Raw genomic sequence first — 108,924 nt, 5'->3', positions numbered from 1 at the left:
ACCTTTTTCAATCACCTCTCTCGCGCTCAAAATTGATCTCCAGGTAAAGCTTATATTCGGACCAATTTTAGCACAAAAAAAATCAGAATTTGGGAAATATTTCCCTTTTAGCACACGAGCCATGAGTGAGTCTTTGTTAGTCACAATTCGCCACGCTTGTTTAGCTAGCATCGCCTTGTTGAAAGCCTTCATATTTCGAAATCCCAACCCTCCCTGAGATTTTGCTCTATACAATTTATCCCACGCAACCCAACTCATCTTCCTCTCCTCCCCCTTCTGACCCCAAAAGAAACTCCTACACATTTTTTCCACCACGTTAAGAATGCTAGTGGGAATAGAAAAGCATTGCATTGCATATGTTGGGATCGCTTGCGCCACAGATTTGATGAGAATCTCCCTCCCCGCTTGAGATAAATAATTTTCTTTCCACCCATTTAGCTTCTTCCAAACCCGATCCTGAATACTCTGAAAAATTTGTTTTTTAGAACTTCTAATGTAAGTCGGAAGGCCTAAATATTTATAGTTTCCATCAACAACCTTAAAAGATAACTTCATCTGAAGCATATTTTTCTTTTCGCGATCAATGTTTCGGCTAAAAGACACCTCCGATTTTTCCATATTCAGTTTCTGGCCTGACGCCGCCTCATAAGTAGAGAGAATATCAAGAACTTTCTCAGTTTCATCCTCATTGGCCCTTACAAACAACAGGCTATCATCTGCAAAAAATGAGATGTGATATGGGTTCCACATGTCTACCAATTTTAACTCCATGGATGAGTTTATTCCTTTCGGCTTCCCGAAGAAGGGCAGATAACCCCTCAGCACACATAATGAACAAAAAGGGAGATAGAGGGTCCCCTTGACGAAGCCCCCTACTCGGCTTAAACTTTCGAGAAGGTTGGCCATTCACTAATACATCAAAAGAGGCCGATGACAGACACTTCATAATGTTCATTGCAAAAGGCACAGGAAAACCAAATTTCAGCATCATTTTTTCCAAGAAACCCCACTCAAATTTGTCATACGCCTTGCTCACATCCAGCTTCAACCCGAGGAAACCTTTCTTACCCTTCTTTTTTTTTCCGCAAGTAGTGAAAACATTCATACGCCACTAAAATGTTGTCAGTGATTAATCTTCTCGGAACAAAACCACTCTGAGACTCACTAATAATAGAAGGTAGGACTTTTTTTAGTCTGTTTGCAAGCACCTTTGACACAATTTTATAAAGTACATTACACAAACTAATAGGCCTATAATCAACAGGAGACACACATTCTTTCTTTTTTGGGATTAAAACAATATGTGTCTGATTAATAGCACCTAAATCACTACCATTATTCAATATGCTCAACGAGTTTGCAATCACATCATTACCAACAACATTCCAGTATTTTTGGAAAAAAATAGCAGACATACCATCTGGTCCCGGGGCCTTTGTAGGGTGCATTTGGAACAGAGCTTCCCGAACTTCTTCACCAACGAAAGGGCATTTAAATCTGCAAATTGGGAAGTTGAGATTGCCGAATCCACCTTATCTGTCACGACATCCGAATCACATTGGCCATCCGACGTAAAAAGATCATCAAAATGTCGAACCAAGACTTCTGAAATTTGCTCTTCCTCACTAAAAGGGTTTCCAGCCACATCATTTATTTTACGAATATGGTTCCTTGATTTCCTTTGACTTGCTTTTGTGTGAAAAAATGCCGTATTTTTGTCACCATTTTTAAGCCAGTCTTGTCTGCTCCGTTGTCTCCAATACAACTCCTCTCTTCTCTCAAGCTCATCCATTCTTCCATCCAAAGCTCGCATTATTGGATTTTTATATGCTCCGATCCTAGACATACCGTGTACCTTAAATTATTGGATTTTTATACAGTTATAGTTTTCGGAGGATTGTGATTTATATTTGGTTTCGAGTTTAAGTCAGACTACCTTAATTCAAAAGTAAAGCAGAGTAAACTAGCTCGACCTATCAATCAATAAGGACAATAACCTGGCAAGTAAAGACCTACACCTTCCCTATACATTATATTTGATAGAGGATCGAATGATTGATAAAATGCAATGAACTGGTTTTTCATAAGGGGTGGAGGGAGTAATAAAATATAATTGATCAAACAAAGTAAACCAATGAACTAACCAACAATGGATTTTTAATCAAGACCTAAAAATATGATTAATTATCAAATGTTCAAGAGCAACAATTTAATTAATTACTCAAACTTAATAAAATAAGTAAATTTCAGAAAGATTGATTGACATGGAATTATTATTGTAATTCTGATGCATGCATGAAGTATTCTCATCCTCAAATTAAATTTATTTCCATTATTTATATGGCTATAAATTTTCATCAAATGATAAAAACTTTTTAACGATTAATAATTTGCATGTCCGATAATTTGATATACTGTATATGATTTTCAGACGGGCTATAATTAATTAAGTAAGCTCATCTCGATTTTTAAAAAAGTTTTTTAAAGGAACTTATATATGATTTCTAAACACATATAATTTGTTACTCGTTTTTAACTCTAGGCGTATGTATGCTCCCCATTAATCTCCTGATTATGAATTGCTTGCCTTAACTACCGCGAAAAGCTTGGAGATTTTCCAAACAAATAGAAGCCTATATTCAAAGAGTTTCCTAGTCCAACAATCTTCCATTTCTCAATCTCTCTTCATAATTATTATGGCCCTATAAAAGCCAAATAAAAGTTTAGGTTTAAATCCCATAAAAAAAAAGTCTTTAAACTCGGCATAATATAATTTCCTACACCAAAATGTATCAAATTATGCATAAACATGCTATTTTCTTCCTCCTCCTAGTTGTATCTCTCCATGTAATTGGTACATGCGAGGCAAAAACAACGGTTAATATTTATAATCAGTTGAAGGGGAAGTCGAATCTTCAAGTTCATTGCAAATCGGGGGACGATGATCTAGGGACACATAACATCCCATATAAAGGGGTATATGATTTTAGCTTCAAACCAAACTTACTTGGTTCAACTTTATACTTTTGTAGCTTTAGATGGGGAAAATCGTTTAAGAGATTTGATGTTTATAAATACTCAAGAGATGTTGATAATGTTGATAGTTGTGGAAGTATTTGTTCGTGGAATATTTATGAGACAGGGCCTTGTAGGGGTAAGGGAGGTGGATGTTTTGATTGGAAAAAATAGATGATTATGTTATATTCACATTAAGACGGCGGGTTATGTTTTAACATTGAAATTTTGATTATAATTTTATATTAATTATAGTGTGTAATAATAATCCTACAATTATAACTGTAATTGTGTAATGGTTTTATTTTATATCAAACTTATTGAAGCAGCTTCAATTCTTTTTGTATAAAGTATATATAAAAAGCAGCTTCAATTCTAATTAGCCTTGTTTTTCAAAAAGTTGAATAGTTTGCACATATATGATATTTACAGTAAATTTGTTATAAAACCTTTTTGGAAAAAAAAATTGCTCCAATTTCAAGACAGATCTTATTTGTGATGTTTTATTTTACATTACAAAATTACAATGCATGTGTTATCTAGTGAGGGGAAAAAAAATAAGTGAGTAGAAAAATAATTTATAATAAGGGTTGATAAAGGTTACCTAAGTTCAAATTACAAGTACAATTAATTTTGATAAGAAGTAATAATTTCAAATTAGAGAAACTCTTCTGTCAAAATAATAATAATAATAATAATAATAATAATAATAATAATAATAAAGAAACTCATGTAAAAACACCCTTAGGGTGTTACAAAATTACCTTGAGAATTTAAGGCTAACAGAATAACTAAGATGTACATTAAAGTCACAAAGATAATAACCAATATTGCAAGAGACATGTGATATCTTAAATATAATTTTTTCAGGAAAAAAAAAACAACTTTTTTTTTTTTTACAGAAACTGCAGCATAGCCCATTTAATTAAGTCAACAAAAGATTAACATCATTACAAAGAGCACCCTGTATTTCAGCAGAGGATTCTTCCAGCCACGCATGAAAACTACTAAAATTAAAACTTAACTTAGCTAATTTATGGGCAACTTCATTACCCAATCTTCTAACATAAGAAAAAGAAACAGAGCGACAACCACGGGCTAGCAACAAAATGTCCTTCACCTCCTTCCCAAACGCACATGGCAATGTGATTCCTTTCTTCATATGGTGAAAAAGCTTTAGATTATCCGTCTCAAGGATGAGCTTATCAAACCCCGCTTCCATGGCAATCCTTAAGCTTGCTCTCATTGCCATTGCCTCACCAATATCAACATCCATCTTGCCTGCTTCTGTCGAGCAATATGTCACAACAGCGTCCCCCATCTCATCTCTTAACACACCACCCATACCAAGCAGATGATCACGAAAGGCAGCGTCTGAATTTAGCTTATAGAACCCTGCAGCAGGGGCTTGCCATTTCTCTGATGACAGCAGACCATCTCTAACAACCTTCTCCCTATAATTAGCCACCTCATACTCCCCAATCAAACTCATTGCCTTGTCTAAAATATCAGATTCCCTCCTCTCTTTTTTTTTTCAAAAATCCACATATTGCGCCTAAGCCATATACCCCACGCAAGACTCCAAAAAACATCCCAGCATTTGCTATCTGTGATTTTCTCTTGCATCAATACACACCAGCCACGAAAGTTATCAACTTCTAGAACACTTGTGTCAATTCGGAAAGCAGAATGTCTCCATAAGGAGCATATGGATGGGCATAAGAGAACCATGTGTGCAGTAGTTTCTTCCCCTTCCCCGCACATAGGACATCGAGGATCAACTTGCATACCCCTAGATGATAAACGGCTCATCACAGGCAAACCCTCCCATACGCATCTCCACGCAAAAAGTTTAACTTTCGGTGGAATTTAGCCTGCCAAACCTTCTTCCAGTTGAAAGGAGCCAAAGTAGCAGACGAAGAAGCTTTTCCCCTCTCCTCCTCTTCCACCAGCAGATGGTAAGCGCTCCTAACCGTATAAGAGCCATCTTTAGACTGGTGCCAAGACCAACCATCTTCGTCGTCAAACATCGGAATGGGAATGCTACTTATCTCATCGATTTCCCTTTGAGTGAACAAACCCGAAAGAGTCTCCAACTTCCATCTCCTATTTTCCCATAATTCATTCACCATTCTCGGAACACTGTCATCCTCCCCTCTAGTTGATATAACTCTAAAGTTTGGGAGATTAGGGATCTATGGGTCCTCCCAGATGCGGATACTACTCCCTTTACCAACAATCTTAAGAGCACCTTTTTCAATCACCTCTCTCGCGCTCAAAATTGATCTCCAGGTAAAGCTTATATTCGGACCAATTTTAGCACAAAAAAAATCAGAATTTGGGAAATATTTCCCTTTTAGCACACGAGCCATGAGTGAGTCTTTGTTAGTCACAATTCGCCACGCTTGTTTAGCTAGCATCGCCTTGTTGAAAGCCTTCATATTTCGAAATCCCAACCCTCCCTGAGATTTTGCTCTATACAATTTATCCCACGCAACCCAACTCATCTTCCTCTCCTCCCCCTTCTGACCCCAAAAGAAACTCCTACACATTTTTTCCACCACGTTAAGAATGCTAGTGGGAATAGAAAAGCATTGCATTGCATATGTTGGGATCGCTTGCGCCACAGATTTGATGAGAATCTCCCTCCCCGCTTGAGATAAATAATTTTCTTTCCACCCATTTAGCTTCTTCCAAACCCGATCCTGAATACTCTGAAAAATTTGTTTTTTAGAACTTCTAATGTAAGTCGGAAGGCCTAAATATTTATAGTTTCCATCAACAACCTTAAAAGATAACTTCATCTGAAGCATATTTTTCTTTTCGCGATCAATGTTTCGGCTAAAAGACACCTCCGATTTTTCCATATTCAGTTTCTGGCCTGACGCCGCCTCATAAGTAGAGAGAATATCAAGAACTTTCTCAGTTTCATCCTCATTGGCCCTTACAAACAACAGGCTATCATCTGCAAAAAATGAGATGTGATATGGGTTCCACATGTCTACCAATTTTAACTCCATGGATGAGTTTATTCCTTTCGGCTTCCCGAAGAAGGGCAGATAACCCCTCAGCACACATAATGAACAAAAAGGGAGATAGAGGGTCCCCTTGACGAAGCCCCCTACTCGGCTTAAACTTTCGAGAAGGTTGGCCATTCACTAATACATCAAAAGAGGCCGATGACAGACACTTCATAATGTTCATTGCAAAAGGCACAGGAAAACCAAATTTCAGCATCATTTTTTCCAAGAAACCCCACTCAAATTTGTCATACGCCTTGCTCACATCCAGCTTCAACCCGAGGAAACCTTTCTTACCCTTCTTTTTTTTTCCGCAAGTAGTGAAAACATTCATACGCCACTAAAATGTTGTCAGTGATTAATCTTCTCGGAACAAAACCACTCTGAGACTCACTAATAATAGAAGGTAGGACTTTTTTTAGTCTGTTTGCAAGCACCTTTGACACAATTTTATAAAGTACATTACACAAACTAATAGGCCTATAATCAACAGGAGACACACATTCTTTCTTTTTTGGGATTAAAACAATATGTGTCTGATTAATAGCACCTAAATCACTACCATTATTCAATATGCTCAACGAGTTTGCAATCACATCATTACCAACAACATTCCAGTATTTTTGGAAAAAAATAGCAGACATACCATCTGGTCCCGGGGCCTTTGTAGGGTGCATTTGGAACAGAGCTTCCCGAACTTCTTCACCAACGAAAGGGCATTTAAATCTGCAAATTGGGAAGTTGAGATTGCCGAATCCACCTTATCTGTCACGACATCCGAATCACATTGGCCATCCGACGTAAAAAGATCATCAAAATGTCGAACCAAGACTTCTGAAATTTGCTCTTCCTCACTAAAAGGGTTTCCAGCCACATCATTTATTTTACGAATATGGTTCCTTGATTTCCTTTGACTTGCTTTTGTGTGAAAAAATGCCGTATTTTTGTCACCATTTTTAAGCCAGTCTTGTCTGCTCCGTTGTCTCCAATACAACTCCTCTCTTCTCTCAAGCTCATCCATTCTTCCATCCAAAGCTCGCATTATTGGATTTTTATATGCTCCGATCCTAGACATACCGTGTACCTTAAATTATTGGATTTTTATACAGTTATAGTTTTCGGAGGATTGTGATTTATATTTGGTTTCGAGTTTAAGTCAGACTACCTTAATTCAAAAGTAAAGCAGAGTAAACTAGCTCGACCTATCAATCAATAAGGACAATAACCTGGCAAGTAAAGACCTACACCTTCCCTATACATTATATTTGATAGAGGATCGAATGATTGATAAAATGCAATGAACTGGTTTTTCATAAGGGGTGGAGGGAGTAATAAAATATAATTGATCAAACAAAGTAAACCAATGAACTAACCAACAATGGATTTTTAATCAAGACCTAAAAATATGATTAATTATCAAATGTTCAAGAGCAACAATTTAATTAATTACTCAAACTTAATAAAATAAGTAAATTTCAGAAAGATTGATTGACATGGAATTATTATTGTAATTCTGATGCATGCATGAAGTATTCTCATCCTCAAATTAAATTTATTTCCATTATTTATATGGCTATAAATTTTCATCAAATGATAAAAACTTTTTAACGATTAATAATTTGCATGTCCGATAATTTGATATACTGTATATGATTTTCAGACGGGCTATAATTAATTAAGTAAGCTCATCTCGATTTTTAAAAAAGTTTTTTAAAGGAACTTATATATGATTTCTAAACACATATAATTTGTTACTCGTTTTTAACTCTAGGCGTATGTATGCTCCCCATTAATCTCCTGATTATGAATTGCTTGCCTTAACTACCGCGAAAAGCTTGGAGATTTTCCAAACAAATAGAAGCCTATATTCAAAGAGTTTCCTAGTCCAACAATCTTCCATTTCTCAATCTCTCTTCATAATTATTATGGCCCTATAAAAGCCAAATAAAAGTTTAGGTTTAAATCCCATAAAAAAAAAGTCTTTAAACTCGGCATAATATAATTTCCTACACCAAAATGTATCAAATTATGCATAAACATGCTATTTTCTTCCTCCTCCTAGTTGTATCTCTCCATGTAATTGGTACATGCGAGGCAAAAACAACGGTTAATATTTATAATCAGTTGAAGGGGAAGTCGAATCTTCAAGTTCATTGCAAATCGGGGGACGATGATCTAGGGACACATAACATCCCATATAAAGGGGTATATGATTTTAGCTTCAAACCAAACTTACTTGGTTCAACTTTATACTTTTGTAGCTTTAGATGGGGAAAATCGTTTAAGAGATTTGATGTTTATAAATACTCAAGAGATGTTGATAATGTTGATAGTTGTGGAAGTATTTGTTCGTGGAATATTTATGAGACAGGGCCTTGTAGGGGTAAGGGAGGTGGATGTTTTGATTGGAAAAAATAGATGATTATGTTATATTCACATTAAGACGGCGGGTTATGTTTTAACATTGAAATTTTGATTATAATTTTATATTAATTATAGTGTGTAATAATAATCCTACAATTATAACTGTAATTGTGTAATGGTTTTATTTTATATCAAACTTATTGAAGCAGCTTCAATTCTTTTTGTATAAAGTATATATAAAAAGCAGCTTCAATTCTAATTAGCCTTGTTTTTCAAAAAGTTGAATAGTTTGCACATATATGATATTTACAGTAAATTTGTTATAAAACCTTTTTGGAAAAAAAAATTGCTCCAATTTCAAGACAGATCTTATTTGTGATGTTTTATTTTACATTACAAAATTACAATGCATGTGTTATCTAGTGAGGGGAAAAAAAATAAGTGAGTAGAAAAATAATTTATAATAAGGGTTGATAAAGGTTACCTAAGTTCAAATTACAAGTACAATTAATTTTGATAAGAAGTAATAATTTCAAATTAGAGAAACTCTTCTGTCAAAATAATAATAATAATAATAATAATAATAATAATAATAATAATAAAGAAACTCATGTAAAAACACCCTTAGGGTGTTACAAAATTACCTTGAGAATTTAAGGCTAACAGAATAACTAAGATGTACATTAAAGTCACAAAGATAATAACCAATATTGCAAGAGACATGTGATATCTTAAATATAATTTTTTCAGGAAAAAAAAAACAACTTTTTTTTTTTTTACAGAAACTGCAGCATAGCCCATTTAATTAAGTCAACAAAAGATTAACATCATTACAAAGAGCACCCTGTATTTCAGCAGAGGATTCTTCCAGCCACGCATGAAAACTACTAAAATTAAAACTTAACTTAGCTAATTTATGGGCAACTTCATTACCCAATCTTCTAACATAAGAAAAAGAAACAGAGCGACAACCACGGGCTAGCAACAAAATGTCCTTCACCTCCTTCCCAAACGCACATGGCAATGTGATTCCTTTCTTCATATGGTGAAAAAGCTTTAGATTATCCGTCTCAAGGATGAGCTTATCAAACCCCGCTTCCATGGCAATCCTTAAGCTTGCTCTCATTGCCATTGCCTCACCAATATCAACATCCATCTTGCCTGCTTCTGTCGAGCAATATGTCACAACAGCGTCCCCCATCTCATCTCTTAACACACCACCCATACCAAGCAGATGATCACGAAAGGCAGCGTCTGAATTTAGCTTATAGAACCCTGCAGCAGGGGCTTGCCATTTCTCTGATGACAGCAGACCATCTCTAACAACCTTCTCCCTATAATTAGCCACCTCATACTCCCCAATCAAACTCATTGCCTTGTCTAAAATATCAGATTCCCTCCTCTCTTTTTTTTTTCAAAAATCCACATATTGCGCCTAAGCCATATACCCCACGCAAGACTCCAAAAAACATCCCAGCATTTGCTATCTGTGATTTTCTCTTGCATCAATACACACCAGCCACGAAAGTTATCAACTTCTAGAACACTTGTGTCAATTCGGAAAGCAGAATGTCTCCATAAGGAGCATATGGATGGGCATAAGAGAACCATGTGTGCAGTAGTTTCTTCCCCTTCCCCGCACATAGGACATCGAGGATCAACTTGCATACCCCTAGATGATAAACGGCTCATCACAGGCAAACCCTCCCATACGCATCTCCACGCAAAAAGTTTAACTTTCGGTGGAATTTAGCCTGCCAAACCTTCTTCCAGTTGAAAGGAGCCAAAGTAGCAGACGAAGAAGCTTTTCCCCTCTCCTCCTCTTCCACCAGCAGATGGTAAGCGCTCCTAACCGTATAAGAGCCATCTTTAGACTGGTGCCAAGACCAACCATCTTCGTCGTCAAACATCGGAATGGGAATGCTACTTATCTCATCGATTTCCCTTTGAGTGAACAAACCCGAAAGAGTCTCCAACTTCCATCTCCTATTTTCCCATAATTCATTCACCATTCTCGGAACACTGTCATCCTCCCCTCTAGTTGATATAACTCTAAAGTTTGGGAGATTAGGGATCTATGGGTCCTCCCAGATGCGGATACTACTCCCTTTACCAACAATCTTAAGAGCACCTTTTTCAATCACCTCTCTCGCGCTCAAAATTGATCTCCAGGTAAAGCTTATATTCGGACCAATTTTAGCACAAAAAAAATCAGAATTTGGGAAATATTTCCCTTTTAGCACACGAGCCATGAGTGAGTCTTTGTTAGTCACAATTCGCCACGCTTGTTTAGCTAGCATCGCCTTGTTGAAAGCCTTCATATTTCGAAATCCCAACCCTCCCTGAGATTTTGCTCTATACAATTTATCCCACGCAACCCAACTCATCTTCCTCTCCTCCCCCTTCTGACCCCAAAAGAAACTCCTACACATTTTTTCCACCACGTTAAGAATGCTAGTGGGAATAGAAAAGCATTGCATTGCATATGTTGGGATCGCTTGCGCCACAGATTTGATGAGAATCTCCCTCCCCGCTTGAGATAAATAATTTTCTTTCCACCCATTTAGCTTCTTCCAAACCCGATCCTGAATACTCTGAAAAATTTGTTTTTTAGAACTTCTAATGTAAGTCGGAAGGCCTAAATATTTATAGTTTCCATCAACAACCTTAAAAGATAACTTCATCTGAAGCATATTTTTCTTTTCGCGATCAATGTTTCGGCTAAAAGACACCTCCGATTTTTCCATATTCAGTTTCTGGCCTGACGCCGCCTCATAAGTAGAGAGAATATCAAGAACTTTCTCAGTTTCATCCTCATTGGCCCTTACAAACAACAGGCTATCATCTGCAAAAAATGAGATGTGATATGGGTTCCACATGTCTACCAATTTTAACTCCATGGATGAGTTTATTCCTTTCGGCTTCCCGAAGAAGGGCAGATAACCCCTCAGCACACATAATGAACAAAAAGGGAGATAGAGGGTCCCCTTGACGAAGCCCCCTACTCGGCTTAAACTTTCGAGAAGGTTGGCCATTCACTAATACATCAAAAGAGGCCGATGACAGACACTTCATAATGTTCATTGCAAAAGGCACAGGAAAACCAAATTTCAGCATCATTTTTTCCAAGAAACCCCACTCAAATTTGTCATACGCCTTGCTCACATCCAGCTTCAACCCGAGGAAACCTTTCTTACCCTTCTTTTTTTTTCCGCAAGTAGTGAAAACATTCATACGCCACTAAAATGTTGTCAGTGATTAATCTTCTCGGAACAAAACCACTCTGAGACTCACTAATAATAGAAGGTAGGACTTTTTTTAGTCTGTTTGCAAGCACCTTTGACACAATTTTATAAAGTACATTACACAAACTAATAGGCCTATAATCAACAGGAGACACACATTCTTTCTTTTTTGGGATTAAAACAATATGTGTCTGATTAATAGCACCTAAATCACTACCATTATTCAATATGCTCAACGAGTTTGCAATCACATCATTACCAACAACATTCCAGTATTTTTGGAAAAAAATAGCAGACATACCATCTGGTCCCGGGGCCTTTGTAGGGTGCATTTGGAACAGAGCTTCCCGAACTTCTTCACCAACGAAAGGGCATTTAAATCTGCAAATTGGGAAGTTGAGATTGCCGAATCCACCTTATCTGTCACGACATCCGAATCACATTGGCCATCCGACGTAAAAAGATCATCAAAATGTCGAACCAAGACTTCTGAAATTTGCTCTTCCTCACTAAAAGGGTTTCCAGCCACATCATTTATTTTACGAATATGGTTCCTTGATTTCCTTTGACTTGCTTTTGTGTGAAAAAATGCCGTATTTTTGTCACCATTTTTAAGCCAGTCTTGTCTGCTCCGTTGTCTCCAATACAACTCCTCTCTTCTCTCAAGCTCATCCATTCTTCCATCCAAAGCTCGCATTATTGGATTTTTATATGCTCCGATCCTAGACATACCGTGTACCTTAAATTATTGGATTTTTATACAGTTATAGTTTTCGGAGGATTGTGATTTATATTTGGTTTCGAGTTTAAGTCAGACTACCTTAATTCAAAAGTAAAGCAGAGTAAACTAGCTCGACCTATCAATCAATAAGGACAATAACCTGGCAAGTAAAGACCTACACCTTCCCTATACATTATATTTGATAGAGGATCGAATGATTGATAAAATGCAATGAACTGGTTTTTCATAAGGGGTGGAGGGAGTAATAAAATATAATTGATCAAACAAAGTAAACCAATGAACTAACCAACAATGGATTTTTAATCAAGACCTAAAAATATGATTAATTATCAAATGTTCAAGAGCAACAATTTAATTAATTACTCAAACTTAATAAAATAAGTAAATTTCAGAAAGATTGATTGACATGGAATTATTATTGTAATTCTGATGCATGCATGAAGTATTCTCATCCTCAAATTAAATTTATTTCCATTATTTATATGGCTATAAATTTTCATCAAATGATAAAAACTTTTTAACGATTAATAATTTGCATGTCCGATAATTTGATATACTGTATATGATTTTCAGACGGGCTATAATTAATTAAGTAAGCTCATCTCGATTTTTAAAAAAGTTTTTTAAAGGAACTTATATATGATTTCTAAACACATATAATTTGTTACTCGTTTTTAACTCTAGGCGTATGTATGCTCCCCATTAATCTCCTGATTATGAATTGCTTGCCTTAACTACCGCGAAAAGCTTGGAGATTTTCCAAACAAATAGAAGCCTATATTCAAAGAGTTTCCTAGTCCAACAATCTTCCATTTCTCAATCTCTCTTCATAATTATTATGGCCCTATAAAAGCCAAATAAAAGTTTAGGTTTAAATCCCATAAAAAAAAAGTCTTTAAACTCGGCATAATATAATTTCCTACACCAAAATGTATCAAATTATGCATAAACATGCTATTTTCTTCCTCCTCCTAGTTGTATCTCTCCATGTAATTGGTACATGCGAGGCAAAAACAACGGTTAATATTTATAATCAGTTGAAGGGGAAGTCGAATCTTCAAGTTCATTGCAAATCGGGGGACGATGATCTAGGGACACATAACATCCCATATAAAGGGGTATATGATTTTAGCTTCAAACCAAACTTACTTGGTTCAACTTTATACTTTTGTAGCTTTAGATGGGGAAAATCGTTTAAGAGATTTGATGTTTATAAATACTCAAGAGATGTTGATAATGTTGATAGTTGTGGAAGTATTTGTTCGTGGAATATTTATGAGACAGGGCCTTGTAGGGGTAAGGGAGGTGGATGTTTTGATTGGAAAAAATAGATGATTATGTTATATTCACATTAAGACGGCGGGTTATGTTTTAACATTGAAATTTTGATTATAATTTTATATTAATTATAGTGTGTAATAATAATCCTACAATTATAACTGTAATTGTGTAATGGTTTTATTTTATATCAAACTTATTGAAGCAGCTTCAATTCTTTTTGTATAAAGTATATATAAAAAGCAGCTTCAATTCTAATTAGCCTTGTTTTTCAAAAAGTTGAATAGTTTGCACATATATGATATTTACAGTAAATTTGTTATAAAACCTTTTTGGAAAAAAAAATTGCTCCAATTTCAAGACAGATCTTATTTGTGATGTTTTATTTTACATTACAAAATTACAATGCATGTGTTATCTAGTGAGGGGAAAAAAAATAAGTGAGTAGAAAAATAATTTATAATAAGGGTTGATAAAGGTTACCTAAGTTCAAATTACAAGTACAATTAATTTTGATAAGAAGTAATAATTTCAAATTAGAGAAACTCTTCCGTCAAAAAAAAAATAAAATAATAATAATAGAGAAACTCATGTAAAAACACCCTTAGGGTGTTACAATTACCTTGAGAATTTAAGGCTAATAGAATAACTAAGATGTACATTAAAGTCACAAAGATAATAACCAAGATTGCAAGAGACATGTGATATCTCAAATATAATTTTTTTCAGGAAAAAAAACAACTTAAAAGGATTAGTTTCCTTAATAAGTGATTCATGAAATTCATCCTCCATCCCTTCCTCAACCACCCCAATAAAAGGCTCAATAGTTAGACCTTAAAATTCATAAGAATTTATATAAAAATAAGGTAATTACTAATATAGTTTTTTTTTTTTTTTTTTTTTTACTCTAGAAGTCCAAAATGGATCAAATTGTGTATAAACATGTTATAATTCTCCTCCTATTTGTATCAACACATGTAATATGTAGGTGCGAGGCACTCAAGATGTGGAACTCATCTATGCATGTAGGAATCATTAATGAGTTAGATGGAAATATGAATTTCCAAGTTCATTGCAAATCAAAGGAGGTTGATTTAGGGGTACATGATATAGCGTACCTTGAGAAATATGAATTCAGTTTCAAAGTAAATCTTGTAGGTACAACATTATTTTTCTGTGGATTTAAATGGGGAAATACTTTTCATAAGTTTGATATTTATGAATTTGAAAGGGATAGTATGGGTCCGATGAAGCCTTGTCAAATATATTGTAATTGGAAAATCCAAGATAGTGGGCCTTGCAGGGTTCCTGGTGAAAATGTTTGCTTTCCTTGGAAACAGTAATCTATAGTACTATATTTATTGATGCTTTTTTTTTTTTTTTTTTTTTCTTCTAATAATAATGATAGATTTATCTTGTCAATTGTGTAAACGGTTTTTTTTGTTTGTTTATTGTTGATAATATTAAAACTATTTTGAGCATATACAAGGAATTAGATAGGATGGAAATTAATATTCAATACATTAATGGATATTTTGGATTTAAACTCCAGAAAAAAAAAAAAAAAAAAAAAAAAAAAAAAAAAAAAAAAAAAAAAAAAAAAAAAAAACAGAAAACGGTTTTTAACACCAAAAAAAAAAAAAAAAAAAAAAATTATATTAACACCAAAAATACAGTTTGGTCTGGTTTGATTACGGTTTAGACCAAACTGTGTATAACCCTATCAGCAACCCCAGAGCCACCACTGTCTTCTCCGCCTTTGCCATGTGTAGCCGCCACCAACCGAGCCACCGACCGCACATCTACTCCCCCGGCATAAACCCGACCCACCTGAACCCTCCCCTCCCTTTCTCGTAGTTCTAAACCTCCTGAAAACCACCAATATATAGCTGTCCTTCCCCAAAAACGGCCACGAATTCGGCCATTAATGGTCGAAATCGGTTAGTTAAGGCCACTTATCCCCAAAACCGGCCGATTTAAGTCATTAATGGTTGAATATGTAGCCTTTTTTGGGGACGGAGGGTTGCGGTGTTATAGGGCGGCGTTTGGCGGTGATGGGGCTGTTTAGGGCTGGGGGAAAGGGAGGGGGAGGGTTCAAGTGGGTCGGGTAAAGGGAAGGGGAGGAGATGCGCCGACAGCTACGTTACGTGAGGGTGGAGAAGAAGGTGGCAGTTGTGGGGGTTGGTGTTGGGGTGGCTAGGCAGTTTTAGGAATTTTTGTTTTTAAATTTTCTTTTTATTTTTTAGAACCAATGAAATGGTGACACGTGCCACTGTGAACCACATTTAATGGATTTTTTAGACGAAGACCGTTAAGTGGTGGTAAAATCCAAATTTTCAAAATATTTTTAGTGTTAATGTAATTTTTTTTTATCCAAAATTTTCTACTTTTAAAACGAAAAACCCCAAAAATTTTGGAGAAATGTGGCATGGTTAACCCTTAAGGGCAAGGTTTGTCTTCCTCCTCCATTGAGGTTGTTCATGTGTTAGTACAATTTGATTGAAGAAACAGAATCATACAAAGCAATATATTATATCATATGAAAGTAGTCTACAACTAAAATGAACTGATAAAAATTAAATACCATTAGGAACTGGAAAAAGCAAACAAAAGGTTGCATCGCTTGTGGATTTCCTAGGTTGATCCATATTTCAAGCAGAACTTCTTTCGATTGTAGTATAGCATCTCATTTAAGCTGCAATCTATGTTCTTCTGAGACAGTACCCTTTGCCTCAACTCCAAGCTCTTCTTCAAACCATGTCGAAAGAAATCAGGATACTCCACAACATCTTGAAGGCTTTTCCCCATCACTTGCACCAGAAACTTAAGTTTTGGCTCTAAGGAGTTCTTGATGCTTTTGATCAGTATAGGAGGGTAACCAGATACCAAAGCTGCGATCTGATTGTCACCGAATCCAGAGCTCCTTAAGTAATCGAAATTTGGCTTGAGAACTTTCTCAACATCTCGACATAGAACCTCAGGGTAGTTTACAGCAACTTTCTGAAGATCTGTTTTTGTCAGACCAACGTTCTTTAGGAATTCTGCTGTAGGCTGCAGCCTCTTCTGAACATTGTAACCCATGAGATATGGGTTCTTCACCAAAATTTTACCAATCATCCCTTCCTCATTAAGCCCGAGCTTGGTAAGGAAATCCACAAACTGAGTAAGCTTTGGCTCGATGCTGTAGCTTACGATTCTAGGATTGACCAATACCATTTTACCAAGTTGCTTTTCAGGAATCCCAAGGGCCTCAAAGAAACCTAATAAAGGACACAGCTTTCCTTCTGCACTGTGAGAAAAAATATAGGGGAATTTGATAATAGCTGTTACAACCTCTTCAGGTTTTGTAGCAAGTGTATTAAGGCACTGAACCATGGGCTCGAGTGTCTCATCCACACCGAATGACAGGATTTTCGGGCATTTGAGAACTACTGATGGTAGTTTTCTATCTGGGATACCAATGCTTCTCAAATAATCCCAACTTTGGGAAGCTCTTTCCCTTTGCAAGCCTTCAAGCCGCTTGCACCGTTTGAACATGTCTTGAATGCTTTTGTCATCAAATCCTTTATCCTTGAAGAACCACAATACACCACTGCTGCTGTTTTGGCTGCTACTAACCTCCATAATTTTCTACAAATCAGAAATTGAGCTATTTATTTACCAATGTGCAATGACAGCAATGTCAAGGCCGCGTACCTGGACACGAAACAGCTATCTACCCCTCAACAACTACGAGTTCTTACGACGATTCATGTTAACCAACCCCAAATCATTTTTGGGACTAAGCCTTTGCTATAATGCTATTTAGGACCCAACAGTTACAAATTCTCCTAATTGACCAAAAACAAAACAAATTCTTCTACAAACTCAGTAAGACCAAGTTAATCTCCAAATTGACCAATAGACCTAATTCTCTTTAAGTCACAAGTATCAATTTAAAAAAAAAAAAAAAAAAAAAAAAAAAGAACTCGCTAAGTTGCATAAACAACAGAATTCGATTTTAACGTCTGAATTCGGAAAAATTAGCAGTTTAATTATAGAAAATCAGCAAATCAATTACACTCTACCTCCAGTAAGAAATTTCTAATTAATAAATTATAAGTGCAATCAAACAAATTTACATTTCCTATTACCCAATTTCATCATTATACTAAAATTGGGAAATTCTTCGTAATGCTGAAACTACATTAAACAAAAGCTAACAATTGAGAACAAATTAACATTTTTTGCAATTATAGACCTCATTTTACAGAAAAAAGAGCACAATATTAAATTCTTAAGCTTTGAAAATTGAAAAGGGTAATTACCTAAATGTTTTGAAGAGGGGTTCCTCGATTATGAAGAAGCAAGCATGGCAGAAAAGAGTGAAAAACAGAGGACTCTGCTTCAAACTTCACCTCTATAGTCTCTCTCCTACTCTCAGTCCTCTATAGACATTCAGAAATTGGGGCATAATCTTATCTATCTCTTTTCATTGAGGACATTATGGTAATTGACACAAGTATGTATTAAGATGACTATTATAACCTTGTAAGATCAAAAATCCATTTTCTAAAAATAAAATAAAATTAATAAGTACAATATAGGGACGGAGGGAGTAAGTCTTATTTTGTCAGCTTAATAAACAAAATTGGTTTATCAAGTAATAAAATCGTAAATAAATCAACAATTTTATCTAATTAGCATGTTATTTTTGTAAATAAAATAACAACTATTGGCCCATTGTTAACAAAAAATTGTTGAATTATTTACATTTTTACCGCTTAATAAACAAATTTTTATTTAGCGAAAATTCAAGTTTCTCTTTGAGTACTATTTTTGTCTCTGTTATGGAGTACTCGTACTATTTTTGTCCCTCCTAATTATATTCATCTCTCTTATGGAGTACTATTTTTGTCTGAAGTCACTTGTATTTTTATGACTACATATGTTTGTAATGCACATAAAGAATGGTTAGCATAACATATGTAAATAACGTAAAAAGACAAAATAATATGAATAACATGAAATGGTAATTTAAAAAGTATATTATATCTTTTTGCTAAAATCTACGTGTGGTTACCAAATTCTAAGCCTGTAAATCTTCCTTAACATTTTTCTTTTTAGAGAGGGACACGAGTGATAAAAGACGAGATTTGATTCAAAACTTGAATATAGAGTTATACCCAAACAATTGGCCAAATTTGCTTAAAATTGTTTTGAGTTATAAGATAGATTATGGTCATTGACTCAAACGGGCATGAAATGACTAATATACCCTCAAAAACTCAAAATCCCTAAAGTTCTGAAGTCTAAACCCTCCAAAACCCTCGTCTCTCACACTCTCTCAGAGTCACAGCTCCCCAGTTCTCTTTGTATCCATCATTCGATTTTTCCCAAAGAATTTCTGCAAGTTTTCGAATTAGAGATAAAGATGAGATCTTTAAGAGGTAAAGCTTCGAACCTTGCTGTTATTTCTAAGTATTTCAATTCAAATGGGTCAGCTTTTCCCTTATTATTTAGATTGCAATTGTTTAGTTCTACAATGGATGGTCATAATTTTAATAAGCAGTTCAGAAATTATAGTTATAATAGTCGTAGAAATGATAATTATGTTGATCATGATGATGATAAGAAGTTTTCTGGGAAGAATAGAGGAGATTTTAATGCACCCCAGAAAAATTTTAGGTCTTCAGGAGGTGATAGACAACAAATGCCTCAATTTAATGGAAAAACTGATTACCCAGATCGTAATTATAGGCGTCAAGGAAGAAATGATGGGTTTAAAAATCCCTTTAATTTTGATGAAGGAAGTGGGGCTGGAGGAGTTGATTTGGGTGGGGATCAAGAGGGTAGGAAGAACTATCAGCCATCGGTTAGCGAGCTCTTGGATAGGCAGGGACCGGCGAAAGGCGAGGAAAGGGTTAGGAAAGAAAGGAGAGAGAGTGAATTTCTTGACAAGTTTAAGCTTGGTGATGCAAGTAAGGTGGAAGAGAAATCTGATGAGGTAGAGGTAGAGGAAGAGGCGAAGGCGAAGGAGGATTCCGTGGTGCAGCCTCAGGAAGAGAGTATGGCGGCGCCTAAGAAAGCTGATGAGATTTTTAAGAAAATGAAACAAAGTGGACTGATTCCTAATGCTGTGGCAATGCTTGATGGGCTTTGTAAGGATGGTTTGGTCCATGAAGCTATGAAGCTTTTTGGGATGATGCGCGAGAAGGGTTCAATGCCGGAGGTTGTTGTGTATACGGCTGTGGTTGAAGGGTTTTGCCAGGCGCAGAACTTTGATGATGCTAAGAGGATTTTCAGGAAAATGCAGAACAATGGGATTGTACCGAATGCATTTAGTTATACTGTTTTGATCAGAGGTCTTTGCAAGGGGAAGAGATTGGATGATGCTGTTGAAATTTGTGTGGAAATGCTGGAAAATGGTCATTCTCCAAATGTAACTACATTCACTGAGCTGGTTCTTGAGTTTTGTAAGGAGAAGGGAGTTGAAGAAGCACAAAATATTATCCTTACATTGAAACAAAAGGGGTTCCTTTTGGATGAGAAGGCAGTTAGAACCTATCTGGACAAGAATGGTCCAACATCCCCTCTGGTATGGGAAGCAATCTTCGGGGCTAAGAAGACCGTGCACAGGCCAATCTAAGCTTCCCTTGCCGTAAGATCATCTGTAAGCATGCCTGTGAAGTTTTTATTTGTTTCTCTGACCAAGTATTTCAATATTGTCACTCTTTCAGTAGTTGTCTAATCAAGAATCAGTTATCCTATGAAATATTTTGTGCTATTTTTTGTTTTTTGTAAACTAACTTTATTTTATCAATAAGAAGATCTTTTTATATAGTCATTCGCTAACTACCTCTCTCTCTCCACTCCCTCCCCCCTTCAAAACCAAAAAAAAAAGAAAAAAAAAAAAAAAGAAAAGAAAGAAAAAAAATATGTGAATGATCCAATAACTATGATAAACAGTTATACCAAGCTTCTTTACATGAAGTATTTTTTTTTTTTGGTTTTGTGAACAATGAGCTTACAAAATTGATTGTACGTAAACCATTGAAAATTAACTGTCAAAAATCTTAAAGTACCTCTAAAACCAAATTTACTGCAAAAGTAACTACGGGATCAGGGTTCCAGGACATTGTATTTGGTTATACGCTTAATTATGAGACTTGTATTATGACGGGGTTCCTTGTCTAGCACACTCCCTGAAGTGTAAGACTGGTTTGGTGGCAATGTTATTATGTATTTGACCTTGATCTTCCTTGGACCTGTTATTGTGATTTCTTCTCTTTTTTATGGGGTAAAATTTTCCGGTTTCTGTTTGGAGCTACGTTATTTCAGGACAAAAAATGCGAGTTGGATTGTTTATAACAGCAATCATATAATAATGATTGGCCTTTGAGGCATATTAAAGAAAGAACTCAATTGGTTTAGTATGATTCTGGCCATTGTGTACCTTCAGGCTGTTGAAAAAAAGTGTTATCAAGTTCACTTAATTGTCTGTTTATTTGGTTAATGTACTCTGATGGAGAAAATTGCTACAGAAAATCTCATCATTGACAGAAAACATCATGCCTTGTGAGTGCTTGGTCCATATCATTGCAAATGGGTGCTCTTCAAGCTATGTTCCTGGAAAAGATATACCAATAAGAAAACTTATAGTCTCTCATTCTCTGATTTCATCGTACGATTTGCTGCATATTAAATGCCTGTAATCTTTGGTTTCCCCATTATTGTGAGTTTTAAACTACAGAGCTGAAAATGTTGCCATGAATGTGTTTAACACTGCTGATAATATTCTTGCTTGAGAAATACTGACTTGTGTGCAATGAATGACTTGGTGTCAGCGTGATGTTGCTCTATTAGTCTATTTCTTTTGGTGTGAGTTGGCAAGAAATTTGGTGCTATTAGAAGTCCAGGAACTTACTGAGTTAATCTGGATTCTTAACTTGATGGTTAATGTGTAGCTCTAGATTCATAGATATATATTGTGACAATTTGTCTAAATCTTCAAATTATCAGACCTATGAAATATGAACCGTAAAAACCTTATTGTTTCTTTAACTGGTCTCTTGTAGACCCTTAATATAATAACTGGTCGTCATAAGGAGGAAACATTGTGAGGAGCACTAAGTTTACTTGAAACAAAGAGCCAATCTCGTGTGATGCTTGGCTTTGACTTAACATTCTTATTTAAATTGTTTACTTCTTCCAAAGTTCAATACGTAGTATTATTTATGTAGAATGATGCACTTGAAATATGACTGATAAGCATTTAGATTGTAGTAATGAACATCAAGGCTGAGTCTTCAATATTATTTTAATGAAGTCAGAGTTTATTTTCCTTCTAGTTTATCTGAGTCATAGTTTCTGCCTCATTGGTTATCATAGTTCTAACATATAGATTTGATTGCTTGAATGAATGTGTCTTTTCTTTGTTACTTAATCCTTTACCTATCACTTAGCTACTTTCTTCTATTGATGCCCAGACGCATCGGCCAGGATACCACTATTTGTAGCTCAAGACTAGCCTAATTTTTCTGCATTTATAAAATTTGACTGCATTTGTCTGAAAAATCTTCTTTTCCAATATTTCCAAAGAGAAAATGCATGCTACATTGCACAGTAGCATGTAAAGTTGACTCACGAACAGACCTTTTCCCCTTCCAGTGAACATAATTTAGTTGGACTATGTCTGAATTTTTTTGGTTGCTTACTGCAGGTTCAAGATTTACCTTTCAACTAATTTCAACTCACTTGGTTATGCGATAACTCAGGTAATTGTCTCTTCCCTATTGTTTTTCTAGCTTACATGTACCCACATATTTTGCAACTAATGAATGAAATACGAGTCTACTCTGGATTTAGAAAGGCAGGAGAAAGAAACGGGTTTTCCGTTATGAATACTTTGTTAATTTTTGAAATGTGCAGTGCACGTGGTCCGTCATTACTGGAGAGATGCATCATTTATTTAAGGGATGTTTGAAACGAGAAGGCATCCTATTAATTTAGGCTCTCACACCCATCTGTCTAGGAATTTTTTAAGACTGCAGAAGATCTTTGTGATTTGGTCGGTCTTTATTTTAAGGCATCCTTATAGTTTAAGTTAGCCTCAAGTTGAAGGAAAATGGTATTATTTTTCCAAGGGGTCATGGCTGGGCGGTTTTATGCTCAGGTCTCTCAATTTAATGAATGAACATTAGTATTATTCCTAAGGTGTTACCACCCATTAATATTAGTTTATCCCTAATGATTCTCCATGATATTAGTATACTTTAATCAGCTGTTAGCGCAGAGATAATGACTTTTGTATTGAAGTAGGCACGTCCATAATTAGCGTGCAAAAGTACCATAATTTATGTTAACAACTAACTAGTAGATTCCCTATCACAATGGCAGCAGAAATTCTTTAACCCGCTGACTGTATGGATGACGCATTGACGCAGTTCATCCATTTAATCACCTGACCCTCAGAACTCCCCCCTGCCAAGGAAGGAGTAATTAGGAAGGTGAAGAGAGAATAGAAGTCATGAGTCATGACCACGTTTACTAGTCACCCTTGTTTTTTAATTCTGCCGTTTTAGCTGCCCTGCTTACTTGGTTATAATTTTGAATTTTCTTTTATTACTGGGGTGTTCAACTCTGAAAGTCTGAATATCTAAATACTGTAACATACATTCTTGCTATGATCTTAAGGGTAACTGGGTAACCCTGCACCAAGATACATGTAAACATCGTATGCATAGGTATTTACGTGCCATTGCTCTTATAGGTCACCGAGGTGCTACATGCCTCTTTGATATGAACATCATGCATGTATAGTGTCTATATGAGAGTTTTGTGGCGTTCAATGTCACATAAACCGGGAATGAGGGAAGGGGGGCTGCTTTGTATAGTAACGTTGTTGTAATCTTGGTTATTTTCCTTTCCAAGAGTGAATTTGAAGCATATCAAATTGACTTCATGTTATACAAGTCATTACAGCTAAAAAAAATGATGGTTTATCACTATATCAAAGTAGGTGAATGAGGGCTATGTATATATTATTATCTAGAAACTTAGGTGCACCATGCATATTTCTTGTCATTTGAGTTTTGACCTATTATTTTTTTTATAAAATAATATTTGAAGTTACCTGTTTGTTGCCTACATTTATATGTCAACTTCTTGTAATATTTTTTAAGCTAAGAAAAGGGACCAGAAAAGGAAAGAAGAGAGACTATTTCTTACTTCTTGGTATATGCACATATATATTATGATAGTATATTATTACATGCTAGCTTGTTGTGGCTGCATTTATAATTAACTACATTTCACACTACTTGTCCATTTAAGAAGTCAACACCCCCCCCCCCCCCCCCCCCCCCCCCCACAACTCCTAAATAAAAAATGAAAGATTTATCAAATTGGCTTCTTTACCCTGACTTCATGACTTTCCAAAATTTCCTAGGATTTATCATTTTAGGGTAAAGAATGGTCCCAACTTTATTGAAACGGAGGATAAGTTATAATCCCGTCATGTCATTCATAGTCCCGACTAATAATACTACCTATGCTTCGCATTATATTACTCGCAATAAACGAATATTTTATGTCTCACAAATAATACTCCTTTGTTGCGAGTACTGCGAAGTGATCAAGTGGAGGTAGTAAATCGGCACACATGATACTTCATCTCCCAAAAGCATTGATAGTTTAAGGTGTCATAGTGGTGACTTATTATTATGCTATCACAGAGTCCATACCCCTACATCAATCCCTCATAACAAAAAATTGCAGAAAGCTTAATTATTTTTGCCCTAATTATTAAAAAAAAATAAATAAATAAAGGGGGATTTGAAGCTTAGACTTTAGTCATGGACTTTGTTATTTTAAAATTTTTAAAGTTGTCTTTTGAAGAATCTTGCCACCAGGTCTTTGATGGCCTCCAATTGGTAGGATAAGTTTGAGGTTGTCAAGAATCTAGGTCTAAGTACAAATTAAACTATGGAGTCATAATTTTGTGTTTTAACATCCCTGACCTTCACATTATTTGTATAATGTGGATGTCGACAAAATATAATGGTTATCGATAGTATATCATGCTCATTTTCACATAAGTCACTCGAAAATTCAATAGCCGAGTTTTGAACATGTTTTTGTAATACCAAATTGACAAGATTTCACTTCAATTCGATACAAAAGTTGCATTTCAATGTTATCCTAGACCTAAGTAATTAATTATTTTGCCATTATATTAAAGTAAATAAGGGCATGTTCAAATTTACTTAGCTGAACTGAACTGATTGAAGCTGAATTGAACTGAACTGAAATGAATATTTTATGAGAGAAGGAAATTAGGAGCTGAACTGAACTGAACTGATTGGAACTGAACTGAACTAACTGAAATTAAGCTGAACTGAACAGACCCTAAATGATTGCTTATCATCAAAATATCCAGCAACCAGTTGATAATGAGTTGCTCTGATCTTGTTTATTGTAGTAGTTAATATTTGTAATGATAGGCTCAATATTATGAGCATTATCTCCATCAGAAGCCATGTTCACAACTTGTATAGCAAAATTAGAGATTATTAGAACATTGCCAATCATATTGATCTCTTTTAATTTCATTAATAAACTAATCCTACTTGCAAGAGTTTCTGGTCAGTTTTTAATATATACCATGTTCTTTGCTGATGAGTTGATGACATATTATGGAATATGGTTGTTCCACTACATCTACTTGACTACTTGGTCACCGTAGCCTAAACGGACTTGACCAGGAACTTTCTTTTTTTTTTTTTTTTCGCCTTAAATAAAAAAGTTTCAGGTCTAATAATTTTCAATTCATACCAAGACAAGGTAGTACGTAGTAATTAAATTAATTGGCTTTTGCAAAATCTATCCTAACCACATTTCTAGCTTAAATTAAATTAAGAACATGCTACATGCATTGATGCATACAATTCAATGTACTTGTAGCAAATTAGTAATGAATCATATCAACCCACAATAGACTATCTTTAGGTTAGTTATGTTTTAATTTCCTTGGGCCCAATCAATATACATATACTTATCCAAAAATTATAAATCTTAAAGTTGTAGTAGATGACTGATCCTTGACCAGCTTAGATGATTGTCTTTTGGCTAATATCAAGTGGTATTTTGTTTGATTTGTCTTAATACAATGTAGTACGTATTCGTGTCATACCAATCCACGTAGAGGATAGTGATGTTTTAATTTTCTTGGGCCCGGATCAACATACTTATCCAAAAATTATGAATCTTAAAATTGTAGTAGATGATCGATCCTTGACTAGCTTATATGATTGGCTTTTGGCTAAGATCAAGTGATATTTTGTTTGATTCATCTTCACATTTATTATTCGAACATTAGTTTTCGTACAGTAGCTTATGTTAATACAAAAATTTATAAAAAAAAAAGCGTAAATATGATGATAGTCAGGTTAGGGTAGGTATATTCTAAATCTTTCTCTTATCTCATTAACTCCATTCCAAAATTTCAGTGATTTAGATTTTAGTTGACACAGATTTTGATGACTAACACATTACATAAATAATGGAAATCCTCATGTTAACACCTCTACTTTTAGTAAGTTATAGTAGTGGCAAACTGACAATAATGACTGTTAGAATCTTCCATTTTTAGTTAATTACCCTCTTAATCACAGTGATTAAAAGTACTAAGAAGTTTGTGGGGTCGGCGCCGGCCCCGGATCCTCCGGACGGATTCAAGACTTTCAAGACGACCCGTTTAATAAAAAATGCTAACCCCATATGACATTGACATGAGGCTACAAGTCTACATTTTCAAACCATATAATATACAATTATTAATTATATATAATAATAGTCTTCTCATCACCCCAAAAAGTCAGAACTCACTTGCTAATTAAGATACTAATTATATCTTAATACAAGCTAACCCTCTATAAAAACCTCTATCTTTGTAGCTTTTCCATAATCATTCATTCAAATCAATATCATATCATCCTCATTATCTATTTTCCAAAGCCACTACAAAACTATAAAACCTACCAAAAAAATCTTACAAAAGTTTGATTTTATTAATCAAAAATGATTTGTCTTTATGAGTCAAAATTATGCATGGCTACCCTTGTTTTCTACACTTGTATTTACATCCCTTACTCACAAGCTAAACAAGCTCTTCTTAGCATCCTAGGGTTTTTCTTTTGCCTACATCAACACACCCTAGAGTGCTCGGACCGTTCACCGGGTGTTGATTCTATGGAGACATGCTCAATTGATCTTCCAATGAGCCAATATAGAGATTTGAAGATCAATGGTTGTACTAGTGAAGTGATCATAGATGGAGATTGCGACGATGAAGCATGTTCGGTTTGTTTGGTTGAGTTTGAGAGTGAAGATTTTGTGAGCAAGCTTTCTAAATGTGGCCATGTTTTTCATATGGCATGCATTGAGAAATGGGTAGAAAGGAACCAATTTACATGTCCTCTTTGTAGGTCTTCTTTCTTGAATGTGCATGGAAGCAAATCCCATGCTACATGCAATAGCATTCTATCTTGCTTATGAATACTAGCTAGATTATACCAAAAAACAAAAAATATAAAAGGAAAAAAAATTACTCCTTTTTTTTTTTTTTGTAGGTATATTAGATTGAGTATGTAATTAGATCTACACAATTTGTGTAATTCATTCATTTATTCATTATTATGTAATAAAAAGAATTTATTATATATGATGTTGACCTTATTAAAATATTGAATAGAATATATCAATGATGGATACATATTTGAAGTATTCTTAATTTCCTAGTCATCCATATATAAAATAATCTCACCAAAAATCATCAATTTTAAGCAATTGCTCAAATATATAAAATTTAAAACTGAAAAATTAAATATACTGCCCAAGTTCTAAGAAAGTCATCAAAGGCCTAAGACATCATGACCCCATCATCAATTCATCATCTTTCCTAAACATATGTTGATTTTTCATTTTTTTTCCCTATTTTTTTAATTAAAGTAATTATTTGACTTGGGTACTAATTTTTTTTTTTTTTTTTTTTTAGCATAAATAATGTCAACAAGAGAAACCATATCAAGCTAAGCAAAGAAATAGAGTAGGTACCACATGCTAAAAATTAGTGAAACATTTCTATGTTTAATTCATGATAAGTAGATGGCACATGCAAGAGTTTAATACATTTTTATGTTTCATCCATGATGATATTTTTTGTGTTTTATGCCACCACATGGCATGATGCATGATAATGCTGATGATACTCACCAATCATTCATGTATAAGATCTTAGAAAATTTGTTGCAATCCATCCACTCATAATACTTAATTGAGTTGAATAATTACCAAGTCAACTTCCATGTGTATCTCTAGAGTAATTAATACTAGTATAATACTTGTAAAACGGAAGACATTAGCAGTTTATGTGATGAGGATAAAGATAATGATACTACCAAAAAAAAAAGTTATGATATAATTATTTGATTTTTAATACGTAGTAGTTTTGACAGAATATTATATCAACAAATGAAGGAGGCCTATATTACCAACCCATCACACTATGTGACATTAAGCCTAATCAACTATTCATATGTTGAATTCATTTCATAACATATTCTTTTATTAGTGTAATGTAAACTCTCTCTATCAAGTGTGAATATGAGAAAATTTAAAAATATAAAAGTAATTCTAACAATTAAAGTTTGTATGACTCTATACTTCACATGACATGTACCTAGAAATAAGTGTGCCATACCAAAAGAGACCCCTACTCCAAATCATGTCGTAATTAGACCAATACGATTAGATGACATTGTAAAAAGTCAATATCGCGCTATAAGTTTCCAATTAATACATTAGCACAAATCCATTTTATATTGGCCAAAATCGATTCATAAAGATTTATATTCCTTTTTCTTTGTTGTTGCTTTATGAGAGAGCACACGTTCTCAATTGAGCTTGCTTAATAAAAAGAACTTAAAGGCCTTTGTTAGCCTTAATACAAATTAGCATTAAGTCTAAGACCCTGTTCACATTTACTTAATTTCGTTTCAGTTCACCTCCAATCAATTCAGTTCAGTTCAGCTCCTAATTTCCTTCTTTCATAAAATATTTATTTCAGCTCAGTTCAGCTCCAATCAGTTTAGTTCAGCTCCAATTAGTTCAGTTTAATTCAGTTCAGTTCAGCTCCTAATTTCCTTCTTTCATAAAATATTTATTTCAGCTCAGTTCAGCTCCAATCAGTTTAGTTCAGCTCCAATTAGTTCAGTTTAATTCAGTTCAGTTCAGTGAATATAAATAGGCTCTAATACTCCACCAAAAAAAAAATACATTTGGTCTAATACAGATATAAAATTTACTTGAGAATAAAAAAAAAATTAAAGCACAAAATTTAAATTCAACCATCTATGTTATCTAATACGCTTTTAAATTATAGCGTGTCAATAAAATACATTGACATCATAATAGTGATTTTACGGGGTAATTACCTAAGGGGGTGTTTGTTTAGAGGGATAAAAAGAGGGGGAATAGGATAAAAGAGGAAGGATTAAACAAATCTTTTGTTTGTTTAGAAGGATGGGATTATGAAGGGGGATAGGATGTGGATAAAAAAGGGGGTTATCCCTAGACATTATTACCCTTAATGAAAGAGAAAGAAAAAGAGGGTGAAGAAAGGATAGTAAGGGTATTGTTGTATTTTTATTAGTTATTCCAATCTAATCCCATCTCATAATAAACAATGGAATACACTATTTTTATCCTTATCCCATCTATTAATTTCACCTTTTTATCCCACTTAATCTCATCACTCATACCAAACGCCCGGTAATTGGTAAAACGACTAAACCAGTTAGGCTCACAGTGGACAAATGAATGAAATGATGCCGTGAACTAACCCAACACATTCAAACTTGACTCACTAAAAACTTTAGAACCCCAACCCAATTGAATTGAGAAAGATCAGATTTGTGACCCGACTGCACATTTGCCACCTCCGAACACTTGCTTCTCTCTCCTCTTCTTCCTCGTTCAACCGCTGCTTCCATCTTCTGGGAAAATGGTACTTGTTCTTCTTCTCTCATTCTTTTCAAGCGATTTTTATACTTTTGAATCGATTTATTCGATCTAATTCTCTGTAATTGATTTATAGAATTGAAACTTCGAAACTATTCTGATCTTCAAATTGGTGTTTTTTCTGTTGTTTTTCATGCTTCCTCGTTGAAAGATTGCTCAACTGTGCTGTAATTTTTGTCGAATTGTGATTAATAATTAGTAGTTGTTTTGCCTTAATTTCGCGATTTACTTTTGATCCTGATCGTGTTCTTCAACTTTTGTGGAATTGTTATCATCACATTGTATAATGTATTTGTTTTGATGGTAAAATGCTGATTTTTGACTCGTAATTGATCGATTTTAACCTAATTTTACGGAAATGAGATTTAATTGATTGATATATTTTGCGAAAAATTGGGTATTTGGTGTCGTTTTAATATGAAATGTTGGAATGTGATTTCCAGATTCAGTTCGTGGTTCTTATTAATCGACAAGGGAAAGTGAGGTTGACGAAATGGTATTCACCTTATGCTCAGAAGGAACGAACAAAGGTGCAATTTCAATAATTTTGCTGGTTATACTTATATTTTTGCATAATTTAGTTTCATATGTTTGTTTATTTGACGAGAAATTGCAAATTTTTTGAAGATTGTTCGCGAACTGAGTGGATTGGTTCTCTCTCGGGGTCCAAAGCTCTGTAACTTTGTAGATTGGAAAGGTTTAAAGGTTGTTTACAGAAGGTATTGTTTATGTTTAGGTTTGGCCTTGCATTCATTGAAATGATCATGCTATGTGCTGTACTATTCAGTATTTTCTGCTAAATTCGGGTTCAGTTTTGATCTAGTTATGATGTTTTCTATGCTGAGATCTTTTAAATGTAACTTCACCTGGTGAGATTCATTTGCAGTATTATTAAAATTAATTGATTAGTCATGTTTGGCAGATATTACTTCTGAGTCCTGGCATGCAACATGTTGAAATTAATCATACTTGGCAATCTTTTATACGATATAACCATATAATGGTTGCTTAAGAGTCAGAGAGTTATTCTTGGCGGAGAGTTATAAGGGTGTAGGAATCAGTCAGCGGTAAATTTGACTAGCTTAAGTAATAAGAATTTTAGAACCAAGAATAACCATATCTGACTTATGAAAATAGGTGAAGCAGTGAGTATGTCCTCTAATTGTTTGAGACTTATAGGCTATAGCTTGTAAAAGGTTTTGTATTATTGGTGAGACTCCAATCAAAAGTAGATAAAGTACTTCTATCCTGTTATCTTACTCGTTAATTATTTACCTTTTCTTTCAAAAAGAAGGTTCTGTTCAATGATGTCCAATGGCTAGGAGATTAGGGTCAAAGATATGCTAAATTTTGATTCTGAACTGAATTTTTACTTACTGCCCTGCCAATCCTGCCATTTGATGCTTTTGTTTAAGCAGCTTCTTCCACATTATTTCTTGGGGAGTCGTCCTTGTTAAGATTCATTTGAAACTCTCAGCCTTATCTAAAAGCCTTCAATACTTTTTCATCAAGCTCGAGTCATAATATCAAAGACAAGTCCACCCCTTTCTTTCTTCTACTCAAATTGCTACTGCTCTACTAATTTATTGTAAGGTAACTAGGAATTTAGAGCTTGCTGAAGGGAGAGGTTTGTATTTTTGGCTGCAGTGGCCTTTTCCTCACACTATTATGTGAACTGAAGAGCTTTTTAGAAAATAATAGGATACTACTGTCAGCGACCTTTTCTTTTATTTTTTTAATGGCTCCAGCAGCCTTTTATACTATATTTCTTTCTAAGAATATGGCTGCTGCTTTGTGAAAATACCTCCATCTTTGCAAATTGTAGTATCTTCTATCCGGTTGCTTACGCATTTTTAATAAAGTTCTGCTGTAGTTGATGAATAAGCTTATTTGTTTTATATCGTCGAGTTGTTGCCTCTTATCATACAAGATTTCATGTACCAACAGTTCTCTTGATGTCAAAATGAAGACATTTAATGTTTGGATTTTCAAAAAGTTGCCCGATATCTACCCACCCTTGGCATTATGCCATTATGTGACAATATTTGTGTTTTTTACAAAAAAAAAAATCTGCTTCTGATGAATCTTCTTATTTAAGAACCTCATTCTGGATTCTGGTTTGAAATTGTTTCTGCTATTTTTGATGATTTCTTCTTATTTCTGAGCCTCATAATGGATTCTGGACTCATGTTTTCTTACATTGATAACCCATGCAGGTATGCAAGTTTGTATTTCTGCATGTGCATTGATCAGAATGACAACGAACTAGAAGTTCTTGAAATTATCCATCACTTTGTTGAGATTCTGGACCGCTATTTTGGAAGTGTGAGTTATATGCCTCAACTTGTTAGTAGCCCGCTGGTTGTTTCTTTTCTCATTTTATTATAAGTTCTATGTCTAAAGAAGAATTAAACTCCTTTGCAGGTTTGTGAATTGGATTTGATCTTCAACTTTCACAAGGTAAGAGTATGTCGTGCGCAATGACATTTCACAAATCACAATCTTTTCTGTTAGCACTTTCTTTCTGATATGTTGTCTGGTATGGTTATGATAGGCATATTATATACTTGACGAGATTTTGATTGCTGGAGAGTTGCAAGAATCAAGCAAGAAAACTGTTGCCCGCCTGATTGCCGCACAGGTGCAATACCTACTTGAATGTTGTATGTACTCGATTGCTGTATGTCAGCTAACATTGAGGATATGGTTTTGTAGGATTCACTGGTCGAGGCTGCAAAAGAGCAAGAAAGTTCTATCAGTAATATAATTGCACAGGCCACAAAGTAGGCTGCTGTCACCCGCTGAGTTTCATATTCGATTATCACCTCTATACCTGGCCAAGTTCTAGTGAAGTTGTAATCAATTTTTTTTATAATGAAAATATCTCTTTATTCTCCTTATAGTGTATTGTTGCAGTTTCCAAAATTACTACAATGTCTAGATGGTTCTTGTTATTAATTTTGTATCCATTGTATTTTGTTACTGTTTTAAGTGTTCTTATACAGGTGTTTTGTCATTGTATTGTTACATATGCCTGCAATAATACTCCGTATTATACTGAGTTTTGTTGCAATTTTTTCTGCGCAATTTTTCTTCTATTATGCAGTATACTGCAGGTTTCTTTATCTCAATTTTATAGCGTTGTCGATTTGAGGTTTCACCTTGTATTGCTGTTTTATCTTTACTTCTGTGAGTGTTTTCTGGCAGTGTGAGAACTGAGATCTCCTGTGTAGGTTCTTGAATCATGTACATGATGAAGTTTACTAAGGAGTACTGTGCTATTGATTGCAAAATCCCATTAAGTATTCACTTTTTTGTATATCTTGTCACCAGTCTTACCAAAATAGATGGTGCGTTATAACTTGGTTAAAAATCATCATTCCAGAACCCAGAAATTGAGGGAGTCCTTTTTTATCTGTCGTCTTTAAAACACGATGAATTCTAAAACACAGATATTAGATCCTATACTGTGCTTACGCGTAGCAAGCTTAAGTTGTTCATAGAATAAAGTAAGGTAAGCTTATTTAGCTAAACAAACTCTACATCATAAGCATGCATGGAAGAGGAGCTCTCTGAGTTTCCAAACAATTACAACGTTAGATTACAGAATATACATAGGTATCGTACAGTCTTTTACTACACATAGAAGCAACACTAAAAATATCCTACTTCGCGCCATTATGTACCTCTTCCTCTTATCCTCTATGTACAAATCACAAAAATTATCGAATCACAAGATCTCTTCCCCAGTGATAAGCCTCTCAGTTATGCGATGAAGTTTATGATTTGGTTTCTGCCAACTGATAATCCTGTGTACATGAGGGAAACATGTCAACTAAAATATTGAATAAGCTGTTAAATGCAATTATAGAAATGTTGAGCGGTTTTATTTTAGTATGAATCATTACTTAAAAATAAAAAATGAGAGAGACCTTTTAGAACAAGTCCATAGGAGAAGCAAGGACTCCGTCATCATCCCATCCAACTTCCTTTGCACCTGGATCTCTTTTAATCAATTGAAGAGGCACCTCCAGGTTAGGTGGGTCCTGTAAGCAACATATGAAATGTTAATACCACTCTTTTCCACAGTCAAAGAGAGACAGGCTATACAACTTTAGCTGGATGTAGAAAGTGATGAGAGAAATGTTTACCATGCAACGAATCAGAGGCCAGTTTATTTCACGGAAAAAGGGATGCTCTTTTATTTCACTGGCACCTCCTTGGGATCCCAATCTCGTAGCAGGATCTCTGCTTAATAACGCATAAATTAACTGTCTTGCTGCTAGACTTACCTGCAATATCCATACACACATGTTATCAGCAATGAGCATCAATTTCTCACAGAGCCAGGCAATTGATGCAAAGCAACACAGCATTCAAATTTTAAAATTTCAAATTCATATGAAAATGTTTCGTATGTAAAATTTCTAGTTATGAAGCAAATATATGATGGTTAACATTCACAACATTCGAACCATAGGCCATTCACAACATTCGAACCATAGGTGAAAAGAGCATCAGGTGAAAGAACTTGAGGATCATTTAAACTAAAGATATTAACCTTAAAATGTAAATTCTCTTCAAGTTCTTCTCCTGGGATGTTAAATAAAAAAAATAAAAAAAAAAAGAAAAAAAAAGAAGGGGGAGTTCTAAAAAAAAGCCTGCCCAAGTTATCAAATGAATGCCCAAGTTACTGTAGTTATTTCAATAGACCTATAGCAGAGACCTCACTTAAAATTTTAATTACCATGGATATTCTATGAAAAAAGAAATAGTTTATGTCAGCATAACCAAGCTCACAGGGCCTCTCATGGCTCTCAGTACTAATTACCGCATTAGCAGCAGCTTCCACCTATAGCCTGGTATACCATATAAGTAGTACAATATATAACCCGAGTTTCTACTATGGTGCTAGCCTATACCCACGTTGTCAGCTTTTTGACCAAAATATGATATTTGAGGACAGAAAATACTATACATTATTGGCAATACCCCATTTCTAAAACAAGTAAGCATCTTCTTTTGAAGATCAAAGTTAAACTTTACTGTACTTTTATAATATTATAAGATAAAACACCATCTTAAGAGTTCTTGTTATATTTGTATCAATGCATATTTCAAAATAGATCTTTCATAAATTGTATCAGTAGAAAAAGACAAAGGTTAAAAACAAGAACACAAAATATTCTAGAACAAGAATTTTTACCGGAATGCTGCTTGGAAATGTGAGGTCTTTGTGCATGATGTTTGCAAATGTCTTTTGTCTGTTCTTACCCCGGAAAGGTGTACGTCCATAAAGCATCTCATACAACAGAATTCCTGGGGAAAAGAGGAAAAAGCTTAAGCTCCATTTCCTAAATTAAGCAGGAGCCAAATGAAAATTTTGGATAGACATAAATTCACAAGCCTTTTGATATTCTCTTGTGATACATCAGGTAAGAAACAACATAAATGGTAGACCAACAAAGATATATGAAACAATGGACCTCTACCATGGAGAGTCACTTCAACACCCCCCGCCCCTCAAGCAAAATAATAAAAAAAATTAAATATAAAAAAGATAGCATTTTCAGAACTCCTAAAGAGAGCTTCATGTGTCCACTTAAGAAAAAAGTGATATTAAAACAAAAAACTAGCGTAGAATGAACTCACCTAGAGCCCACCAGTCAATAGCACTAGTATGGCTTGCTCCAGTAATAACTTCCTGAAAAACAAAGACTTGTAAGAGCTACAATATGAAAAAGCAAGGTAATTGCCTGTTAGAAGACTTAGAAACCTGTGAGACATCCTGATGCAATAATATAAACTTCAACTCAGACTACATGTAAGTGATAATTCAAGAAAATTAATGAAATTGAGCAATTATAAATAAGGGTTAGGAACACAGTTGCTTCATAGATTGCAGCGATAATTAATTTAGGAAAACTGGTATATAGTCAATAATTTTATCATGTTTTGGTAACAAAGTCAAGCAGTTGAGTGCTAGACAAGCTCTAAAATGCATAAATCAGGTTATATGAGGAATGCTTGTTGAAATTAAAACATATAATAGTTAACAGAAATAATAAAACATACAGGAGCAATGTACTCCTCAGTTCCAACAAATGAATTAGATTGGGTAGCTGGCTCTGCTACAAAAGTCGGTGGTGGTTGACTTCGGGATCTTCTTTTCTTTGGTTGTGGAGGCTTTATTATCTGCCAAGATTATAAAAAAAAAAAAAAAAAAAAGTTCACACGATATGAGAAATAGGTTAAGTGATGACATTAATAATAATTCAACTGATTTGTGTCCACACATACATGAGGTTTGCAGGCTGTCAAGAATGAGAGGTCAAAGTCTGTTAAAACAAGATGCCCATTCTTCTGCAGTAGTATATTCTCAGGCTTTAAGTCACGATATATGATACCTACTCCACATCAATGTAAAAACTAGTTAGAAACAATAATTAATAAAAGGACAATATGACATAAAAAATTCAGCCATGTGTAGCAACCAGATACAAATTGGGAGATTCATAATAGCTAAACTCTATCCAATGAGTACAAAAACAATAATACAAATTGTCAATTGTCAACAGTACCTAAACAATGAAGATACTCCAGTCCAATTACAACCTCAGCTGCGTAAAACCTGAAAATTAGGCATCAATAAAAAGTTTATAGCAGAATCAACACATACAAATAAAATTATAAGATTGTGACTCAAAATGTTATAATAAAGCCATGGTTGTGAGCGAGTTTTTGCAAATGAGAAATTTGGTCTAATGAAATATATGACAAAGCAAGAGGCTGAAGCACCTAGTTTAAAAACCATGATGATACAGATATATTTAGTAACCACAAGAAACAAATGGTGGGTTCACTTATACAAAGATACAGAGTACAAGACAGAGACAATGACAGGTAAGATAAGCAAGAAAAAAAAGTGTTGGAGTCACCAACACACCTAGCTGAATCCTCCTTGAAAATTTTCAATGGCTGCAAGTCAAGCAAAGCAAAAAGCTCTCCTCCAGGGCAGAAGTCGGTTATCAGACAAACATGTGTAGAAGTCTGAGGGGGAAAAAAAAACCGTTAGCGAAACAAACTCCATTGAGGAGATAATTACTGAGACAACTAATATAATGAAGATTCAGGAGTTTGGTATAGATTAGTAAATTATATAGCTCATAGTTTCACAAGGAAAGCAACAACTTTATTTATTTATACAAGCACCTTCCAGCCCTCAGGTCAGCCTGATTTCACTGATACCATCTAACTACCAGTTGGTTGTCGTGGTAATTCCTTCTCTTCCAATAAAGCAAGTGCAACATTTTCTGACTTTACTCATGGTATACCATTACATAATTGTCTAGTTACATCCAGTTCGAAGCTTACTCATGGCATACTCAAAAATATGCAGTTTAATAGAGGCTACTAAATTACTAATATTAAATTTCAGTACTTGGTAGAATAAAGAGAAACATACTGGATATAGTAAATTTTGCTGATAATAAAATAACTTTCCAGCTTTCACTTGTTACAAAAATAATTAATAAACCACCTTCTATTGACTGCAGTAGAAACAGCAAAAACCCAATCACAAAGTGCAGTAGGGAACATAGGAAGTCAGTGAGATTCCATATAGTGTCAAGCTTTAAAATTTACAGTTTTCAGGTCTGAGACATGGGCATCAAGATTTAAGATTTGGATAACATATAACCAGTAACTACATGGATCCAAGAGGCTTCTTGACAAGTTACAGTACATGGTAATGGTGAGCTCTATACAAAAACTATTAGTAAACATTTTAATAATGTGTTGTAAATATGAGCTTCAGGAAGCAGGAGCTCAAGAAACATGCACTTTCAGACCTAGAAATCATGTTCAGTTTTAATATATATATATATATATATATATATATATATATATATATATATATATATATTCAGCATGATCATTGTAAATTTTTTGTATAATGCAAGTCTGGAGAATAGTATGAAGACCTACACCTATGTACTGAGAAGTTGGGGAAGGAAGGAAAAAAAGTAATATAGAGGCAAGTATATCAAAACCTGAAAAGAAGCATATAGTGTAGGAAGAAAAGGATGATCCAGCATAGAAATTATTTCCCTTTCAACACAAGCACGATGCACCTGTAAACAATTAGAAAGTATTTCAGATCTTTCTTCACAGGTTTATGGGTTACAACAACATAAAAAATACATCAACCACCATGTCTAAAAACCTCTCCTAACACAGTGGAAACAAGAAAAGGGAATCTCCTGAACCATTTCAGGCATCATATACAGTCAATAAAATACAATAACTCAAAGACTTGTATATGTTGTTGGTACACACGCGCAAACGCACATTACATATCTGTAAACTGTCTTTAGTCTCTGAAAAGTAAAAAACGGAAACCCACTAAGCCTAGAAGATGAGGATCAGAATGCTGAGAAATATTAAATATTCACACATGTTACAGAGTATAAATCAACTTCAGTATGCAGCCTGTGTGGAAAACAGATTCATAAAAATGTACAAACTTGTATACTTTTACCACCACTTATAATCAAAGGTCAGTCCTAAGGATTATCTGAGCAAGAACACACATTAAGTGACCAAGTTCCTACATGCTTTTCTGAAGGCTTCCCAAATGAAAGGGATCACATTCTTAATGTTCATATACCAGAAAGAAGCACACTTTTTGAAAATGAGAAATTATTTCTCTAAATTCAAAGGCAGAGTGCTACAAAATTAACAAGCAACGCAAAATGCCCACAAGAAATAAGAAAGTTGAGTAGTAACTACGAAGTTAAAATACTATCATATAAAGATTATTTTAACATGCAATACTAAATGCCCACGAGAAAATAGAAAATTGAGTGGTAATTATGAAATCTAGAATACTATCAATATTAGGGGTTTTTTTTTTTTTTTTTTCAAATAATGCAGCTTCACTTGATATTTGAAATTCAAGAATAATCAATAGTTGTAATCAAAGAGATCTAGACAGACCAAAGTTACACGGAGCAACAGACAAACAAAAAGAGTAAAGTGGGCCCAAAAAACACATGTACGGATCAAAACAGAGCAAAAGATGCATATCAGAACGCAAGAACAGGACTTAGATCCAAAATTTCCAAAAGATAGCCCAACAGGTTAACTTTAGATTAAAAAGAACAGCTAGTATTAGAGCTGTCAAAAGTTGACCCGACCCAAAATACCGACTCAAAATCGATTATTAACCGAACCACTGAACCCGAGAAAATGGTGACCCAAACCCGACCTAACCCGACCTGAAACAACCCTAGACCCGAGTTGACCCGAGTATGTGAGACTTGAACCCGAACATGAACTGACCTGGAGATGACCCGGCCCGAATGTAGCCGGTAAATAATTGACCTGACCCAACCCGACTTGAACCGAAATTGACCTAAACTTGTTTTAACCAGTCAAAACCCGAATTTAACCTGACCTAAACCTCCAAAAATTCTCAAAAAACGTGGATATTAGCCTTCAATTTTTGAATTTTTCAACATTTTTTCGCCCGTACATAAAAATTGCCGAAATGTTTACCATGGTCCCTAATAGCCTCCGGGAGTCAAATTAGGTGGGTGTAGCCATCCAATTTGCCTTTAAACGGCTAATTTACCGTTTTCCAACTTGCACCGATTTCATTAAATCAAGCCTACCACAAACATTTATGATAACATATATTGATCATATATGGTTCCAAACGGAATTATATGACCCCGAGATGTATTCCCTAAAATCTCAAGTCTTTTAGATACCGGGTCCTGAAACCTACAAAATTTCTCAAAAAACGTGGTTATTAGCATTCCATTTTAGAATTTTATGACTTTTTTTAGCCTGAAAAAAAAAAAAAATGCCGAAATGTTTACCATGGTCCCTATTACCCTCTGGTAGCCTAATTGGATGAGTGAAACCATCCGATTTGCCTTTAAACGATAAATTTACCAGTTTACAACTTGCACCAATTTCATTAACTCAAGCCTACCACGAACATTTATGACAACATATAATGATCATCTATGGTTCCAAACGGCATTATATGACCCCGAGATGTATTCCCTAAAATCTAAAGGCTTTTCGTCACCGTGCTCCGAAACCTCCAAAATTTTTCAAAAAGCGTGGATATAAGACTTTAATTTTGGAATTTTTTGACTTTTTTCGCCCGGAAATAAAAATTGCCGAAATAATAACCATGGTCCTTAATACCTTCCAGGGGTCCAATTGGGTGGGTGTAACCATCCAATTTGCCTTTAAACGGCCAATTTACAGGCTTACAAATAGCACCGATTTCATTAAATCAAGACTACCATGAACATTTATGACAAAATATAATGATCATATATGGTTCCAAACGGAATTATATGACCTCGAGATGTATCCCCTAAAATCTCAAGTCTTTTCGACACCAGGCCCTCAAACCTACAAAATTTCTCAAAACCGTGGATATTAGCATTCAATTTTGGAATTTTACGACTTTTTTTCGCCTCGAAAAAAAAATTGCCGAAATGTTTACCATGGTCCCTATTACCCTTTGGTAGCCTAATTGGATGGGTGAAACCATCCGATTTGCCTTTAAACGACCAATTTATCAGTTTACAACTTGCACCGATTTTATTAACTCAAGCCTACCATGAACATTTATGACAACATATAATGATCATATATGGTTCCAAATGGCATTCTATGACCCCGAGATGTATTCCCTAAAATCTGAAAGCTTTTCGGCACCGTGCCCCGAAACCTTCAAAATATCTCAAAAAGCGTGGATATAAGCCTTTAATTTTGGAATTTTTTGACTTTTTTGCCTGGAAATAAAAATTGCCGAAATATTTACCATGGTCCCTAATACCCTCCGGGAGTCCAATTGGGTGGGTGTATCCATCCAATTTGCCTTTAAATGACCATTTTACAGGCTTACAGCTTGCACCGATTTCATTAAATCAAGTCTACCACGAACATTTATGACAACATATAATGATCATATATGGTTCCAAATGTAATTATATGACCTCGAGATGTATCCTCTAAAATCTCAAGTCTTTTCGACACCGGGCCATAAAACCTACAAAAATTTCTCAAAAAGCGTGGATATTAGCGTTCAATTTTGGAAATTTTTGACTTTTTTTCGCCTCGAAAAAAAAAATTGCCGAAATGTTTACCATGGTCCCTATTACCCTCCGGTAGTCCAATTGGATGGGTCAAACCATCCAATTTGTCTTTCAACGACCAATTTACCAGTTTACAACTTGCACAGATTTCATTAACTCAAGCCTACCACAAACATTTATGACAACATATAATGATCATATATGGTTCAAAACGACATTATATGACCTCGAGATGTATTCCCTAAAATCTGAAAGCTTATAGACACCGTGCCCTAAAACCTCCAAAATTTCTCAAAAAAACGTGGATATAAACCTTTAATTTGGGAATTTTTTGACTTTTTTTCACCCAAAAATAAAAATTGCCGAAATTTTTACCATGGTCCCTTATAACCTCCGTGAGTCAAATTGGTTGGATGTATCCATCCAATTTTCCTTTAAACGGCCAAGTTACCGGCTTACAACTTGCACCGATTTCATTAAATCAAGCCTACCACGAACAATTATGACAACATATAATGATCATATATGGTTCCAAACGGAATTATATGACCCCGAGATGTATCCCCTAAAATCTCATGTCTATTCGACACCGGGCCCTGAAACCTACAAAATTTCTCAAATTCGTGGATATTAGCATTCAATTTTGGAATTTTATAACTTTTTTCGCCTGGAATAAAAAAACTGCCGAAATGTTTACCATGGTCCCTATTACCCCCCGGTAGCCTAATTGGGTGGGTGAAACCATCCGATTTGCCTTTAAACGACCAATTTACCAACTGACAACTTGCACCGATTTCATTAACTTAAGCCTACCATGAACATTTATGACAACATATAATGATCATATATGGTTCCAAACGGCATTATATGACCCCGAGATGTATTCCCTAAAATCTGAAGGCTTTTCGGCACCGTGCCCCGAAACCTCCAAAATTTTTCAAAAAGCGTGGATATAAGCCTTTAATTTTGGAATTTTTTAATTTTTTTCGCCGGAAAATAAAAATTGCCGAAATATTTACAATGGTCCCTAATACCCTCCAGGAGTCCAATTGGGTGGGTGTATTCATCCAATTTGCCTTTAAACGGCGAGTTTAACGGTTTACAACTTGCACCGATTTCATTAAATCAAGTCTACCACGAACATTTATGACAACATATAATGATCATAAATGGTTCTAAACGGCATTATATGACCTTGAGATGTATCCCCTAAAATTTAAAGGCTCTTGGACACCGGGCCTCGAAACCTCCAAAATTTCTCAAAAAGCGTGGATTTTAGTCTTTAATTTTGGAATTTTTTGACATTTTATCGCCCGAAAATAAAAAATTGCCGAAAAGCTTACCATGGTCCCTAGTATTCTCCGGGAGTCTAATTGGGTGGGTGGAACCATCCAATTTGCCTTCAAACGGCCAATTTACCGGTTTACAACTTGCACCGATTTCATTAACAGAAGCCTACCACAATATCTATGACAACATACAATGATCATATATGGTTTCAAACGGCATTATATGACCCCCAAATGTATTCATTAAAATCTCAAGAATTTGCGACACCGAGCCCCGAAACCTCCAAAATTTCTCAAAAAGCATGGACATTAGCCTTCAATTTTGGAAATTGTTGACTTTATTCCGCCTGGAATAAAAATTGCCGAAATTTTTATCATAGTCCCTAATATTCTCTGGCTGGGTGGGTGGTACCATCCCATAGAACAATTTGCCTTTAAACGACCAATTTACCGGTTTACAACTTACACCGATTTACCGGTTTACAACGACCAGTTTAATTAACTTTCACCGAACCTGACTTGAACCAAAATTGACCCAAACCCGTTTTAACCCGAATTTAACCCGACTTGTTCCTAACCTGACCTGAATTCAACTCAACCTGTTACTAACCGGACTCGAATTTAACCCAACCCGTTACAAACCCGACCCAAAATCAACCCGACTTGTTATTGACATGACCCAAATTAAACCTGACTTGTAATTGACCTATCCCAAATTTTACCAGACCTATTACTTACCCGACCCAAAAATTCAACTCGATCTGTCACTAACTCGACTCGAAATTAACAAGACTTGTTATTGACCCGATTTCAAATCACCTTAAATGCACTTTAGACCACCTTATTATTGTTGATCAAAGCATTTTGTCTAGGGAGACCAAGTCGGTAAAGAAGCATCATCCTCAAATTTAAGAGTTAAATATAGTATATATTTGTCGTATGGTCAAAGGAGATAATTATCTTCCTTAATTATAGACTATATTTCCCTAGTATATTGTCATATATATTATAGTCAAAGGAAATAATTAGCTTGATAAAAATGATAATTATCTATTTATAGTTAGTTGAACCCGAATATGACCTGACTTGGAAATGACCCGATTTGATTGTAACCTGCATATTGCTGACTTGAACATAACCCGACTTGAATCCGAGAATGACCCGATTTGAAAATGACCCAACCTGATTATAACCTGCAAATTATTGACTTGAATCGAACCCAACTTGAACCCGAGAATGACCCGACTTGAAAATGACCCGACCTGATTATAATCCGCAAATTATTGACTTGAACCGAAGCCGACTTTAACCCGAGAATGACCCGACCTGATTCTAACCCGCAAATTATTGACTTGAACCGAACCCGACTCGAACACGAGAATTACCCTAACCCGTTTTAACCCGTGAAAACCCGAATTAAACCCGACCTATTGTTCACCCGACCCAAATGTTACCCAACCTATTGTTAACCCGACCTAAACCCGACCCAAACCCGATAAGTATGACCCGACTCAAGCATGACCCAACCCAAACCCGACCCGCATAGGTCTTGACCCGACCCACTCTTACCCGACCCGTTTACCCGAATTGACTTGCTAGTATGCAGCTAGGTAATGTGATATGAGCACAAGATATTGCAATTGCATTTAATTAAACAAAAAAAAAGGTGATAAAATTAGCCAAAACAACCATGTTTTAAATGATTAACCTTATTACGGTTCAGCATCACAGCTTTATCCATTGCCTTCATTGCGAATAGTTCTCCCGAACCTTTCAGCTCCACCAAATGAACACTGCAGCAAGCAAAAGATTAAAACAATAATAATAATAATGAAGCCAATAAACTAATTGGCATATAATTCAATTAGCATGCTAGGAAGAAAAGGATCTGACAATGATTACAATAAACAATATATATAAGCGACAGTGCAGCAAATTTTTAAATTTAAAAGACTATCATCCAGTCAAGTAATGGTGAAACAAAAATGAATAGAGTATATAGCAGAATGAGAGAACTAATTAAAGAACTCATCATTTTGTCATTTACAGGCAAATTAGTGATGCTTATTACCATCTGTGGTCAAGACTCAAGACAGAGTCAGATTTCATCACTGAGGGCTAACTAGGTCATTTATATCTTGAAAGGTAGTGTAAACATGTTCATAAAAGGTGATAATATTTTTTTTTCAAAAAAAATTTGAAAAATTTGTAGAAGGAACTTGCCGAAAGTGCTACATAAAGGTAGTCCTTGATGGGTTCTCCCATCAAAGAATCTATATCAATATCTATACTTATATATTGAAAAATGTTCCTCAAAATATCGATGTGCCACGTGTATCTATTCTCGCATGCCACGCGTATCCGACTATCCGTTCTCACACTAGCATCATGTCACATCATCATTTTATGTCATGGTTAACTAAAAATGCATATGAAGGGGTTTGAACAATGAACACTACACCTCATTAAATAAAGACCAAACTTATTATCATCTTACCTACAAACAAATCAAGTTCTATCTATCTACATAAAAATATAAATAAATTTTAGTATGGAGATTTATAAAAGTAAATAATTTATTACTCCCGTTTTATTATTATAACTATAATTTCCAGACAATTAAAAAATAAGAAGTTTTTCAAGCTCTTTAATAAATAATAATTATAAAAAAAAAATTAAAAAAAAATAAAAAAAAAAAAAGGCCCTCAAAGAAACACCCAGGTCACTCACTAAGTCACTAGTTTGTTAATTTAAAACTAAGTGGAGATTAGGATATGAGCCAAGCACTCAAGCGGTTTCCTCGTGCAAAATGCAATCAAGTGTAAACACATCAAACACATGTTTTTGCTCAATGTTGCAAAAGAGATATAAAACTGGTACTCACATCAATTTGAACAAAGCAAAACTAATACAAGGAGCCTACTGCCAAAAGTATGGGGGGTGGAGGAAGCATTTTAAAAGTTAAACAGCAATACCTTCCAGTATCACCACATCCCAATGGTTTTATGGGCTTAAAATGATCCAAACCAATTTTTTCACCACCAGCAGTAATCTAAAATGCCAAAGAGATTCAGCAAAAAGCCTTAGTAACTAAAATATTTTAGAGGATACTAGTTAATACAGAACGAAAGTTTTTTAACCAAACATGACAGCATACGTATAACCCTATCAAACCTTTTGGATTGCAGCCCAAGTGGCGGAGCCCTTCTTATGGGGCTTTGGGTAAACAGGTTCAGAATGAATTGCCCACAGGTCTTCTGGCCTCTGGAAAACAAGTAATACCAAAAGGCTGCTTCAGCAACAGGTCAACATAATTGTCTAAATTATGCAGCCAGATAATTTTCTTTAACCGGGTATTGGTGATGCTCACAGAGATAACTAGCTAAGAATTGGTAAAAGTACTTCGGTTGCCTCATAATTAATTTTGTACTTTGGATTGACATGAAAACTAAGATATTTTGTTAGTTAAATAAATAAAAATGATAGTATAAAATGAAGGAAAACATAGTTATGTTAAAGTGTTGGAAATGAGGAGAAAAAGAGAAATAGTCCGGAAACGTCAAAATAAGTGTGATAGGGATGTGTAAAGCTATTTATAGGACACCCCATAATGGAATGTGTTAAGTTAATTTACAGGTAATTATTGATTGTCTAAAGTAATTAATAGAAAGCTAAATGCCAAAAATATGACTATGATCAGGTAAGCTAGGAGTTAATAATCCTAAAATGCAGAACAAGAAAGGTACCTTACCAAATTGGCATCGGGAAGTTCTCGAACAGCTTCATCAACATTTTCTGCAGTAGCTTTGACCTGAAAGTTGAATGGGAAAGAAAAAACCGAGGCTCTCAAACATTGTTGCAATAAAAAAAAATATTAGACGGAAAAATAAGGAAATTTCAGCATTTGAAACAGAAAAATATGAAAATTGTTAGTAAACTGACAGCATACCAGCCAAACTACATGTAAAATTGCCAAAAGATTCAAACCAAAAAACAAGAGAGAGAGCCCATATATACTTCATCAGGATCCCTGACATGACTACAGAAGTACAGATGTATGGAATCACAAATTAAACATGAATGACCTAGAACGAATCATTGTGAAACAGAAGAATATGCACAATAATCACAATCAAATTTTTTGTCACCAGAATCTAATTCGATTAGATTCCTTCCTCGATAATAAATGGTGTCATTACAAGTATATATAGTTTGTGTGTGTGTGTGTGGGCGGGGGGAGTATACACACACATGACAACATCACATGTAGATCACCAGTATTTAACAGTTAACCGGCCTATTTCAACATATATGTAAGAGCTTTTTCTAATAACTGATGAACCCAATGTGTAAGAGCTTTTTCCAATAACTGATGAACCCAATGTGTAAGAGCTTTTTCTAATAACTGATGAACCCTATGTGTGCTAAATTAGTATGTAACCATTAAAATGCCAAACTAAATTTCAATAAATTACTACAGTTCAGTAAAGCTGCAGCTTATGTTTTTACAATACCTACATAATAAGATGCTTGGACTTGGATATGAGTTTTGAACTCTGGCACAGATTATGGAAAACTTTCAAATTCAAGAAGATAGGGGCAGGGCTAAGGAATTGAAGTGTCAAGTGCCGATTGCATACCATGCCTTAAAGTTGAGTGGGGAAGGAGGGTTAAAGCGTGTTATGTAATTCTAGTGGCCTTACATGATATAGAGTGTTAGACCAAATAACATACCACTTTAGCACTTTGTTGTTCTGTTCTCTCTGACAGTCGGTTACGTAATGGTTCAACATGATCACTTCCATCTAATTGCACTCCTATAAAGTATTGCAACTCCCCCTATACAGAAATACAAGAGAACATAAAACAATGAAATTGAGGAATAAATTTATGTTGTAAAAATAACTCCCAAATCCGAATGCATTTAACAGCTTGGATTTGTTTTAAGTCATAACTTGATTTAATGTATCAAATACTAATCTTGTATACCTTCTGATCTCTCATAGGTTGCAAATGAAACAAGTTCCAAAACTTCTTCCCTGTAAACCACAAGTTATACAGTTAACTAGCCGAAGAATGAAAAAGTCAAGCTCAATCCAAACAGTTGTAGATCGTCAATCAATGCTCACAACAATTTTAAACTAATATGTTTCCCTCTGTTTACATGTCAAAGCTATACGCTTACCACTTTTAGTGTAATTTATTAATTGAACGGTGATATCCCGCTGCTCCCTGATAGCATCTCGTATTTTTTGGACTGTGGCCTGATCTGTCTCTGGTCCCTGAAGAAATCTACAAGTTTGATGAAGACATAAATGGAAGCAATATTAGTTAAAATAACAAGGAAGAGAATAGCCTGCACAAAATCAGATATAAATAAAAGTTTTGAACTCTTAACTTCCTTAGCACTTCAGATTAGACATTTCAAAGCAAACAATCAGTAAGTACACGCACTAAAATGTGAAACATATTCATGTTAGAGACAAGAAAATTGGCAAACTGGAATGTATTCAATGGATGAAATAACATTGCATCAAGTTCAAGCTCACTGATGAGCATTCAAATTAAGATACTGTAACACGCATCAACACCAATTTCAAGCTTAAATAGTTTACTGAACTGCAAATGCACTAGATGAAGTTCACATTAGACTTATTTATAGCTCCACATGCATTAATGCCCAAAATAAAAATGTTTGATGATACATAATAATTCTGCATTTACAAGCATTAACACAATCATGTGGCTAACCTGATTATGATCCATAGTGTTAATTATGATTAAAAATAGGGATAAACATGTGCCTCACTGCTCAAGTTGATTTGCTAAAGGGATTCTTAATATATATACTGACATTTATATTTTAATCCTTAGTACTGAGTAAGATTTAAAGTCACAGTTTCAGGTTCATAGCAGTGAAGCCAGTGATTACCCCACAAGTAAGTACAAGGCAGCCACTATCAATTTAAGAGACTTAAGTGGTTATACAAAGTAGTCTTTAACCATAAAGAGCCAACAGTACATGCAATCCCCAGCAATAACCTCCTCATAGACGAGGAAAGAGCATAAATAGGATAAGAATAATTCATACCTACAATTTCTTCCCAAAATTTCCTCTCGCGTGAACTCTGTCAATTCAAGAAAGCTATCGGATGCAAAAATCTGCAAAATGAAGCAGAGAGCTCGAGTCAGTTTCTGGAAAGCTAATGAGCCTCAATTTTTACTTAAAGATAAATAACTTGATTTCTGGAGGCTTAGGATTTAGGAACTCCAAGAAATATTATGTCAGGATTAGAAACATCGTAACGTATAGGACAAGTGGATAAACTAATTTACAACTAAAAATTTCTTCTGCAACACTAAACATACAATTGGATTATCTGGAAGCCTGGGATCAGTAATCACAAAATTCTTCTCAATACGCTCTAATGTTGTTGCTAAATCAATTCCTTGTCGTATGTCTCTTTCTCTTTCTGCACGCTCCCAGCTGTCAGGACGATCTATGTCTTTCGGTATAAGAAATTCTGGCTCAAGACTTGGTTGTCGTTCATGCTTTGCAGAAGACCTCCCCTTAAAACTGCAAACAAGCAAGAGTTTTGTGAAACAATGTTTTTATAGTGATGTGGATCTAAGTAAAGCCACAGAGAAAGTAATAAGGATAGGTCAACACTATCACATGATTAAGAATTCTCGTCAATCACAACCAGCAAGATGAGCACAAATTCCAATCAGTGTCTTTGGTTTCAACAAAATTGTCAATCTAATGAACAAGCACAGTGCTCATCTAGGAAATTTACTTGAACTAGGGATACTAATTAAACAGGGAATCCTACTTTCTCAAGCAAAGTGAAAACATGCAAGCTGAATCTAGACTAAATAGAAACTAAGTAAAAGAGAACACAGCCAAAAGAATGTCGAAAAGAAGGAAGAATTCCTTGCCACATAGATTTTCTAGTCTACGATAACACAATGACCTATAACATAATGAACTTCAAGTTATTACACTCACCCCAATAAAGAAATACGCGCAGATTTTCTAGAGCTCTTGTCAGAATCTTTACTAGATGCGTCAAATTTAGGAGTCTCCCTACCAGGTGTTGACAGCCTACCAGGAGTTCCCACATTGTCAATTTCTGCAGATTTTGGCAGCATATAATCGAGATTGAATTTCCCTGCAACCTCCTGTTTTTCAGCATTGATGTTACTCACACTAAGAGATCGTGGTTGCTTCACAGTTTGAACAACCTCTATTATGGAACCCAATGCTGCTTCCTTCTGACGAGCTGATGCATCAGACAATTGAAAGTAAAAATTTTAATGCATAACAAGACATGTACAACATTAGAGAAGAACAAGGAAAACAATAATGTTCCACAAATTCTTACCATCATAACGGATAAGTGACTTTGGCAAGCCATTAGGACGTAATGCCTTGTCATTTATTCCTTCAGTGAATTTACTGACCTCGACCTGCATTCTGTTGCAACAAAGTCAACTTCAGGTGAAGTCACAAATTGTAGTTGACATCAGCCCACATTAGAAAATGTATCTCTTGAAATTGCCACTAACTTGAACATATTCCTAGTCTGTAGAACATCTAGAAGTTGGAAATGAAGCCAGAAAATGCACCCAAAACACATGAGTTTATTAGAGTTTATTAGTCTGTACTCCCTTTTCCATGCTCCTATATTATTTAACACATTGACTAATTTTTTCTGCAATTTTGTATGCAACAATATGCTAGCATTTTTGCGTCAATTCATAGTTTACGCATTCAACAAGCCAACATCCAAACTAATTCAAAACCACAAAAGTGGCCAACACAGAACAAAATAACTCCTCTACTTTGCCAAACATTTTGTTGAGAAATACACTTTATGCATGTAGAACATTCACCTACTCTCAGATGCACAGTACTTTGAATTCCTTGTTCTAACCAAACTAACTAATCACAAAGACAAGTCTTGAACTGAATTGCTTTGAATTTGTGCAAAAGAAAAAACCCAACTTGAGTCTATGAATTAAATCAACAGGGAGAGCATCGAGTCACAACTCACAACCATATAACAACACACAAGTAAAACCCCATTATTCAGGTTCAATACACAATCTCCTAATCTCCATGAAATGTACTACTACCAGCATGTCTGATAGATGGCAATTATATTGTCGTAATGGGAACGAATTAAACTATAATTCTGCAACGAAATCATCATTATATAGTCCATCGTAAATGATAATGCAATCCCTATCACAAAACTTGTGTTTTTCTTAAAATTTCCATTAACACTCAATACCACCCCTCAAGCAGTAATCATAGGCATCCAAATTAGACTTTCCTCACAAAATTTTGTACATATTCATTCCCGTTACCATCATTTATAACCCGATACCAAACGGGGAGTATTAAACGACCACGGAAACCATTGCTAACAATTATAATAGCACAAATCACAACTAAACATCAATCAAAGCAAATGGCACTAGAAAATTAAGAACCCTAGACAAACCCCAATTTCCTTCCAACCCACAAACTAAGATTAAAGAACATATACATTTAGAGAGAGAAAGAGGAGAAGAGAGAGAAAGTACCCAATAAATTTGATGACACGACCCTTATCATCTCGAATAGGGGTAATGGTAAGAAGGTTCCAGAAAGGGGTACCATCCTTCTTGTAATTCAACAATCTGCCGCAATAACTGGTCCCATTTTTCACCGCCTGTCTTATCTTCTCCACCTCGTTCTGGTCTGTTTCTGGCCCCTGCAAAAATCGGCTGCAACCAAATACAAAATATATGAATTATCCGCCATTGTTGAAGCTTCAAAGCTTTGTTTTTTTAGCAGGAGGAGAGAGAAAGAAAGCAAAGTGCAAGGGAAAATAAAGGAAGGAAACTAACTGGTGTTTCCATGGAAATTGCGGGAAGTTTTTGACAGGATATCACTTTTGAGTATGAGTGGCAATTGATAAGAAAGGAGTCGCAAGTTCCCACATCGGTCGTATTGGAGGTTAGCGTAGGGTTTATTTAGGTTTTTTTTTGGCGGTTTAACATCCTCTGTTAAACGCCGATTTTACGGTGAACTCTTGTAACCTTATCATATTCCGTAGTTTGAATTGGTTTTAGTTCGGGTTAATTTGATTTGATTTGGGTCATTCATAGTTATAAAGATGTATGGTTTCATTCAACTAGGTCACTCAATATCAAGTGATTCAAAACGAATATATTGGTTAGTATAATTGTTTACACAATTGACTTGGGTTAATTCAATTATTTTCAAGTTTTTGTCATTACGCATTTGGTTACTTTTACATTGGAATTCAAGATATAAAAAAAATAATAATAAAGTACAGTAATGGGAAATTTTAATAAGTAGATTTGACTTATTAGTGTTAAATAACACCTTTCTTTGACCACTCTTGTGAGATTTTGTTATATATTTGTAAGGTGAAAATAAAAAAGAGAGCAAAATAACATTAGAAGATTCTTCTCATGAGGGGAACTCCTAACCTGGGTACCTTCTTATAGTCTTATAAATATATACAATTTGAATATCAATTTTTTAATAGGAAATTTTGCCAACAACTACCTTTTAAATGACCACTTTTGAGAACAACTATCATTTAAAATTTTCTTTTAAAAAAACTACCACAAAGTCACAAAAACTTTGAGTAGCACTACCACGTTTTATTTTTCGGGAAGAATTTCCGATTGAGAAAGCCTATTTTAAAGAATTTCAATCAATTGCGGTATAGAAAACAAGAGATTTCGATAGTAAAACACAATAATAGGTCAATTATCTTTAATTTTGCATTAGAGTTTATTTAATTTCTCAATTAAATCTTAAAATTAGGGTTTATGGTCAAATTTTGAATTAAGGGCTTTAAGAAATTGGGGGATTTGGGGCAATTGAAGTGTATAATCCAATCAAGGATTAATGTAGTGCAATATTATCATTTAATTTGAGTTTTTTGAGGGAAATTTTATAAAATATGCCCCAAAAATGGAAATTCTTGTCGGAAACAATAAATGTGGTAGTGCTACTCAAAGTTTTTGTGTTTTTGTGGTAGTTTTTTCAAAAGAAAATTTTAAATGGTAGTTGTTCTCAAAAGTGGTAATTTAAATGGTAGTTATTCGCAAAATTTCCTTTTTAATACTTGTAAATTTTAATTATAATAATGACTAAAGTTAAATTATGAGATTGAAATCCTGAATAAAGAGAAGGAGATAGAAATTAGAGAAAAAAAATAGTTATGATTCTTATGAATGACTCTTGCGAAAGCTGTGACATGGTCATTGTCGCCTAATGTACACTTACCTCTACTTTAGGGAAGAAACTCAACAAATAAACTTCAACAAGAATAAGATTGTGGTACATAACAAAAGAAAATACACACACATAAAAAAAAAAAAAGCTTACCAATTGCGTCCAACAACTTCCTTAGAAGAGTAGCCAGTCATAGTGAAGAATCCACTACTAGCATACATTATAGGACATTCAGGTTTAGTAGCATCTGAAACCACAAAAGTCTGCTGCAAATTAGCTAATGCATCCTTCAACTCTTGTGAGGCTCTAGGAAGATGTTCTGATGTGTTAGAATTATTTGATTCCTCTGACATCCTCCTTGACTCCTTCTCGTACGAGTTTTTGCCTTGATTATTGTCCCCTGACATTCGAATCACGACATTCGAGGTTGATGGGGCTGATTCTCCCCCGTTCGCTGGTACCACTGCTAGCCCCCATTCTGCTGCCCTCTCAGCCATACCGGCTTCATCATTCACTATCTCGGTATTTTTTGACACCTTATTAGAGGTCTTGTTTGCTTCAAATGCCATCCACTTACTAGAAGTCATAGCATTGCTACTTGATGCCTCCATATTATCTATTAATTGAACATATATAGCTATACTCGAATATGATCGTATTCCCCTGCCTGAAATAGAAAAATTCTTGTAAGGCTTCACTATTTCCGAGCCCTTGTTTGGACATTTATTTAGAAACGAAGAAAATCTTTACTTATTCTGTAATACGAATAATACTCCCCCAATTCCTCGTTCTAGTACGAACATAATACATAACATAAGAAATTGACACGAATATGTTTTTTTATATGGGGATCGGGTACGTGAGTATAGCTAGATTAATGGTATCCATAGTTGGAAGAAGATAACATGAGGCATTCCTTAGCAAATCAGGAACTAACTACATACAGTAATAACTATAACTAGTATAAAAAGCATAAAGTTAAAGTTTCTATATAAAGGTAAATTCATTGATGATTGACAAACTTTCCAAATGTAAAAGTTATCTTAGCCTTAGTGCCTAAAAAGTAAAAATGGTCTACTTTCTTGGCTATTCCCTATGATACGTTCATTCAATCAACAACTTTTAGTTCTATTTTCAGAAATCAAATCAAAATTAAAGTGAGCACATGACCAAAAACAAACTTAATTATGTTTCGTAATAAGATTCGTGATAATATATAAATATAATATATCTGCGCATATAATAAAAATAAAAACTTAGCCAAATGATGTTCTAATTTGCGATACCATCATCATCATCTTCTAACTAAACACTCGGTAATTAAGCTATTGAGCGTGGCCACTTGGCAGTTATCCATTGAAGCGTTTCAAATTACGAGAGATAAGTAAAGAAAAGAGTACCTGGAATGAGGAGAGGAGAGCAAATGAAGTGCTGCAATTCACATGAGAAAGCAAACGTGTGTGTGTGAGCAGTAGTAGCAAAGGCTAAGCTTTTACTAGTAACAAAGATGATATGATAATTATTTTTATTTTTTACAAAAATGAAAAGAAAAAAAAGAAGATATGATAATGTTAGTTGGACCCCTTTTTTTGTGTTTGAAAATAAATAGCAACCTAACATTGATTTGTCGATAAATCATAACCATCAATTTCTTATATTTTTGGTACGGATTTACGTGGAGGCCGTCCATAACATTATTTCTTTCTTCCCTCTTTTAATTCTTTTGTTTTCTTCGTTGTCAATAATTAATGCTAAAAATGTGACTCTTTTTTGTTATTATGGACTTGTCTGAATATCTTTATTGTTGCCTAAAAAAAATCTGTATGTTAGTTTTAATAATGAAGTTAAATTAATGAGATTACAAGTATATGACTATATGGTTAGAATTTAATCTCTGCAATTAATGTACTTATTCATTGGTATGTACTCGTACTATATATATACCGGAGTATATATATAGAGATAGAGAGAAATACACAGATATACGAGATTTACAGTCGTGTATATATGTATGGGTAATTATAAAATAAAAAATAATTATATGAATAGGGATCGGAGTACTATACTCAATGCGGGAATTTTTTTTTTTTTAAAAAAAAAAACAGAAATAAAATGTGGCAAAGCCACTCCTACAATGTCTTCATACGTCATAACTCAATAGGAGAAAATTGAATCAACTCACTGCTTTGGAATGACTTATATGAGAAAATTCTCTAATGTCTCCTTTCCTAGTCTTATCCTAACAACCTTAAAAAAAAAAATTCAAATCAAGCTCTCATGTTTTAATTTTATCTTACTATTGCAACAAATTTTACCTATTTAAGATTTAAACTTTTCATATTTATTATTGTTCATATGATCATAGTTTGAAAACTTAAATTAGTAAAGCCAAAATACTTAAATATCTACCTAAAAGCCAAACCCCTGAAAGTCTTATAATCCGTACTAATTGGCTTAGCTTGCTCAATAAATTAGATATTAAAATGTTTTTTTTTTCGAAAGGGAGATATTAAAATGTTTTTGCAAAAGTTTGACTGATTATCACAACTAATATAAAGTTTTGCACCTAAAATAAATTTGGAACTATAGTTAAAAAAATTGTGCGTTTTTAATGGATCCACATATAATGTTAGATTATTCTAGGCACTTGAAACTTGGGACCATTCACAATTAAGTCAGGGTTCAAATATAATTTATCTATTTTCTTTGTTAATAAATTATTCTCTTTCTTTTCAAAAATGTATTGCAACATGGACATTTTTTTTAAGTAAAAGTTGATAAGGAACCATAAAAAGTTAAAAACATATTAGTTGGAAATTTACAGTGTACTCGTTGAAGAGAATACTAACAATTAGAAGGATGGTTATTTATCCATCTAAACTAATTATCATTTATATTATAAACATAAAAATAAATATATATAATTGATAATCAAAAAGTTTATATACATTAATAGCAACCCGGTGCAACGCCCGAACTACACACTAGTTTATTTATGAAACAGAAAAAATACATAAAAGTTATAATTTGATTAACCGAAAGTTAAAATAAAAAATAGGACCACCTGTTTTTTTTTTAATCTGTAATTTCGTTTTCCTATCTCATTTGGATAGGGAAAAAGAGAGAGAAAATGAAAGCGAAGGGATAACATGGATGAGAAAAACAAGGGAAATATGAGGCTACAAAATTTCTGTTGATTGCTATTACAAGATAAATAAATCTCCCCACATTTTGGTATTGTATGTACTATCATTCACCTCTGATCTCTTAATATATCTCTTTTACTTGGAGTATAATTTACTTGAGTGTATCAGTACATGACAGTAGTGACTTTGCTTCATTAATTATTTCCAGAATTCCAGTAATTTTTTTGATAGGGTATGACATTGTTATGTTGTGTTGTACGTTAGTACGTTAATACGTCATGAGGTTATGTTTATTAGTCCTGCAACTCAAATACGTAATACTTTATTCGTTCCTTAAAGTTTGCTTCACTTGTTTTCAAGATCATTTTTCTAAGTTTGCTGTACAACACTTGTGAATGACTGACTATAAGGTTTCACTAGTTACACTTTGATTCGTTGATCGTATAAAATAAGCTTAAAAGTAATGTAATATTTGCGATGAGTTTGTGACTACTGATTAAATGATTATTGAGTAATTTTGTGGTAGGCCAATACGACAATTTAATTCAAATGTTTATTTATATATCATTGTTGTTTTTGTTTGTCTTATGCGCCAAATAATATCAACCTTGGTACAAAGCTAATAACTATTATTGGTAATATACAACTGATTGATTGATTAAATGGATGTTACACACCAAGAATAATTTGTACCACACATTATATTCTTAAATGAAAATTTTATGCATGGAAATAGTATTTTTTTCATTTGGGAAGCTAGCACCACAAGTTAATTGCTATATCCATAAATGCATGCATCTTCCTATCTAATCAAGATTTTTGTGTTCAACTATATTGTGGCACTTGCAAAGTTGTAGGGTATGTTTGTAGTGTTTTGAGGGGAAACTACATGTTTTAACTGTATGTTAATGCAGTACAAGATTTGCCTTTCAGAGATGCATATTATCAGTGCATCACTGTAACAAATTAAACTTTTGTACCAAAAATTCGTAGTGACGCAACAAGTCCCTTGAGATTATGAGAGTGATATGCATATGAAGGAGATACATGGACAATTTCAGTTCATTTGTTTCGTTATATGAAACATTTATATTACAGGCTTATAGCGGCGAAATCAAGGAAAAATACAGTAGTACTAGTATGTGACTATGTGAGAGATAAAGAGCCAAATTTTGTTGAGAAAATAGAACACATGTAGTTTTGTTGTACAAGGAGCCAAACTTAGTAGGAAAAAAAAAATACAATAATAAGGTAATATAGCATAAAGTGACATTTTTTCTAAGGTTATATGAAATTTGATCAAAATCACTATGTCTAAGTGCTCTCAGCAAGTACACATTTTTGAGGATATTGCTAACTTACTGAAGATGGCCCTGCATTATGAGTGATTTTACAGTGTCATCAAACATCTCTTCCAGTGGCTTGAACTTGAACCCTAAACTCTCAATCTTGGAAGTGTTGTAAGTGTAATCTGGCCTATCAAGCTTTGTGAACCTGAAAACATAACACATGCAATAAATGTTTTGACATGAGAAGAGCCGGATCGGATTTGGACCCAAGAGCACCTACTAGCCCTGGTGCTCCCATGATACATGGACTAGTATTACTTCGTTATACATCTAATTGACACATCATATCATTTACATAGTACGAAAATCAGTAACGAATTGTTAACAAAAAGCTATACAATTATACCATAATATATCTCTCTCATTGTTATGTACTCAAATTAAGTAGATTGAACCTGCCTTCATGCTATCCTTCAATAAAATAGTTAAAGATGAAGTAATTTACCCTTTTGGAATAGGGTAAGACGGATATTGAGATGCTAGAAACGATGCTAATTCGTAAGGTTCCGTAACAGTGGAGCAACAAAGGTATCGACCTTGTGCTTCTTGATGCTCAAAAACCAAGATGTGGCACAGAGCTATGTCGTCAATGTGAACATATCCCAAGCTTCCGCTATTCTCGAACTTGCTTGTTTCTCCTGTAAGTTATTTGAATAATTAGGAGCAAATATGATGATAACTCTCTAGTAATGTACAATCTTCTGTAATTCGACTATGTAAGACATTCCCACATTATAAAATGAGTATAGGATATATAACACACAAACTTTAACCAAATACCTTTAAACCAGCCAAGAATATCAGAGGCAGTAGAGCAAAGATTAGGAGGAAGACTAGGTCCAATTATAAAAGCAGGAAGGATAGTCACTAAATCGATGTGGTTCTCCTTGCAGAAGTTCCATGCTGCTTTCTCTGCCTCAATTTTTGACAGTGCATACCATACCTATATTCATGTGACGAACCTATGCACAGTTATTAATTTGCAAACTGAACATATTTCAGTGGTAGATTTTACAGCATGAGAATATGAGATACATTATGACAGCACCTGGAATTGTTCACAAAGTTCAGTGGAGCTCCAAACTGATTCATCAAGTGGAACATTAGGGTCAATATCCTCTCTTACTCTAACAGCTGAAGAAGATGAGGTAAGAACCACACGTCTTAGTGATGGGTTCTTCTTGCAAGACCGAAGCACGTTCAATGTTCCCTTTATTGCAGGTTCCAATATTTTGGCCTGAAAATTTTACAAGAATTGTTTCCAGTAGATAATTAGTCCTAATACTACATAATGAGATATATTTTAAATGTAAATTTGCTGGCATAATTGATGGCATACTCCCATAAGTCATATAACAAGTGTATGTTTAAACAATATAATCAACAAGTAACAATAATATACAAGTGTAATAGTTGTATGACAAAACAATGTAATATTATTGTGGAGTAGATGAGTATTCAGTATAGTATTCACCTTTGCGTCTTGCTCCCTGGATCCTGAAACAGGGGAAGCAGTGTGAAATACACCTTCACAACCTCTAACTGCTTCATCAAAGCTTCCGTCTTCCATTAAATCGGCCTTTACTAATTTCAGCCTCTCTTTCGCCCCATCAAGCCTCCACAAATGCTCCACCTTTTTCTTATCACCTATTACTTCACATATTAATTCACACTAGTAGAGCTCCATAATCATTATATCAACAGATGCAGAAGTATATAGATACATTATAAGAAAATACTGCCCCCGTTTCATATTATTTGCAACATTTGATAAAAATAGGAGTTTCATATTACAGCAAATGTTTTCTTTCCTTTTTGAGTTGTCATTTCTCTCTATCCTCTCCTCATCTGTGCAACCCACCAAAGTTGCAAATAATAAGAAACAAAGGTAGTATTATCCTTAGTCCTTTCGAATCATCTAATACTAATTTAGCACTTTTAAAAGTGTTGTATTTTAGTAGGAAGGGAAGAAAATTGGATGAACCTGGGTCTCTGACTGTTCCAGTGACAAAATAGCCAGACAAAAGGAGGCGCTTGACCAGCCAAGAAGCTAGATACCCTGAGGCCCCTGTTACACAAACCTTGCCTTTGATCTGAGGCTTTTCCTGCTCCATCTTTTGTGTCGAAAATTACGATGCTATTTTTAGAATTACCAAATCAAAAGGCATCACATGACCAAAAACAAACCACTAATTATTCACAATTATGTTTCGTAACAAGACTGGTAACAATGTAGCATACATGCGCATGATTATAATAACATAAACTTAACCAGATGGTGTTTTAAGTTGCAATATCATCATTTTCAAACTAATTACTTGGTTTAAGCTTTAAGCTCACCCACTTGGCAATTATTCATTATTGAAGCATTTCAAATTACGGGAGATAAGAATAGAATAGAGTACCTGGAAGGAGGACAGGAGAGCAAATGATGTGCTGCAATTCACATGAGAAAGCAAACGTGTGCGTGCAGTAGTAGCGAAGGCTAAGCTTGTAGTAACACAAATGATATGATGGTTAATTTTACAAAAAAGAGAAAAATACTCATTGATTGATTGATTGATTAATTGGATGTTACATACACATCAAGAATAATTTGTACCACACATTACATGGTTAAATGAAAAAAACGTGCATGGGAATTTCTTTTGAGAAACTAGCACAACTTAATTGCAATATCCATTAATGCATGCATCTTCCAATCTGATCAAGATGTTGTGTTCAACAACTTAATGGCACTTGCAAGTTGCGAAGTTGTAGGGTATGTTTGTGGTGTTCAGAGGGAAAACTCCATGTTTCAACTGTTCATCCTGGACAAGTTTTATCTTTCAGAACTCCATGTTTTAACTGTTAATGCAGCACAACTACAAACTTTTCTACGGAGTACCAAAAATTTTGAAGCAAAGCAACAAGACCCTTGAGATCGTGAAAGTGATGCATATCTAGGAGATAAACAGGACAATGTCAGCTCATTGTTTCATTATATGAAACCTTTATATTACAGGCTCCCCCCTACGAATTTGATCGAAAAATACATCACTAACTAGTATGTGACAAGGAGTCAAGCTATATCGAAAAAAAAGTTCATATATAGTTTTGTTGTTTTCTGAAATTCGAATGTAACATAAGTTGATTTTGTTTTTAAGGTAATACGGAATTTGATCAAAAGCACTAAGCTCCATGATTTCAAATACACACATATGTGGTAATGGTCTCCTGAAGATGGCCCTGCATTATAAGTGATTTTACAGTGTCATCAAACATCTCTTCCAGTGGCTTGAACTTGAACCCTAAACTCTCAATCTTGGAAGTGTTGTAGGTGTAATATGGCCTATCCAACTTCGTGAACCTGATAAATGACACACAACACATGCTTGGTATGAGAAGAACCGGATTTGGACCTAGGAGCACCATTAGTGCTGGCGATCCCGTGAGATTTAGAGTAGGTGCAATTTGTTATAGATAGACAACTACAACATGTCTTTTACATAGTACTATACAGGAGTTAAGGATATCGAAATCCATACTCCTCTACACAATATGCAGTACGGAAAATACTTCAGGGTACTAACTTTGGGGTTTGATTAAAGCTATACAAGTATACCACCTCATATTTCTCATTAGCACTCAAAACAGGAAGATAAAGACCTGCCTTCATGCTAGCCATCAAACAGTTAAAAGATGAACCCATTAAAAATAAATAGTTAAAGATGAAGTGATTTACCCTTTTGGAATAGGATAAGACGGGTATCGGGATGCTAGAAATGACGCTAATTCATAATGCTCCATAATAGTGGAGCTACAAAGGTATCGACCACGCGCTTCTTTATGCTCAAAAACCAAGATGTGGCACAGAGCTATGTCGTCAATGTGAACATATCCCATCCTTCCATGAAACTCAAACTTGCTTGTTTCCCCTGTTAGTTATTTGAGTAGTTAGGAGCTAATAACATGATAAGTAGAAACAAATGACTGGCAAATACTATTTTTCCTCTCAGAAGAGCAAGTGGAATGAGGAAAACGTTCTTAAGAAATAAACAATAATACATGGTTTCTGTGAATGATTCGCGACAATATAGTCTACAGATGTCCAGATACCTTTAAACAAGCCAAGAACATCAGAGGCAGTAGAGCAAAGATTAGGAGGAAGACTAGGTCCAATTATAAAAGCAGGAAGGATAGTCACTAAATCGATGTTGTTCTCCTTGCAGAAGTTCCATGCTGCTTTCTCTGCCTCGATTTTTGACAGTGCATACCATACCTATATTCATGCGGAAACACGTCATTTATTTGCAAACTAACACAGTTCAGTTGTAATATTGAATATAGAAATCACTATTTATGATGGAATTCTTGTTGTTCACTTTACAAACAACAGTTTCATAGTCAATGAAATGAAAATAATAGAATTAACAGCATGAGATACATTATGAGACCTGGAATTGTTCACAAACTTCAGTGGAGCTCCAAACTGATTCATCAAGTGGAACATCAGGATCAATATCCACTCTTATTCTAACAGTTGAAGAAGATGAGGTAAGAACCACACGTCTTAGTGATGGGTTCTTCTTGCATGACCGAAGCACATTCAGTGTTCCCTTTATTGCAGGTTCCAGAATTTCTGCCTGATTATTTTTACAAGAATTTACTCCCAATAATTAAATAGTCCTAAAATTATATATTGAGAAAACTTCTAAATGTAAATTGCAGGCACAATTGATAGTAAACTCCCATTACTCGTATAACAAGTATCAAAAATACAGTAATTAACAAGTAACATTAATATATCAAGTATAACAGTATAAAAATTAATGTAAAATCTTTTGGAGCTGAGTAATCACCTTTGGATCTTTCTTGGATCCTGAAACAGGGGAAGCAGTGTGAAATACACCTTCACAACCATTAACTGCTTCATCAAAGCTTCCCTCTTCCATTAAATCAGCCTTTACTAATTTCAGCCTCTCTTTTGCCCCATCAAGCCTCCACAAATGCTCCACTTTTTTCTTATCACCTATTATTTCACGTATTAATTCATTATTAGTAGAGCCCCATAATCATTATATAGAATACATTATAAGAAAAAATTATCCTTAGTCCATACAAATCATCTAACACTTAGATTAGCACAAAGTGAAGAAGAGCATAGAAAATTGGATGAACCTGGGTCCCTGACTGTTCCAATGACGAAATAGCCAGACGAAAGGAGGCGCTTGACCAGCCAAGAGGCTAAATACCCTGAGGCCCCTGTTACACAAACCTTGCCTTTGATCTCGAGCTTTTTCTGGTCCATATTTTGTGCTAAATACTATGCTTTTTTACTAAACCAGATATTAGCTTGTGTGTATATATATCATGGGTTGATCTATCATCCTCATCCCAATCTTTTACATAGGTTTGGGATGGATAAAAAGGATGGTGAAACACGATATGCTCGTGACAAACTGTCATTAGTTTCGTAATAGAAATTAAGCAGAAAATGAATGAAAGACGGAGTTTGGTGACTGAACATCATTCATGCAATATCTGTGTTAGAAGCTTTTTGATATGCTTCATGCAGAAGTTTTTTTGGATATGATTCTTGTGCAGATAATGATATAAACCATTCTACCCTAGTATTCATTTTGAATCTGCATATACCAATTTTCCACAATTCCAAAGTTTAGTTTCTCTTTATTAGTATATACCAATCAAACATTTCGAACCCAAAACATCCACAATTCCAAAGTTTAGCTTTCTACAGTTTTCATCAATCATAATACAATCCTCATAAGTACATACTATTAAGGTGGCTCTCACAAACTGTCTAATAAATTGTTTATGCAATTAGAAATATCCAAGATGATGCAAATAAATAAATAACATACCAAAAAAAAAAAAAAAAAAAAAAAAAACAGCTAAATTAGTGAAATAAACTCACCTCATAACAGCCATAGTGTAAAGCATAGCCAACATTTCCTCTGAATCTGAAGTTCCATTACTCAAACCCTTTCTACAAAATCGCAATTTCAACTTATTTACTAAAAAATAAATAATAAATAAATGGAAATAATGCAAAAGTACCTAAAATGAGGATTTCAAAAGATTATCAAATAGCAATATTCAATTAATGAATGTTCGGATTTCAAAATTAGGGTTTTAATGAATTGAAATGAGGAATTAGGGTAAATCCTACCCTGATTAGAGCTTTTGCGATGGAATTAAGAGAAGAAGAGAAAAGAATAATTCTTCCCAATTCAACCGTGGAACAACTCCATAATTTGTAATTTTTGTCGACAATTAGGGATTTTCTCTTGCGATAACTCCATTGTTGAAGAGGAGTTGAATTGATTTGCAGTGGTGTAATTTCTTAAACCTTAATTAGTAGTTACGCAATACGCTAAACCCTTTACCTCAAAGGTGTTTCCTTTCCTTTCTTTCACTGGTCTCACCAAACAGCTCTTATAAAAATCATTTTTTGCAAATTATACATTTGGGGTGTGTTTTGATGTCTGGATGGAGGGCCCAGTTAATCTTTGAGATTAGAGATTAACTTAATCTCCTTGGTCACTTTACTAATAAAATAATATATTGTGAGAGGAGATATATTTTCATGTTTATCTCAGAGATAAACTTGAATTTTCCCGATAGGATTTTAGGGTTGGTGGGTGGTGTGTTCAAGAAGTTTGGTTTTGTTAATCGGTTAAGGGAAGAGTGTGAAAGCGAATACGAATAGGTTAAGGAAATGGAAAGGAGAAGAATAGAATGAAAATTCATTTTATAGGTAACTAGAGTGTATCCGTGCAATGCACGGGATATATATTTTACTGAATGATATTACAAAAAATCTAATAACAAAAAGGAAAAAGATATATGCAAGAATAGACATAAAATTAACATTTAATGCACCAATTTACTCGTGAATTGTTGATAAATTCCCAACTTAAAACTAAAAAGAAAGTAAATTAGCATTACCCTAACAAAAATTCTATTTCAAATACGGGAAGTTAAATTTAATATGGTAACTAGCTCTTATATGTGGCTAGTCACACCGTATGGCCAGCTATTATTGGAGTTATTTTATCAGTTTTATAGGGGTTAATTATCCATTCAATTTTATAGAGTTAACCCCGTTAGTATTATAAGTGTTACTCTGTCAATGTTATTGGGGTTACTTTGTTTTTGTGCAAGCAGACACACTGGGAGGTTGTCCCACAGAAAACATATTATATATTTATTTTGTGTTGATGATTATTGAATTAATAATTAGGTACTTAATTGAACGTTATGTAGAAATATTAGCCAATGAGCATATCCATGCTAATGCACAGATTATTTATTTATTTATTATTTTTTTTTTATCATTTGCACAGATTATATTATACGCGAAAGAAAACAACACAAACAGAAATGTTGGTAATTATTGAGGTTCTTTGTTAAAAAAAAAACAAAATCATTGGGATGGGTAGAAAACATTATGTATATATTGTTTCACAAAGTTTCATATGTGGCTGGCCACCGTGTAGCCAGGTTATTTGTTTAGGTGTTACTTAGTTGGTCAAGGGTTACTCGGTTAACTTAGGGGTTACTCGATCAGGGGTTATTTGGGTTACTCGGTTAATTGAGGGTTATCAGTCAGGGGATATTCGGTCAGTCATGGGTTACTCAGTCAGAGGTTACTCAGTCAAAGGTTATTCAGTCAGCCAGGGATTACTTAGTCAAAGGTTATTCCGACAGGGGTCACCTAGCTAGTTAGTGTGGCCAGCCAAATAGAAAATGTGCTATTTTGATTTTGATTATTATTGAATTAATAAAAAGGTGATTATTGAGTGATTAAATATAAACAATTGTTATTTTTTTTAAGGAAAATAGTGGATCTTATGGTGGTTGTATTTTTTTTTTTTTTTTTTATTTTTAACAATTGATTTTGATGTGTTATGCGGAAAAGTTAGGAAAAACTGTGAAATAATAATATAGATTTCTTGTAATATTGGTAGATATATTAAAATAGGTAACTTATTGGGTTTTTTTTTTTTTTAGTATTGAGGAAAATGGATAATCTGGAGAAAATAATAATAATAATAATAATAATAATAGAAGTGGAAATAGGGGGGTATTGAGGAAAATGGATAATCGTGTTTGGGTTGTGAGGAGGGTCCTTTGACCATTTTCCGGCATTGACTTTTTTATTTTCCGGCCAAAAAAAGCCACGTGTAAAGCACGTAACTTATTAAATTCTCTTTTTTCCCTGTTTTCTCTCATTGTGGGGAGGATAGCCTTGAATTACTTTGAATATCCTTCAATTTTAATTTATATGATTAAAATTAAAGTTTTAGTGTTAATTATTTTCAGAAATTCGGGTTTAACAGGGGGGAAAACGGAAAACGAGGGAAAAAGAGGAGGTAGAAAAAAGGGAACTTTAGTGTGATTTTTTTTGCCGGAAAATAAAAAAATCAACGTCGGAAAATGGTCAAAGGACCTTCCTCATAACCCAAACATTATATAAGGACCTTTTGTGCCATCTTTTTTATAAAAGGGCCTTGTCACAAAAAGGTCTACTTAAAAGGACCTTCTTCACAAATTTTCCTTTAATTTATGTCACTGCAGTAAATTTAGGGTTCGAAAATCTTAACTATTGGTTCTAAATACTAAGATTATGAAAGATTACAAGCGACTATATTGATAATTCAATTTTAAGAATTCAATTTTAGCATTACAAGTAATTTAGTTGCATTCTTTCTAATTTGATCTACTAATTCAACTTATTAATGTAACCTGATTCATTATTTGATTTTTTAGCATTTTCATCAATAATTTACTTATGTAATTTTTGAATTGGCCAATAAAATAATTAATATCTTCAGGCATCAAAAATGAATGAATCGCAACTAAAAATTTGCCTACTAGTGGAGCATGGAACTAATGAGATGCCTCATTCGCTGTATACGATTGACCTACCAAGTGATCTGGAGGTCGATTCTGATTCTGAGGGGTTTCAAGTGTTGTCACTCTTGGTAATCTTCCCTCAGCGTAAGTTTCTATACCGTACTGAATTCGTTAATCTCGGATCCAAACTATACTTCTTTGGAGGTGTTAAATCTGATAAGCTTGACGAAGACCTATATAGAGCTGTACATGTCCTTGACATGAACAATTCTGACCGAGTTGCCTTCCCTCAATGCCTCCAAGGAATCTCCTTGTGCGTTTGTGGCTGATGGTATGATCTACACGTTTGGGAAGGCATCCGGCAAGTCAGGTTGTTTCGAGCGTTATATTCATGTTATTTTTTTTAAAATCTTAACTTACACTATCAGATTATTAATGTCTTAAGGAGTAAGGACCTTAGTATGAGCCTTGGTTTCATGGACTTAAATACTTGAGCTTTGCTGGACTATGAAAGAATTTTTTGTAATTGAACAAAACTTCAAATGGGTTTTTTTTTTTTCGTGTTTGGGCTCACCAATTACTATAACGAGTTTGAGACGAGCAATGACCCAATTTGACAAGCACGTTTTGAGCTAGAGGTTATCGAACTTGGCGAGTATAGATCACGTTGTACGTGTTGAGCACAGTTCAACTACGAACTGCTCAGTCAGCAAGAATCGGAAGCTGTCTGGTTACTCTGTCGGGTACATTGTGATAAGTAATGATATGAGTTTATGCATTGATAGGCCTTTCAACATGATATCTTCTGATAGCTGTGCTATAAAGCATGATCTGCCTGTGCTGCTGTGCATTGCTATTATTATTGCTGTTCTGACTTCTGAGATGTCAAATTTGTTCAATACTGTAGTCAATATGTATGGTTTTGCAATTGAATTGCTGATTTGTGTTCAGATTAAGATTTTTTAATTGCTATTGCATCTGAACTTGAGCATGATTGTGTTACATAATAAGTTGTTAATGGTGTTTATTGAATGAAATTATTTGTTATTGATTACTACATAGCTTGAAGCCCTCTCTCATTATTCTTGCTTACATTTGTGTTATTAGTTGCTGATGAACAGTTTGTTTTCTCCTCTTTATATTCACTGTTGTATACAATTGTTAAATTTATAATTACAATCATGTTTGGCGGTCTTGAGTAAATCTTATCAGGCGTATCTTAAAAGGCAGCCTGGAATAGAGTGGTGCCAAACAAAAAGCAGGAAAGCAGCAGGAGGACTAAAAAGAATGTGTCAAAGGAATCTAAAACAGAGAACAATGTTCGTGTGGTGATGTTGAGGAGGTTGGCAACCTTAAGAAGGTTTTGGCAGGTAGAGTACTAATACCCTGTTGTCCTATTCTTTTGTCCTTAATTTTCAATTCCATTCGGTACAGTTGAAACGAACATGGCTTAACTCTCTACTTCGCAAGTTTTATTCTGAATGTGTTATTGATAATAGTGTGTTTTTTGTTGCAGCTCAAGAGGAAGAACTCAGCAGGCTATATTCTGAACTGGCAAAGAAGGATACACTTTTGAAGACCTATGAGGCGGAGTTGGTTAAGAACAAACTTTCGATTTAGTAGAGAGATGGAAGACTAATGGTCCATTTCTTTGTGATCTCTGGTGTATCGTGTAATTTAGATGGGCGCTTACAGTGGTATGAGATAAGAAAGCAGAAGTATTTAAAGTAATAAGTATTTATGTGTATCTTGTTTATTGTTAATAATGTTTAGCATGTTAAGCTTGGAAACACCGTGAACTTTCACTGTTATAACTATTGTGCTACTATTTTATTTTTCTGTTCTTGATCTTGCCTTGACAACTGCATAGTAGTAGCAAAGAATATTTTCTTGCCAAAATCTTTTAAAAGAATATTTGTATAATATGATTTCCTTTTTTGGCATATTTTTGGGTAATCATGCCTTTTTGGTTTCAATGACTTAAACTATTAGCATTCTTTAATAAGTAACCAATGACTTAAGGGAATATGATCTATAGCTTTGCTTTTTAGGTTTCAAAAATAAAACCAAAATCTCACTTAATAATCATATTGCAATGCTTAGCTCTTTGTGATTTAATGACTTAATAACGGGCTTAAGACGGACATGAAGGCCTAGAGTTGAATTTAATCAATACAAAAATCTGAAAGAATTCTTTTCTTGATTCTTCCCCTTATTTTGCTTTCTCAAATGAAAAAATACTGTATTTTACGCTTAATCAATGGGGTCATGAAGAACTGCCTTTACAACATCTTTCATATCATCAGAAGTAAACCCATCATCCTTCATGTAGAAAAAGTGCAGCACCTTGCTCATTTTCCAGAACACTTCCCTACAATCTTTTGGAACTACACCTACATTGCCTCGCAATACTATTCTCAGCAGCTCTCTTCTTTTGTCTTCAATTGTCTGTCTTATGTCTTCAATAGCATCTTCTTTGTTTATAGTTCCATTTTCGTGAAGGATGCGCAAGGACACTGCGTTAAGCTTCCCCTCCTCCGCTTCCCTCTGATGCAACAGCCAAGATGTTAATCTTTTTTAAACAAAAGCAAACAAACTAAGCTAATCCTGTTATTTGGAGATGAGTATGACCAAAGTGACTTACCTGAAAGCCTTGGTAATCGTTGAGGAGGCGGCCGCAAGTGCTCATCAACTTGAATAGATTATGGTACTCATCACTTCTAATAACCTCCTCAGATAGCTTGGGACCGATGAAATACAGAGCTGGAAGAACGATTGGCCCTAAGGCAAAAGATATGTAGCCATTGTCCATGTATTCTTCCTCTGTAGGTACTGACTTGTTCCTCGCTATCTCTGCTTCTTTCCACATAGACTTTACGAGGCTCAACCACTGTCACACAATCAGTCCCAAGGAACAGATTAAACATTACCCCGTCTCATGGCTTGCGTATTATGGAAGAGCAACAAAGAAGATATGAAAGCTTACAATCTCAACCAAGTGATTAGTTATGTTACGATCTTGCCAAGTACATGCTTTTTCAGCAATTTCACAAATGCTGTCCCGGACTGCTGAGAATATGATGTGAACATTCTCCGAACAGGTTTGGATTCTCTTATCTGCATCCCACCTGCCAATTTCAGCTGGTTTTATATCACTCGACGCAATTTAGGGGGAGAGGGAGTTGTGGCTTGTGTGTCTAGGGAGTAGGGTAAGAACACATACTTGTCAAACAACTGAATAAGATTTAGTTGCTCTTCTTCTGAGCTTCCAACATCAAAGAAGTCATCAACCACAGTAGTCAGAACGCCGTTCTTTGCCCATGAAATGCGTGCATCAGCTAGTTCAGGAGAGGAAAAGCTTGCAGCAGCAGAAAAGTAGCAGTAGCTAAGCTTCTGCCTAGAAAAGGCTAATTGGTCCAGTTTACATTCTGCAAGCCATCTGCTTTTACATTGAAAATAAGTTTGGAGCGTTCGATGAGAACATAAGAAAGCTACATTACAGGTGTGATATTGTGCTCAAGAATTTCTGCAGCTTGTTTAAGTTAGAAAATTATGAAAACAAGTTAAGGCAGTGTATACCTCTGAAGTAGTTTGAATTCCTGGAGATGTATGGATTGGCAATAGCTAAAATCATCCCTTGCTAGTTGTAGGAAAACTTTATTGCAAAAGTTAGTGCAGCTGAGATATGGATCATATTATCATGAACATTTGAGAACAGATAGCCAATTACAAACGAAAATATTATGAGTCAAACATGATACAAATTCGGAAGATTATCAGATTCCTACCTTAAAGAAGACTTCAAAATCTTTATTTCATCCAAGTTATTTTGTTCAATGAATTTTCTGCTTTGCAAGCGCTCTAAATTTGCATGATAGGGGCTCTTTAGGCTGTCAGCAACCTGTAAAACAGAAAAGTGATGAGCCTACTAGATGCCTCTGATGTTCTATAGAAATGGCATGTATTTATGAACATATTACCTCTTGGATTAGATTTTTTCTGAGCTTGTCTGCTTGTGTTGAATGTTCAGAGATTTTCCCTTCAAGAAAGTGCCTAGAATTTGTTTCTTGCTTCTCTAGATAAGATTCATGAGCATATATTTTAAGTTGAGATGCCCTAAAGAGTTCCAAAGCAGATCTTATGTCCTCTGAGCGTCCTCCGAATTGGTGAAAACAGCAGTCTTCATCATGGACTTCAGCCAACAGTTCTATACAAACAAGAAAAATTGCATGTTGATTCAATAACTAGTATATACTATCACCACCAAAACCATACATAGAATATCTTATTACCATTGAGATCAAACACCAGGTTAATGATAAGTATAAAAACATACCTGAAGATACATCATATCCATTGCCACGTAGCAACCGAAATGCCATCCTAGTGGTAATGACATCAGAAAAAATCTCTTCATTTCCTTGCTCCCACAGTCTGCCCATTAACAATAAGTTCACAGGTTATATAATATACCAACTAGAACTAACTTTAATGATATACTCCATACTTTCATCAAATGTTATTTGACCAACACGTATACTACATGCTCAAATCGAACCTGAAAGTTTCATTCAACGCAGAAGCAATCTCTTCTTTAAAATGCCCATTGATTCCTAATTTTTGAAGGTTGTCAACCATATGAAGCCGGAAATATGCATCAAGTGGGTATGCAGTTGGGACTGAAAATAAAAAAAACCGTAAAATTTAAGCATAATACATAAATGTTAATACAGTAGACATAGCAGAAATAAGCAGGTAACCTGCATTTGCAAATTTCTGCAAGACTGAAGACAGATAGCTGTAACAATTTGGATCTTGGAGCGCAGAAAAAGCAGCTGCTGTTGTGGATGGTGAATTAAACAAAGAGCCATTCTTCCTTTGATAATCCATTACCATTTTCCAGTCTTGTGATCCTCCCATTGCTTCTGAAATATATGCCAAAAATAAATTCCTTGCCTTGGAGTCCTTTCCACGGATTCTGACAATAATACAGAGAAATGTTATGTTTTTGTTCTGAAAGAACAGAACTTAATCATCCAGTATAAACTGCACTTGCATGGATTTTGACTGTTTGACAGCTCTTAAATGTAAATTGTAAAGTGTAAACATCACAAGATTCACGGCTATAAATACGAGAACTGGAATGAAACAGCATACCTTTTGAGCTCTAAATCCTTCTTTCGAAGCACAGCATCGATATCTGAAGGCGCCAAATGAAGATTCACTTCCATATTAAGAGCCTTCTCAATCATACTAGGAAAAATAACATCAAATCCAATAGGAGAATGCTGCTCTTCATCCATTGCCGAAGCAAAATGTGACACAATAAAGTCAAGGCCTGCCAAAGGAGAAAAAAACAAAAAAAATTCAGTTTCTTCCTTTCAGAAATTCATGCAGCAAGTCCCTAAGAGTTTACCCTTTGTCATCTGTTCTTCTCCTACAGACCATCTTTTGAGCGCGAGGACACAAGCCAGTGTGGAAGAAAGCGAGTCTTTGATTAGAGAAGTATCACGATGATCAAGAACACCCCATGAGCCATCACACAGCTGGTTCTCTAATATCCATTCTATACTCTTTGGAAAACAAGGAGTATTTGGAGTAACAGGAGAAGGGGTCATTGCTACCCACGCAGTGTCATAAGCTGATATTGAAAGTTCAGCTTTTTGAAACATGTTTCGTATTCTTTCTTTGGCATCCTCAAACCTCTGATTATCGAGTTTAACATATCTAATTAGTTTACATACGGAGTTTATTTCTGTAAGAATGTAGAAGATTGAAATGATAAATTACACTACCTGTATATCAGCATTAGCTGTTCTGTTTATAGAACAGGATATTCTACAATATTCTGGCCAAGTAATATTAACAAAGTCAGAGATTGTGCCAGGAATCGTCTAATTACAGTAATAACGTAACACAATAAATGTACATACGCCATAATTGTAAAGCCTAGCAATGTCCTATATGACTATACGCACGTGCACACGTAAAAGCGAAAGCAGGAATTAGATAAAAATGGGAAAAAGAGAGAAGGGGAAGAACCTGGTGGGAGACGAGGACAGCAACTGAGTTGGTGGGGAGAAACAGAGAAAGACATGAAGAAACTTGGCAATCAGAAACCCAAAACTGAGTTCCAAAACAGAAAAACCCTGAAACTGATCAAAATTCAAAATTTCTGAATTCCTTGGAATTTGATACTTGGTATTTATGTTTGACACTAGAAAACAAATTTTATAATTTTTTTTTTTTTTGGGTTTTTTGTGTTTTCCAAAAATGGTAGTGTATCAGATTGTTGGCACAGTTGCTCAACAGCTCAAGTATAAATGAAATAAAAGTGATAAAGCTCCTCTTTCTATTGTCTGCTTTCTTACTTTTTCTTTGACCTTATCATGTGTGATTTGTTTCCGAATAAGGGGGAGGTAGGATTAATAGATGATTTATTACCATAAAATTTTGATTCTTTTCTCACAGAAAAAATAAAAAAAATAAAACAATTAAAAAAATTACAATAAAAGAAAAGATTTACACTGTCATATACTATATTTACCTTAATTACACTTAATTATGAAAAATTAAGCACACATAAAGGTTAATGCAATCAGATAAGTTCATATCAATAAGTGGATAGAACGTTAGGTGAATCCTTCATACTATCGTATCTTATTTTCTAATGGAATCATTCTAGCAGCTACCAAATTCACTTTCCCAATTTCCTGTTGATTAACTAAAAGTAGAAATTGAATAATAAAACATTTGTACCCTCATATATATCCCGTAACAATAAATAAATAAATAAATAAATAGAAGGGATAGAAGAAGTTTTTTAAGCAAACATTCTGGAGTTGAAAAGGAAAAAAATAAATAAACAGCTTTCATGAAGGGTTCTCCCTGTAACCCTGTTTGAGGTGCACAAATTCGAGATCTCCAGAAAACAAAACAAATTACAAATATATTCAGTAAAATGCACTGGAAAGAATGTCAATGTGCCTTTCTTACAAATCTTTCGTTCTAATGCAGAGCAACAAATGTATTTTGGCGAAAATTGGAGTTGCAAGCTTAAAACTCCACAGGAAAGAGATCATACACAATTCCTAAGTGAATCCCCTGCCCCTTGGAAGAAAAAATAAGAAAGAACGAAATCTGCAATAAAGATACCAACCAGAGATAAAACAACAGCTGAAGTAGTTGACTCCCCAACACCCTTAGCACCACCAATGGTCGTTACACCCCAAGCACAGCTCACAATTGCAATTATTCCACCAAAAACCTGGGACTTCATCATGGCACTAATAATATCCCATGACCGAAGTGCTCTCCGAGCAGAGTCCAAAATCATTATGTAGCTAACTCCGTAAACACTGTCAGCCAAGAAGGCACTAGCTGCCATCCCCACTATGAAACACATCAGGGTCAAAAAAGGCAAAGCTACACAAGAAGCAATTACCCTAGGTGTGACAAGGTAATCGACAGGATTTGCCCCGAGAACTCTCAGTGTGTCAGTCTGCTCAGAGACCTGCATGGTTCCGAGCTCCGCGGCAAAAGAACTTCCAATACGACCTGCCACCACAATTGATGTAACCACAGGGCTTAGTTCACGAGAGAAGGCAAGAGCTAAGACCCCACCAATGGATCGGTTCAGCCCTAACCGGGTGAATTCCCGAACAAATTGGATAGTAAATGCCATCCCCACAAAAGCTGATGTCAGAAGACAGACCCCGACTGATTTAGGACCAACTCTTTCCAGCTGTTGGAGAGTGTTTTTCCAGTGGATTTTACCCTTGAGAGCCCGGTATATTACTTGCCCTGCCAAAATGAGAACTGATAAGCCCCTCCACAAGTACCTAGGAGGTGACCAGTTGGCAAATAAAGTCTCCATCTCAAGAGTGGGAGAATGATTTATGCTTGAGCTTTCATCGGTTGGTACAGCATCTGGAAAATTGTCATTGGAATTAGGAATGGCTGACAATGCTGTACGTTGGATGGGTTTTAGTAAATGAATAAATCCTCCAGCAGCATGAGGTCTTTGAGCACAGTGAGAAAAAGTACGTGTTCTGATTTCGGTCCATTTAAAATGCCCAGTAGTATCTCTCCTGCAGTTGGTCCAGCAACTCTGGGACTTAAAGCTATAATTCACAAAGTAATTCAATCATTAGGTGCAAAAAACTACAATAGCAGTCTATGAACTACTTCAAAATGGAACAAAGAGGAGATACCTGCTAGAAATGCAAGGCATAGACTGCAATAACTGAACTGTATGCATGATCAGCCCTTCTATTCAACTCTAACACAGTTTTATTCAGAAAATAATTCCTTAAATCTCTACTTTGCCAAGTAGAGGTGGTGGAAAAATATAACACCTCATGCCAGAACACTCCTTTAGCTGGTGACCAGGCAACCTAAATCAGTTTATAGTAACAAAAAAGTTCTAAGATATGAAGATGATGATTCATAGAATGGAAGTGTGCAATTTTGAAAGCTGAGAAGCCAACACTAGATATTCTAGTACTAAGCTAGATGCAACAATGCGATCAAACAATCTAAAGTGACCTCAAAACATTAATTTGGACAGTTAATCTTCAAAAGAGAGATATTTGAGCATCTTCAAAGATAAAAGCACTAGTCAAATGAAAAAGAAGAAGCCTGAAAACAAGATTTATTTTTTACTTTTCCAAATTCTCTCAAATAAATCTCTCTCAAACTCTCTGGTACATTAAAGCTTATATTGATGATTTTGCCACAATACTATCATATGAATACTCAATGATAGTTGTGATTGTCAGGCAAAGCCCACAAATTGACAACAATGGAAGGAAGCCAAGAGCATCGTGAATTGTTAAAGGAATCCAAAGCTTTAGAGCAAAATCATGATCAGCTTGTTAGAGTTTTCTTTTGCTAACAATTAGAACGTCATTTAACACTACACCTGGATCCTTAAATCCATTTCCCCAAAAGCTAAAAGTCCTTTCATGTAGTCTATTAACTTGCTTTCTAGCTTATCTTGCTCCTAACGACTTCTGCCTATTTAGCCACCTATTTATATGCTAGAAGGCCAGAAGCTAACAAGCAGTGAATTTACAAGTTTACATTCAACTTGCAGTTTGGAAAGAGTTTCAAACGTGACTACGTGAGATAACATTATAAAAAAGGATCAAAAATCCATTCAACTAATCCAAGCCAGCTGAAAGCAAGGCAAATAATACTCCTATTTCACAAGGACTCTAACTCCGTATGAGCATCAAAAGACTCGATCATGCCCGAACCCACTGGAAACAATTGAGATACTTCATCAACAAAACTCAATTCAAAACTAATCAGTATCAAGGACCTGCAGTCCATCCATTCCGACATTAGCCATCATGATTTATAGTGTGAACTCTATAAGATACAATGGCATACGACATTGTTTAACTAAATCACTATGTGACGATTTTAATATGTATATACAGTAAATATAAAAGAAAAATAAAAAGTAACAAGCAAATTAATAACTCAAAAGAAAGAACACTTGTTCAATACTTTTGTTTTTCAAGTAGAGATCAAATTAAAACAAACAACCAAGGCATCAAGTTGAAACAATACGTCCACCTAGTTTCAAAAGCGCATGCAATCAACAAAATGAGGCAATCATCAACCTTAGTAACCTACAATACAATGTTTTAAAGCAAGTGCAATCGGTAAATAATGCATTCTTGAAAACGTTAAGTTCAATTCACCCAAAATAGCACAAGCTCCTAACGCTTGCCAAACACAGATAAAGCACAAACAATAGCTCCAGCACTTCCAGCTAAAGACCTGAAAGAGAAGCACATCGCGTCGTTATATGAAGAAATGAAAGATCCTTTTTATCAACAAATACAATATTGTGAAAGGTAGAAAAATGTGCAAACAAGTCAATGGCATGAACGATATTTTTCCCAATTAGTACATAGTACAAATACAACACAAATGCTTGTTGACCCGTTTGCATGCCATTAACCTGTTTGCACATTTTTTTTCTACCTTTCATAGTATCGTATTTGTTGAAAAAAAGGATCTTTCACTTCTTCATATAACGACGCGATGTGCTTCTTTTTCAGGTCTTTAGGTGGAAGTGCTGGAGCTATTGTTTGTGCTTTATCCGTGTTTGGCAAGTGTTAGGAGCTTGTACTATTTTGGGTGAATGGAACTTAACGTTTTCAAGAATGCATTATTTTACCGATTGCACTTGCTTTAAAACATTGTATTGTAGGTTATTAAGGTTGATGATTGCCTCATTTTGTTGATTGCATTTGCTTTTGAAACTAGGTGGACATATTGTTTCAACTTGATGCCTTGGTTGTTTGTTTTAATTTGATCTCTACTTGAAAAACAAAAGTAATGAAAAAGTGTACTTTCTTGAGTTATTAATTTGCTTGTTACTTTTTATTGTTCTTTTATATTTACTGTATATACATATTAAAATTGTCACGTAATGATTTAGGTAAACAATGTCGTATGCCATTGTATCTTATAGAGTTCACACTATAAACTGTAATAATCCCTCTCTCAAATTCACCTTTTGACTCCTACCCAGATATCTAATTTCACAAATTCTTCTTAGTTTCTATATTTTCCCTGATTAAAACCCTCATTTTCTCCATAATTGAAGCTATAATTAGTACTTTGTCAACCACATTGAATCTAGCTCTAAAAAAAAAGTACTCACAACAATCAATTCACACACACCAAGAAATATATGAAATACAATTAAAATTCCGGAGATAAAATACTGACAATTGACAACAATTTGTTCAATGACAAAATAGAAATCTAATTCTAATATCAAAATTGAACGAATGACGCATAATTAATAACCAATGACAATTTATAGAAACAATCGGATAGCAATTATGCGTCGAAAACATAATTTAAATGATATAAAGAAGATCGGATAATTTGAAGGAGATACATACCTTTTCTTTGTCTGCTGTAGTGAAGTTAATTCAAAGTATTAAATTTAGATTTTAGAAATTTGAAGATTGGAGTTATTCGGGATAAAAATGGAGGAAAACAGTGAACTAAGAACAGCGAACTTAGAGGAGTGAGAAATTTGACGACGAAGAAATGATATAGGGAGGAATTGAGGATGGGGAAGAATGATATAGGGAGGTAATTTTTAATTTTTATTTTTATTTTTATTTTTATTTTTAATTTTTTTTTTAAAAACTTCTGATTTATTTAAATGAGGTCTTTTTCAATTAGTTTATAAGTTAATCATGTTTCAATGTTTGTAATAACTTTTAGTTTATCGGTTTTCCTTTTCCCGTCATTAATATGGCTTTGTATTTCTTATTTTTCAATGAGGTTTATATTGATTTTACTCGTAGGTTACACAAATATGAAATGATTTTACTCGTGGGTTACACAAATATTATTTTTCAATGCGAAGTATATATAAGGAAGGTCGTATAAACATTGAGATGTTTAATTGACGTTTGTAAGTTTAGGGTTATTTAGGAATTAATGTAATTGTCAGAATGTATAAGAAAATCGACTATTAAAATAAACAAGGAAAACCTTGCACCCAAGCAAATAATTGTAACAACACTTTCATGAGGAAACTATGTTACAACTTACAAACTTACAACTCTTACAAGTTACAAGCCAATTAAGAGAATCGCTTATTGCATCTAAAAAATTACATCCAGTATACATACTTGAACAATCAAGTCGATTCAATACAAATACAATTCCAAAAAATTCTAACAGCTGAGAAACATGATTATCCCCTGAACAAGGTTAGTAGGAAACCAAATGTACTGCAACAAAAACTCTTCCATCTCAACAAAATAAATAATCACAAAATTCTGCGAAATCTTTACAAAGAATCTCAAGCGTGGCGTATGTCCAAAACTGCACACACCTGTAGTATGTTACGTCGTTCTCTGAAGTCACATCCTCTGTTCATCACAATGCTACACTTGGAATTTCATCATGTACCAAATACCTTCCTTGGTTTAAAGTGATTGATTATTAGGAGGAGACTGGGGAGATCCATTTTCAAGTAGAAAGCTTCTACTACAGTGTGACCTGTTCGTACTGGAAGAAGATGCAAGATATCTCCCTTCTCCACTATGAAATATTATATCAGCCCTTTGCGCCTTCCCTTTGCTTGGTCTTTTCCCTTGGGTCCCTTCATAATCTTCTTCTTGCATATCGTGGATGAAACCACTATGCAATGGATCAGAACTTTCGTAAAGAAGCCTTAAAACTTGCTTAATAGAAGGTCTACCTCGAGCTTCTGAATGTGTACACCATTTTATGACTGACACAACAGTCTGAAGCTGATCATAGTCGAAAAACTCTCCAATTTTGGGGTCCACAAGCTGTGAAAGTTTTGTTTCTGAAGTAAGGAAACTTTGAGCCCACTGTACCAGGTTTCTGTTATCTTGTATAACTCTTCTTCCAGTCACCAACTCCAACAACACCACACCATAACTGTAAACATCACTCTTCTCTGTAAGTTCCCGAGTGACAACATACTCTGGATCCATGTAACCTGGAGAAATTCAAAATGTAAATTTTTTACTCTAGAAGCGGGTTTAAACCATGAAGTTGCTGTTTCTGCCTACCTGGAGTTCCTCGAACTTCAGTATTTATTGGCTCAAAGCAGATAGAACCATTTTTGGCAGCATACACGAGACCAAAATCTGCAACCTGGAGAGGATAACAACAGAAGTTTCAACATGGCAAAGTTTTGGAAAGAAAACAAGTTTCAGTTATATGAATCAGATACCAATTTGAGGGACAAATGAGTTAAGAGAAAAGCCATTCTTCCTGGATCTATGAAAATGATGAAATAATCATTACCACACAACAGCGGATCAATTGCAAATTACAAGTACAAGAAGTATTGTGAATATTTCCATAAATTATGATCATGATAGAGAGAAAATTATAAGACTAGAATCTAAATGTACAATTCTAGTACACTCTTAATTATGTCACATAAAACACACAAAAAGTTCCCAACCTATAAAAACATAAAATGAATAAATAAATAAAGAAGAAAAAAAAAAAAAAAAATCACAGCCAAGTGACCAACAAGTCGAAAAGTACCTTAGCTACAAAGTTATCATCTAATAAAATGTTGCTGGACTTTATGTCTCTATGGCAAAGAGGAGGGTCACAATAGAAATGAAGATACTCCTGCATGTAAGACCTCAAAGTGTAAGAAACCAGGCAAGATAAGAAATACCATAAATAGCCTAAAATCCAACTGTGTACAACAGTTTAAAAAAAAAAAAAAATTGAGGTTACCAGAGCATTTGCCACATCAATTGCAATCTGGATTCTTGTCTGCCAGCAGAGTGGTGCTCTGTCTGGAGCTGGAGAAACAGAAAGCCGTTGATAAATAAACAATTATGCATTCAAAATTTTATACTCTCCTAGAATGAGAGGTGAAAGTAGACAAACTCACTGTGAAGGTGATCCTTCAAGCTTCCGTTTTGCATATATTCATACACGAGAAACCTGCAAAGGAAAATAGTATGTGTTAATACTCCTTTTGAATTTTTTTTTTTTTTTTTTTACTTGTCCCACTTTGACTTTGAGCACTGCCCAAGTACCCAGTACCCACACATCCTTCTATGACCATTTTTATTTACTGTCATATAAAAACATATGGTATTATATAAAGTTATTGGATTTGTCTAAATTTAGATAATTAAATTCCACTTACTATAAATTTTGCTATTTGGAAATTTAAAAATATTAATGGTCAAAGGTGTGCATTGCTAATCACAGCAAGTCAAAGAGGAACAAGTTAAGAAAAACGGAGAGTATTTTCTACTGGTGGGTGGTTGCATGCATAAGCCTTCAGATCTTTTAAGCACCTTTCTTGCTTTTGAATGCAAAAACCTCTAAGAGCTACGAGATGACGATGATGTAATCTAGCAAGAAGCTCAATTTCTCTACAAAATTCATCCTCCGCTTGGTCTGAAACTTTGTTCATCTGCTTCACTGCAGCTATCAATCCATCACTAAATTCAGCTTTGTACACTGTTCCAAATCCACCTTGTCCAATGATTGTACTAAAGTTGTTAGTCGCCTTCCTTGTATCCTTGTAGCCAAATTCCCGAAACATGGAAGAAGGTCCTGAAAGCAAGTTTCAGCACATGTTATAAGAGGATGGCCAAACACAGAATGTCAAGGTTTGTGCACTATGGCAGACAAAGAGAAGAATGATAAGAGTAGTAACTGGTTGGTAATACTATCATACCATCTGGCATTCGTCCAGAAGGAGCTTTAGATTTCTTGAAGCTACCCCCTGAATCATCAAGCTCTTTACTCTTTCTGCGAATCAGAAATACTAAGACTAAAAGTAGCATGAAAGAAATTACTGTGACGCCAATTCCAACACTTGTTATAGCTGTAAGTTGATAAGAGTGGTGATTCTCATGAGGAGAATTGCCCGATATGCCCAATGACTGACTTGGGCTCGCAGTCAGATCTGGGTTTGGAGATGCCAGTGGAGGTGAGGATGCATCAGAAACTGTAATGACATAAACAGTGGATAAGAATCATAACAGTGTAATCAAGACAAATCTAGCTTCTGTGCGTCAACAAAAGATATGCTTCGTAGATCTGTAAAATTAATATGAAGTATGATAGAGGAAAAGAAGGGAATAAACAGCTTGATTCAGAAGCCTGTGCCTACCCCCCCCCCCCCCCAGACACACACTCTATACAGCATTAGTGCTGTCCATCCCTAGAAGATGGATAGCTATGTTTACCACTAAAAATATTGGTCAAATGAATGAAAACGATAAAATAAAGTACCACTTTTGGCCTGAGAGAATTATAGAAGGCATAGCACAACTTCATCATTTAGCTAATAAGACTTAAAGGAGTGTTACAATATCTCCGTCAAATAGAGATGAGCCAATATATAAACAGTTTAATACACTGTACGATACATTGCCATGGAAACTAACCACAGGAATCCTGTGTTGGCACAAATGTCAAATTTGACAGACAAGTTTCTACAAGGACAATATCAAAGCAAAATCAGGAGCACTCGGGATTAAATAATGGTCCTAGCAGTTAACAGATCTTGTAGCCATGAACCCATGAAAATAACAGTTGATTGACATAACTACAAGTTCAATATCAAGAAAATGTAACATCTGCCGCTCCTTTGCAGCAAATAACATAGCCAGGCTTGTTTTCTTAAGAATACTATACTCCATTTCATCTCAAAAGAGAAACCTTCATTTCTCAGTTCTAACTATCAGTGACAAGGGCCGACAGGCTGCACCTCATCCAGTCATCCACCACACCTTTTGACTAAAAGGATAAAAGCACAGGCAGCTAACCAGATCCCTCAAGAATTGACCAAGTATAGCCAATGATACCACAGCTAGCTAATTACTAATTAGATCCTATCTTGCACTCCAGAAATCCTTTTTTTGCCAAAAATATTTAACACTTGAAGGAAAAGAAAGTCATTAAGTGGACCTTCCCCTTTCTCATTGATGCCATTGCAGTGCTTATTTCATTGTTAGATCTGCCAATAATGTCTTCTCTTCTCAAAAAACTGTCATTCAGCATAATCGCAATCTAGATAATTAATTCCTCACATGATCAAATTTGTTCCATAACCAAAAGATCTTTTCATCTCCCAAATCTATTACAGTGCATACCTATAGGACATACAAGACCTTTCATAATAGCTGAGATTTATATGTAGTACTCGTCACAGAACACCATAGTATCCTTGTAGACAGCAGCTAAGTGTCATGAATATAAAAAAATTTTAAAAAATCACAACCAAAATTAACAATGCTGGCATTAAAGCAACCCATGATTCTATTTATTCTCCAAGTTGCTCATAAAATTATAGGCTCACTTTGGCATTGGTCCCATAACAGATTGATATATGTCAACACACCAGGGAAAGGGCTTAAGTTAGCAAAATATAATGGTGCAATGTCAACAGGGAAAACTAAAGGGAAGAAAAGACCATGATTCATATCTTCTCAAAGAGCTCCAACAGCAATTGTAATTAAGATCACGCTACTTTCTTCATAAAGTTTAAATTATAAAACAAAGATATAAATTATGTGTTATTTAAATGATATCATAGTCACTCTTATCATCTAAGAGATCCTTAATAACAGTAAGTATGTGACTACAAGATCTTTCATTACTGTAGATTAAAAGCAACTGTAATTGATAATAAAAAGTACCTGTGGCTCTAAGCCTTGGAACCCCAAAGAAACAACTGGCAAATCCAACTGCAGATGCATTGTCAGATTGACTGGCAAGAGCAACAAATGTAGCATCTCGACAAGTGATCAACGTAACATTATCTTGAACTACAATTCTCTGACGAAGATACGTGAGGCTAGCGTTTATACACTTCTTGCACCCACGATCTCCTGAACGTGCAAGTTCACAACTTTCAGCTACATCAGCAAAGCCTGGAGACTGCAACATCTGTGCAACGCTGGTTCTACTCTTGCACTCATAATTAATAGGAATTTTGGTCCCAAATCTGCAAAAAGTTGTAGCATTTGCAGGCACTCCATAGAGCTCTAAGGTTTGTGACATTGACTGGAGACAGACTTCAGAAAGATCTGAACTAACCCCAAGGTTTCCTGTTGCATTTGCATAACGGGCAATAGAAAGTGCAACATATGCATTGATGTGACGACAACATTTTCCACGGGCATTTGTTGAGCAAATTGAAGCCACCAGAGTAAAATTGGTTCCACTTAAGCTCAAGGGGCATCCTGAGAGATGAAATGAGTTAAACTAATTGACCTGAAGCGTCTCATACAGGCAAGCAATAATCATAATTCTCAGACTAATTGACATGGTAAAATATAAGGAAGCAGTAAGCAGTATATGAGCAAAAATAGTACCACCTCAGACAGCACCAAACAAAAAAATAAATCAGAATCTTAAAAAAAATAACTAAAAGCACAAATAAATGTAGTAGAGTTGCAACTTTAAGAAGAACACTGGAAAATAAAAAAATAAAAAAAATCTGAAATCACATCCTAAATGCTTAGCTTGGAAAGTACTTTTTATCTTTCTAAAACAATGTCTTTTTGTGTGCGTGTATATAGAGCACCAAAGGCTATGATGTATACAGAATCGATTCGAGGCCTCGGCTAAACACCCTAGCTGACATCTACAAATAATAATGCTTAAAATTTGACAGAAACAGCAACAAACAAATCCATCTCGTAGGTATGGAGAAAGATAAAATTAACATATAATAATAACAATCTCCAGTGCTCCTGGAATGGCATGATAATCAATCTAATTCAGAAATTATAAATCACTAAAAATTCTCAAACCACCTTTAAATCAGCCAAAAGTAATAATATTGTCAAGCACTCAAGCAGCATAAAATTTGACATACATTATAGTCCAAAACCATGACCCCTTTTTATCATTAATATTATTATAATTTTATAAAGAACTTAGAAGATAATGCTCAAAAATATTATCCACATTATGAAATTTCTTGAACAATATGACAAAATCTTAAGAGATAGTTTCAATAATTCAACAGAAAAATGCAATAATAAAGCATAATAACACCAACACCAATTGAGCTGGAGCCTGGAGAAACAACCCACTTCAAACTAATTCAGCACACCAAAATAAATAAATAAATAAAAATTGCATCAACCCATCAACAGAAATCCAGTATTCTTAACAAAAGTAGTCAAATTTTCCTTTTTCTCAGTCAAAAGTAGGTCATAATCAGTCAATAAATTTGAGTACTTGAATCCTAAACCTGGGCAAAACCTAAAGAACATAATGTTTAATAAATAAACCCACATTTCTATTTTCCACCCTCTAAAAAATGGAAATAATTAAAGAAACCCAAAAGAAGAAAATTACAAGAAGAGTGGAGAAACAAACCTGTAAATGCAATAACTGTAGAAAGTTGCAGTGGAATAAAAATGAAGATTGCAAAAAAAATAGAATTGCCCATTTTATTAGAAAGTGAAAGTGACACAAAAATTTACAGAACACCTTGGAGTTGAGGACTTTGAGGGAGGCTGCTAGAGAGAGAAGAGAGAGAAAAGGAGTGAGAAGAAGAGAGAGAGTGAGTGAGGGGGTTTTTGGCAATTTTTTGTCTTTTGACTACACTTGGGAAACTCTGCAAAAAATAATTTTTCTCACTCTATCAGTCTATCTCCAGGTCACGGACAGGGTTGCAACTTATTTGTTGTAAACTTGCAATTATTCTTCTTCTGTAGCTTCATAGCCAATAAACGGTTTTAGCCGTTTTCTTGTACTTGTTGTAATAAAAAATCACCCAATGGATATTTTAAGGGTGGTTAATTAGCGATTTTATGGGTAGTTTTGCATTATTTTTTTTATTTTTTTACCTTGTTAAGATTAAGTGAAATTTGTATGTTTTTTTTTTCTGAAAGAGAAATTTGTATGTTTTTGGTGTTGAGGTTAATAAAGATTGAGCAATACAAGACTTTAGGTTAATAATACACGGCTACTTACCAAAAAATAACAAGTTACTCCGTAATTAGTATTGTACTTGTATACATAGGGGGATTGAAAGAGCAGAAAAAGTTACGAAATATCAAATATAGTGATGTAAACGTAATTTAAATACCACCTCTAAAACTTTAACCAACAAAGCTAGTCATCATCCATATCAAATCAACTTTTTTAACCACGTACAATATGATGTAATTAGCACGACGGATGATAACTGTATAGTGGTCATTACAAGAAAAATAATAGAGTTCAATAAACGACTTTAGGATTTAGGTATCGGATACCCAATTGGCATTTCCAGCAAGCAAACCTTGCCTTGGTTGGTCGGTTATACCAATTGCAATCCACCCACGCTAAGCAGATCATTCATTACGCTTTTATGTTTATGCCATTGCAAAACTTTGCAACCCTTTTTCTCCTTTTTCCCCCTCTTTATTAAGAGATCTTAAAGCTTACTTATCCCTTGTATTAAAGTTCTTCTTTATTTTATGTGGCCAAATCATTGAATGTACGTATAAATAGCTGAAAGACCCATCTAATAAAAATTACCAAAATTTAAGACAGAATAGGTCTCAATCACACTAATATATAACAATAATAATAATGGACTAGCTTTTATTGCCTTTGTAAATGAAGTATACTTAATTCATTTCAGTAATTTAATTTAACGATCGATTCTCATCTGCTATGGAATCTCAAGTGAAAACCATGTCTTGATGTAACCCATCATCACAATACACAACCTCTTCCACTATAGATGAAACTAATTAAAGCTAATGTATTGTCTTTAATTTAATTGCCCCCCCCCCCCCCATTTTACACATAAATTCAAACAAAAAAAAAATGATGCATTCGTGGTTTATACTCCGTATTAATTTTTGGCTCTTTCGATGCACAGGTTATTTTTAAAGATTGTTTTTCTTAAGGTGTGTTTTTAAGAAAATAAAACAATTCATTTTCATAGTTAAAATATGCAAGATATGAAATGCATAGTCTTTAGGGTCTGAACTGAACTGAACTAAAATGAATATTGTATAAGAGAAGGAAATTAGGAGCTGAACTGAACTGAATTTTAACGTATGAGAACAGTACAAGCCCTAATCATTTAACGTTATATCATCTATATTTTAGTTAGTGAAAATGTAAAAAAAAAAAAAAATAACATTGATTACATGTAATGAATTAACTTTATTAATGATTTTAATATAAATGTTTTGTAGAAAAAATTAGGAAAAAAATAAATAAATGATAAGTGTGACATGTGGTGAAATTGATATTTAATTGTGGAAAATAATTACCCATAATTTATATTCTTAAACTTGTTAGTCTAAAATATACTTTGTATATGTCATGACATTATAATTTATACATGTAGGGTATCAAGGTGTGCAAATTAGATCGTAGACATATGTGTCAATATATGCCTTGAAATAACGCAAATATATAGAATAGTAGTAACATAATAGCATATGAAATACAAGTAACGAAATATATTATATGAAGATTGGCCTGGGCCATGGGGGTTTTGAGCTATTTTGATTCTTTAATTTGTGCTAATTTTATGTATTATCCTCACTTATGGCCTGTTTTCTTACGTTGAAATTCAGTTCAGTTCAGCTCAGCTCAGTTCAATTCACTTCAGCTCAGCTCAGTTCAGTTCAGCTCAGTTCAGTTCAGTTCAGTTCAGCTCAGCTCAGCTAAGTTCAATTCAGTTCAGTCCAGCTCAGTTCATCAGTTCAGTTCAGTTCAGCTCCTAATTTCCTTCTCTTATAAAATATTCATTTCAGTTCAGGTCAGTTCAAGTCAGTTCAGTTTAGCTCAATTCAGTTCAGTTCAGCTGAGTTCAGTTAATGAGAACAAGCCCTTAGATAGTATATATATATATATATATATATATATATATATATATATATATATATATATATATATATATATATATATATATATATATATATATATATATATATATATATATATATATATATATATATATATATATAATCTAAAACTAATAGTCTAATACAAATAAGTCTAAATCTATCAATACTTTATCCAATGAGATTTTTTATTTATAAGTAATTCCAACATCAACATCAAAACCAGTCAAAAATGTAATAACAAGCGAAAATATATGTATGAACATGGTACCATGATGAGAAAATTTTGGTCCGACTATTTGTGTTGCTTATGTTAACTAAAAGCTTGTTATGTATCTCAGATGTACTGTATTACACCCCGACACCCGAAAACATTTAACTCATTAAATCAACAAATGAACAAATAATTATTTCCTTACGATGCATTACCTTCAAAACATAGGAGGAAATTCGTACCCGATTTACAAGAAAATTAACGATAGCTTGATAGAGTGGATGACCACTCAAAAAAATTGAAATCGTAAAGTTCGGTGACCACAACGATTGACCAATCACTCTCAATAATAACAGATTGACAAGAATACAAAAATTGGAGGCGATGTCGACGAGAATAAGCTAAATATGGGATTGGAATTTTATGCAAGGTTGCAAACTATATATCTGTCAGAAAAAATAGTAAAAATAATGAGATAAATTTTTAGGCATAAATCATGGTACATATAAAAAATGGGACCAAATTTAAACTAGATATAATATAAATGTGTTTTGTAAATATCATACATGGACAAATTTTGAGGGAAAATATTAACGTACTATAAGCCCTACCAAGCAATTGGATTATGCTTGTTACATACGTAGTATATAGAGAAAATTGTAATTATTCATATTGTGGAATTTATGTTTGAAAGAATATCAATCGCATGTGATTTGATCATGTTTTATTGTTTTGCAAGGCACATTTGAAGTTTTCTTATATTAGAACGTGGCATGTCCTATAACACCAATAAATTTCTTATGGTTGTGAGCTAGTTACCCCATATTTGGTGAATATTCAATTTCGCATGTAGATAACATAGTTACATAGTACATAGTACAAAGTATATAGAATAACTTATTATTGCCAAGACAAACTAAGAAGTTTACAAATAAAATTATGGTTTTATTCATTTTTTTTTTTAGTTGCAAGGTTGGTGGTTAGTTCGAAAATGATAACTTCAGTCATGAATGTATATAATAATTATAGAGTATCAATAAGTACGAAATATCATTAGTTGATACATGAAGTATATGCTAAAAGGAATCTAACAAGATCATGTACACACATTATGATAATTTTTCATAAGTGTAACTTGTTTAAGAGCCTTAAAGTTGTATATGTTAATGTTATGAAAATGAAAGCATTGCAATTAAAAAACGAAAAAGAAATATAAATCGTATGAAGTATAAGTGCAGTTTGTAAAGGGTAAATGAGTTGACATATGGCTCACGTGTAGTGCTATTAGCTATTGATTCAACATGCCAACATTGGAACACTACTACAAAACCAGTGATTTGCGACCACCAATAACGGTCGCAAAATATTAGGAAAACGGTCGCAATTGGCCATTGTAACCGTCATCGGTCGCAAGAACCAGTCGTTATTCTGTTGGTCGCCAAAAAAAAAAAAAAAAAAAAAAAAAAAAAAAAAAACTTGTTAACGAACGCAACCTAATTTTGAAAAAAAAAAATAAAGCGACTTACCTGACTTAACTCGACGGAAGACGAAAGAGGGACGGAGAGAAGAGGAACCCGACGAGGCGGTGACAGTAGTCCTGCAAATAGGTTCATTTGTGACCCAAATTTAAGGTTTTTGCCCAAATTAATTAAATAAAAAAAAAATGCATCGACTTACCTGAATACTGGCGCCTAAAAACAAGGAGGGACGGGCAGGAGGGGAACCTGGCGGCGGTGGTCCTGCTTGGGGGTTGATTTGCGACCCATTGTTAGGGTTACGGAACAAAGTAACAAAATTAAAATATAAAAAAAAATAAAAAAATTAAGATAACCTACCGAGTGCAGCGTCGCCGGCCGGAGAATGCTCGTCGGAGGGAAGAACGGGTGGAGTAGCGGTCGTTTTCGCCTTCTTCTCTTCGTTGTTTCCCTCTTTCCCCTTCTTCTCTGTTTCTTCTTTCCCCTTCCCCTTGTAAATGAAAATACCACGATATATTTTAAATTTCTTTTAAAAAAAAAAATTACGACCGATTCTACGACAGTGAGACCGGTCGTAATTATTTTCAAAAAAAAATTAATCACATAATTTCAACGACCGTCACAACGGCCGCAAAAAATTAAAAAACGGTCGCAATTATAGAATTTTATGACAGGCTTTTTAACGGTCGCAATTAATAAGAATTGCGATCGTTTTTATAACAGTCGCAATAAAACGGTCGTAAAATCACCGCATTTTAGTAGTGAAAATGCAGACTTTGATTAATTATTACTTTATTAGTGTGTTACTATTTATTGTCTCGGAAAAATTTTGTGTAGAACGGACTCAAGGTGAGTTCGGTCTCATGCAATTCAAAACGTTTTCTATTGTCTCGCATTAACTGACATGGCCTAACAACTTCTAAAAATCTCCCTCCTTCAACCATCATACTCGGCCCCCTATCTTAGTCTCTCTAAGTCTCGTGCGTTGCCTGAATTAAATAATTATTACTCACTTAATGCTCTGTTCTCCTCACTTTACTTTTGTTGAAATTACTTTATTTTTATTGAATTGGAATTAACTTTAAGATATTAACACCACAAAAACTCAATATTTGATTTTTTTTTAAAGAACTTTTTATTATAATACCACCAAAAAAACCCAAAAATTGGATTCTCACTACGACTTGACTTTGCCATCCAAAAAAGCTGTTACTAGGCCCCACACTGTACATGTGTGAATTATCTATTGGATTAATAAAAAGAAAGTTTTTTTTTTAAAAAAAACCCTAAAATCCTAACCCAACCACCAAGCCCACCACCGACCGGAAGCCCCACTGCCGTAAAGCTCACATGCTAGAATCTTTCCTTTACCACCGACCCCCTTTGCCTTTAATGTCCACCGTCGAAAATATCCCTACACCAGCAACCTTGAAACACCCAAACCAAATCACCTCGATTTGGTTTGGGTTTCGGCTTTCGGAGTCTAAGTGTGGGTTTGGGTTTAGGTGAGCGTGAGAGGGGTTTTTGGATCTAGGTGAGGGCTGGGATGGGTTCACGATGCCAGCAAGGCTAAGGTGGGTTATTCTGAGTGTTCGCAGGCAAGCGTGGGGATCTGCCTCCGAATGTTTGTGGGTGTGGATATGTGGTTGCATGGGCAAGGGTAGAGATCAAGTCCCTGCGATAGGCGACAAGGGATGGGGAAAAGGTGCCGGAAGTAAGATGGGGAGGGGGAATGAGTTGTCGGCGGCGGGATGGGGATAGAGTTGCCGACAGTGGAAGTTGTCGGTGCTGGCTGGGTTTGGGTTTAAGGATTTTTCTGTTTTTTAAACCAATGCTATACTGACACGTGTATGTGATGGGTCCCACCAACGAATTCCATCCAACATCCAAGAATTCGTAAGTGGTGGTAAAATCAATTTTTAGAGTTTTTTTTTTGTTTTTTGTTTTTTGGTTTGGTTTTTTTTTTTTTTTTGTTTTTTGTTTGTTTGTTTATTTTTTAAAATTTTTTTTTTGGTGGTATTATAACACTTTTTTAAAAAAGAAAATATCAAATTTTGGGTTTTTATTTTTGTGGTGTTATTTTCTAAAATATCCTATTTTATTGAGCTGAAATCAATTTTATTGATTTTCTATTACATTATTTTTTAAAGTTAATGATTTTTTAATGAACTTAAATTATTATTTTAAGGTGAACAAAATAGAGTCTTAAAATTACAAATAATCATGAAATTATCTTTTGTCAATAAATATATATCCAAATAAAAACACATAATTTAAATCACCAATTTGTGTATGAAGTATAAATAACTGTCATTCCCATTTATACTATTGAATATTGATAGAATGGACATTTAACGGCTTAACCAAGCTTTAACAACCTACAAAATCAACATTACTCCATACGGAGTACCATTTACCACCATTAAACCTCCACTAATGGAGTACATTATTTTATCTCAAATGGAAAAATTTGCAAATTGCAACTATTTAAAGTTAGTATTATATAAATTGTAGCTATTTTTAAAAAATGGAAAGTACAGCCTAAAAGTTCTTATAAATTGCAGTCCGTATCAACTTTTTCATCGGTTTACGTGTCAAAAAATATTTGATTAAGGTTTTACGGACCATTTTAGGCTTTAATGGTCTGAATTGAGCTCAAAATTAGCAAAAACAATAACGTAAGTGCCTCATTTTTACAACAAAAAACAGTTGTCCATAAATCGATACATTTTTGTTACGCAAAACGAGACACTTATGTTATTTTTTTGCTGATTCCGAACTCAATTGGACCCTTAAGAGCTAAAATGACCCCTAAAAATTTAATCGAATATTTTTCGACATGTAAACTGATGAAAAAGTTAAGACAACTCCAATTTACAATTTATAAAAACTTTTAAAGTACAATTTACAATTTTTTTTTTGGGTTTTTCTACTTTATAACCCTTTAACTTTTCGTTTTCTACGATGTGCCCCCTCTTTTTTAGAAATCTACACTATAACCTCAAAATACATTTAGTTTCCACACGGTAACCTTACCGTTATCTTGCCGTTAACAAATTCCGTTAGTGAGGCCCACTCATCACTAAATAGTATTTTTTTATCGATTTGCGTGTTGAAAATAGCTTCGTTAAAGGTTTTGGGGGCTATTTTGGTTCTAAAGGGACCAAATTGAGCTCAGATTTAGGAAAAAAATAACATAAATGCCTCGTTTTGCGTATTAAATACGTAAACACGCAAATTGAGACATTTTTTAATATGCAAAACGAGCCATTTATGTTATTTTTTGGTTAAATCTGAGCTCAATTTGGACTCTTTAAGGACCAAAATAGCCCCTAAAAACTTTAACAGAACCATTTTCAACGCAAAAATCGATAAAAAATATTATTTAGCGGTGAGTGGACCCCACTAACGGAATTTGTTAACGGCAAGATAGCGACAAGGTTACCGTGTAGAAACTAAACGTATTTTGAGGTTATAGTGTAGATTTCTCAAAAAGGGGGTATATCGTAGAAAACGGAAAGTTAGAGGGTTATAAGAGCAACTACAATGGTTGGCTAATTTATTGAATAGCTTGACATTCCACGTCATCTTCTTAAGCTACAACAATTCAAGCTATTTGTTGCTCCAATGGTTAAGCTAGTTGAAAATTAATTTATTTTTAAATAAATAATATTTTTTATCTAATAAATATTTGCCAAGCTAATTAGCTCTACAAAGCTAATTTGCTTGCCAAATCTAATCAACAATATGTGAAACAATGGTTTAGCTACTAGCTTAACATTTTTAATATTTGCAAGCTAGTCCCTTTTCCCAATCATTGGAGTTGCTCTAATGTAGAAAAAACCTTTTTTTTTTTTTACAGGACAATTTACATTTTTTTTTTTTGACAGGACAATTTACATTTTTTTTCTATCTCCAATTAACAAATTTTTATATCTCAAAATTTCCAACTACTCACTTCCCCCAAAACTCCCCCCTCCTTCCCTGGCTCCAACACACGAACACCGGCACACACGTCTTCTCTCTTTTAAATACAAAATCCAACCTTCATTTATTCACCCGCTTTTTCCTCATCAACTCAAAATTCCAACAATGGCGCCCAAGGTACTCCCTCTCTCTCCTTCTTCTCTCCCTTTCTCTCTCTTCGATCTTCTTCTCTAACCTCTCAATTTTGCAGAAAATTACCAGAACAATTCCAACTGCACTCCTCATTTTCTCTCTCCTCTTCAACCTCACCTCTGCTCTTCAGGTACTTTCTCACTCTAAAATTCATAATTCTCTTGCACTCATTCAATTTTTTTCAGTTGAATTTCAAATTTCAGTTCATTTTACTGTCAATTGTTGCAGAAACTCGGACAAACATGCGCTGCAGATCGAAATTGCAATCAAGGACTTCATTGCGAAACTTGCGTTGCTAATCGTAATCTTCGCCCTCGCTGTACTCGCATTCAACCTGTGAATCCTCTCTCTAAGGTCATTTTCTCTCTCCTCTTTTTTCATTACATTTTAGTTTATTTTGTTGTTGATGATGAAGACAATGTTGATGAAGTGGTTTTTTTTGTTGAAAAAATTTGAAGGTGAAAGGATTGCCGTTCAACAGATACTCGGGGTTAACGACTCACAACTCGTTCGCTAGACTCGGCCAGAAATCGGCTACTGGTGCCGTAATTCTCGCTCCTACTAATCAGCAGGATTCTGTTACGTCTCAGCTTAACGTAAGCTTTTTCTATGATTTTTAATTTTTAATTTTTTTAATAAAATTGCTCATAATCTTAGGGTTTTGAACTTGATAATTTTAATTGCATGCTCAATTAATCGAAATTAAGTGAACTACATTGTTGATTTGCGGTTTATTGTTGCGTTTTAAATGTGAAAGCGTAATGCTGGAGTGGTTGATGAGATGTTGATTTTTATTAATGTTGCACTTTAATCTTGACTAAATGATTAGGATATATGACTGTTGAAAAATATATTGGGAGGATTTTACATGCTAATAAGGTGGATTTGAAATTTTGAATTGATGATGACAATGACTGAATTTGATTCTTATTGCGATTACTTTCAGAGAGATACGCAACTGGTTTGAATTTGTGTCTATTGTGACATCAAACTCGATGAATGGATAGAGTTGTAGAGTTTCTAATTAAGATGTAAGAATGAACAATCACTATATGGAAATTGTACGATTGAACGTCTTAAAATGGAATGACTTAATTAAATAGCTACCAAAAGTTGTTGGTTGCTTCAGATTCTTTAAGTTCGTTGTGCTGTTTCATTAAATGAGTGGTTTTGAGTGTTAGTCATAGTCGAGATATTAGATGTATATTACAAAAGATTGAAGAATGAAATAGAAAGATGGAAGGATAAAGAGGGTCGAGGCTTAGCTTTACTGTTATTCACATTTCTTAACTAGTCGTAGTAGTAATTTAAATTAGTATAATCAAAGTCTTGATGGTATTAGATATGCCGTGTCCTAATTATTTTAACCTTGTTGATTAATGTCAAATGCACAATGGTATACGAAGTTAGACGCGTAATATGTTATAACAAATACAAGGAAATGTGCTACAACTGCTCTTATGTGGACATGCTGATAAACTGCAAAAAGAAAGACTGGCAAAGTCATTTTTATTGTGGAATATTCAGCTTCTTTTGCTTTTTAGAGTTTTAAGGAATGATTCTCATGTGAAGTTGGTCAGTAGATGTTTTTTCTTGACTTCTAATGTAAGACCACCATGCTGATATTATAATGTAAGCATCACTTTGTTTACAAAAAGAAAACATAAATCCTAGGTCACCAACAAAGCTGCACTTTTCCTTTTGTAAGTATTATAACTTCATTGCTTAGACAAGTGTACATTTTATGGAACATTTGTTGATAACCGGTTTTCTTGAGTTCCTATCCAATACTGGAACTTGTGAGGTTAGTTTAGTGGAAAATCAGGCTTGGTGACCAATTAAGCATTACTTTGACCGTTAATTTGGCGTTATCCTGTTTATGCATGCACGTTTATTAAATATTACTCCATTTGTTCCAATTTTGCTGCCCTAATTGATAAACATGCAACTTAAAGATGTGATTTAGATTTATAATTATTGATTTAGTAGAATTACATGTTAGATGCTCAGCTTCTGATGATCGAGGAGTCTTCTATAAATTTGTAGCCATCTTGAGAAGGGAAGTAGAATTACTTGAATAAATGAATTGAAATAATAAAGTAAATGCTGGTACATTTAGATTCATGGACCATGCTGCCTTGAAATTCACACTGAGTTATTACAGTATCAATTCTAAATTCAATTATATATCCAGAACTATTGCTTTGATAGAATTTTTTATCGATGTTGCATTGTTACTGTTTATATCAGGTTGGATTGTCTCTTACAAGTGGTGCCGTTATTAACAATTGAATACGGAGCAACAATTGTCTTGTTGGCTGGTTTCTCTATGGGAGATTTACTTGCTAAAAAAACTTACAAATTGTTTCCACATGCTTGTTGGCATTCATATCATGATAATGCTCTCCTCTCCAGTCTCCAACCCGAGCTAAATATAAAATAAATGTAAATAAATAAATAAAACAAAAGCAGAGGAAGTTTAAGAAAAAAAATTATGAAGTAATATTTTTGAAGATCTAAATTTGCTAAGTTACAAACTTACAATGACTAGCTAATTTAGTGATGTTTGGCACTTTTCCATTTTGCAGGATGGTGTTAGAGGATTTATGCTTGATATGTATGACTTCAACAATGATGTTTGGCTGTGCCACTCTTTTGGTGGAAGATGTTACAACAATACAGCCTTTGTAAGTATGTCTGTATGTGCACTTAATATTTGTAGCATGACTAAACAAGCTTGGTAACTTGTTATTAATGTACCTTAACTTCTCCATTTCCGGTCTTTACTGCATAAGATTTTCTCTTGAATAGCTTATCTGACTGATTTTTGTAAATATCTCTGTAGAAACCTGCTGTAGAAGTCTTGAGGGAGATGCAGACCTTCCTTGAGGCTAACCCTTCTGAGATTATCACCATATTTATTGAAGACTATGTTACATCACCCAAGGGTCTGACAAAGGTGTTTGATACTGCCGGCCTCAGGAAGTATTGGTTTCCAGTATCCCGAATGCCCAAAAATGGGGGTGATTGGCCCATAGTTGATGATATGATTCAGAAAAACCAGCGACTGTTGGTATTCACTTCAAAAGCTAATAAAGAGGCTTCTGAAGGGATTGCCTACAATTGGAGATATGTCTTAGAAAATCAATGTGAGTACATAAATTCATAACTCCAGTTAGACAGTCAATGTCAAATGAGCTAAATCAAGTTCATCAACATATATTTCATATTCAGATGGTGATGGTGGTATGGTAGCTGGCTCATGTCCTAATCGTGCAGAATCACGTCCCATGAACACGACCTCTATATCCCTAGTGTTGGTCAATTATTTTAATACTGTACCAGATTTAGCCACTGCCTGCAAGCACAATTCAGCTCCACTAGAAAGCATGTTGGGCACCTGTTATAATGCATCAGGAAAAAGATGGGCCAATTTTGTGACTGTTGATTTCTACAAGGTACTTAATAAGATGAATTGCTACAACCTTATGACATTTATTATTACCACCATTTCTCCTCAATATATGCTCAATTGGTTCCATCTTCCTATGTTGATGCTTTAGAGAAGTGATGGAGGTGGAGCTCCAGCTGCTGTAGATGAAATGAACGGTCATCTAGTTTGTGGATGTGCCAGCATTGCGCAGTGTAGGGTAAGTAAAATCTTTTGTAAATTTCATACTTGGAATTGCTGGAATCAAAAGAGCATGAGGCATTATGGGGTTTTAGCTTTAAAAATCGATTGTAATGATTTTAATTAGTATAATCAGCCTGACACTACCGCTTAAGTAAACATGATCATTAAATGCACTAACTTCAAATAATCTGTTAAAAGTTTCTAGACTTATGCACCGGACAATAGCATTGTGTTTGTCATGTGTCAAATAACTGAAGTGGCACATTATGAATAAGCAAAATCATTGCAGTAAGCCAGTATTTATGAAGTTGGGACACCCTTTTGGAACATCACAAGATTGGAAAAGGCAGAGTTATGGTTTAGAGGGAGTAACAAAATTGGTCATTTGAAATGCATTTGATTGTGACTACTATGATTGGAGTACTACGAAGTAGTCTCTATGCTATGGTATAAAGTAGGATGAGGGCCATTGGAAGAAACATTTCATCCAATTTGTTTTAGCTGTGTAGATTGAAAGAAATGTAAGATTGTGAGTTCTGTTACTATGCTTGTGATTTAAATTGGTAATTGTTCTGTGAACAGGCTAACATGACATTCGGATCCTGCAATGTTCCTCAAGCTGAACCCCACCCACCCATGGTAGCACCTATTTCAAGCATTGGCTATTCGAGGAAGTTGGTTCCGCTTTGGTGGATGTTCGGTACCATTTCTCTTGCCTGTTTGATGTTGTTGTGAAGCTATTTCCTGTGAGTTTTACACCTCTATGCTTACTCGCTTAGTAGTTTTGCATAGTTCGCTTTCATTACTTCTACCTTTTAGTTTTAATTTAATGTAGGGAAAGGTGTATGGGAATATCTTAGCCATTTAGGGACAATGAAATTTCAAGGCAATTTAGGAATCAAATAGTTTCAGTCTTCACATTTATTGGCTATTCAATCTTTTAGTGGTGTAAAAAATCATTGGGCCAAATCATTTCAAATGGTGTAACTTGTAAATGGATAAAAAATTTCATTACCTGATCTTAACTTTGTTGGATTATTAGGGCAGATTAACATTGGTGCTAAATGGGCAAAACCCAAAACCCTTTTCAAAGGACCGGCTCATTTTGGTCCTTTATACGAAGTACTTCGTACGAAGTATAATTTAATGCTGAACCTTTTATGGGCAAGGTCATAACAATTAGTTACTTTACATGAAAAACGTCGGTTTCATTGGTTGGCTAGTTTCAGGCCTTATCCGGCCCATACATTTTGCTATTTCTGGGCTGGTGAGTTTTTTTAACCTGATTTTAAACCAGCCCACTTTCTGCTTTAGTACGGGGTAGGAATGTAGGATTGTAGATTTGTAGGAGAAGCTTTATAACGATTGACTGGTGTTTGTGTAAAAATGTTTGAGAAGTACTTTTGTTTCGAGTAGTTGATAACATTTTAGATTAGTCAACTTGCATAATAGATGGTTTATACGATTTTTTTTTTTTTTTTTAAATTGCTTGTTATTTTAAATAGTCCTTAGGTACTAACTTGATCATTGTATGTAGAATATGCAATTAGCTTAACTAGCTAATTTATTTGGAAAATACTTGCCGAAAAGAAAATGCTAAAAGTAAATTAGTCATCATGATGAAAATAATAATTTAAACAGTAAGCTAATAGCTAGCAACTGAGACTCAAACTAGTTAGAAAGATAATTGACTTGAAAGTTTATGTGGCATGACAAGCTATTTTGACAATGAGCTTGATATTGAAGTTGCTCTTAATAACATGCATAATTGTCATCGTGGTCGGTATGACCATATGAGAATGCTTGCCTATAAATTATCCACGGATCCATCCGGGATCTTAATTTGGGCTGGTGCCTTGGATAAGGAGTGAAAAATGAGGCCTAATTGACACAATTTAGATTATCTGGGAGCAAAATCTTTAAACCGATTTGTAGCTTTCCTAAATGATTAATACACTTGTTCTACGCACTCTTATTATAAAAGCTTCAGAACTTTCAAGGAATTGACAGAATTCAAAGTTTTTGTAAAGTTTAAAAACCAAAATGCGCATGGCTCAAGATGCCTTGACTTCTTTAATACTTGGTCAGCTCCTTAACCGATGTAACTTATAACTTATATAAAGCTTATCTTATGCTAATTATTACAGAATCTTGTAGTGATACTAAGAAACGAATACCATGAGCTGTAGGTTGATAGGGAGAATCCTTATACTTAATAGTTTAACTACGTGGCTATCTTAAGCTATGTCATGTTTAGTTTTTTTTTTTTTTTTTTTTTTTTTTTTTTTTTTTTTTTTTTTTTTGTTTGTGCAAACTTAACTTATTTTTGTTGAATAACAAGCTTTGTGGGATTAAACTTCACTAGAAACACTTTGAGGTGAGAATTTCCTTATCCTCATGTTCCCTTTCTCCCTTCAATTTCCTAATTTGGGTAAGGTTGACTTGTAAAAGCTTCTAGTTCGGTTCAACTCTTTTCCTGTTTTAATAGTAAAAAACTTATTTTTTTGTTTAAATTTTTATTCAACTAGATTAAATTATTTTCGTGATCTTCACTTATTTTTTTATTGAACTTTATTTAATTTCGCCAATTTTACTTTATTTATGTTGATATTTATTTTAGCAAGTTGAGTAGTATAAGAACATGTTCTTTTCAGTTTAATTTTATTTTACTTCAGTTCAGCTCCAATTTCCTCTTTTCATAAACAATTCAGTTCAGCTCATCCCAATTCAATAAATCTGAACAGGTCCTAAATCCTAGAATTGTAAAAGTGATAATACTGCTACTAATAAAATATGAAGTAATTAACACATTTTGTAAAAGTAGATACTTACTACAACTAGTGAAATTATATATTCTACCCGCCGCCCTCTTACTTTAAAAATGGTGCGCCTTTTTTTTTGTGGGAAGTAAATTCTTCTTTGTTCACTCTCTCATGTCCTGAAAGAATATACCTAATCCTTGTTGTTAAGACAGTGGCATATTCTGCTAATCACTGTAATTTGTACTGTTTTAAAATATTTTAGGCTAAGTGAGTAAGTGGTCGTTCAAATAGCATTTTTCGGTAAGTTGTTTTTCTTAATTAGTAATTTATTTTTTAGCAAAGGTTTTTTTCACTTGACTTCCACTTTTATGAACCTACAACAATTTCTTTCATCTTATTGTCTTTCTTTTAACTTAACTTATGTAAACTTGCTTTAAACACTTTATTATTTGTGAATTAAATTTAAGTACTCCATAGTTTTAATCTAGCTCCCTTGAACTATATTTAGCTAAATTTAAGGTCTGTTCTCATAGACTGAGTTGAGCTGAGCTGAAATGAATATTTTATAAGAGAAGGAAATTGAACTGAACTGAAATGAATATTTTATAAGAGAAGAAAATTAGGAGCTGAACTGAACTGAACTGAACTAAACTGAGCTGATTTGAACGTATGAGAACAGACCCTTATTGGCTTTGGAGTTGTTAACGTTGAGCTAAGATAAAATCATATGAGGCTAACAAAACAACATGTAAAAAATTGTTCCCTTGGTCAAGAGAAGTAAAGCTAGGTTAACAACTTCACCTATCATTATACATGTAAATGGAATTCAATCTTAGATTTTAGGCATCTAACTTTTTATAATTTTGGGTTTCAACGGCTATAAGTGTACCAATCAAGTTATTTGTAATAAGTATTAGGGCCTGTTCTCATTGACTGAACTCAGCTGAACTGAACTGAGCTAAACTGAGTTGAGCTTAATTGAACTGAAATGAAATGAATATTTTATAAGAGAAGGAAATTAGGAGCTGAACTGAACTGAGTTGAGCTGAATCTGAGCTGAGTTGAGCTGAACTTAACTGAACTGAAATGAACTGAATTGAATTTCAACGTAAGAGAACAGGCCCTTAGACGATGCTTTTTATTGAAAATGTTGAGAGGAATTGTCAAGTATGACTGTATGAGTGTGATATGTTGATAGTAAAAACTTAGCATGTATGACAAAAGTCCATTGTGTGGAGTACTATGGAGAATTTATACTTGAATAGACATCTATCTCTCTACTCTCCTTTAAACGACAAACTGTTTTATAAATTGCATTATTTGATTCAAAGTATTGGGACTACTTTCTTAAGATACCATATCATCTTAATTATATTTAAAACAGCATAAAGTCACAACATAATGCATGATAATTATAAGTTTATCTTATTAAGTTAAACATATCTTAATGTCTTAAACCACAATAACTAGAAGAGACATTTCATTAGATTCTGTACCCTTCAAATTATCTTTCACGACTTGTAAAAAAAAACTTTCATGAGTTTACTTTATTAAAGTTCCTTTTAGTTAAAAAAAAGTGATTTGATATCTTATTTCCATAAAAACTAAAAATAAAAAGTTTTAATCTTGTGCGTAAAAAAAAAAAAAAAAAAAAAAAAGAAAAGAAATATATACTCATATACTGTTATACACCATCCATTTAGACTGATTGTATCACAGAATTTTACTCTGTATTTGTTTTATATCCTAAAAAAAGGATGGTTAGTGATTAATTTTCTCAAACAATTCTTATTAAGATAAGTGATGTGACTGTGTAACAATAATTCAACTATTGTAAACAGTATGGTTTGATTGTGAACTAATCTAATTATGTTAAGAGTACAAATACTTATTATTAGAAAGTTACGTTGTATGTAGTACTTCGTATAAGATTCGGAATAATGTATGTATAAGTTCTACTCCGTAATTAATTTTTCATGTGCAGCTGGTATAATTGTTGAGCGAGTAGGTCATCACTTAACTAATTAAATCTTGTACAGTAGGTTGTACCAAAGATAATAGGCTAGGAAAAATATAAAAAAACATTCAAGATTGTATTTTAGCCCCGCATTAATTGAATCTACTAATATGGTGATGATATTATTAATCATTACAAGTACGTTAGTAGGCCTAATTATAGATCTAACATGTAGGTTCTTCAGATTTTGACCTCTAAATTGAAGTTATTAAATTTAATTAAAGAAAGAAAACCTACAAATTCTGGATTTCTCTCTCTTAAGTATAGGGAAACAGATGTTGGTTCCTCCATGCATTGTTGTGTAATGTAATACCTTGAGCAGTTCACCAAGACACTAACAGTAGGACTATCTTTTCTTTAATTGTTTTTATCTGAGATTTATTAGCCCCCACTAAAGGCACTAATACATTATCAAGATGCCTACTTTTTTAGTTCCTTTTTTTTTCCTTTGTTTGATTCTTAAATTAATTATTAGAAAGTCAATTTATGTTGGCAACAGTTTAGTGACAGAGACATACCACAAATGTTCTAGATGTCTGAGCATGTGTTTGTACTATATTATATGGATGTGTTCAACACCAGTGTCACTCTTTTAAGTGATTTCGATTAATCTATTTGAGATTAACTGAATTTTTCTTTTTCTGAACACTTTTATAATTTATTTTGTCTATTTTCTTGTAAAACTTAGGTGATAACAGAGCATAAATTATTACCCTCATACCCTGTATATTGGCTAATAACTTAAATTGCTTGTAAATAGATTTAGACATTGGTATAAAATTAGACGGATATTGGATTACTGGTATTGTACAAAACTTCACTGATATTTCAGAAATTCTCAACTAAAGAAGGCATATTTATCCTGTGCCGAGAAAATGAAAGTACTAAAATTGGTTTTTTTTTTCTTCTTTAGTTTTTATTTTTATTTTTGGGTTTTGCTTTTGGTTTTAAGATTCAATAGAACTTGTTACAGTACTTTGTTAGTGGATTGCACATAGAGTTATAGACTTCTTAAATCATTTCTACCTTGATTAGGAAATCCTACAGGACAGGATAAATATGCCTTCTTTAGTTTGTTTTATTTTATTTACTTGAGACATTGCCTTGTTTAGTTTAGACGACTACTCCTTATTAATTAATTTAATAAAAATAAAATCTATACTTTAGTATTTAAAAAGTATAACCAAGAAACTAAGAAAGACACATGTCCCATCCATTCTATTACACTTCTCTAACCATAGTGCCACATGTCATCTTACACTATTAATTTTTTTTTATTACACTATTTTTTTTTTAATTCTTTCATTAAACTTATGCTTCATCTTTCATACACACTTCATCTCTCCCCTTTAATTCAACCTTTTTCCTATTCTGTCTTTAATTTTAGCCCTTCCACCTTCTATTTAAGCCTCTTTTTTCTATTAAAGTTCCAAAATTTTAATTTCTTTAATCATGTTTCCGATTACATATTATATCCTATACCGACTTGCTGATATTTTCTCACTTATCTCTTAATAAAAATTTTCCGATTACATATTATACCCTATATATAATGACTTACTGATATTTCTTAACCCGTGCATTGCACGGGCCAAAAGGCTAGTTTAAATTAACATAGAATCAGGTATTCAGGTGTTGAAATTTGTGCATTAAATAGTCGCCAAGTTTGAAAGCTACAACGTACTCTTTATGGACTTGTACTAGTTACGTCATTATTAAAAAAATGTGATTATTATTCCCAAGATTGACTGCATAGTTCCGCAAAAACTAAAAACTATAGATTTTGTCACAGAAAACCACATATCCTTATCCAATTATCTCACCTCTACATGCTAATCCTTACTCTTCCTCCTCGCTCTTTTCATTGGCTATTCACTTGAATCTTGAGCTTATAAAACATTATCTTTTCTCTTCATTTTTGAATTATAAAGTAGCTGGCTATTCACTTGTAGGTGTTATTTGAATTCTGGGGTTACTTGTATGGTGTTATTTGTTTTGGTAAGAGTGTTAATTGTGGGTGTTACTTGTATTTTGGGGTTATTCGTTGGGTGTTACTGGTTTTGACCAGGGGGTATTTGTAAGGTATTACTTTTTTAGTATGGGGTTACTTGTAGGGGTTACTCAGAATACAAGTAACTCATATAACCCCAAAATACAAGTAACCCCTGACAAAACTAATAACACCCAATAGTAACTCCTGCTGCACCATGTGACCTGCCTTAAAAACTTCTGTTAATACCACACACTCGTATAATTTTAAAATGGAACCTTCTTAAACTTTTAGGTGCAGAGGTTTAAATATTCTCCTTCTATTAATGAAACAAAATTGATTAGAGACAGAATTTTAAATTCTTCTTCTATTAATGAAACAAAACTAATTAGAGGTTGGATCGGTCATTAGAAAAAAAAAAATGAAAGGACTAGGCCAAAGACTAGAAATCAAGAATCCATATTAGTAAAATCAAAGTTTCATGGAAAAAGAGAGAAATATTTTAGTACAAAGGTATATTTCTATATATAAACATCGAAAACATCTAACAAGATATTATCAAGTGTTTTCCAACAAATTCTTCAATCAAATTTGTCTTTACCGTTATAAATCTGCATACGTTGTATCATTAAGAATCACAAAATAGTAGAGCATTTTGTGACAATATGCACAATGACAATTTGCCAAGTTGTTCCCGTTGTGGAAGGAAACACAGTGCTTTCCATTAACAATATCAAGTCTTTATCATCATTTCAAATGTCTATTATACGTACATTTTCTTGAAAATGAAATTTCAACACCCTTTTGCTAATTGTTATGGATGGCTGAACATGAATCAATACCATAAAAGTTCTTTGCTTTAATTTATGCGCATCTTTTTCTTCTTTATATTGGAATTACAAACTTAACTAGCTAGTTAAGTGGGATACCTTGTAATCCAATTAGAAGTGGTCCATATGAAGATGGACATAATAACAATATCCGGCCAGTTATTCCAATTGATGTGATAATTTAAAAGTATAGATGTTGGCATGTAAATATAAAAATAACAACTCATGCACAACAGCATAAGAATATATATATCATATGAATGTTACTCCGTAGTTACTACAGTAGTTAATATAGACTACTTAGATTTTCTCTTTATACCTCATTTAATGGTTAGTACGGAGTAGTTAATAACGATAATGAAAATTTGAGTATAATTTTGCTTGAAAATTATCATCATATTATTGATTAACCAACAAACTGTTAAATTGTTATGCAATGCATTAGATAATATGTTATGGTGACTTGGTGAGGTTGGTAATCAAGGATTGAGGATGGTAGACAATGCATATTTATGTATTTATTTTTTTTGGTAATGAATGGAATAGTAGTAATTAGGTGTCATTTGTGTTAGCCAAAGAGCAATGATGTCACACAATCAACATCATCATGCAACTTACGTTATAGGGATTATATTTTGTTTTGATTTTTCAGTTGGAGCAATATAATTATTTATTTTTCAAGCGGAAAAGTGAAAGACATAACAAAAACAGCTTTTGCCCCAACTATTCTTACTTTTTAATACATTATCCATTTTATTATACACCAATTAAAGTAAGTAATACTCCATTATTAGCGGGGGCAAAAAAAAACGTTTACTCTTTTTTTTTTTGGTACAAAAAAGAAACGTTTACTTAATCTAGATCTAATCAAGCTAAAAAGCTTTACACTCTGGTCAATATTAAGTAAAGAAGTAAAAGGAAAAACAGCTATCATAATAATTAAAGTTCTAATTTACTTTTTAATCTGACTTTTAAAAGAGGGAAAAAAAAACTCTAAACCAATAGAAAATCAACAAAATAAAAGTGTTGATTGGCAATGCAAAATCAGGAATTAATCTTCTTAGTGAAGCGTGAAAAAAAAAAAAAAGCTTTCTACATTCGTTACTTTTGGCTATTCTAAAATGTCATGATTTATATCAAAGTGTATATAATTAGTGATCCTTATTTATAGGACTCTTTACAGCTATGTAATTGATTATATAATAATGTTTATTGCTTTGACGGGTTTACCTATCCCTTTGTTTATGTGGTCATGTAGGCATTGTGTGTTTTGAAGGAAAAATTTGTAAGTTAAGTTCTATTGAATGTTAAATTAATAATAAGGCATTGCATATCTCAATTGATGGAGATTAACTTTCACACAGTTTTGCTTTTTTTTTTATTTCTTGCTAGATAAATTAGAAATGATAGGAAGAGAGGAAAATGTAGGATATATACATATATTGTGTTGAGGAGAGGAGGTAAAAAGATAGGAAAGGTATACATCAACCTTGTTGTTCTAAGTAATTAAGGAAATTAAATGTGTTAGAATCCCTTAAATTTTAAACTTTTTTTTTCCCCCTAGTGCCTAGTGGGTATCAATACTTAACATCAATTTAAAGGAATTGGGTTATTCGTCTTGATGCCTAACCTAACTCTTGAAAAATGACAAAATAAAAGTTAAAACTTTCAACTTTACCTTTATTACTTTATATTTTTGTCAAAACCTCTTACAAGATCGATTAATTTATAATTAGATAGGATAAGTGTTATACATTCACATTAGTTTTTGTATACTACAAATGTTATACAAGTACAAATTTTTTTAAAGTAAATACAAACGTTTAGGTTTACAACGTAACTCTCACGAAAAATGAACGAATCTTGTCACACAATTGTGGAACATCATCCAATCAATATTTCTCTCTTTTCCATTCTCTCTAAACCCAAAAAAAAAGAGAAGGATAAACGATCAAAATATCAAATCCACATTGGATTTTGAAGCCTTACTAAACCCTTATTATACTTCTTACTCCATTACTTTTGCTATAAACCTTTGGATTTAGATAATAGAATCACGTGCCTTTATGTAATTTAAACCTCCTTTCTAGTCAGTCAATAATTTGTTTTATACCAAATCAAAAGTTAGTACGAGTAAAAAACAACCAAAAATACCTACTCGTAAAAAACAGTAGATCAAAGTAGGCCTTTGTTGACTGTACTTTAAACTTCAAAATTGATAAGAACAGAGTAGACCAAAGAACAGTGTTACAGTTTAGTACTCACAGGTTTCACACCAAACAAATAGATATTAGCTACAAAACAAATTAAACCATATAAAAAATAAAAACTTTAATAAAATGTGTTCATTAAAACATCCTAGTTGTTTGCAGTATTACTATTCCTCTCTTTTTCTTATTGTTTTTGTAGTTGATCCATTTGATCTGTCTAAAGAATTCCGTACTATAGACAACAAAACAAACCCCGCATAAATCCTACACCATTAGTGTAACCATGTGACCATTTCTTTGTTTTATAGTTTTGGATTCTCTAATTAAGTACTAGTTGTAATATAATTAATGTAATTCCAATTGAGATTATTGATCATGTCTGTCTTTTAGGGGATCAATCCACTTTTACACCACTGCAATTACTTTTTAGATTGGGGAAGACAATTACATTAATGTAAAATTTGTGTAATTTTACAATCCAATTATTTGATACGGTGTTTATTAAATATGTAATCCAATGGTGAAATGGCTTTAGCAAACAAGCTGCGTAATTTTTATTGGGACATTTTTATGTGAATGTTAACCCAAATTCATCCTCGTTGGAAGAGTGATATATAGGAAGGTGACTAGCATGTAAAAACTGTATAGTCATGCTTTATGTTGTCATGATTTTAGAACATAATCACATTTGACTTGTTTGAGTCCCCTATTCGTTTATTTGAGTTCTATGCAATTGCATTGTAACAATGAGTGAGAGCAAAATTGAGATAATTCAGTCTAGTGATTCAGCATACCATATTATTGAAATCCTAAATTCAAACCCTTTTGCCCTACCTTAATATTCAATTAATTAGTTTAGGAGTATAATATATCATATCAAAAAGTCTTTCGTCTCCTTTCAATAAAAAAAAATGTTAATTACTTTTACATCAAAGCATTGTTACACGTATAATGGAAGTTGATTACTTATTGATTGCCATCAATCGCACTATACATTGCATGAAAGACTCCACTACATTATCATTATTATTATTACTATTACCATGCTTAATCCATAATTGAGCCCCATCAAAAATAATTAACAAATCATGCTTAGATTAGTTGGTCAGAATTGAAATCAAAAGAAATTGAGTCAAATTAACGATCTACTACCACTAGTAGTAAGCTTAAAATGGGAGCTTAGCTGGCACACGTGCGAGGTAGCACGTGGTAGAAAGGGGTAAGAGGGAGCAATAGTAAGCTGTCTCCGGCAAGGTTGTCGGGTTGACCAGAGACAGACGTTGGCGGTATCTTTTGTTTGAGCATTCACTCGTGCCACGCACTCACCTCTCCCACGCGTGCACCCGCCGCTAAACGACAACCACCAATTTTCTCTCTCCTCTGGCATGTGCCAGATTCTTGTCATTCTATCCTCCAATCAACATTCAGTCTCTTCTTAACTTCTCTGTTGCTTTTGCTGCTTCATTCAGATCATATTGAATTGTTAGCTTCATTTTAACATTTTTTACAATAGTGAAGTGATCTGCAATTTGCAATGTGCCAATGTGTTTTTCATGGATGTTTTTGTTTGAGTACATCAAATACACGAAGTGCATTTGGTTTGTGAAAGGGACTAGAGAGTGTTGAGGACTAAGAGAGTAAGAGGAGGTCAGGAGGACGAGGTTGTGGATTGATCGAGTTTCAAAAGCAAATTATGTTATTAGGGTTTGTTTGAGATGTGTTTTCTTATTTTGTGACGAACAACATTTCTAAAGAAAAAATAGACTATAATTAATTTTCATTTGCATATTTTTCCTTGTTTAGGTTTGCATCTCGTTTTTGAGAACAAATGTAGGGAGTGTCAAGTGTGTAATTTTATTATGAAGTATTTGTAAGGTTGATTTCAATATATGTCGACTCAAACTTCTAGCAATGTTTTATCTAATGACACATGATTTGTACTATAGATGTTTTTGCTAGTACGTGTAGATGAATATACTCGGCCAAAAAGTAATTTGACAAAGCCAACTTAGTGAACCATGGTATAAATTGTATTTAACTCTATTATTTGTAAATAATAGCTAATACAATAGCTTGGACAAAAAGTTAATCCTTTACTAGGTTAATTTTTTAAGGACAATAACATAACGCTGATTACCTTCAACCACCTATCTCATTACTCTATTTACCACATAGCTTTAGTACCACACAATTGACCCTTGTGGTATTGGCCCCTTATTAGGTCTAGTGCTCTACTCTTGTGCAAATTTGCAATGTACTACCTAAAAATTCATTGAGTATCATAGCCAAGTTCATTGCACGAGTCATCATTTTCCTAAGTTCAACTTTAGTAAAGCAACTTGTAAATGTACTCCATAATCAACTTAAAACTAATACGAAGTAATTTCTAATAAACCACAGTTTAATAAATTCGCACAATTAATCTAGGCCTCATCTCCCGCTTATGTATCTTTACTTATTTTTGATGAACCTTTATAAGTTAAAATTATCTTAATCATAAAGAAAATCAAAGTAAAATTTTACAACCTTGATTTTTCACTTATAAACCTTAAGTTAGATTAGGTATCTAATTATGGTCATATATAATATTGTTTTCCAATTGAAAAAAATAATTATTTTTCACCTTATAATTACTTCTCTAATAAGTACGAGTAATAGTGTAAAGTAGGGGTGTCTATTATTCGGATAAAAACCGAAATTCAATCCAATCCAAACCCAATTATCAATTCGGATTGGATCCAAACTTTAAATCGGACCCCTAGTGTAAAGTTTAAATTGTAAACTATGACATTTAAATTTATGTGGAATAATATGGTCCTATGATGTAAAATTAAATAACGCAAAAAATAATCTTCCTATGAGTTTCAAATCCTTTCAATGCTTTACAGTAAGAAGTGGTTAGCATTTTGAAATTGTTTTTGCCAAAAGAAGCTATTGAATGTAGAAGGTATATGACATTAATGCAATGGAAAATTACCCTTTTCCATGCCAAAAAAAAAAACCATCTTCAAACACTACAAAATTATCAACTCAACATTTAATATAACTACTAACCAATAACCACTTCACGTACATGGAAATTTTTTATGTTTTAATTTATAAAATATTTTAAACATTATTACAAGTATTAAAATAGAGTAGTTTCCCCCACTATATATGATTAAGAATTATGGAAAGCTGAGTGGGCCTAGCGAGCCTAATTGAAGCAACTCTATTGGGCCCCACTACGTCGATGAGATCTTCGTCACAGTTTCATTGGTGGGCCCCAAATGGTGGGGAGAATTAAATAAGAAAAAAGAAATGAAAATGATTTTTTAAATTTTATTATATTTTTTTAAGAGAATTGAAGAGAATGAATTATGAATGAGTGGGGGAGGAAGAGTGAAGAGAATGAAAGGTAAGGGAGGACAACCTGGGCCTCTTCATAACCTTCACATTCCATGCTCTGTCTTTCTTTGACCCTTTGACTATTATTTTTTTTTTTGTTAATTGCTTTCCTATTCCTCATTATAACTGTTTCATCCACCACCTTTTTATCA

General features: G+C 34.1%; 11 protein-coding genes, 1 long non-coding RNA gene and 1 pseudogene across 18 annotated transcripts; 4 read left to right on the top strand and 9 right to left on the bottom strand.

Annotated features, from left to right (window-relative positions):
• Positions 1 to 3,940: 3,940 nt before the first annotated feature.
• On the bottom strand, positions 3,941 to 4,507 carry LOC145558066 (uncharacterized). The gene has a single exon (XM_081619215.1). The coding sequence runs from the start codon at positions 4,505 to 4,507 to the stop codon at positions 3,941 to 3,943; it is 567 nt and encodes a 188-aa protein (XP_081475341.1).
• Positions 4,508 to 9,204: 4,697 nt separating this feature from the next.
• Positions 9,205 to 9,771, bottom strand: LOC145558065 (uncharacterized). The gene has a single exon (XM_081619214.1). It carries the CDS (start codon positions 9,769 to 9,771, stop codon positions 9,205 to 9,207), a length of 567 nt encoding a protein of 188 aa, XP_081475340.1.
• Positions 9,772 to 16,177: 6,406 nt separating this feature from the next.
• Positions 16,178 to 18,130, bottom strand: LOC145558981 (transcription termination factor MTERF6, chloroplastic/mitochondrial pseudogene; annotated as a pseudogene). The gene is made up of 2 exons (XR_014092634.1): positions 17,972 to 18,130; positions 16,178 to 17,294 (listed from the first exon to the last, which is right to left on the bottom strand). The product of XR_014092634.1 is annotated as a transcription termination factor MTERF6, chloroplastic/mitochondrial pseudogene (transcript).
• An 833-nt stretch (positions 18,131 to 18,963) lies between these two features.
• LOC145558980 (uncharacterized) lies at positions 18,964 to 27,430 on the top strand. 2 transcript variants are annotated; one of them, XM_081620364.1, is made up of 3 exons: positions 18,964 to 20,316; positions 22,366 to 22,420; positions 26,830 to 27,430. In XM_081620364.1, the coding sequence occupies exon 1, from the start codon at positions 19,078 to 19,080 to the stop codon at positions 20,290 to 20,292; it is 1,215 nt and encodes a 404-aa protein (XP_081476490.1). In that variant the 5' UTR covers positions 18,964 to 19,077; the 3' UTR covers positions 20,293 to 20,316; positions 22,366 to 22,420; positions 26,830 to 27,430. The 2 variants fall into 2 exon arrangements, with proteins under 2 accessions (XP_081476490.1, XP_081476489.1); XM_081620363.1 differs by lacking the exon at positions 26,830 to 27,430 and adding an exon at positions 22,575 to 23,727.
• A 2,119-nt stretch (positions 27,431 to 29,549) lies between these two features.
• On the top strand, positions 29,550 to 32,821 carry LOC145560339 (AP-1 complex subunit sigma-2). The gene is made up of 7 exons (XM_081621593.1): positions 29,550 to 29,709; positions 30,167 to 30,253; positions 30,351 to 30,442; positions 31,940 to 32,048; positions 32,148 to 32,183; positions 32,278 to 32,364; positions 32,439 to 32,821. The coding sequence occupies exons 1-7, from the start codon at positions 29,707 to 29,709 to the stop codon at positions 32,508 to 32,510; spliced, it is 486 nt and encodes a 161-aa protein (XP_081477719.1). The 5' UTR covers positions 29,550 to 29,706; the 3' UTR covers positions 32,511 to 32,821.
• A 339-nt stretch (positions 32,822 to 33,160) lies between these two features.
• Positions 33,161 to 53,952, bottom strand: LOC145558979 (phototropin-2-like). The gene is made up of 24 exons (XM_081620362.1): positions 53,800 to 53,952; positions 52,553 to 53,066; positions 50,728 to 50,910; positions 49,521 to 49,612; positions 49,145 to 49,418; positions 48,505 to 48,712; positions 48,227 to 48,297; positions 47,321 to 47,427; positions 47,125 to 47,174; positions 46,870 to 46,974; positions 45,887 to 45,946; positions 45,310 to 45,399; positions 45,111 to 45,187; positions 43,844 to 43,928; positions 37,775 to 37,855; positions 36,670 to 36,773; positions 36,305 to 36,354; positions 36,024 to 36,130; positions 35,799 to 35,918; positions 35,376 to 35,427; positions 34,930 to 35,042; positions 33,875 to 34,015; positions 33,656 to 33,769; positions 33,161 to 33,532 (listed from the first exon to the last, which is right to left on the bottom strand). Exons 2-23 carry the CDS (start codon positions 53,008 to 53,010, stop codon positions 33,659 to 33,661), a joined length of 2,739 nt encoding a protein of 912 aa, XP_081476488.1. The 5' UTR covers positions 53,011 to 53,066; positions 53,800 to 53,952; the 3' UTR covers positions 33,161 to 33,532; positions 33,656 to 33,658.
• Positions 53,953 to 56,645: 2,693 nt separating this feature from the next.
• On the bottom strand, positions 56,646 to 59,825 carry LOC145558978 (tetraketide alpha-pyrone reductase 1-like). 2 transcript variants are annotated; one of them, XM_081620360.1, is made up of 7 exons: positions 59,300 to 59,825; positions 58,879 to 59,008; positions 58,369 to 58,541; positions 57,943 to 58,131; positions 57,675 to 57,837; positions 57,340 to 57,532; positions 56,646 to 57,039 (listed from the first exon to the last, which is right to left on the bottom strand). In XM_081620360.1, exons 2-7 carry the CDS (start codon positions 59,006 to 59,008, stop codon positions 56,904 to 56,906), a joined length of 984 nt encoding a protein of 327 aa, XP_081476486.1. In that variant the 5' UTR covers positions 59,300 to 59,825; the 3' UTR covers positions 56,646 to 56,903. The 2 variants fall into 2 exon arrangements, with proteins under 2 accessions (XP_081476486.1, XP_081476485.1); XM_081620359.1 differs by having other exon boundaries at positions 58,879 to 59,825.
• A 140-nt stretch (positions 59,826 to 59,965) lies between these two features.
• LOC145558977 (tetraketide alpha-pyrone reductase 1-like) lies at positions 59,966 to 62,787 on the bottom strand. Its single transcript, XM_081620358.1, has 6 exons — positions 62,055 to 62,787; positions 61,736 to 61,905; positions 61,331 to 61,519; positions 60,993 to 61,155; positions 60,619 to 60,811; positions 59,966 to 60,243 (listed from the first exon to the last, which is right to left on the bottom strand). The coding sequence occupies exons 1-6, from the start codon at positions 62,182 to 62,184 to the stop codon at positions 60,081 to 60,083; spliced, it is 1,008 nt and encodes a 335-aa protein (XP_081476484.1). The 5' UTR covers positions 62,185 to 62,787; the 3' UTR covers positions 59,966 to 60,080.
• A 2,960-nt stretch (positions 62,788 to 65,747) lies between these two features.
• On the top strand, positions 65,748 to 67,589 carry LOC145560338 (uncharacterized). Its single transcript, XR_014093130.1, has 3 exons — positions 65,748 to 66,126; positions 66,987 to 67,126; positions 67,273 to 67,589. It is a non-coding gene; the product is annotated as an uncharacterized LOC145560338 (long non-coding RNA).
• A 263-nt stretch (positions 67,590 to 67,852) lies between these two features.
• LOC145560336 (ent-kaurene synthase-like 1) lies at positions 67,853 to 72,035 on the bottom strand. The gene is made up of 14 exons (XM_081621592.1): positions 71,799 to 72,035; positions 71,552 to 71,604; positions 71,173 to 71,461; positions 70,914 to 71,094; positions 70,517 to 70,734; positions 70,315 to 70,435; positions 70,093 to 70,190; positions 69,737 to 69,963; positions 69,545 to 69,657; positions 69,336 to 69,434; positions 68,980 to 69,195; positions 68,743 to 68,884; positions 68,401 to 68,646; positions 67,853 to 68,303 (listed from the first exon to the last, which is right to left on the bottom strand). The coding sequence occupies exons 1-14, from the start codon at positions 71,851 to 71,853 to the stop codon at positions 68,010 to 68,012; spliced, it is 2,352 nt and encodes a 783-aa protein (XP_081477718.1). The 5' UTR covers positions 71,854 to 72,035; the 3' UTR covers positions 67,853 to 68,009.
• A 650-nt stretch (positions 72,036 to 72,685) lies between these two features.
• Positions 72,686 to 76,846, bottom strand: LOC145558975 (protein TRIGALACTOSYLDIACYLGLYCEROL 1, chloroplastic-like). 3 transcript variants are annotated; one of them, XM_081620356.1, is made up of 4 exons: positions 76,688 to 76,826; positions 75,470 to 75,548; positions 73,970 to 74,152; positions 72,686 to 73,879 (listed from the first exon to the last, which is right to left on the bottom strand). In XM_081620356.1, the coding sequence occupies exons 3-4, from the start codon at positions 74,014 to 74,016 to the stop codon at positions 72,835 to 72,837; spliced, it is 1,092 nt and encodes a 363-aa protein (XP_081476482.1). In that variant the 5' UTR covers positions 74,017 to 74,152; positions 75,470 to 75,548; positions 76,688 to 76,826; the 3' UTR covers positions 72,686 to 72,834. The 3 variants fall into 3 exon arrangements, with proteins under 3 accessions (XP_081476482.1, XP_081476481.1, XP_081476483.1); XM_081620355.1 differs by lacking the exon at positions 75,470 to 75,548 and having other exon boundaries at positions 76,688 to 76,846; XM_081620357.1 differs by lacking the exon at positions 75,470 to 75,548 and having other exon boundaries at positions 73,970 to 74,136; positions 76,688 to 76,843.
• A 408-nt stretch (positions 76,847 to 77,254) lies between these two features.
• On the bottom strand, positions 77,255 to 83,908 carry LOC145558974 (putative receptor-like protein kinase At1g49730). Of its 2 annotated transcripts, none has more exons than XM_081620353.1 (9): positions 83,658 to 83,908; positions 81,965 to 82,510; positions 79,975 to 80,268; positions 79,610 to 79,871; positions 79,195 to 79,247; positions 79,035 to 79,102; positions 78,834 to 78,923; positions 78,347 to 78,431; positions 77,255 to 78,273 (listed from the first exon to the last, which is right to left on the bottom strand). In XM_081620353.1, exons 1-9 carry the CDS (start codon positions 83,728 to 83,730, stop codon positions 77,732 to 77,734), a joined length of 2,013 nt encoding a protein of 670 aa, XP_081476479.1. In that variant the 5' UTR covers positions 83,731 to 83,908; the 3' UTR covers positions 77,255 to 77,731. The 2 variants fall into 2 exon arrangements, with proteins under 2 accessions (XP_081476479.1, XP_081476480.1); XM_081620354.1 differs by having other exon boundaries at positions 79,996 to 80,268; positions 83,658 to 83,907.
• A 7,936-nt stretch (positions 83,909 to 91,844) lies between these two features.
• On the top strand, positions 91,845 to 107,325 carry LOC145560335 (PI-PLC X domain-containing protein At5g67130-like). The gene is made up of 10 exons (XM_081621591.1): positions 91,845 to 91,927; positions 92,001 to 92,072; positions 92,171 to 92,296; positions 92,401 to 92,538; positions 94,531 to 94,629; positions 94,788 to 95,091; positions 95,177 to 95,400; positions 95,506 to 95,592; positions 96,159 to 96,322; positions 107,189 to 107,325. Exons 1-9 carry the CDS (start codon positions 91,916 to 91,918, stop codon positions 96,309 to 96,311), a joined length of 1,215 nt encoding a protein of 404 aa, XP_081477717.1. The 5' UTR covers positions 91,845 to 91,915; the 3' UTR covers positions 96,312 to 96,322; positions 107,189 to 107,325.
• Positions 107,326 to 108,924: the final 1,599 nt, after the last annotated feature.

The sequence above is a fragment of the Chenopodium album genome, chromosome 9, assembly GCF_948465745.1.
Source record: "Chenopodium album chromosome 9, dcCheAlbu1.1, whole genome shotgun sequence".
NCBI classification, from domain to species: domain Eukaryota; kingdom Viridiplantae; phylum Streptophyta; class Magnoliopsida; order Caryophyllales; family Amaranthaceae; genus Chenopodium; species Chenopodium album.
The sequence above is the reverse complement of the archived record's forward strand: the minus strand, read 5'-3'. Positions and strand labels throughout refer to the sequence as shown.

Coding starts and splice junctions, on each gene's coding strand:
- LOC145558066 (XM_081619215.1), bottom strand. CDS start 4,507: ATGAGTTTGATTGGGGAGTATGAGGTGGCTAATTATAGGGAGAAGGTT.
- LOC145558065 (XM_081619214.1), bottom strand. CDS start 9,771: ATGAGTTTGATTGGGGAGTATGAGGTGGCTAATTATAGGGAGAAGGTT.
- LOC145558980 (XM_081620364.1), top strand. CDS start 19,078: ATGAGATCTTTAAGAGGTAAAGCTTCGAACCTTGCTGTTATTTCTAAG.
- LOC145560339 (XM_081621593.1), top strand. Junction 32,184..32,277: donor TGATCTTCAACTTTCACAAG/GTAAGAGTATGT, acceptor TGGTTATGATAG/GCATATTATATACTTGACGA. Junction 32,365..32,438: donor CCCGCCTGATTGCCGCACAG/GTGCAATACCTA, acceptor ATGGTTTTGTAG/GATTCACTGGTCGAGGCTGC.
- LOC145558979 (XM_081620362.1), bottom strand. CDS start 53,010: ATGGAGGCATCAAGTAGCAATGCTATGACTTCTAGTAAGTGGATGGCA. Junction 47,428..48,226: donor ATTTTGGGAAGAAATTGTAG/GTATGAATTATT, acceptor TCAAACTTGTAG/ATTTCTTCAGGGACCAGAGA. Junction 37,856..43,843: donor TGATGCTGAACCGTAATAAG/GTTAATCATTTA, acceptor AATTGTTTACAG/GTGCATCGTGCTTGTGTTGA.
- LOC145558978 (XM_081620359.1), bottom strand. CDS start 59,008: ATGGAGCAGGAAAAGCCTCAGATCAAAGGCAAGGTTTGTGTAACAGGG. Junction 57,838..57,942: donor AACTTTGTGAACAATTCCAG/GTGCTGTCATAA, acceptor ACATGAATATAG/GTATGGTATGCACTGTCAAA. Junction 57,040..57,339: donor TCTTACCCTATTCCAAAAGG/GTAAATTACTTC, acceptor TTATGTTTTCAG/GTTCACAAAGCTTGATAGGC.
- LOC145558977 (XM_081620358.1), bottom strand. CDS start 62,184: ATGGACCAGAAAAAGCTCGAGATCAAAGGCAAGGTTTGTGTAACAGGG. Junction 60,812..60,992: donor TGTTCTTGGCTTGTTTAAAG/GTATCTGGACAT, acceptor AATAACTAACAG/GGGAAACAAGCAAGTTTGAG. Junction 60,244..60,618: donor TCTTATCCTATTCCAAAAGG/GTAAATCACTTC, acceptor GTCATTTATCAG/GTTCACGAAGTTGGATAGGC.
- LOC145560336 (XM_081621592.1), bottom strand. CDS start 71,853: ATGTCTTTCTCTGTTTCTCCCCACCAACTCAGTTGCTGTCCTCGTCTC. Junction 71,462..71,551: donor CAGCTAATGCTGATATACAG/GTAGTGTAATTT, acceptor CTCGATAATCAG/AGGTTTGAGGATGCCAAAGA. Junction 69,658..69,736: donor GAAAAAATCTAATCCAAGAG/GTAATATGTTCA, acceptor TCTGTTTTACAG/GTTGCTGACAGCCTAAAGAG.
- LOC145558975 (XM_081620355.1), bottom strand. CDS start 74,016: ATGCATACAGTTCAGTTATTGCAGTCTATGCCTTGCATTTCTAGCAG. Junction 73,880..73,969: donor ATGCCTTGCATTTCTAGCAG/GTATCTCCTCTT, acceptor TGTGAATTATAG/CTTTAAGTCCCAGAGTTGCT.
- LOC145558974 (XM_081620353.1), bottom strand. CDS start 83,730: ATGGGCAATTCTATTTTTTTTGCAATCTTCATTTTTATTCCACTGCAA. Junction 80,269..81,964: donor TCCAAGGCTTAGAGCCACAG/GTACTTTTTATT, acceptor ATGTCATTACAG/TTTCTGATGCATCCTCACCT. Junction 78,924..79,034: donor TTGATGTGGCAAATGCTCTG/GTAACCTCAATT, acceptor TCTTACATGCAG/GAGTATCTTCATTTCTATTG.
- LOC145560335 (XM_081621591.1), top strand. Junction 92,297..92,400: donor CTGTGAATCCTCTCTCTAAG/GTCATTTTCTCT, acceptor AAAAATTTGAAG/GTGAAAGGATTGCCGTTCAA. Junction 92,539..94,530: donor CTGTTACGTCTCAGCTTAAC/GTAAGCTTTTTC, acceptor TCCATTTTGCAG/GATGGTGTTAGAGGATTTAT.